Below are 144179 nucleotides of genomic sequence, written 5' to 3' on the forward strand. Positions count from 1 at the left end.
GTTATGCCAACAGCTTGACTTGATCTGTGTAACAAATTGAAATATTTTGAACTCACTGCTTAGATATACCTTACTAAATCAAGTTGTTTTACATCCTATCACAATCTTATTTCCCCCTCCTCAGCTTTGATCCTGCCCCGATTTCTGGAGGTCCAATGAACTCCTTGCAGCTATTCTGGAGCTGGGGGGAGGTCTCATGTACCCCAGAAACTGCACTTTGGGGTGTTGTTTTGGACTTCTGTGGGAGGAACCAGAAAAAACTCCAGTGCTGTTCCCTTTTCCCTGAGGAAATCTAAGCAGGATCCAAGCCCTTGTTCAAGAAATCACTTTTCACAAATGAAAGTAAATAGTCAACTTTACTATTCATTCTCCAGTTCTCATATTGGTGGCTCACAGGGGAGTATACTGGCTGGTTGTGGCTGGGAATATGCTGCTCCATAAATCAATGAGGACTAGAATCCACTGGTCATAAAGCTTATCCCTGAGTAAAAAGTCGTTAGTCTCAGTACCACCAGGCTCCTTTTTGGTTTCGTCTTCTGTTGCAACAGACTATAAAGGGCTACTCTCTGGCACCATTGTTCCTGATTGCAGACCATGGCAAGCCACCCTCATACAGGTTAACAAAGGAACTGCTAAATGTGCCTTGTTCAGGTGCTACAATTTTGGCTTTCCTACCTCATGTACTGGAAAATTGCATTAGACATGATCTTTGTGTTATGCACAGCCATCATTTTATGTGAACAGGACAACACAAACAGCCCAAAGCTTTGGTACATGTGAATGTATTCCTACCTGTGTTTTGGAACATGATTTCCAAAGCTAGAAAACAGGCGAGTTTACACAAAAATGGCAATCCCACATAGCACAGTCTCCTGGTCTGCAAAGTAGAAGCACCCAAAATGTAATGCCTGAATAAGCTATAGAAACTAATAAAAGGGCTGCACGTTTGCTCTTTCCCCCAGTCAAGGACAGGATGTAAATGAGACTCTACAATGCGTAAAGCGAAGTAAAAATTCTCCAACATGCCAATCTGTTAGAAAATAATGTCATTCAGACAATAAAATTATTCCTTTTATCATAATGACTCTAAAAGGTATTGTGGCAATCAAGTGATAGTGAGCAAACAAATGATAACCATTCCAGAGTAAACTGCTACTACGGAACAAGCAGATCACGAACATGGAGCCTGTAGGACTACTGCAGAGTAATCTTGGCATACAGATGGAGACTTACAAGTTTACTGCCCCAAGATAATTGACTATCATGAATGGCTGCTAAAAATCCTCTTTAACAATATAACCATGTGCATCTGAACTACATTTTTACTATTAGCATCCAAACGAGCTGGTTGTTAGGCAATAAGCTCACTTGACCCAGAGCCTAATTAGAGGAACTCAGCAGGTTCTCTGCATTCATTTGTCCTCTCTTTGCCCTAATTTGCTGCTTAAATAAAAACTCTACCAAAGACAAAAAAGAGATGAACTGTGTAACTTTCTGAACCCTGATTTAACATTTCATTACTGAGAAAAGTAGATAACTATAGTCTAACTTTTCTGTACTTGTAAGTTTTAGTTATTGTCTTTTCCTTTGAAATTCTACTCAGACATGAAGGGTGCAATGCAGTGTACATATACTAGGGAGTACGGCTTTTTTCTGGGAAAAGAGGTGGTGGAACTCAGTGGGTTGCCAGCATGGGGGCAACTCTTGGTGGGAGGTGGTGCCCCTGGTACCACATGTGCACATGCAAAATGCGTGCACGCTCCCAGGACCAATGGCATCACTTTGGGGTCAGCTGGAACAAGGGGGGAGTTTTTAAAAGTTTAAATCACCCTGTGCAAAAATGGTCACATGGCTGGTGGCCCCGCCCCCTGATCTCCAGACAGAGAGGAATTTAGATTGCCCTCCGCAGCACGGTGCAGAGGGCAATCTAAACTCCCCTCTGTCTGGAGATCAGGGGGCGAGGCCACCAGCCATGTGTCCATTTTCAAGAGGTTCTGGAACTCTGTTCCACTGTGAGCCAAAACACACCTTAAGAAATACCTAGGTTCAACACGTGTTCTCTTACCTCAAGGTTTGCCGGGATCTGTAGGCGTCCTGGAAGCTTAAAGTAGGCGTCCTGGAAGCTTAAAGATCTGTAGGCGTCCTGGAAGCTTAAAGTCCTGGAAGCTTAAAGGATCTGTAGGCGTCCTGGAAGCTTAAAGGCGTCCTGGAAGCTTAAAGCTTAAAATACAGGTGCCTGTATTTCCCTTCCCCTTTTTGCTGCTCTGAAAATGCTAAACTTTAAGCTTCCAGGACGCCTACAGATCCCGGCAAACCTTGAGGTAAGAGAACACGTGCTGAACCTAGGTATTTCTTAACGTGTGTTTTGGCTCTGTGTTCCAGCTGAAAAAAAGCCCTGCTAGGGAGCAAGTTCCACTGTCTTGAGTTGCAAAGGGGAAGGTAGACAAGAGTTTAGCAAAAAAAACCCCAAACCCACACACACAAACTAAGGAGTTACTTTAGACAGACCTAGGGGTGCCAACTACCTGGAGGAAAAAAATGTCCTGTCCCCTTAACAGAAGTATAATAGGATGTTATTTACCATGTGATTTTATTTATCTCCATGCCCTGTAATCTAATAATGGGCCCTGCAGCATGATTACTCTTTATTTCCATCAACAGATAGAGGTCAAGATCCAATTATTCCCTACAGGCCCTATCAGATATTTTCAGCTGTCTTTGATACCATTCATTGTGAAGAGAAGTCTGAAATTCCTTCTTTGGCAAGGCTTGGACATCTTCTAAAAGGTTTTTTTTTTAGTTTAAGCACTTTTAGTTTTTTTCTACCTAGAAATCCTCATGGCAGAACAAGCCCCAGGAGCACCTCATTCTACCAGTAAGATGGCATGTGTGGACTATAACCGGCTGGCCCATGCCTCAGGCCCTAATGATCTCACCTCTCCCATATTCTACGACGACCACCCCAACCAAAATAACATTCCTGTCAGCACTGAAGATTTTAGAGACATGCCTTAGCTGTCTGGAAGCCAACCTTTTGTGTGTGTACTTGTTTTAAAAGATTTTTCTTCACATTAAGAACATAATTGTTTTCCAGGTCTCCTATTCTAAGTTACTCAGTATACTGGGAAAATCTTGGGAATCTTGCCTTTTAAGGTCCTGGGAGCCAGGCAAAAGTTTTTTTTAATGGTTACTGAGAGGAGCCCCAAGGTGCAGGGTGGTAAGCTGCAGTACTGCAGCCCAAGCTCTGTTCAAGACCTGAGTTCGATCCTGGCGGAAGCCGCGTTCAGGTAACCAGCTCAAGGTTGACTCAGCCTTCTGTCCTTCCGAGGTTGGTAAAATGAGTACCCAGTTTCCTGGGGGTAAAGTGTAGATGTCTGGGGAAGGCAATGGCAAACCTCCCTGTAAAGTCTGCCAAGAAAATGTCGTGTTGTGATGTCCCCTCATGGGTCAGTAATGACTTGGTGCTTGCACAGGGGACTACCTTTACTTTTACCTACTTGGAGTTTAACTGTAGCCTTCTGAGGCAAGGGGGTGCTGGATGGATGGAGTCTGCTGTGATTGGGCGGAAGCTATACCTTGGGGCGGAGCAAGCAGCAGTTTTTAGTCAATGTGCTGAAAGTGTTCATTCTAGATAAGTCAAGCAAACTGTGAGGAGCCTGAGAGAGAGTCCGTGTGTTTCTGAGAGAGTTAATCAGCTAGGAGATTCTAGTTAAGTCAGCTTTTATATGTCTCAAAGAATTCTAACTCAGGCAAACTGTTTATATGTACCTGGGACAGTCTGTGTATATCTGAGAATCTATCTTGGTTAGAAAAACTGTGATTGATGGGAAGAGAGTTTACTATTCTGGTGAAGATCTGTGTGATTGAATCTGAATATACCTTCAAGAAGATACAACTATTTTTGAAACTGCCAAGCTTAAGAACTATTATGAAATCAATATCCTTATCAAAACTCTGCATCTATTATACTTAAGTTCTGCTTTTGTTTAAGCTTTCTTCTCATCCACACAAACAGATTCACTCAGGCCTTCCCACAGAGCTTGCCTGACATAGATAGAACAATCCCTCTCTCAGATAGAGTTGCCAGGTCCCCTGCCTGGCCTTAAAACTGGGGGACGGATGGGTTGTGGAGGGGGGGGGCACTCCTGGAGTCCACTCCTTACCTCATGCAAATATGTAATGCTTGTGTTCTGGAACTTTCCTTGTCACTCTGGCAATGATGCTATCTTCAAATAAGGACCTTTAGGCCCCTTTTCTTCCCACCTGATAAAAAAAATTAGGCTTTCTCTAGATATATATGGGGCCATTGCTCATGAATCTTGAGGCCACAGGAAGCAACTATTTTATTCTGTTAGCTACTAGGCCTTCACATAAAAAGGCCACAGACTGGCTGCTAGTCAGCAAAATTCAATCTGCAAACTTTTGCATACCTAGAGGTTTCAGGTAGGTCACATTATTCCAAACATAAAATACCTTTTATTAACAAAAATGTATGCAAGCTGTTGAGTTCTCTGCAGAAGTAGATGTTAAAGGGGAGTGTGTGGATTTAAGAAAAAAAACGTAAGCAACAGGCCCTGAAATGTTTCTTCTCCCTGAAACCCTTCCACTGCTTTTTGAACAGCCTGATCTCAAAAGTATTTCAAAAGCTGCATGTTATTTTGCATAATTTTAATTGGTCTTAATAAAAAGCTATTTTACGGCTTTTGTTTTTGGATTTTGCTTACCCACAAGTTTTTTTAAAGTTAACTTGAGTATTAACTGATTTCCCTTGAAAACTTATAATTTTGATGGTCAATGGCAGCAAAGACAGCTGCAAAAATTAAATCTAGGATTAAGAAACTAAGATGCGCATGATTCTATCATCAATTACATCGTTTGGCATTGTTAAATCTATTCCCTTTATTCAAAGAAATCTACCTAGCACATAGGCTTTTAGATAAAATAATACAAAATGAAACAGGCATAGTTGAAAGCTTTTCTAAAGGCCAAAATTTAGGGAAAACTATATTTGTATTTAAAGTAGCATAGGTTAATATTCAAAAGTAACGATGGGCTTACTTCATAGTTATCCTGACTTTGAATTGACAACAGTAGCTCAAATTTTAAGAGCAGCCAAAATATATTAGGCAATAGCCAAAGTTTTTCATTTCCAGAGAAAAGACTGAGTAAATGGTAATCATCAGAACGGTTCAGGGATGATACAAGAAAAGGAGTAATCAGAGAACTATCACAGAATTTATACAAAAAATGTGTTTGGGTTTCATGCACCTCAAGCCCACATAGACCGATCCTTTGACCTTAAATCTTGGAAAATCTACCATAAAGGTTGGCAATTAGTAGTGCATTAAGAATGCAATCCTAAACAGAGTTACTCCAGTCTAAGCCCATTGACTTCAATAGGCTTAGACTGGAGAAACTGTTTAGGATTGTACTATAAGACCAACAAGAGGGAAAAACAGATCATATGAATAAACTATAAAGGAATGTGAATACTTACTAGCAACAAAAGGTTTTGAGGGAATAAAACCCAAATGCAGTATAGAACAAATTCGTTTTGCATCTTATACAGGATGGTGCCAATTTAATAATTCAAGCAGTTTTTTTTTTAATGAGAGTACTAGCCCTAGTGAGTCTTAACTCAGGCAAATCTGAAACAGAGAAACCTAATTCTGCAATTTTGGAGTCTTAACAACTGGCTCTATGGGCTTATAAAAGAACTGGAATGTAGCCAGAGTAAAAAGGGGGAGGGAGGGATTCAGGAAGATGTAAAACTAGCCTAAACTTCATGACAGCAAACCAAGCAAGAGTGGCAAGCTGTTTCATACCAGCTTCTAGATGCAGGGCTGATGATGCTACACACCTAGAAGTCCCAAACAGCGCATGTAGGAAGGAAGACTGAATAATTTCTATGTTGCAATCAAATAGAGTGCAATGCACTATATTTGAGGCTGCTCTGGAAGACTGTTCAGAAACATCAACTGGTCCTAAATATGGCAATACTGCTAGCAGATGTGAGTTTTATTTAATTATTTCTTCATTTATACCCTGCCATTGTCCCCAAGGGAGACCCAAAGCAGCATACATCATTCTCCTCTCCTTCAGTCTATCCTCACCACAACACTGTGAGGTAGGTTAGGCCAAGGGCATAAGACTGGTCCAAGGTCACCTAGCAAACTTTCATAGCAGTGTCGGGATTCAAACCTGAGTTTCCCAGATTCTAGCCTCACACTCTTAACCACTACATCACACTGGATTATATATTAAGAAATACGTTGATTTAATTATACCTATGTATGCTTGCTTGTATGCATGTATGGGCAGTTGTCTTAGACTGAATTTTGTCTGCATTGTCTTCTAATTTTTTCAATCCTACTACTGTTGCAGTGCTTATTTGATGTCTTATGCTGTCTGATAGTATTATTTTTATATTTTGTAATTCATCTCGAGTATCAGAAAGAAGCAGGCTATAAATAAAAGCAAACCATTAAGATAAATAGATAATAAAACTTTATTGCTATAACAAAGAATCCCCCATGAACAGTTTTGAAATCAACAAGCAGAAGCTTACAAAATATGAATCACTGAAAAATGAAATCCTAAGCAGAGTTACTCCACTCTAAGCCCATTGAAATGGATGGGCTTACACTGGAGTAACTCTGTTTAGGATTTCATTGTTAGCCTAATATTGGGCTTGTGGGAACAGAAATACTTAACCATCCCCACTCACATTATTTTTTAGAGCTATCACTTTGTCTAAATTCCCAGTTTCTGTTTTCAAGACATTCAGAAGAATTCTTGAACTCTCCAAAATCTTCTCATACGCCACTTCCGTTTCGGCCAGGACTTTATCAAGTTCCTTTTGCGTGGCACTCTTCCATGCCAGGCTTTCACACACATGCCCCAGCTGTACTGTCAGCACTGCAATTTCATCCTGGACCATCTTTTTCTCCTGTTCTGCTTGCCTGATCTGTCTGTTCAGTTGTTCTCGGTGCACAATCAAGTCTTCTAGGTATTTCACCAACTCATTATTATAACCTTGCAGAACTGCTCCCTGATGCGTCATCCTTCTTGCTCCACACTTTCAAAGAGGAGGAGGAGGAGTCCTTTCGGGCACCTGCTGTGCTCACTGCCAACCTCCTGTACTTTATTATGCAAAGCAAAGAAACAAGGAATCTATTAAGCCAAAACAAATTAACGGGGGCCTAATTATTAGGAAAGTCATTTTTTTTTAAAAAAAGAAACAGTGTAAAGGACTACTGCATGAACATTCCTCAGGCTGACAGGCAAGACAGGGTCTACCCAAGTCACAATTTACTTGCTCAACAGAGGTATCGGCAGAACATTTTCTACTGCTTAATTGTTTTGTGGAAAACTTTCCCTTTCTAAAGATTCGTTGCTTCAAAGAATTAGTAACAGTTAATGGATGTCAATGTTAATGCAGTATCAAACAAGCATGGCAGGATCCAAGTTGTAATTAGTGCTTTTTCAGGTCATTATCTGCTAGGAATTGTGTGAAAGAATACACATTTTTTGCTGATTTGTAAACTAGGAGTGGGGTAAAACTGCAAACATATAATAATCCAAATAAAAAACGTTTGAATTCACCTGTCCAGCTATGCAGGTCAAATCAAAACCAAAGCTAAAATTCCCCTTGATATGTCTCCTCTCATTCAGTGCATGTTACACGATCAATCTGATGTGGAACTAACGCTAATGGATGGGCCTCAATATCCTCAGTGGGCCAGAGAAAATTCTGTTGAAATAGATGAGGGGACAATCATGCCAACAGCCCATCATGTACAGCCCTTTGGGTGTGCTAAAATGAGAGAGCCACCTTGAGAGCCTGTATGTAGCGGCTAGAGTGACGAACTAGGATCTAGGTGACCCAGGTTTGATTCCCTGCTCTGCCATGGAAGCTTGCTGGGTGACCTCAGGCCAGACACATACTCTTCAGCCTAATTTGCCTCATGGGGTTGTTGCGAGGAAAAAGTAGAGGAGCTGTGAATGATGTAAGACACACTCTGGGTCCCCATGAATGAAGTAAAAATAATAAAAATCAACGTTCACAGTTTTTAGCTACTTCATTTTTTCTTAACTAAAGTAAGTATGCTGTCCTCAAATTTTCACAAATTTCATTCTAATAAAAAAAATTTCTGCATAAAGCTCAGAAATTGTTTGAATACAACATTTAAATCACACCTGATTTCCCTCCTCCCATCAAATATTTCAGTTCAAGTATTTGTTGCTATTGGAACACGAAATAACGTGGGGTACTTTGAAAATGTTGTTTTCTAAATATAAGTCAAAATACATATACTAAATTGGATCACTGTCTATTTGAGGCATTAAAAAACATTCCAGTACATTTTCTAATGCACGTTTCCAGAAAACCCATGCCAGTTCTGAGATGTTAATAATTAGGACTGAGAAAGATGTTCTTTTCACTGCATGGTGGTGGAAAGTGCTGCCAATCATAGCTAACATGGCGACTCCTGGTGGGGCTTTCATGGGAAGAAGTGGTTTGCCATTGCCTGCCTCTACAACCCTGGTCTTCATGGGAGGTCTCCCATCTAATTACTAACCAAGGTTGACTCTGTTTAGCCTCTTCTGAGATCAGGCGAGATCAGGCTCACCTGGTCTATCCAGGTCAGGGCATTCATTGCGTAGGATATAGTAAATAATGCCTAGTAATATCGAAGCTTTTTTCATGAGGTCACTATTCTCATCCTGATTCTAAGCTACATTTAAATCCATGATACTTAGAGCCGGTTTCATACTCCTCTCTGCCCCAGCTGTATTGTGGGAATAATAACAACACTAACTTGTTCACTGCTCTGGGTAAGGCACTAATCTGACTAGAAGAGCAGTATATATGCTTGTTGTTATTATTATGTTGTTGTTATTATATTATGTTGTTGTTGTTATTATATCACAGATTTCCTGTTGGAAGAAGACCAAAGCAAAGTGATAGGCACAGAACCCCTTGAGCCCAAGTCTTGTTTTAGACTCAGTCCATGTGGTAGGGATCCTATGGAATCAGGTTACAAGAATCACATGTGTGGACAGCTCAACATGGGTAATCAGTGTGACTGGACACATATTCGTATTGCATGGATGTATCTTTTTTGCAACTAATTACCTCTATAAAGATGGCTAAAGGCATAAACTGGGGGAAACTCCAGCCCTGGTAGGAACCACCTGCCTCTGCTGAAAAATAAGAGGGCTCAAACTGGCATCTGTCACAAAATGGGCAACTCTAATCCCCAAATAGGGTTACCAACACTTCTTCTTCAGGGTTGCCCCTAGGCTACTTTCCCTCTGGCAGATAGGGAAGCATTTTTGGGGAGGGATGGGAAATGAAGAACTCTGGCCACTGATCCCAATCTCCTATGAACATGATTGAATGTCTTACATAGAATCACAGGGTGGGAAGGGACCTCCAAGGTCATCTAGTCCAACCCCATGCACAATGCAGGAAATTCAGAACTACCTTCCCCCCACACAACTGGACCCAGTTCAACCAGCAGCACACAACTGGACCATAGGAGACTCTGCTGCAGAGGGGGAGGTGAAGATGGGGGCAAACAGAAGTGGGTGGGAGAGAGAGAAGGAAGCAGGAAAAGGGAGAGAGCTGGGGGACTGGTAAATGAAAGAAGATATGGTGGGGGAGGGGGAAATGCGATACCCCCTGCAAGTCCTTGCAGGTCCCCCACTGGTACTCAGAAATATGTTTTCAGTGGCTGCACACCAGCATGAATTTGTATGAGCGGGTGTGTGAAAAAGAATGGCCTTTTGTGTGTTTGAGTATATGCAGCTGTTTGTAAGCTAGCCAGACCAAGCGAGGGGGTGCTTTTGAATATATTGCCATGTCTTTTTCTGTTAATCTATGCTGCAACCCCTTCCCCATTTGCTTTGTAATCCTCCACATCTGCCCTTCCTGCTGATCTCTGTCTATGGTGTTAGGTAGATAGCTGTGTTAGTCTGCAGTAGAACAGCAGGATTTGAGGCCAGTGGCACTTTAAGAGACCAACAAGATTTTCACAGTGTAAGCTTTTGAGAGTTACAGCTTTCTGAAGAAGGGAGTTTTGTCTCTTGAAAGCTTATGGGGATGGGAGAGGGGAAATATTATGTAGTTTTATTATTCTATTTTTTCTTGCTCTGCTTGAATCTTATGTATATGTCATCTGTTTTTTAAATGTTTCATTTACTGTTTGTTTAAAAAGTAAAAATTAAATAATGAAATGAAAGCTTACATCCTGAAAATCTTGTTGGTCTCTTAAGGTAACACAGGACTCAAATTCTGCTGTTGGGTGGAGGGGATGCAAAGGAAGGCAAAGATCCTGCAGAGCAGGAGAGAAGCAACCTTGGCAAGGGTTGCTTGATACACTGGGCTAAGGGGGGGGAACCCTTTGATCTTATACACACCACTTTTCTAGCAGATTAGTGCCCCACTCAGAGGACGGAACAAAGTCAGCTGGGGCTGCAAACAGGGGCTTACCCTCAGCTCATGGCAGGAGCGGCATCTGAACCAGCAGAGTGCTGCTGATTCGCAACCCAGCCACTTAACCACTACAGCGGAAAGCCGAGGCTGCTGCAGAAAAGCCCTTTCGTTGGTATTGGGTCATCTTGACCTCTCTCTCTCTCTTTAAACCCTCTACGTGGAGAAGACATGTCGGCGGCACCTCTTCGAGGCCTCCGTCCACCATCCGCTCTCGGTGCGGGAGAACAAACGGGCGCCCACCCACCCACGTGCTTCCAAAAATGCCCCCCACCCCCTCCTCACCAGTCTGCCGCTGCCTCCGATAGCTCACCACGGGACGGGGAGGCGTGTCGGAGGCGCCTTCGGGGTGGAGCCCAGGGAGAGGCTCAAGGAGGCTATGCCCGGCACAGCTTCGGGAGGGGCAGCCCCAAGGCAGTCAGTCCCTCGCCGCTCCTCTTCCCTCTGCCGAACAGGCGCTCAGTAGTAGCTGAGCCGCCCAATCCCCTACAAGTCACCCAAAACCGCGTCGAGCGGAGCTGACTCCCTCACAAGCGCGCAGGATCGCAGCCTTCCCGCAACGCCTGGAAATAAGTCCCGTCGAGAGCCAGGAACCGCAGCCTTCCTCCCAGCCCCAAACGTGTTAAGATGGCAAAGCCTGATTGTCTCAAGCCCTTTGCTGCCTCGTAGAAACGCGCATCTGGGCGAGCCCGCGCGGGTCCCCTAGCCCAGTCCCCCGCCCAGGGCTCTCGCCCTTGCCTCCAGCGACCTCAGGGCGACGCAAACTCTTACGCAGCGGTTCCTGCCCCTGCACTGATGGGGCCCTCCTCCGGGTTTCCTATTCTCACATCCTGACCGTGCACGCTAATTAATTCTCCCCAGCGATCCATGGAAGAAGACGCGCCTCTGATCCCAGGGCAGGAGTCGCTCCTGCGCCGTCGAACCGAACGAAAAGCCTCTCAGCCAATCAGAGGTCTAAAATCCTCTGACGGCAATGCTGCAGCGTCTACCAGGGTGGCGGATATAGCCGATGGCGGCCTCGTCGCCATCCTCCCTCCCACTTACGGAAACAGCCGACACTTTCTGGAGATAACTGCGCGAAAGAGGGGGAGGACGAAAAATACCGATACTTTCCGAAGGTAGGGAAGGGAGGGCTTAAACTCACCTCCAAGGGTGAAACGGAAACCGCCGATATTTCCCGAAGTCCGCGTAGCAGCAGTGGAGTTGGAGAAGGCGGGACGTGGGCGACGAGAAAGAGGGAGGGGCCTGCGCGAACGGAGGTCGGTGGGAGGAGCCGCTAGGGCGGAAAGAGCCGAAAAGAGCCGACGTGACGCGAAGGCGGCGGCGTCCGAGTTTCCCGGATGTAATCGGACGGCGGTAGTGTTGGGAGCAGGGGGGGAGGGCAAGCAGCGAGCGAAGGCGGAGGGCGGCGGCGCCGGGGGAGTCGCGGCGCCGGTGGTTTCCCGCGCTCCTCCTCCTCAGCGTGTTGCGCAGCGGCGTCTCTCCTCCTCGCTGGCGCGGAGAGGAGATGGGCCCGTGAGCGCCGCTTCCCCTCACAGCCGAGCTGCCTGAGCCGCCCCTCCTCCTCCTCCCTCCCTTCCCCTCCTCCTCCTCCCTATCCCCGGCCGGAGCTCTGCTTCCCCCTCCCCTCTCGGCGGCGCCCGTGGCCCGGCCGCGCCCTCCTGGTCCCCTCAGTCTCTCACACACAGGCCGGGCATTGATGGTAATGTATGCGAGGAAACAGCAAAGACTCAATGATGGGTAAATACCCCTCCCCTCCCCCCGTTCCGCCCTCCCCTTTACCTCCCCCCCCCCCCTTGAAGCACCAACGGCCAGTAACGGTCGCTCGCTCGCTAACGTCTCTTCTCCCCCCCTTCTCTGTGTCTCTTTCCAGCTGTCACGACCGCAAGGGGGACTCGCAGCCTTACCAGGTACCGACTTCTTCGCCGTGCCTGCGGCGGCAAGCGCTAGAGTGTGGGAGGGTGAGCGGCGCTACTCGAGCGCAGGCCTCGACCGCCGTTGTAGGCCGCGCAGCAGCAGCAGCAGCCGCCGCCACCGCTTCCTTCCCCCGGGCTCCGCAGCGGGAGGGGGGTGCGGAAGGGAGAGGCGAGGCGGGCGGCGCAGGTTGCCGCCGCCTCAGCTGATTCCGCTCGCTGGCGAGAGGGCCTGCCAGAGCGGGGCAGGGAAGCGAGGCCTAGGCCCGATGCAGGCCGCAGGGCGAGGGAGGCTAAGTGGGGAGGGGTGCACGCCCTCTCTCTCCTCTCCCCCATAAAACTGCCCTGGGGTTGAACATTGGGTCCCTAAAGGATTCCTTGAAGGACGAGTCTCGACTCTGGTTTCGAGTTATGGTTGGCAAAGCCCAAGGGGGAAGCCTAGTTCCTCAAACTCTTGCTGTGAGATTTTTTTTTTAAAGGAAGGGCAATGGAACGGGGATAGTAACGAAAGAGGTGTAGAAATTTACTGGTAAGAAGGGTTAAAACGTAGCTTGCAGGTTTTCTTTTGTCATGTATGCTCCCACCCTAACACTACTTGCCCACACAACAAAAGAGCTGTGCTTCTAAGAAAAGCAGGGATGGAAATAAGATGGCCTGAAGTTTTATTTTCATACCTGGCTGTAGAAGCAAACTCTTGACAACTGTGAGTTGTCTTCAGTGACAGCCTGCCTAATGTAAACACTCACTGTTCAGAGGCTTGTGTGGGGGGGAGAGCTGCTGACCAAACCTGTTTACTGCATGTTGTGTTCTGCACAACACAAGGTAATGCTGGTGCTAAAATCATGCAGAGCAGCTACAACATGTCAACTGTGTCTTTTCTCCATTGTAATCTTGTTTAGGGTCCTGCAAAACTTTTAAGGGAGATCTTGCAGCTTTTTAGAGAAACTTATTTTTTTTTAGCTGCCTGCCTTGCTTAATGGGGCCTTGTTTTTGATTAAAACTAAAACTTACATAAATATTGTGGAATAGATTTCACAGTAATGATAGGACTGAAGAATAGACAGCAGCCCACAGCCTGTTTAGGACTTTAAAGGCACTTGTATATGGTAATGTGGTGGCCTTTAATTGAATGTTAGCTTGAAATCCATGCTGTTCTCTACAAAGAAAAGAACTATACTGTAGGTGTCAAAAAAAAGATGTTTCATTTTCAGTGCTGGCCTATGTAGGGTTGTATCTTTCTAAGTTGATTGAAATCAATGAGGTTGGAAGGGTGCAACTCTGCATGGGATTTCATAGTTAATAACTCTGAAAATACTGTGAAATATACTGATTTTGGATCCACACTCTGAATCTAGTATGTTACTCTAAATAAACATTACAGATCTGCAGTAGAACTTCTACACAATATATTGGGGTTAGAAAGACCAGAATACTGAAGAATTGTGCAACTGATAAAATGTCAAAGGGGCGACTAGACTTTTTTTTTAAGTAGCCTTTGTATGCTGCATTAGAGATATTTCAAAAACTTTGTGATGAGAGGGATCAGCAGTTCAATGAGAGGATCAGGATACTTCTAAGGTAGTTCAAACCTCTTGCATGAGCACTCTGGTCATTGCTTAGAATTTTCCTAATTTGTAGAGGAATATAAATATGTAGGCTAAAAACCCTGGTTGTAAATTCTATCTTTGCTATCAAGCTCAACTTAGAAATCTGTGTTTGTCTTGTAATTTTTTACAGGCTCTTAAATACTCATCAAAGAGTCACCCCAGTGGTGGTGATCACCGGCATGACAAGATGCGAGACACCACAGACCCTTCACCACCAAATAAAATGTTGCGGCGATCTGATAGCCCTGAAAACAAATATGTTGACAACACTGGCCACAGTAAAGCTAAAAGTATGCATACTCACAGAGTTAGAGAGAGGGATGGTGGTGAGTTAAATTTTAATCAATTTTTGTTGATATACTTTTAACTTTTTACATTTATTCCAAAACAAAGCATTATACCATCAAAACTGAAGCATTTTGCTCTAAATAGCATCATTTTAAACTAGAAATACTCATAGGGTTTTTTTTGTTTTATACATATAACAAATGTAATGCTTGTGGCTTTAGGATTAAATAAACTACTTTTTCACAGTTAAATCTCTTAGTTATTTCTATTTAACACGTTTTACTCACAACTTAACAAAAGTTAGAAAAAGTTCTGTTGTAAATTCAGTGCCAAGAGATAGAGATTATTACCTTATAGTTCCAGAGCTGATCAGTTACACTCAACATATAACAAAGCATTAACCTTTTAAAATACATATAGATTTTAGTTGTTAACTAATAGAGGGCAGTGATTTTTTTCTGGTAGCTCTTTTTGGATAGCTAAAAATAGAGCTCAGTGGAGTCTCTTATCCTCCACTGAAAACTTTGCTGCAATACACATGTAATGTAGACTTTGTGCATAGATACCATTGCTGAATGCATTCTGAGTAGGAAAGTACCTTGAAGCTGCACACTTTGTAATCCTTGCTGGATTGGTCTAGATTGAACTATTGAGAAGGTGAAGAGACCATGCCCCTTTCCAACTGCTCATTGTATGATTGAGTATATAGATTCTTGTATTCATGTGCTATAAAGAAAGATCTGTGAAGCAGGGACAATTTTCATGAGTAATGTTTCCAGTCGTGGCCAAATCTGAGTTCCCTGCATTTGCAATACTTCAGAATTTTTAGTTTTGCTGCCATTTTTTTAAGAACTCGTACAGTGTAAATTATTCAAGTTACTAGTTACTTCAGCAAACATTTTTCCTGTAATGTATGCCTTCTGGTATAAACCAAGCTTCTGGTTCCTGTGCTTTAATTTGTTTTCTGAAAAAACTATATAGTTTAGGGGGGAAAGCATTTACTGATACACTGCTAACAAAATTTTGGTTAACTTGAAAGTATGGTTTAAAAGACAGTAAAACATTCTTAAACTCTTGTTCAGTTTCTAGTTGAATTTCTTTTTTTGTAGAAGAAGGCTTCAGTGACTTCTGGTATCTGCCAGTAGCAGTGGTACTTGTGATCATAATTGTTGTCTGTGTCATTAAACCTCAAAATTGACTAAGGCTGAATATGTAACTTATGAATACAAAGCAAGCAGGGGAATATTATGGAGAACATCTTGATTTTAAGCAGTTGATTTTACTTACAGTTGGGTATAACCCACTTTGTATTGGGGCATATTTTAAAAGTGGCTACAAGCTTGTTGTTTAAAGTACTTTAAAAATAGGATAGGTGGAGACAAAAGAAGAATATATGAAAAGAAGGATTTTTTTAAAAAAAGACATGTATAACAAAAACTAAATGGGTCCCATGTTACAAGTAAGGATTAGAAATGGGTCTGAGGCCTCAACATTTAAGTTCCCCCATTAGATTCTTCTACTGGCCACATGTAGAAATTTAACTTTTTGGTTCTTACATGTTAACTGTTACATTTTAACTGTTAAACAAGTACTCCCAAATACTTAGCACATGAACTTAAGTGAGATGGTGAACACACACTAGATTTGTATTTAATTAGAACTTTTAAAATATAGAGAGTCTAGAGGCAAAGAAGATGCTGCCATCCTACAAGTGGATACTGGTGTTAACGCACTGAGGTATTTGGGGAAATCTGGCAGCTCTAAAATTCAGCTGTCTTCATAGACTTGAACTCTTCCAATGAACCTGTTTTTACTCCCTGCTAGTATATTCCTTCACAGTGCAGTGAAAGAAATGAAGTGAAACTGGATTGTACGGAGTCAAGCCTTAGACATCTCAATGTAGAGCAGGTACTTAGCACTCTCATCATATGAAGATAGCTGGTTTGATATCCATTTGGGTGTAATGGATAGAATTTGGACTTGAACAGGACTTTCAACCCAACTGTTACTAGTTCTTCTATGAAGCTTGCTGGATAGTTATGGGCAAGTTACTATCTTGCCTAAACCTACCCTTCAGGTTTACCCAATACTAATATTTGGTGCAAGTTGAATTATAATTTTAATAGGTTAAGGCTGGCTTTTTGATGAAATACCAAATAGTACAAAATAGAGGTATCTTAAGTAATAGAGTGAGATACAGTTTTAGATACTTGCATATAGCAGGATAGAAATACATTGTTTCTGAAGGGTCCCCCTACTTACTTGGGCTATTACAGGCCAGCATTTTATGTGTTGTGGTATAATCAAGTTCTTCACAAATTATCATAAATTCTGTATTTGCCTAACATATCTTTTGTATTGATTTGTTATCAGTTCTAGTAAATTTGCTGATTATTATAATAGTGGAACTATTTTCAGGATTCCCTGCCTTTGTGTTCCAGACTGCATTTTGAATATTGTAACAGGCAATTGTATCCCCTTCTCTAGAAGCTTTGTGACAGAACTCTGCTGCGAAAGGCAGCTGCAGAGGTATCTTGCATAGGATATAACTATGCTTCACCTGTGCCTCGAAAACCCTGCTGCTATGCCAGTGTAATTCTAGTGCTAAGTGAACAGGATACCACCTAAAACCTTAGAGTTCAGGAGCAGGCAAGTTTTTGGCCTAAGCTGAAAAATGTAGTGTCTGTGAAGTTGTTGATGTGCAAGCAGAAAAAATTGAGTGGGTGGGAGAAATCAAAAGTTGTGCTTGACTCGACAGGCTTGGAGTGAGCCAAGCCCCACAAATGCTATGAAGGTCTCAGAGCTCTGCCTTGTCTTTGCTGGTGGCTGTACAGGATAGGGAAATGATGATGGGTGCAAGTCATGCTTGTTACTTTCTCATTCGTGCATGTGTGTGCCTAGCCCAACACAGTTCAGTGTTGCCGACTATGGGTGGTCCTCCTCCCATCTCCACCAAATCAGTTGTATGGTGATTCTGAGTTGTGTTGGAGCTTTTCCCCAGTGTCCGTGCAGTGTTTCAATGCTAATACCTTTGCTAGAAAAAACAGCTAGCATCTGGGAATGGCGCCCTTGTCACTGCCACTCTAGTTCAGTCAACCAGTGGGTCTTTAGTAATCACCTGTCAGACATAATCCACACTTCTAGTAGTCTGTCATTTAGAGTTGTATGGACTGTTTTGAAACATCACTAACCTGTTTTTATTCAGCCAAAATTACTATGCAGAAGGAATTTAAGATGAGAGTGATATATTTGCCAATATAATCCTGTTTGTGTTTCTGATCTTTAGTAGTTCATTAAACTCTTAAAGGGGAAATGGGTTCTACAAGTCTAGAGTAAAAACAACTTGCTTCCACAATTCAAATAAAATCAGTGCAAAGCAAGCTGCCTTTTCAATGGCATTTACTTCCAAGCAAATATAAGGTTTGAGTTGTTTTTCCCTTCCCAGGTGTACCTAGGGCCTCAAACTGATTTGTTCCAGTTGAGGGTTTCGGCTAAGTGATAGTATGGCACAGGTAGTGCTCTGTTTTGTTGTGCATTTTTTAAAAAAACCCTCCTTTCAAAATTTAGACTTATACCAAGTATGTTCCCTAGGGCCTTTTCTGTGCATTTCTCAAACACCTTGTGGCAAGAATACATGTGTGTTTCTTAGGCTGAGGAGCTTGCGGTTGTATGTAAATATTTCACAACAGGAGAATAATTTGGAATTGGGGTTCCTGAAATTGCTATATGCTGTAAAAATGTATTGAATGCTTGACCATGAGGAAGAGCTTTGCTTGTGGATCAGATACTATGTAGAAGGTGTTAAATGGAGATTCTGTGGAAAGTCCTAAAAAAGGGATGCTGTGTGATCCTAGTAACTTGAATGTTAACCTTATTTTCCTGTGTAAATTTTATGGTATGTGCTCCTTAGAACATAATGTTAGGTGTAACACAAGGTGTGAAAGTTCATTACATTTGATAAATCTATAAGTTTGTTTTGGAAATTTATGGTTCAGTTCAACCTTCATAGACAAGGGCTGGGCCCCAAGAGAATAAACAAGTGTGCCATGGCCTAGGGAAGCCCCTTGAGTTTGTGGTGTAAAAAAAAAAAAAAAAGCACATGTGCAGACATTTGGGAGTAGAAACAGAATTCAGGTGGTGTTTTGGGTAATTGTAGCATCTTGAACTGGCTCCTAACTTTGAGTTGATTGCTAAGACCAGGAAGATATGGTGTTGGTGGGGGTGAAAAGGAAGTGGAATCAGGTAGAAAGGAGAATGGGATTTCTTCTCCCTGGTAAGTCCTTGTGGGTCCCCACTTGTACATTATATTTTATTTTCCATTAAAGTGATAGACTTTAAAATACCTTGCTATTTTGACTATTTTTATCAAAATTCATACGACTGGTGGCTTTTCTGTCTTAGTTCACGTTGAAACTTATTACTGCTTCAAGAAATTGGCTGTTCTTGTATTCTACTGAAGTAGATATAGCAGCTGTACTGAATAAACTTAGTTTAGAAGTTAATTTCAGGTAGAAACTCTTGAATCTTAAAAAATACTCGTCATAGTTTAGTAATGTTGGATTTTTAAGACTCAAGGTGTAGTTTGAGACATCTAATATTTTCAGACTAGCTTAATTTTTTTAAAGTGCAGAACAATTATACTGCAAAGTGTTTTTATTTTGGTGCTGTTCTAACTTTAATCTTTGGTCAACTTCCTTTAAAATAAACTTATTCAGCTCTGTTGTGGTTTCTTGGTCTTGGGCCTGTCTTTTCTGCCTACTGCCTACTTCAAATTTCAGTAGCATCTTTAAAAGACTACTTTGGTTGATAAAGTAGAATAGTGAGCAGGTTTCTGTTTGCTGTTCTTTAGAATAACTGTTTCTGCTTTATCAGGAACCTGGATTTTGCTCTTTTACTAACTATCAGCACTGTCATACATGGGGTATAGAGGGGCGAGGAGAGGGGGAATATGGGGGAGAAAATTCTTAAGAGCTTCCTGTACAATTTGCAGTGAACAGTGTTTCTATACTATCAGAGTAGACACTGCTAATCATTTTTTAGGTGGCTGTGTAAGCAAACACGGAAGTGAGGGAATGTCGGGGTCAGCTAAACTTCCAGTTTCTGAATCGGGAGCAATGTATTCTTCCATGGTGCAAAAAGGAGGTAGTAGCTAAGTAGAGATTTCCATTTGCTGGTGTCATGATTGGTGTCATGATGGTGTCACACTGTACACATAATCCAGTCCAACAAAGTTATAAGAAATGGTATATTCCAAATTGTTTTAGCTGTATTCATTAATTTCAGTGTAGCTGTTGTGTAAAGTTAAAATTGGTACAGCTTACAAAAATTAGAATATACAATTTAGAGACTCTTGAGAAATCATGGAATTTGGGAGGATTGGGAAACACTTTTAAGGCACTGGAGAGAAATTGCTGAGATCTGGGAGCACCAAGCACTGGAGCACCAAGCACTGGAACTCAGAAATTCAGCGCATGGGTTAGTCGTTCTATAGTCCTGGGTTCTGAAAAAAAAAACCTGTTCACATAGCCCAATATATGCATGATGTGGTTCAGGGCTTTCCATTTTGCAGCATGGAGGGAAGTGGACTTGACGAATGTGCCCATCTTTCATCACGTATCTACCAACCCTCATTTCAAGTGCCAGTTCTGAGATACTGTGAGCTATCTCATTCAAACCTTAAAGTACTATAGTCTGTGCAACTAAGATTGGGGAGGAGGGGAAGCACTTTTCTTTCATTTCCTGTTGTTTGCTCAAAGCCATCAGATCCTTATAAGCTTATAGCATCTCGAACTGAGGATGGCAGGAATTGGGCACGAGGAAGGAACACCTTACTGTAAGTTCAGGTAATTTTCCTTCTGTTGTTCCCTCCTTATCTGACATTAAGCTGCCCTCAGCATTCCGTGGCTTCTGAAGGGAATAAGCGCACACTTTCCTTAACAGGCCTTTGCATGAGGGATGGATGATTATTACAAGCTAACTTTTGTGAATGCCTGGGTAGTTCCTTGAGTATAACAAAAACTTTACTTTGTCTGGGGATGACCTTATCTGCCCTAATGAGTGGCATGGGACTGTCAAGTTAGCTATTACGAATGATCAAATGATAAAAGTACATTATAACTCTAACTCTTATAAACACTTTATCTGTGTTTAATGAAAATAGGATCCAGGGCAGTAAATCCTTGACGCAAGAAGAGTACTAGTTTCTAGAGGTTGTTCCCATTGGAGAGCAACTTCCACATTGCCTCTACAGATCTACCTTAGAGTGGGGTTGGAAGTGGGGAATACTGTAGTATTCCCTACAGTATGGGGAGCCAAAGCATTCTTGAGTTTTGAACGTTAAGTGCTGAACAGTTCAGCATCCAGTGCTATCCCTGTATTTTATTGTGAACTAAGTGAACTTTCATCTACCTCTGTTGCCCTGTGTATTGACATCTGTTAACATACTTGAGAAAATGAAGAAAAATCCAGTTGATTCTAATATTAATCCTTTCCTTTTTTCTCAAGCAGAAATGTGCGGGTTCTCAAAAATTTTAGGTAGTATCCAAGCCATTGTTTCCATTGTCTTCAGTGTGTGTTTCTAGACAAAAACATTTTATTGACATACTCAACATATAAGAAGTTTTCACTTTTGTGAAGAACTTCAGTGGACCTCCTTGAATGCCTCTATGCATAGCTATTAGTATCTGATGCTTTTTATAGCATGCACATTAGGAAGTCAGTGTTTCTCAACCTTTTTTTCCAGTGGAGGAACTCCTGAATTCATTTAAGTTCTGAGGAAACCGGTCAGACGAAGTTTATGGTCGAGAGTGCAATTCAGTTACTGCTAAATTGTTACGAAAATTTATTCGTAAAGAGCTGCTATACTCCATATAAGTAAGCTTGTATTGTAAGAAAAAAAGTGAAGCATCTTTCCTTTTTTTCAAATACCAGAATATCAAATCAAAATGGTTTATTTAAGCATCAAAATAAAATTCATATCTAAAGTAAATAAAAGGTTTACTTTAAGAGTGAAATTTGGGCTTGTACTTTTGATTTTTTTTGTGGTATTTCATTTTTTTTTTGTTTATTCCACGATATCCCACGGAACCCATGATGATGTCTTATAGAATCCTGGTTGAGAGAGACTGAATTTTGACTTGTCTTGTAAAATACCACTTCCCATGGAGAAAAGGAGAACTATATAAGCTGCTTTAGGTCTTCATTGTGGTGAAAGGCAGGATATAAATAAAGATAATTAAATGGAGATAAAGTATGATGCTTGATTCTGTGCTATTACATTTCTGCATATTTGGTTCATTTATTTTAATTATGATTACAAATTTACCTTTTGTGAAATTAATTAGTGAATATTGTGTGAAAACATTTGAGGAATAGTTGCTTGAAAGGTTTAAATGTGCCTTTTTGATAAGTGGGCAAAAGGTGGACCACTGGCCTATTTCTGGCGGATCATCTAATGCATCCTAATGAAATCCAGTCTACTGGTATGCTCTTAGATAGATAATTGCTATGCCTTAACTATTTAAAGTTGCAGAGAGCATACATATTAGCTGGACTTAAAAGGTGTCAGTGGATCACGGGGATTCTCATATTAAAAAATGTCAATAAACTGAAGCCACACTACTCTAGATCTCTAGGCTTTGATGATATTCTGTGTCTTTAAACAAGATAGCTTTGTGGTAGATATGTTAACCAGCAATTGCTACAAAGTTAAGGTAGTTTGAAAGGATCCTTTTAGTGGCACAGCATTACCTCTTCTAGCTTTGATGTAGCCATAATTTTAAGGAGTGAAACTTGTATAGGTGCATTCTTTTAATTATGTTTCTGAAGCTAGCAGGTACCTGGTAAAACTTGCCAGCTTTCCTTTACTGTTTCAGAACTACACATGCTTAGTTTAAAGAAAAGACATTGATTTTGGTGGAACTTCTGGATTGGTCTTGACTAGGGCTGTGCATGGGTGGGGAGATTCGGTATTCCCGCTTTAGAATACTCCCAAATCGGGTCCACTTTGGGTATCTTTACCCAAAGCGAAACCCGAATAGCATAGCCCTAGTCTTGATCATTCTCTGTTTCAGTTGCTGCCTAGCCTCTGTATCTATTCTGTGCCTTTTATGTGTGCCCATTCTTCCAGAGGGAAGAACAAGCTCATGCAGCAGTTGGCAACCTGCCATGTTTTCCTGATAACCAGTGTGGGTATTCTGTATTTGTGGGTCTCTCACTTTTTCTGCCAGGGTTATAAAAAAGACATTGTAGGCAGAATTCTTACATGGTTTTTTGAGTTAGGAAGTGGCGACATCACCCTTCTCCTTTTGTCACCAAGTTAATATGAAGACAACATGGTATGAACTCCATGTTAATGTCAAAGCTTGGGGAAACTGTATTAATATTAATGTAAGAAGAAACTACAGTGTAGGTTCCTCCTGTGTGTTGCCAGGCTCCTTGCATTGTACAGTAATCCAGGAAAATGCAGCACTACAACAGCTCCTATACACTCAGAGTAATGAGACAGAGGAAGGAAGTGTGGAAAAACTCTAGATGCATCAGCTCCAATGCTGTGCAGGGAAATGCAGTAAAGCACAATGGCTGATGGGCAAGTACACTCCTTTATATCAATAGAAAGGTTGTGTAACATGAGCATAGCTTGGTCGTCTGTAGGCAATATACAGTCCCCAAACTAAACGGAATTGTCATTTGTATTTGGCACATTAAGTACTCAATTTTAAAAAGTCTTTTGGTAAAGTCAGACTTGGTCCAGCGGGATGAAATCATATCACAAGATGACATTGGATTTTGTGGTTGCAATCTGAATAGGGTTTTTTTTTTTGTAAATAGTTTTGGCATATTGGTGATTATAATACTATTACAGTTGTTTTGAGTAAAATATTTTCAGTGTTATGATGTAAATTGTTTGAGCATCAAATAAAAGGCATGCAGCAAGGCCTGAATTCTGGTAAAAAAAATCCAGAGATAAGAGATTATAGTACTTCAGAACATAAATTGTTCTTGTTTTGATGACTTAATATCTGTCTCAGTATTGTTGAAAGTTTAATGTAGTAAGAATGCTACAAATTTATCTGCAATGTTATTTCATTATTTTGACATGCTTCTGTTTCCAATTGTATATTTTCAGCAGTAATGCTTTTTAGTCCATTTTTTAATTTTTTAAACATTTTTATTAATTGGTCCAAAACAAAAGAAACAAAAAACAATGCTGGTAACAAAAACACTGTTGGCAAATTTATACATATGCTTCTATAAAAGTTTCCAAATAATCTAAAAATAAGTCCATATTCCATATGTTCAAATGTTGATAAATTTATAAGGTCCTCAATACAGTGAGTTACAGGATGTTGGTCCCTGTCTTTCCAGTTTTGTATTATGTCTTTTAGTGACTGTAAGAGCATAGAGGGTCAATTTCTATTGATCATCAGTTAGGTTCCAAAAGACAGGCATCCTCAAAAGTAAACGAGTATTCTAATACAAAATTAGTATGGCTAATGCCTTTCTCCCGAAAGGACTGAATGACTAGACATGTTCAAAGTGTATGCTGAAGAGATGCATCTTATAATTCACACTGTTAGCAATTAGACATTGTACTTAAAACATAATTTTTTGCTGAATAAGTCACAATTTAAGACCCATTGCAGCAACAGCAAATATGAGGCTTAAAGCCTTATCCCATCGCTTTGGCGGAATTGAATGATCTAGCTCACTATTCCATTGATCTCTGAGACTATATCATATTTATTGACCAAGTTCAAATATTTATAGACAAATACCGTAGGTTTCATTTTCTGTGTTGATTCAGTGAGAGTTTCCAAAAGTGGGGAGATTCTGAAGCACTCAAAGATGCTGGGCCATATTTGAACACCAACAAATGTTGCAGTTGTAAATATTGCCATTCAGCAAAGGTTGGCCAATCATGTTTAGACCTCAGTTGAGAAAAGCACAATGGCTGATGGGCAAGTACACTCCTTTATATCAGTAGAAAGAGAGATTGTGTAACATTAGCATAGCTTGGTCGTCTGTAGACAATATACATAGCTTGGTCGTCTGTAGGCAATATACTAAACAGGGAATTGTCATTTGTATTTGGCACATTAAGTACTCAGTTTTAAAAAGTCTTTTGGTAAAGTCAGACTTGGTCCAGCGGGATGAAATCATATCACAAGATGTTTGGCCATATTTGAACACCAACAAATGTTGCAGTTGTAAATATTGCCATTTAGCAAAGGTTGGCCAATCATATTTAGACCTCAGTTGAGCTTGCCGCTTTGGATTTGGGGGTATTCCCGAAGCGGGAATACCGAATCTCTCCACCCGTGCACAGCCCTAACGCTGAATATAGTCTTTGCCAGGCTTTTGAAATCCCAGTAATATAAGCATCCTGCAGTGAGGTTAACAGTAAATGGAATTCAAAAATCTCATTATACAGTTGATACAATTTTTGAATTAAAATATCTGAAAAGGTTTTATACCATTCAGTAGAGAACCCATCTGGTCCCAGAAATTTGCCAGTGCTTTTATAATCACAACCGTAGTTTCATCCATATACAAAGGTTCAGCTGAGTAGTATTTAAACATGGAAGATCAAAGATCCAAGCCTTTTCCTAATGGTTCTTTGCTCTTACTGTACAGTTTAGAATAAAGCTTTTGAAACTGTAAACTTATTTCAGTATAGGTAAGAGTGTATTACATTCTTCTCATCCTTAGTCAAAGGCATATAATATAGTCCATTATTGGAGAAGAAAAATTAACCTCTCTAAGTTTAGTTCTTAAACTGTGAATCTGAAACGTAGTTCTTCAAAATATTTGTGACAATCTTGCAAATGTTTTAACAAATGACCTGATTTTCTTAGGCCTAAACTAGTTACTGAAGGCTTCCACTAATTTTTATTTATTTATGTTTAGTAGGAAGGGCTGCTTGCCCTGTTACCACTAATGTGGGTTGGAAACTTTTCCTTTTCTAAAAATAGATTATCTTATAAAATTAACAGGTAACTTGATTAGTGAGTAGAATACCACTTTGGGCATTTTCAAATTTATTAAGATTACTCTTACATCAGCAGACTTAGGAGACAAGAAGTAAGTTTCCTTTAGGTTTGTTGTGGGTAGACGCATTCTTTAGTGGGAGAGAATCTCAGGTAGTTTGAAATTGATTTGCTTCATCTGAACTGAAACTAACAAGTAGAGGCAGCATTTCTAGCAACAGTGAAATTGAAGTTGTCCTAAGTGAAAGTTAAACTGCTGACTCAATGGCTTTTCTTACACAGCTCTTTGAGCTAAAATTAATATATATAGTTTTCAGTCCCTTACATTTTTGCTTATACTGCTGCATACATTAAAAAAAAACTAACCTGTATATTTATAATTATCCTAAGAAAAACAACTTCCGAGTTAAACCTTAAATTTGTTTGAATGTAACATTTAAGCCATCTGAACAGTGCTTTGAGGTTTTTTGCTTGGAGCTAGTGTGGTATGGTAATGTCAGATGAGAACCTGGGAGACCGAGGTTCCAATCTCCAGTCTAGCATGAAAGCTTGCTGGGTGACCCTGGGCCACTCACTTCCTCTCAGCCTAACCTACTTAACTGGGTTGTTGTGAGGATAAAATGGAGGCAAGGAGAATGATGTAAACTGCTCTGGGTCCCCATTGGGGGAAAAGGCAGGGTATAAATACAGTAAATAAAGTTAAGTAATCATGCAGTTCTCCTATTTTTGTCTTTTTGAAAATGTTCTGAGATTTATAGAGCACATGAAATTAACATGGTACAATTTTAAAAATGCAAAGAAGTCAAACATTAATTTGAAATTTAAATTGAATTTCAGTCATTTATGAGGGGACAGGAGGACTTACATTTCTAGTTACTGCCATTGTTCATGATGTCCTTCGTATACCTCCTGTCTGAAAGTCCCCTTTCTAGTGGGATAGGTAATGCCAACAATGTTTAAAGCTTGTTCTTTAATAAACATGATTCAAAATACTTTTGTTTTTAGCAAGTATTTACAAAAATGACTGAATATAGCATCTAACTTAGCATCAATTTTTATTGTAGTTTAATTGAGTTGATGAAACGTGCTCCCATTACTACTGAATAATGATAGAAATGCTTGTTTACACAGCTGCCAAGTGTTTTCTGGTATGTCAGTGCACCATTCCTTTGAGTGATGTTCTCTGTATGGGGCCGAGTGGCAGCTGCCTTTGTAGCTTCTTTTGCTTATGAATTGGACTGTAGACAATTGCAGTCTGTATAGAAGAAACCAATCTTCATGTAATTGGTTCTCTGCCTTGTGCTGCTATTTAAGGCTTTGCGTTATGCTCTCTTTTTGTTTAACTATGACTACATAATTGTGTCCCAGAACTGGCAGATTGCGTAGCTTAATGCAGAAATATTATTGGCATATTGGGCAAAGTAACAGCATGCAGAAGCCTCATAGACTGTGAGGATAGGTCTTCCACTTGCCAATCTGTGCAGGAGCTCTCTTGTCTGCTTTCTAGTAGTTTTCTGGCTCAGAGTATATTTAAAGCATAAAACCTGAACATTTTTGAAAAACTTAAGACCACAGGCAAGATAAATCATTCAATAGTTGTCTCAAATGCTCCTTTTTAAAATTAAGTAAGCAATTAAATATTTGAGATGTCAAGAATTTTGTGTTTCTGATTATATTGCAGGTAGTTGTATTGAATTTGTATTTCAAGGTGTGAAATTATTAGTATGGCAGAACTTGAATTTTGTGAGCTCTTGGTGAATTGGTTCTTTTACATGCTTGTATTCCAGACACATTCTAGGGGTAATATCAGTTCTGCAGTGGCATTTTTGGGCCATCGTTAGAGATGTGGGATGAAAAACTTTCTGCAAAAGTTTCTAGTACTTTGTTTTTTCCTTGGAAAATTTTCATTGTTTCATAAAATTAATAACAGTGAATGGGTGACATTACCTAATAATTTATTAGCAAACTTGGCAGTTGAAAGTATTTATTGCTACTGGGACATAAAATTCACAAGCTCTATATAACAATTGTTTAATAAATATAAGTTGAAATAAATATACTAAATCAGATCATACTGTATTTAGGGTATTGGGAAACATTCTGGAGAAATTTACAGGTCATATTTTTCTGCAAAAGTTGAGATGACTCTAGTATACAATTTCATTTTGAAAAATACTTTGACGCTTTCTTGGTTAAGAGTGGGTTAACTCTGAACAAGTGCTTATTTTTGTTGAAGTAGGCAAAAGTATTGGAGAATGTAAACTTCTGGTACTGGCTAACTATCGTGAATGTTTGCATCTTGGTAATAATAAGAGGGACAGTTATCTTTTCCACAGTTAATTATCATGACTTACTAGCAGAATCGGTTGGATTTACCTCTCCTTCACCTTTGTCAGTTATGTTCAAATAGATTCTTTGTGGTAGCAGTACTAACAAAGGCTTGACTTTTGGACAAGTGGAATTTCCATTAGAGATGTAAAATTTCGGGATGTTTTGATGCCATACGGGGGAAACAGTTTCCCCCTTCCTTTTTTTCCTCCTGGGGGTGGGGGAATACTTTATGAAGTAATTCCTGTATATTTTTTCCCTAGAGTAAACACATTAAGTTCTGGGTATCTTTTGTTAGTAGCTTATAATTCATTTACTTAGCTGGCATCTCTCAGTAAATATGGAACTGGTTTGTCAAACATTTCCAATATATAACATTGTTCTAGAAAATAGTCAATTTCTTTCTTTTCCTTTCTCCATGTATAGAAAATAGTTTGATAAATGCTTTTCTGACAGTAACTGTGGTTCTGAAATCATGTCAAATTTTATTTTTCTCCAGCCTCGTTCTCTGCAAATTGGAAACCAGCAACTTTGAAACAATTCATAGCAGTGAATCAGTTGCTGTATGGTTGCTTTCTATCAAGCAGGGTCAGGAATAGGCTTATCCAGACACTTGGTTTGAACTTTGGTTATGGCATCATTTTTCTTACTCCTTTTTCATTGGTATTCACCACAGTTGTTTTCTAGCTTTGCTTATTTTATTGATTTCTCCTTCTGAAGGATAGTGGCAACTAGACACAACTTTATTTTTTAGAAATGGTTACATTAAATTCTTGAGAATCGCTCTATATAATGTATTCCAACCAATTCTGTTACTGCTGATGCTGAATAGTTATATTTATTATATTAGGGGATTATATTAGTGGTCTGTGTCCAACCACAGAGTGAAGAGAACTTAAGGGCCTCTGCTTCCTTATGAGGGGGCAGTGATTTTCACCACCACTCCCCCTTGCAGCTCTCTTCAAACGTTGTTCCTGTGGTGTCAGTAGACCCTTGGGAAGAGCATATGAGAGTAGGGAATTGGCAGAAATGTCTTCCCCCTCTTAGGAAGATTGCAGTGGCTTTTAAGTTTTAGTAATGTGGTTGAATACAGGCTGACAACTTTGGAGTGGTACAGGGTTGTGGTCAGTTTTTGGGATGAGGTAAGAGTGCATTTAAAAATACCTTAATACTATGGATATAGGTAATTCAGGGGGAAAACAGGTGAGCCACTACTTTTAAATTTAAACATCTTTAAAAAACCTAAATTGGGATTCAACCCAGACTGTGTTTACCTAGCTCATGGTTCCTTCTCAGCTCTCCCTTGCAGTGGTATCTGACTGTTCAGCGGCAACTTGAATGATACCCTATGAGCCACAAGATGTTGTGCCAAAAAGAAAATGTGTTCCTCTTACTTTGTACACACAGGGTATTTGGATGCTGCCTCGCCTTTCCCCTTCCCCTCCCCTCAGTAGGGGAAGAAGAACTTGGATTCATAATGCAGTAGAATTTTAAAAATAAAAATTTGAACACTCACTAGAATTTGATCTCTTCTCAAATGAATCGTATAACCAAAACATGCTGGTGTTGTGTAGTTATCTCTGCTGCTAATGCTTGAGTGGACAGTTAATTGGAGCAGAATCTTAAGGAATATGCTCCTCTAAGTAGTAAATGAGAAGTTATATACAGTCAGTGCTTAATTAGCATCTTGTTATTGGTTTGAATGGCAGAATGTTGAAGTTTGCTTCCTGGGCAACATCTTCACTTGTCTCTTACTGAGGAACACCAGGTTGTGTGTACTTACTTACATGTGTGCTGCAAAATTGCTGTCCAGTAAGCAGTGCTGCTTCCACCTTATTTGCTATTATGTAGTGGTGAAAAAATGATGTGCTGGTTGAAACTTTTTCTGGAAATCTGCCTTGACATCAGCGTAAGATAAACACAAATCAAAATGATCAGTGATTTTAGATTTGCCATAAAAGTCTGATTTGTCATTGATTCAGATCAAGTTTCTTACTTATTTCAGACTTCCTAAACTAAAGTTGTACTGTATGCTGGCTAGTAATCTTTAAACATTGTCATGTTAACCCTTAAACAGCCTAGGAGGGGGCACTTGAATTATAGTTTTAGACGTTTGTCTTTTTTTCTACATTAGAAAATTACTCATATACTGAATAACTTACTGTTTTTATTGTGAATCTTAACTACATTGGGATGCTAGCTGGAAGTTAATTTCAGATGCAGAACAACTTACATTGGGGGAAAGAAAAGAAAACATGTATTTCTGTTTCTGTATGTACATATATAAGGGCACAAAGGGAAACCATTTACTTACAGACTAGTGAATTCACTTTCCAGAACTGACAACCATAGTTATTGAAAGGTCTTACTTTGTAATTGAGAGAGAAATTAATATCAAAAGCGGCAAACTGTGTGTGAAACCTGAGAGAAGATCTATGTGACTGGGTTTAAGTAAAGTAACTTTAAGACTCAAGAAATACTCTTTTGAAACCATCAGGTTTTAGAAATAATATGAAACTGAAACGCTTCTTATAAAAATAAGTTTACTTTTTTTAATATCCCAGAGTATCTGTCATTCCTATATCCCATTCCTTTCCTCAGGGCCACATAGTACCACAAAAAGCCTGACCCTTGGGCACGTTACTGAAAGGAGAAATTTAAGTTATTCTGGAATTTAATTCCTGGTGGCAGCAATCTACCAAGAGAGGGCAAGAATAAAAGGCTTAAAGACCAAATCTACCCAAGAGAAAGAAAGGGGTCGTGTAACACTTGCACTAATTCTGGGTTGTAACTTTGATTAGGTGATCATGGGTTCATTGGATGATGATTTGGATTCACCACCAATGAAAGGAATATCCTCTCCTCCCGCAGAAACATCCCCTGAGAACCAAAAAAAGCAATGCTGGGGGACCCATGTGGACAGGAGAACACAATATAGGCAGCTGCACTGAAAAGGGAAAATCATCCCTCCTGCCTCTTGCCAGCAATCTTTTGCTAGTGCAGGTCCTTCTCCCAGTGCCAGATGCATGGTTGGCAAGTCAGGCAAAGGGGATGATATGCTTGCTTCCTTCATGTTCCTGTATTGCACAAGGTCTTCTCTGTGTAGATCTCCCACTTCTTTTTTTGGTGCTCAGTTGGGCTTCTTCCAGAGCCTTTTGCTGGGCGGTGCTTGGAATCCAGCCCAGTAAGTGTAAACTTTATTTTAATGAGGCTGTATTTACAACTATTTTGAAAATGAAGTATATCATACAAAGAAGATTTTTTTTATTTTTGGTCATCTAATTTATCTAGCCTGCTTTAGTGTACTGGTCAAATGACAGCCACCCAGAAATGTGCTGGTGTTAAGTTTTCTGTCCCAGAAAAGATGTTGCCGTGGTTACATTTATATTGCTTATTGTGCCTTTTGAAACTGAAAGAGAAAGTCTAATATGGTTGGAAATGCTGAGTTAGCAAATGAGTGTAAGAGTAGTACTGTAAAAAGTAGCAAGTCAGTTCAGTCTTGGAGTTGGATGAAACATACTGCAAAAATAACTGATTTGATCGAACACTGATGAAGTAAATTATAGCTGTTGGGACAAGAAATTCTGTTAGCCTTTGTGGGGGGCGGGATATGAGAACTATCTCTGCTTCCTGTGGATAAATAGGCTTGACTTTACTAGGTGAGATTCCAGTTGGGTTTTTTTATTATGCATCCTTATGTCTCCTATTTACTGGGAGAAATATTTCTAGCTCCTCGGTATGCCCTCCCTCCTTTTTTTTGTTAAAATAAATTTTCCTGAAAATGCAGTCTTCATGTTAGTCAGTTTGATGTAGTAGCCAGTGTTTTGGCCCTGTCTGCTGTTCTTTAGCAAAACTTCAGCCTAGTAATGGATTAATCTGTGGCAATGGGCAGGCTTTGTGTCAGGTGTTGAGTTCTAGGAATACTTGGGCTGTTGATGTTTGCAATCCAGGTTGTTTTTGTTTGGTACTGTCTTCTCCTACCGCAGTGTCTGCCTCTATTCTGGTTCTTCCTTACTAGTCTGGCTGGTAATGTGGATCGGAGCCCATCCAAACATCATGGATTGAAAGTGTTTTATAATTCCTGTGACTAGCTCTGACTCATGGACCTGTTGCATAGGATAGTTGTTCAGTTGATTAGTCAAGTATATTTAGAGTATTGACTTTTTTTAGAATAGTAAACAAATATACTTGTGTATCACCGGAGCATGATATTTATGCCAAATGCAAAAACAAATACTATGAAACTATGTAAAAATTAAATGAATTATTACAATGTTAGATAAGGTATATTCTAAATATGAAAGATTCACTGAGCAGTTTATTTGACTTTTATGCTGGAATACCATGGTGGGTTGGATTAAAAAAAATTTTTTAAGTTAAAACAGTAGTGATTTAAGAAAAGGCAATTTTTACAAGGCAGTTAAGTTTATAATAGGCCAATTTTCCAGTCAGGGTTCATGTTAGCCAGTGCTTCATCAGAGCTTTATGGAACAGATGGCCAGATCATGTAAAGGGAGTGAGTAGGATGGAGTCATAAGGCATCTTTGCCTTTGAATGCTTATATTTCTGTTTGAAGATGCCTGCTGATAGAGCAGGTGGTGGGTTGGAGAAGTTTTGCTTCTGCGTTTGCCCCTGGTTGGTGCAGGGCTTAGGGGCCAAGCAGCACTCATTCCTGCCTTTGCTAACAAATGTCACTATAATTAAAAAGGTAAGCTGCCACCTGCTACATAGTGACATTTTTGGAATACTTGACTGTATACAAATAGGTGGTTATTTGACTGTGCCAGCCCATTCATTTGATCCCTAATGTTATCAACCTCCATTTACTTAGAGATGGTAAACAGTTGATTTAGTGTTGGATCCCTGTTTTATTTAGATTTTATATAGATTTTAGACTCTTTGTAGATAGCCCATCTGATTTTCCTGATCAGGCAAGCAGGGATCTATTTATTGACAGTTATTTTGAAGTGCCACCCTCACAATCTTACATGGCCCAGGTCATAAGCAGAAGATCTTTCAGTGTCTCAGGCACAGAGAATGAGGGGCCATTTCCTGGTTTCCCTCAGCCCTCAAAGAAAATGTACAGCAGCAGTGAGCAAGGCAACCAAACAGGAGAAAGTTACAAACTGCTACACCCTATGCTATCTTAGGGTGTTTTACTAATTCTAAAAGAGAGAAAATACTTCAATTTTTTTTCAGAGCTTAATTGGAAAAATTGAAAAGTCCAGGGTGGGGGCCAGAATTGGAGGAAAGATTTTGCAGATTTTTCTGGGTTTTTTTGCCAGGCCTTCACATTCCTACATCTGATGATAATTTTAGTGTGCATATTAAAGACAATATATTCAACTAAACTAACATTTGGAGTTCACTTTCACAAAGTGTAGTGATGACCACCAAAGTAGTTGGCTCTAAGGGGAATAGACAAATTTATAGAAGATAAGTCAGTAGCCTATACCAGAGAAGTAAGGAAGGAAAGCCAGAACATCTTCTGTAGTCTCCTTTGATTCCTCCCCTCCACCTTTATCACTGACACTAGGAGGAAGATTTCTCCTTCTTTGCTGCCTTTACCCAACATCTAACGTGTGGGAAAACAAGAGACAAAAGTGCTTATAACATTTTTACTAAAAATGTCCCTGTATTGGAGTGTTAGTCTCTTACTATAAAGTAAGCTTCATATTCTGAACTGTAGTAGCTATATGAAACATGTATGCTTTTCAACCTTTTTAGCAGTCAATATTTCTTGGCTACACTTCTGCAGAATTTTAGTTTTCATAAAGCATTTAAGAGTAGCTCAGTCACTCTTAAATGTGATAGGGAAGCTGATACTCTCACGCTAACCAGTAACAAAGGTGTCTGTGTCCATCATGGAACAGCTCTAGATCTAGCTACCACTGTTTTCACCAGGAGTCACTCTTCATCAGTCATCCTTTCCTGTCTTGAGTCCAATGCTCTGATTCAGAGGAGAAAATCACTGAGATGAATCCAGTTAACTTTAATGAAAAACGGAGGAATGTGTCCACTTTAACTACCCAAAGGCTATAGTGAGGGTCATGGGACCTTCATAGAGAAAAGCCATATATTACTGTAAGAAAGGGAACTGAGCTAGTTTATGAAAAAAGCTGACTGGATCCAACCAACTGCCTCCCAGCTGAAGCCAAAACACAGCAGTTGCCATAGCAACTGCAGCATCTCTGCCACTTGCTGCTGGAGTCCTGGATGTGTTGGGAGCCTTGATCTCTCCCAGGAGGCAGTAATTTCTGTCAAGCCAAAACATTTTATGTCAGGCCAATTCCTGGGAGTGGGCTCAGATATACTGGTCACCACACTGAAGTTCCTAGACAACATAGTGGTCTGATGCCTGTGATTTGTCAAGCCCCAACCTAAGTATTCTGCTATTTGAGCAAATATTTTTTAAAATTGAAAAACTTACATACTAATAGCCAGGTGGCTCTCACCTGTGGCTACTTAAATCTCTAGATTAGAGCCAAGAACAGACACATCGGGAAAAATCCCAGATTTGCAGAAAAATCTGAAATAACACCCCCCCCCCCAATAATAAAAGGAGCACCTGTAGCTTTAACCAGATTCAGTGGCAGTTGCTAGTTCAGCCAGTATTCTAAGCTTGTTTTCTGTCAGGAAAAGGCGGGGAGGGGGGAGAACAGGGCCCTTTCCATGATTGTTTTGGCTTTGAGGGAGGACTCATTGGGGCCAGGCTCAGAAGCAGCCACCAGGAAACTTGATACCTCTAAACTTGCCTGACTCACCAAGGCCTGGCTGCTTGCTACTGTTTAACAGCATCCCCCCACATACACCCAAAGCCAATGTAGTGTAGTGCCTAGAGTTTCAGAGTAGGATCTGGGAGACCCAGGTTTGCTTACTTCTCCGGGTTGTTGTGAGGATAATATGGAGGCAAGGAGAAAAATGTAAGTTGCTTTGGGTCTTCATTGTGGAGAAAGGCAGTATATAAATAAAGTAAATTAAATATAGGTGAAAGTAAGTGTGTTTGAAAGAGGACTTACGGAAAGGTCAGCATAATGGAGGCTTCCAGAGGGAGGGAATGAGGAAATACAGTGGGGAATGGGATACAGGGAAAAGAGAAGTACCCATTGCAAGTTCCCCAACATACAACTGGGCCCAGCTCAGCCAGCACCATGCAACCGGGCCATAGGTGAGAAGCTGCTTGGGCGGGGGTGAAGACAGGGGGCAGACAAAGGTGGAACAGGAAAAGGGGGGCAAGCTATGGGGAGCAGGGAAGGAAAAGAGGGCATGATGGGAGAAGGGAAAATGAGATGCCCCCTACAAGTCCTTGCGGGTCCCGTTCTTGTTGTAATAAAGTTTTTATCAGCATTTAGAAGTAGTACATAAGCCTCAACATTATAATGCAGAGATAGAATTCCTATTTTTAAACAACAAAAAATCAGCACAACACCACTAATTTATTTACTTTATAGCATTTATGTTGCTCCCTAAGGGAACCCCCAAAGCAGCTGACAAAGGTACCAAAATACAATGTACGCAGGAAGATCTTGGGCTTGTCCTGATGGATTAGGCTTCCTACCCAAAGAGCCCATGTTTCTGGCCCTGCTCATGTTTTCCTTCCAATACTTGAAGCAAGATGGTCCAGATGGACCTCAGTTACTGCTAGCTTGCTGCCAGCAAGATCTTTCTAACTTCACCCCCACCACATCTTCTGTCACTTTCCTTTCCTGTATGTTTGGAGATGCACTTTGAAGTAGCATCATCTTCACCTGCGAGTGAAGGATCTAGGCATCTTAATAGATCATACACTGAACAAGAGTCAGCATGGGATGCGGTAACTAAAAAGGCAAATGCGATTTTAGTCTGTATCCACAGAAGTGTAGTGTCCAGCTCATGCAAAGCTTTACTCTGTTCTGGTTAGACCTCACTTGGAGTAGTACTGTGTTCAGTTTGGGGAACCACAGTTTAAGAGAGATGTTGACAAGCTAGAATGTGTCCAAAGGAAGGCAACAGAGATGATGAAGGGTCTGGAGACCAAGTTGTACAAAGAAAGGTTTAGCCAGGATGTGGGTATGTTTAGCCTGGAGAGGAGGTGACTGAGAGGTGATATGATAGCCCTCTTTAAGTATTTGAAGAGTTATCACAGTCACATAGAGGACGGAGCACAGTTGTTTTCTATTGTGCTAGAGGTTTGAACCAGAAACAACAGGTTAAAATTAAAGCAAGAGGGTTTTCAGCTAACTGTTAGGAAGAATTTCCTGACAGCGGTTCCTCAGTGGAGCAGACTTCCTTGGGAGGTTTTGGATAGGAGTGTGTACAGGAAAAGAATTTGGTTGTTTTGGTTGGGTAATACTGAACTAAAAAAAAATGGCATCCTCCTCAAATACTGAATTAATTCTCCTGTTTAGTAATACAAAGCAAATTTGGTAAAATTTAGCCATTATTTCCGATGGGAAACTCAATTCAGGGCTGTCTGGTGGCCTGGTGGGGGTGTAATTTTTTGACCAAATTTCACCAAATTTGCAGGGGGCTTACTCCTAACTGTCCTCTAATGCCCTCCCCCCACCAATTTCATAAAAAAGAAAGTAAAATTTCCTATGTTGCTGCAGTTGGATTTTTTGACAGTAGTAGATGTCTAATCAACTAGAATAAATTAGATGCTGCCAGGAGGGAAGTGTTGAATTAAATTGAAGTAATTGGACTGTTAGGGTTTATGCTTTTGAGGACTATGGGCAAATAAATTGACTCTAGAGTAAATTGAATTATTGTGTTTGGCTGCAATGTTTATATGGCTGCCACTACTGTGCTGTATTGGACCAGTACTAATCTTGTTCATTGCTGTTGTTTGGATTAATGCTGAGTCCACTCACTGCTGCTATGGGGAACAAAGAGTAAGCTGGAAGATCGTGGACGTAAGGGGGGCAGCATGGAGTTGGGGATCCCAGTCTTCTGGGGACTTGTTAGGTATGACGGTGGGAGCCGGTACCGATGGAGAAGGGTACGGAGATATGGTATGACTCGATGACCTTCTAACCTGCGGCCCATCCTGAGAAACGCTGGTGATGGAGCTAGGAAAAAGAACCTCCCTTCAACACTGATGTTGTGTAATGCCAGGTCTATAAAGAATAAGACTGCAATGTTGCAAGATCTCTTTGCAGCGAGTGACGTGGACCTGTTAGTGTGACTGAAACCTGGGTGAGGGAGGGTGAAACGGTTGCCCTGGGAGAGCTGACCCCCCAGGATATTCGGTCCTTCATCAGTCTCGAACAAGAGGTTGGGGGGAGGCGGCTTGTGTGAGTGTGGTAGCAATCTTGGGATGAAGAGGCAAGATCATCTTATAGGTCGTTTATGAAAGCTTATGAGGTGGTGGTGAAGGCTGTGAAGAAATTGTTTTATGCAGCCTCCATCGCATCAGCTAGCTCATGCCCAGCAAAATTGTTTAATGTGGTTCGGTCATTGGTCTCCCTGTCGGAGGGAGGCTGTCAAATTTTGAATAAGGACATTAGCTGTGAGGCTTTTGGGAGCTTCATAAAATCTTGTCCCTCCGCCGCAACTTGCCAGCCACGGTTGGTTCAGTAAATGAGCTAGAGACTCCTTGGCCATCTTCATGGCCAGTATTTGATCATTTCAGCTCTCTCTCTGGGGAGGAGATTGACAGGACCCTGCTATTAGTTGGGCCCACCACATGCCCCTTGGACCCAAGCCCATCATGACTGGTGAAAGCCAGTGCTGATGGGCTGCGGTCCTCATTGGAGGCCATTGTTAATCTATCTTTAGGCTCTGGGGGTTTTCCTGGGCCATTAAAGGAAGTTGTGGTGAGGTCTCTTAAAGAAACCATTGCTGGACCCCATTGACCTGGTCAATTACCGCCCGATCTTGAACCTCCCATTTCTGGGAAAGGTGATTGAGCAAGCGGTGATGGAACAGCTGCAGGGCTTAGATTCCTTCCAGTCCAGGTTCCGCCCTGGACATGGGATGGAGATGTTGCTGATTGCCCTCACAGACAATCTTCACAGACATCTGGACCGAGGTGGCTCGGCGTTGCTGATATTACTGGATTTGTTGGCAGCGTTCGATACAGTCGATTATGATATTTTGACACACCACCTCGCCGATGTGGGGATATAAGGGACAGCCTTGCAGTGGCTTGTCTCTTTTCTCCACTGTCGGGGACAGAGGGTGGTGCTTGGGGAGAAATTGTCGTCCCACCACCCTTTGGTGTGCAGGGTCATGCAGGAAGCAATATTCTCCACATTACTGTTTAATGTCTAAATGAGCCCTCTTGCCCAGTTGGTGTGAAGTTTCGGACTCGGGTGTCATCAATATGCAGATGACACTCAGTTGTATCTGATGATAGACAGCCAGCCCGACTTGGCCCCAGATGTCCTGGAATGTGCTTTTGCAGCTGTGACTGGCTGGTTGAAACAAGAGTCGGCTGAAATTGAACCTGACAAAGACGGAGGTCCTGTACTTGAGCCACAGGCAGTTAGGCTCAGGACTCCGGCTCCCAGCCTTCAATGGGGCACCACTGGTGCCAGTTCCAAGGGTTAGCAGCCTGGGCGTGATCCTGGCTGCCTCCCTGAAAATGGAAGCACAGGTCACAGCAGTTATCAGGTCCTCTTTTTTCCATCTGTGCCAGACCAGGCAACTTGTCCTGCACCTGTCAACCCGTGACTTAACTACAGTGATCCAGGCAACGGTCATCTCTAGACTACTGCAACTCACTCTTTGTGGGGCTGCCCTTGAGCCTGACCCAAAGATTACAGCTGGTACAAAATACAGCGGCACACATTATTATGAGAGTGCCAAATGGGGCACATATAACACCAATACTACGTGAGCTGCATTGGTTGCCTGTGGAGTACCGGATCAGATTCAAGGTTTTGGTACTGACCTATAAGGCCCTGTGCGAACTGGGACCAGCGTATCTGTGGGACTGTCTCTCCCCATATATTCCCTGGAAGACACTCCAGTCAGGAGATAAACAGCTGTTAGTGGTCCTTGGCCCCAAGGAGGCCCGCTTAGCCTCGACCAGAGCCAGGGCCTTCTCAGTCCTGGCTCCCACCTGGTGGAACGCTCTGTCTACTGAGACCAGGGCCCAGCAAGACCTACTATCTTTTTGCCAGGCCTGTAAGACAGAGCTCTTCCGCCAGGCACATGGCTGAGGTCTGGCCCTCCGCCAGCCTAGAACAACAAGGGGTGTATAAAATCTAACCCTCTCTGTGAAGGCTGTCCACCATCCTGTTTTAGTTTGTAAGGCTGACTGTATAACTAGAAATATGTTTTATTTTAATGATGTTTTTAAATGTTTTATGGAAGTGGAGTTTTATTTTATTTTAATGGGTTGTGATCCGCCCTGAGCCGGCTCATGGGGAGGGTGGAATAGAAATGTGAAATAAATTAAATAAAAATGAATAAAAATAGACCCAAAGAAGGAGCCCCCAGCTACCTCCAATCTCCACTGTTCCCTACGAGAAAAACTGTGGGGGTTATCCGGGGGCTGGGGGTGGCATTTTGCAAGCAAAATCTGCCAAATTTTCAGTGGACCTACTCCTGACTGTCCCCCTAAAGAGTAAATATTGGGTCCCAATGTCCAATTCTGTGGGCCCTTGAATAGGGTGCCCTAGCCACTTCGTTTGTTCCTATCGTGGGCGAAAAACTCCACGCTGACTCCTACTGCAGAAACACATGGACCAGGCACCCCAACAAACATCTCCCCCCCCCCGAAGAAGAACATTCAACAACAGTTGTGCACCAAACCAACTTCTATTCCAACAGAAATCGGAACCCAGCAAAAAACACTAACCAAACTTCAGTAAAGAAAGAGAAAGTCCAAATAATGGGAAAACAGCCCCACCCTCAAAGAACCACCAACAAAAATTTACAGCAACAAAGAAAGCACCCGCAACAGGGGAAAACATCTCCACCCCCCAGAAGAACAAGTGAATTTAATAATATTAACAAGAACTATAATGCACTAAACAATAAAATACCCACAACAGGACAAAACATCCTCCCAGAAGAACAAGCAGCAAAATGAACAGTAAATATAACTTCAAAAGCCAGAAATCAAAGCCTTCCCATACAAAAGCCCAACCAAAGCAAGCGCTACCCACAACAGTTTATAAAATGCAAAGTTTTTTTAAAAAAATCCTTTCCCCTTCTCTCCTAAGAGAAAAAAACCCAGTGAGTACAACTCTCAAGCCAGGCACTAGCAGAAGTCCTCGGTGCAGAAGGTCTCAGCTCAGAAAGCAGCAGCCAGGATCCAGCCAGGATCATTGGGCAGCAGGATCCAGTTGCAGTACAAGGTTGTAGTTCAAGGCAGTATGATGTTGCAGGGGCTAAGCAAAGTCAGGTTCAGTGGCGGCGGGGTCAAGGGTGACTTGACTTGTTGCTTCTACAAACAGTTGCTACCCCAGCCCTGACTTTTATTGCCAAGGTGCACATTTTGCTGCTGAGCTGCACCTGCCGGTGCATGCACTCCCTGTGCCCTCAGTTGGCTCTATGTGCCTTTGAGTTGCTAATCACGCACTTCACCTCCTCTCCAGTAGCTCATACTGAGCCCTCTTTTGCCTGCAGAGGTGAGGTGGGTCTTGGGGAGCTAGTGGGTGTGTCCTGGGCTGAGACAGATGAGCCGCTGCGGACCGGCGGTACATTGTTGGTTAAGCTTGAGTTTGGTATTTCTGAATTTATTCAGGAATACAGATTTAAGCTCGGTAATACCAAATTCATAATTTTTACCGAATACCAAACGTGAATTGCACATTCCTAGTTGTGGACTCTTCTTCATTGGAGACATTTAAGAAGAGGCTAGATAGCCACCTGTCAGCTGTGATGATTCTATGATTCAATATGAACGTACACATATTTGGAGAGGGAGGACATGAAGGAATGAGCTGGTGCTAGGCTCTTGTGGCCCTTATATGCCCAGGGTAATTCCAATTACTGCTTTGGGATCAGAAAGGTATTTTCCTCCAGGCCAAATTGGCTGGCTATTGTGGAGGATTTTTGCTTTCCTCTGGGCATAGAGCAAGGGTCACTGGTGGAGGTGAGGGTGGCGATGGCTGTGAATTTCTAGCGTTATGTAGGGGATTGGACTAGATGACCCTTGGAATCTCTTCCAGCTCTGTTTCTGTGTTCCTAAGTTTCTGTGTGTAAGCAACTGCCCATGCATCTGGCCCTCTCCATTTGTTCAATTCCATCTCAAACAACATACCCTTGTAAATAACAGCATGGCCCAAATTTATTTCTGTAATTTGACTTTGAAAGATCAGAAAAAAATTATATTTTGCTTTATCGAAAATGAGTTTGCGTGATGGCTGTATGCATTTCAGCTTATGTTTTCAGTCATCAGTCTGTTGCACTTGACACAGAAAATGAAGCTTGATGTTGTGCTTCAGGAACAATATCTACCAAATACCTGCGAACTGTATTTTTTGAAATACAGAACATTCTGTATTTTAGAACATTTAAGAGTACTTGTCCAGCACAGTTTTTAAAGGCGTTGCTTGTTTAATGAACTTGTCAAGGGCAGCAGAGAGATTCTCTGACTTCTGAAGATAAACATTTTGCAACATTATAAATAGGCTATATCAAGCATTTTAAAATACTGTTTTTAAAAGTATTCATTATTATTTCTAGAAGTCAATAAAATGTCTTCATTTCCCACAAATTTCTGATTATTTATGCTTTGGCCTTTATGGGCGGATGTGTTTTACAAATTTCTCCCCTACCTTTTCTGCATTTTCCTTCCTCTTTGAACCTTCAAATCTAAATGTAAAATATTTGCTTTCTAAGGCAAAAGGGAAGTACTCAAACTGTTCATTGTGTCCTAGAGAGAAAAATGTTCACTATTCAGATTTGTGTATTAAACAGCATATATGTGAGTGTTGAAAAGCAGTGTGTACCCTGGATCACGTGGAAATGCCCTATGCTGAAATTCCTGTAAATGAGCAGCATCATTTTACATAAAATTATTTTGACTTAATCTGAGTAAAATCACTTTAAAATATATTGAAAATTATTCCTGTGTTATACTGTAGAATTTGTAGAGTACTAAAATTGCCTTTTTATGTACAAACGAACTCCACATACCAATTCTACTTGTTTTGACAGTTCAGTGGCGGCATCTCTTCACTGAAGAGGGAATATAGATACCTAAGTGTCAAAGCAGAGTATTAGTTATACATTGCTGTATCCGCTGCTTCAGAATGAATTAACTGTGTGATTTGTTGATGAAAAGTTAATACAGACCTTTAATTGTGTTTTCTAGGGACCAGTTACTCCCCACAAGAAAATTCTCATAACCACAGTGCTCTTCATAGCTCAAATTCACATTCTTCAAATCCTAGCAATAATCCAAGCAAAACTTCTGATGCAGTATGTATTAATAATGAACTGTACCCAAATCATGTGTGACTTTTATCAGATTGAGAAAATACTGTCTGTTTCAGAAAAAGAGCTTAGTCTGAATTAATAGAAATTGGAAGGGAAAACTGTTCATTCAGTATTCCTTGGCATTTCCTTTCAGACTAAACTCACCATTGATCTCAAACAAATTTTGTAAATAATACACAAATATAGCATAAAGTTACTTATCTGTCCACATTATTTTGATCTTGGGTTTGCGGGATACTTTACTGGGGTTTTGTATCTGATCATGGGGTTGAGCATTTTTAGCCTTCTCCCTTTCCCTGCAAGCTTTGATATCTGGTTTGCTTGGTACCCTGGAGACTGTCAGATATCTTTTCCAAATTCTCCCTCAATCCAGGTTCTGAAATGGAATTTCTGTTTAATTAGAGTAACTAACAAACTAAGTGGTGAATGTAGAGGAAATTCCTAGTTATGTCTAGGGCATGAAATGCACAATCCAGAGTGCCTCATGCTGAGTCCACTGCTAAAATTTTCTTTGTGGTGCTCCAAATATCTGTATGCAAGTGAGGGATGCCATTGCTAAATGAAAGCTGATTAGTTTGAGAGTTTGTCAGGAATATATGCTGTTTTAATTGAAATATATATTTGAGAAAATTGATTTGGTACAGTGTATTGAGTTGATTCCATTGTTTTCTCTTTCAAGCCATATGATTCTGCAGATGATTGGTCTGAGCACATTAGTTCTTCTGGTAAAAAATACTACTATAACTGCCGGACAGAAGTTTCACAGTGGGAAAAACCAAAAGAATGGCTTGAAAGGTGAGTGCCTAGTAATATTAAATGTGTAATGCTGAATGATATACATGCTATGAGACAATATAATTTTTATTTCCTTTCTGTTTCCAGAGAACAGAGGCAAAAAGAAGCAAGCAAAATGTCTGTCAACAGTTTTCCAAAAGACAGGGATTACAGAAGAGAGGTGATGCAGGCAACCACTGCTAGTGGGTTTACTAGTGGAAGTATGTGTGTTCATAAAATATTTTTGTTTCAGTACCTTTTTAGTGATTTTTCAGTACTATTTTCAAAAAATGTGATATGTATGCAAAACTTTGTGTGTCTGTTTCCAGATGCAAAAACCATTGTATTCTTGTATAGGCACTGCTATAGTTCTCATGATTTATTTAATTAGCATTAATTGCATGGTCCCTGGAATCTCTTGTCTGCATATTGGATTTTTGCTAAAATAGCGGTTTTCGCATAGATATGTCACATAGTTATTTGGCAAAAAAGCCCCTCATAGAACTTACCTACAAATTACAGTTTCTTCTGTGTTTAATGATGGTTCCTGTATCTTTCCCAGGTGGGGGCAACAGCAGTATGAGTGGTATTTCTAATAATAATAATAATAATAATAATAATAATAATAATAATAATAATATAACATTTATATACTGCCCTTCAGGACAACATAATGCCCACTCAGAGCAGTTTACAAAGTATGTTATTATTATCCCCACAACAAAACACTCTGTGAGGTGGGTGGGGCTGGGAGAGCTCCAGAGAGCCGTGACTAGCCCAAGGTCACCCAGCTGGAGTGGGGAATCAAACTTAGTTCTCCAGATAAGAGTCCCGTGTTCTTAACCGCTACACCAAACTGGCTCTTCTAGCAAGCAATGGTTTAAATTTCCATATCTTGATGTGCAGTTGAGTCCTCAGGCATGTTCAGCCTTCTCCTTGAGAACCAAACTTTATTTATGGATTGGACGTTAGGAGGTTTCTGCTGGTGGAAGTGGATTTTCCCACAGCAGCCTCTTTTGACCCCTGAAAAGGCTAAGCTGGACATTTGGGGACTTGTGTGTGAGTGTGAGTGTGGGGGGGAGGAGGGTACTTCAGTGAGGTTATCACCCATCCTGCCTCTTGTAAAACTGATAGGATCCATCATCCAACTCTTGTGTATTTGGTTACATTTTATATTCTGTTGCTTATTGTATTTTTATGATTTTTTTGCATAATTGCAGTGTAATCAGTATTAAAGTATTCTGTAAACATTTAAGAAAACACAGCCGCATGTGACTAGAGTGCATTAATATTAAGATAACATTGGCAAGATTTGTTAGATTAGGAATAAAAATGGCTACAGATTTTTTCAGAGTCGAAGTCCAGTAATATTTGCATGTTGTTTAGCATTACAACTCTAACTTTGGTCTTCTCTGTTTCTCATTGCAACATTGTGAATGACACACAAAAGTGGAGGAGAAGCATTCCAGTGATGCCGCTAATATGCTCCCACAGAATATTTTGTCTCAGACAAGCAGACACAACGACAGAGATTACAGACTGCCAAGAACAGAGACTCACAGTAGTTCTACCCCTGTACAACATCCCATCAAAACAGTGGTTCATCCATCTGCTACCCCAAGTTCTGTACCTCCTAGTCCATTTTCTCTACAGTCTGACCACCAGCCAAAGAAATCGTTTGATGCCAATGGAGCATCTTCCTTATCAAAACTGCCTACACCCACTACTTCCATCCCTTCTCAGAAAGCAGAAAGAAAAGGTTTATCAGGTAAAACAATGTTCATGTTTCTTCATCCTTCTACTAATGAGTACAGCTTGTATGATGTATGCTAGATCTTGAACTGTTCAGCTGACATTCCAAAAACTTCTGGTCTTTGCTTCATCAGAATGGGCATTTAAACAAATTTCAGTTTCTTGAACATTAAAGATGCTTATTAAAATGAACTGCAATCTTTGTGGAAAACCCTTAAGGCTCTTCATTTCAGCATAAGAGAGATAACTGACATGTATAGTATTTATATAATTAAAGGTCCAGCAAATTATCATTGGGACTGTTAGTGTGCAGAAAATTCAGCCAAGTTCAAAGAAAACAATAGGCATATTTCTGAAGCAAAAACAAAAGTCTTGTGGCACCTTCAAATTTTTTATGTTTTTGTTGTAGTGTGAAAGCTTATGCTAATAAAAAACTTAGTATTTAAGGTGCTGCAAGTCTCCATTCTGTATTGGGGGAAAAATGAAATTCAGTGTTGAACTACTGTATGTGTTTGTTGCTCCATTTAAAGATGGATGTTCTGAAAAAATAGAGAGAATGGTTAAGAGGTTGGACCATGAAGTTCCTGCAAGGTAGAAAGGCAGATAACAAATGTTCTAAATAAAATAAACGGCTGTTTTAGAAGGAGAACTGGTTGTGGCTTCTTGGTTTTAAAAAAACAGCTTAGAGAAATGTTGAAGGCATATAAAATTGAGTAGAAATAAGTGTTTTATCCATCTCCTATCCCCCCTCCCACTACAACTTGAGGTTATTTTAATAAAATGTATTAGCAGTAGAAAGCATATCAAAACAAAATGCATAATTTCATATATAGGGTTGGATCCAGCGATCTGTAATGCAAACAGAATTTCTGCACTGCAGCCCCCCCCTCCCCAAAATACCTTTTGACCTTGTGAAAGTTGATCTCTGAGGTTGTGGGACCTGGATGGATTGTCAGCCATGTTGGTCAGTTTTCTTCAGTAAAGTGGGTGAAATCACTCCCTCTTCTGTCAGCACAGCTGGGGTGACATTGTTTTTCCAAGCAGAAGAAGAAAAAATGGGGAGTGGATAGAATACAAAGCACTCTTAAAAACATTCAGAAAGTGTGATTTGCTTTTTAAAGTAACACTTCAAAATAAAATTGTTATACCTAATTCATACTATAGCAAAACTAGAAATAAAATTTTAGTATCACAAGCCATTGATCTTTCATAGGTTGATTCTGGTTAGAGAAATAAATTTCCTATACCCTTTTCAAGGGTATATTAGTTATTTCAATGGAGTAGGTTACAAGTGTAATAATAAGAATGGCTTTTTTCTGTCTTAGAATGGCATCTATGTGAGGTAACATGCTTCAATACTATTGAAAAGGTCGGTCACCATATATACTGGTCATCTTTATGTTACAGAAATACTTATTTTGAGTTTTTTTAAAAAGAATTTGTTCTTTATAATGCTGCTGTCTACGTACTATGTCTAAGCACAAGTAGTAAAAATTACTTTTGGTTTATGTCAGTGGCTTTATTTTCAAGTTATCCCTTCATCCCATTTTTTCCAACTTGCCAAAACTAAAATTTGTCAAAGAAGCTGACCTAGAGAGAGCAATAAATACCAAAGCACCAGTGGGGTAAATGCAAACCTTTGATACCTTTGGTATGTTCTGTATCTATTTTATACCTGTACTAGTGCTTATTTTGTCACTTCTGTTCAATAAATTGGCTAAACAAAGTGCTGTCATTAAAAACTCTGAACATCCTGTTTGTTGGAAAAGTTAAGTGACTTCCCCATCAATCTGAAATTTGACCCAGAAAATTTGTATGGTGACAGAGGTAATTTTACAAAAATTTCTGGGAAATCCAATTTAAAACAGTTCAGCTGTTTTATAGTGTGTGAGAGACAGAGCTGAGTAATAGCTGCCACTGAAAATGTTTCACTTGGACATATTTTAAACAGGATTTAATTTTTTTTAAATTCAGGAGCATTATAGTCTATGTGCACTTGGTATTTATTCACAGCAGACTTTCACCTAAAGCTGTGAAATGTCAAAGTGTTTGTACTATTTGTAGTAAAATATGAGCAAGGTATGTGGAAAGTAAAGTAAGTCTTGACCCTGGAGTATCTGTCTGAAAGAAGAATGGTCAATGTCCATCCAGCAGGGAGGGGGAGCACTGTTGTAAGGCAATTTTGTTTGTGCTTACTCCAGGGGAATTCAACTGTAAACCAAGAATTGAAGTAGAATGAATTGGATTTTCCTTTTACCAGCCTTATCTGAGAAAATATTTCAATGTACTTTTTTGTTTGATTACTGTATATATCCTGCTAATTTTAGATCACTAAAATTTAGGTACTACTATGTGATCTCCATGCATTATGCTGTGCTTTTTGCTTGTGGAAAGCTACAATTCAGAACTTCTAGAGGTAGCTTTTAGGCATGAAAACCTGAAGAGACAGTTCCAGCTGCACATATCTAGGGGAGAAGAGTCACATCTTGACCAATTGTTTTTCATCCACTGCAGCAGCATCTGGGGACTTTTCTAAGAGGCTTTTCCCCACAAACTTGTTTCTTTTTTCTAAAGTCTTTTTCTGCATGTCTTACCTCCAAAGCTTGTTTTCTCTGTATATAAAGTTAAAACATTTGTGTATAGGTTTCCCCCCTCTGCCATTCTGTGGGCACCTTTGGCACAGTTCACTGTGTTCAAAAAGTACAGATTATGGGGGGGCGGGGTTGTGTGTGTAAATAATTCCTTTTTCTAATGATGATGGGTGCTCTTGTTTTTGCTGCAGTACGTAAAATAGAGACTTGTATATGCTGCCAGAAGAAATTGTTATTCTCAGTTGCTTTCTTCTTTGGGAGAAGGCATTATAGACTTTTAAGGTTATAGTTAAAGCTTCCTCTCTCTTGAGGGGCATCTGTTTTTGCTGCCCTGGCCTGTATTTCCCTAGCCGTACCATCTTGACCTGTGGCAGATGCTTCTTTGCAAAAGCCAAAGAAGTCTCAAAACCAAGCCAAAAAAAGCAAAGCATCACATGGAATCTGCCTCCATACTAACTCTCTACTCACTGGCCTTAGCTGACCTGGATCTGGAATCCTGAAATAAGTATGAGTTTATCTTGGTGGTACTTGCTGCTACCTTGGACAGTCCTCTCTGCATTGGGAACCCTCTTCTCCATATGTCATTGTTAGAAAGGCGGCTGAAGGATTCTGTTCTTACTCTTGAGGGGAGGGAGGCATCTTAATATGGTTGATTCCTGTCAAGGAAGCAGGACTTGTATATTAATTTCCTGTTTCCGCTGGTGGTCACCCACTCTTCAGATCTTTTTCTGCCTAAAATAGTTGTTCTTAACTCTTCATATCAGTGTTACTGTGGCTTGGGAAACTGCTAGACTGGAGAGTGGGTAACCCCTAACTCTGGAAACAGGAAATTAATATCAAAGTCCTCCCTCGTTGACTGATTGGTGGAAATCACCTGTGTTAAGATGTCTTTCATACCTCAAGAGTAGAATGAACTTTCATGGTAAGTGTCCAACATTCCTTTTCAGACCAAGCTTTCCTTGGGATCCCAGCATCGTTTTTGACTTACCACACTACTACTGCTTATTACCCTTCCCCATCTTCAACAATTTCTGCCAGCTTGGAAGGCTATAACTTCAGACTATTGAGTACTTACCATCCTAAGGCTCAGATAAGGCTTTCCCCATCCAAAGTGTCTGCGTCTGCCCTTCGTAACCTAACTCTCATTTAAGACATGGACTCCTGCCTGCAGAAAGAGGTGACGGAAACAATACCCTACTCCCAGAGGGCCCTAGGGTTCTATCTCAGGTACTTCACCATCTTAAAGATAAAAGTGGCACATAAGTGGAAGGAACTGAGCAAGCTTAGAATAGGCATGTACAGTCAAAACTGTCTTTGAGAGGAGGAGGTTTTCACACCTAAAAGCAAGCTCTAGTATTTTCCAAAGCATAGCTTTACACAGGCACCAAAGCCCATCAGTGTGAATGCGTGGATGACCATTTAAAGAACAATAGTTAGAGGTAAGCAGCCTGATCTTATTTATTATATCATTCCATTGGACCAGTATGCCTGCTATAGCCTTATCTTCTGGACATTATTGAATATTTTCCCATTTCTTATTCCATTCTATAGTTTTATAATAACCCAAGCTTAATGTTCTTCTGCATATAACAAAGAACAGCAACACTCCACAGAGCTGAGTAATTGTGTAAATCTGTTCAGTGAAATTAAAATTAAATAGGAATCTGTTCTTCCATTTCCCATTCATTATAGATGTGGTTTCAAAAATCTTACAAATGTAAGCTCTTAAAATGTGAAATAGCATCTAAGTGACGCCAGAAGAAATTGTAGCTGATAGTCTTATTCTGAATCTTAGGCCATTGTGTGCACAAGTACACAGATGTTGAGTCATCACATCTTTCTCTATGTATATTAACAATACTGTTTCTACCTGTACATTGAAGTCCAGTGGATTCACCTTCCAGTTTCAAGGGGGGGAGGTTGTTAAGGGTAATAAAGCCTTCTCTGTGGTGGCCTCCTGCAGACAGTATTCTCTGCTGTCTAGCATATGCGGTATCCTTCTGCTTGGTCCTTGAATATATAAATGCCCCCATTTTTTAAAAAATTACTACTCTTATACGAAAGCTTGGAGAGTGTATTTGGCTTTATTTTTAATAGGTTTTAATAGGTTGTTATTATTAAAATATAATCTAGTTTTCTTCAGCATTGTTTTTATCCCAAGAGGATCAACATGAAAGCAGGCTATATATTCTCAAATATTTAATTCACATTTTAAAAGCAAGTAACTTCTCAGATTGATGCAGTGTCTTCTACTTCTTCATCCTGTCTAATTTTAAGTGCATGATATGAGGAAGAGTGTGAACATATCCTCTCGGAAAGGACACTGAATGTATTTTTTTTTTATTGTCAGAATCTGTGTGTATGGACAAGTCTGTATCTCACTCATGCACAACTCCTTCCACATCATCTGCTTCTGGGCTGAATCCAACTTCTGCACCAACTTCATCTGCTTCTGCAGTCCCTGTTTCACCTGTCTCTCAATCTCCAATTCCTCCGTTGCTTCAGGACCCAAATCTCCTTCGACAGTTACTACCTGCCCTTCAAGCTACCTTGCAGCTTAATAATTCTAGTGTAGATATATCAAAAATAAATGAAGGTAAGATGGAGATGTTGTTTTCAGTGTTTATCCAGTTGTGTATTGGAACATTAGGATTATTTATTTACTAAAAAAGGACTAAATGCCTGTTATGTACACTTTAATGTATTGTATACTTATTTCTTTGAATGGTATATATGTGTTTGATGCATTTGCTGAGCCACTTTGGTGGTGTGGTTAAGAGTGCGGAACTCTAATCTGGAGAACTGGGTTTGATTCCTCACTCCTCCACTTGAAGCCAGCTGGGTGACCTTGGGTCGGTCACAGCTTCTAGGAGCTCTCTCAGCCCCACCCACCTCACAGGGTGATTTGTTCTGGGGATAATAATAACATACTTTGTAAACCGCTCTGAGTGGGTGTTAAGTCATCCTGAAGGGGGGTATATAAATTGAATGTCATGTTATTATTATCTTCTTCCCTCCCACTTTCTTCTGCTTAGTGTAATTTTTGCAAATAGTTTAAAATGGCATGGGAAAAATTGGCTCACTTGGTGAGGGGAGGTATAAATATTTTTCTGCTGGTTTTTCCTGCAAATGGGCCACACACATACACATAGTAATGTTGGGCGTATACTAGGGGAGGGACTCCACATGTTTGCTTCATAATGTGTCATTGCAACTTTTGTTTTGGCCTAAGACAAAGGCTTCCATTACATGTTGAGTATAGAGTAGTTATGTGGAATATAATGTGCTGTTTGTCAGATAAGATCTTCACAGACCTTGCTGTCTGGATCCCTGCCCTTACCCAGTTCACCTTTAATGGCCAGAGGTAGGGCTTTTTCATTGGTGGCACCTTGCATGTTGAGTGCCTTTCTCTTTGAGGCCCACCTGGCATCTACTCTGCTGTCTTTCAGGTATCAGGCCAGAATGTTTCTTTATAACAAAGGCTTTTAGTTAGGGAGATGTTTATTTTTCAGAATTTTTCTAGGCTGAGAACTTCTTTGAGACTCGTTTCATGCTTTTGGTGGGTTTTTAATAGTCCGAACAACTGTTATGGTGTATTTATTAGGTCTTACTTTATAAGCTGCCTCGAGCAAGTTCTCTGGAGAGGTAGCATAGAAAGCTTCCAAATAAAGGATTAAACTGGACAAAAGCAAAAGTGCTTGTATTCAAATGACTTGCACATACTAAAATATGGAAATGTACAAGCATGCTGTTTAAGGAACTTATAGTATACAGTACTGTAAAGGACTTCTGATATGCTGCTTCAGCTCCACTAGCATGTATCTACTAAATTGTACACATCTTTCTTAACAACTTAGTATGGTTCTGTGTATACAAGTGTGGTTGCACAACAGGAAGTGCCAATTCAATAATGGGGAATAATAAGGGTGAGCTTGTACAAAATACTAAAACAATTAATCTTCAGTGTTGTCATGCAGATGATTTGGACGGGGGGCGGGGTTGATATTTCTTGTTAGTGTTATACATGTGGAGTGAGTCCTTGAACATAGCTATTTTGCTATCTTGCTATTTTTCTTTGGCTTTTCCCAACACATTAGGGGTATTGAGGGTGATTAGGACCAGATGTGGGTTCAGATTGTATATATCAGATTGTTGATACTGCCATGTATTAGATGATGGGATGGAGAGCGGTCCATGGGTGTGACGATGGAGACCGAGGTGGGGCTGGGGATCCCAGTGCTCTGGGGTCATGGGAGGTATAGCAGTGGTGCGTGGGGCTGGAAAGGAAGGCCACGGAGATGTGGTAGGGCTCGGTGTCCTTCCAAACTGTGCCCCATCCTGAGGCATGCTGCTTGTGGAGCTAGGAGGATAAAATGCCTCTCTCCAGCTCTGTTGTGTAATGCCAGATCCATAAATAATAAGACCCAAACGCAAGGTTATATTGCAGCAAAAAACGTGGACCTGGTATGCGTGACTGAGACCTGGGTGAGGGATGGCGAAACAGTCGCCTTGAAAGAACTCCCCCCTTCCTGAGGTTCTCGGCCCTTCACAAGTCCTGGACAGATGGCCTGGGGTGGCGGCGGCAATACTTATTCCAGAGTCTTTCTCTGGAATAAGTCTCATGGGACACTGAGGAGAGTTTGGCTGTCTGCCTGGTGTACCAACTACCTAGCACACCTGCAGCTACTCTGTTGATCCTGTTGGAGGTGGTAGCGGGATGGGCCTTGGAACATTCCAGGTTACTGGTCCTCAGTGATGTCACTGTCCACGTCAGTGATGCCGCCTCTGTACAGGCTTCGAACCTTGTGCCATCCTTGGCAACATTGTTTCAGTTTCAACACATCAAGCAGGCCACACGCTAGATTTGATCTTTGGGATGGGGATACAGTTCGACCTTGATGCCGTTGAAGCAGTAACATTGTCGGACCACTTTTGTCCTGAAGGCTCATTTAGAAGCACCATCCCCCTCCTGCATAGGTGGTGAGCTAATTTATGCTCGCCTGTGGAGACTAATGGATCCAATTGGTTTCCAGGATGCTCTGCGAGATCCGATGCCCCTTGGCGGTTCGTTGTATGAGCTGGTGGGGGACTGGTATGACCGTCTCTCTGAAGCCATCGACGAAATCGCTCTCTGTCGTCCTCTCCGTTCCCATGCTAGACTGGCCCCCACAGAGCTACATCAGATGAAGTGGGAACTGAGACGGCTTGAGTGGGTGTGGAGGTGGAATCGGGATGAAGAGACAAGATCAATTTATACAGCATTTATGAAAGCCTATGAGGTGGCTGTGATGGCGGCAAAGAAGTATTTCTATGCTGCCTCCATAGCGTCTGCAAGCTCACAACCTGCAAAATTGTTTCAGGTAGTTCAATCTCTGGCCTCCCTCTCTCAGGGAGACCATGAAATTAAAAATTTGGCTATTTGCTGCGAGGCTTTTGGGAGCTTTGTTGCAGATAAAATTTTGTCTCTGCCACAATCTGCCAGCCATGGTTGATACAGTAAGGGAACTAGAGACCCCTTGGCCGTCCTCCGGTCCTTTTTAAAGATCACTTCAGTCTGGTTTCCCAGGAAGTTGACAGGGTCCTGTGGCTAGTGAGGCCCACCGTGTACTTCCTGGACCCCTGCCCTTTGTGGCTGGTGAAGGCCAGTGTAGATGGGTTGGGGGCCCAACTGAAGATTATTATTAATCAATTGCTGAGCTCTGGGGTTTTTCCTAGAGCGTTGAAGGAAGCCATGGTGAAGCCTCTTCTGAAAAAAGCATCTTTGGACCCCACCGATTCATCCAATTACTGACCAGTCTCAAACCTCTCGTTTCTGAGTAAGGTGATTGGGTGGGTGGTGGTGGAACAGCTGCAGGTTTTCCTTAAGGATTCTTCTGTCCTGGACCCATTCTGCCTAGGCCATGAGACAGAGGTGGTGCTGGTTGCCCTCAAGGATGTGCTTTGCCACAGCAGGCATCTGGATCAAGGCAGGTCGGCGTTACTGGTTCTGTTGGGTCTTTTAGCAGCGTTTGACATGGTCGACTATGAACTATTAACCCGCCACCTCACTGTTGTGTGGATTCGAGGCACTGTCTTGCAGGGGCTTGTCTCCTTTCTCCATGGTCAGGGACAGAGGGTGGCACCTGGGGAGAGCTTATCCGCATGTCAGTTGTTAGTGTGCGGCATCCTGCAAGGGGCAATACTCTCTTCTGTTATTCAGTCTTTATATGTGCCCCTTGCCCAGTTGGTGCAAAGTTTTGGACTGGGTTGTCACTAATATGTGAATGACACCCAGTTGTATCTATTGATGGGCGGGCGGCCTGACTCTGCCCCAGATGTCCTAGTGAGAACTTTGGAGGCTGTAGCTGGATGAGTAAAGAAAAGCCGGCTGAAGTTGCATCCAGCAAAGACGGAGGATTGTACCTGAGCCGGGGGCTGCCAGTTTTGGGAATCTGGCTCCTGGCCTTTGACAGAGCACCATTGGTGCCTATCTCATCAGTCCGGGAGTCTCGGTGTGATACTGGACTCCTCTTTATTGATGGAGGGCCAGGTCACAGCAGTTGCCCAGTCTGTTTTTCTATCTTCGACAGGCCAAGTGGCTTGTGCTGTGTCTGTCAGCCCACGACCTAGCTACAGTGATCCACGCAACAGTCACCTCCAGAATAGACTACTGTAACTTGCTCTACACAGGGCTTCCCTTGCACTCAACCCGAAAATTACAGCAGGTCCAGAATGCTGCTGCATGTGTCCTGATGGGTACACCGCACAGGGCACACATTACTCCATTCTTGCAGCAGCTGCACTGGCTCCTCATGGAGTTCCGTTCAAGTTCAAGGTTTTGGTTGTTAACCTTGAAAGCCCTAAACGGACTGGAGAGCACTAAGATTGGCAAATAGGAACTTACTGGTGGTCCCTGGTCCCAGGGAGGCTCAGCTGGCTTCGACCAGGGCCTTTTCAGTATTGTTATTTCTTTGTGACAGTTAATTGCCCACTTCACCATCTGTACTTTGACTGTCTCATCCTCTGTATACCACTTCAAAAGTATTTTATAAATTTTAGATATCTTCTTTTTACTTCCTTGTAGTATAGTCTCTTCCAACTCTGAGTTTTTCCATTTGATTCCTCCTTTTGAGCAATCCGAGTTGTAAAGGTCTCTAATCTGTCTATATTGGAACCATCCATAACAGGAGGATAACTCTTCCTCCGTTTTGATTCTTATCATTTTTTGTTCCATAATCAATATTTCTTTATATGGTAGACATTGTTCTTCATTATAGATAGCTCTCGGATCGATCACTTCAAACGGTACCACCCAAGAGGGGTTACCTTCACCCAGATATTTTTTATATTTTTTCCAGACTGTGAAGAGGCTCCTTCTAATATAATGGTGCAAAAACATAGAGTCAGCTTTTATTTTATCCTGCCACAAATAGGCATGCCATCCAAACAACTTCTTATAACCTTCCAATGTTAAGAGTTTGCGGTCTTTCAGTGACATCCACTCTTTTAGCCTAACCAAACATATTGCTTCATGATATAATCTAATATTCGGCAACTGCAGTCCACCTCTTTCTTTAGCGTCACACAGAATTTTCATTTTTACTCGAGGTTTCTTGCCTGCCCACACAAAGTCAGAGATCTTCCTCTGCCATTTTTCAAATTGTTTGATATCTCTAATAATTGGAATTGTTTGTAATAGGAACATAATCCGTGGTAACACATTAATCTTAACTGCCGCTATTCTTCCCAGCCATGACAGATTTAATTTATTCCATTTAATCAAGTCTCTATCAATCTGTTGCCATAGCTTTTCATAGTTGTTCTTAAATAAATCAATGTTTTTCGCAGTTATCTCAATTCCAAAATATTTAACTTTATGTGTTACTTCACAATCAATACGTTCCATTAACTCTTGTTGCTTTTGTTTAGTCATATTCTTGCATAGTATCTTTGATTTCTTCTTATTAACATAAAATCCAGCCAGATCTCCGAACTCTTTTATCTTATCAAGCAACTTCGGCATGTTTTGTATTGGGTCTTCCACTATAACCATCACATCATCCGCAAAAGCTCTAACTTTGTAGGTAAATTCTTTAATCTTTATGCCTCTTATAGTATCATCTTCTCGTATTTGAATCAATAGCAGTTCCAAAATCAAAATGAACAACAATGGAGATAATGGGCACCCCTGTCTTGTACCCTTTCTTATTTCCAATTTTTTTGTTAAGTCGTCATTTACTACAATTGCTGCACATTGGTCTCTGTATATTGCTTTTACTGCTTGAATAAAATCTTTTCCCATTTGCAGCCTCTCCATTGTGGCAAACATAAAATTCCAGTTCAAATTATCAAAAGCTTTTTCTGCATCCACAAAGAAGAAACCAACTTCCTTTTCACAATGTTTATCGTAATATTCTATAGCATTTACTACAGTTCTCAAATTGTCTCTAATTTGCCTATTTGGAAGGAACCCTGCCTGCTCTTCTGCAATAAACTCGACTAACCAATCCTTTAATCTCTCCGCCAAAATTTTTGCAAAAATTTTGTAATCATTATTTAACAATGAAATAGGACAATAGTTCTTGACATTGCTTAAATCTTGATTTTCTTTTGGTATCAGTGATATGTTGGCCTCATTCCAAGACTCTGGTATCTTTTGTCCTTTTAAAATTTCATTCATTACTACTTTCAAGAAAGGTACCAGTTCATTTTCCAATAATTTGTAGAACCTAGCCGTAATTTCATCTGGGCCTGGTGCCTTCCCTAACTTAGTCATCCGAATAGCCTCTTTTATTTCCATCTCTGTTATTTCTGCATTCAGCTTTTCCTTCCATTTTCCTGATAATATTGGTAAATTGATCTTGTTCAGATATTGATCAATAGTGTCCAGATTCACTTCTTTTCTTTGATATAGTTTTGCATAATACTTTTAAAAAGCTCTACTAATAGCCAATTGATCTGTTAACGTCTTGCCATCTTCTTGAATCTTGGTTATTACTTTTTTCTCCCTTTTTCAGCTGCCACGCTAAATATTTCCCAGGTTTATTCGCACCTTCAAATGACGTTTGATTCAATTTTTTCAGTTCCCACTCTAATTCTTTATTATTCATTACTCTCAGCTGTTCTTGCAAAAATTTTATTTCTTGATACAGCTTCTTCTTCCCTGGTCTTTTCTTTAATTGTAACTCCTTGGCCTTTATCTTTTCCATAATTTCTTGCCTTTTTTCTTCTTTTCTCCTCTTGTCTCTAAGTGGTTTCTTCTGCCCATGCTGCCTCTTCTTAACTCTTCATTTTAATAAGAAGTAACGCAGAGAGCTACGTACTTCCTAAAGAATGTGTTGAATAATGCTTACTATTGTCATATTAGCCCACGGTTAGAATGAGGGTGGTATTGATATGCAAGCAGAAATAGTGATTGGATGTAATACAGTTTTCTTAGAACAATCCTCTTTCTCAGCAAACAATGCTAAGACAGTTCAGGCTCATGGAAGGTTATGTACTGTTAACTAAAGCTGATGCTAGATTCCATCTAAATTGGCAGTAGGCAGAATTTTCAGAACTGCCACACTAATTGGGTACAACCCAGTTGCCTTTTCACGTTCTCTCGCCCATGAGAGTTTTCTGATTTGGATTGTGTCTCTTGGGACAACTGTGCATGCTTCACTGTAAACATAATGTAAGTGGACCAGATACCAAGACTGGAAATAGCAAGTGTTCTTAAGAACCTCATTGATACCTTGCTATGTCACTTCAGTTGTGGTCACCTTTCATTATCAGTGTGTTAAGTTGAGGACACTCTTTAAAAATATTATGTTCAGTATCTTATATACAACTCTAGCTCTAGGCAGGAGAATGGAGACAGAAAGGCTCCTCTCACTGGCCTGCTGAGACTAGTTATGCTTTATAGCATTGGCTGTCTTTTGAAAAAGAAAGTTATGAAACTCTTGCTTCAGTTCAGAAAACAAGACTAATCATACTGATTTGTGTTTAGTTCTTACAGCTGCTGTGACACAGGCCTCTCTTCAATCTATACTCCATAAAATTCTCACTGCTGGACCATCTGCTTTTAATATAACTTCCTTGATTTCTCAAGCAGCACAACTTTCTACACAAGGTATTTTACAAGTGTCTGTTGTATGTGTGTAAAAATATATGTTGGTAAGAACTCCATGGCGCAGAGTGGTAAGCTGCTGTACTGCAGTCCCAGCTCTGCTCATGACCTGATTTCGATCCTGGCAGAAGCCAGGTTCAAATAACTGTCTCAAGGTTGATTCAGCCTTCCATCCTTCCAAGGTTGGTAAAATGAGTACCCAGTTTCCTGGGGGTAAAGTGTAGATTGCCGGGGAAGGCAATGGCGAACCACCCCATAAAAAGTCTGCTAAGAAAACGTCGTGATGTGATGTCCCCCCATGGGTCAGTAATGACTCGGTGCTTGCACAGGGGACTACCTTTACCGTTACCTTACTCTAGGAGGGGTTACTAATTGAGTATTGTAGCAAAATGAAGGGGGGCAGAAACCGAGAGAAATATGTAAATTGGAATCCTCAATCCTATGAGAATATATAGAAACCTATCTTTTATTCTCTTATTATGAGGTATATAATAGATTTTCCTTTTGTTTTTTGATATTACCTATCAAAATATCTGCTAAAAGTTTGTTAACTTTTAACAAATAGCAACGTTTATGGCAGGTATGTAGAAGTGGTGAAAATACAGTAATGATGAAACCAATAATGTCACTGTAAAACAGATTAGTTATGAAATTTGAAACCTTAAAATGTTGAATATAAATGTACCTCAATACAAATAAGTATTTTATAGACAGTGTTTTAAAAGGTATAATGAAGGGGATGTTGGGGAGAAATATTTTCTGTCTTATATACTCTGTTATAGATAATTATTTCTGATCTATATAATTGTTATACAATCCCTTTTTTCCTTTCTGTATCCCCTCTATACTATCACTTTGTTTTTTAAATATATATATATATATATATATATAAATAAAAGAGAGAGTATATAGAAACTAGATGCAGAGAAGATCCATAATACCAGTATACTAGAATGGTGATGGTGAAATTTAAGGGAGGGGGTGTATTTCCAGTAGGCAATTCTACGTTTTTGATATGGAGGGAAAAGGAAAAATACTCCCTCTGCACTGTACCATTTAGGCTTTGGTGTAGATGAGCAACTTCTTCCTATAGAACTATTTTGCTACTGCAGTGGAGTTATGCAGGCCTGGACTGGGTGAACAGGAAGCAGTTTTGTACTACTGAATTGTTTGTGTATGGGGTGGTAGATATAGTTCCCCATCAGTTATACTTTCTCCTCTTCCTACTCCTCATGGATATCCAACTTACAATAATGCTAATAGGAATTAAACATGGGCACGAACCACAAAAAAACCGAACCAGGCGGTTCGTGGCAGTTTTACAAACTACAAACTCCACGAACCAGGGGCAAGTTCACGAACTGGTTCGTGGGGTTTAAATGCCCCTTTCTGGCCGCGCGGCAGCAGCAGGGAAAGGGCCATTTAAACCCGCCGATCTAAACCCACCGATCAGCTGTTTGTTGGGGAGATCCCCAACAAGCAGCTGATCAGTTAAACAGCGGAGATTGGCTGGCCAGCTTGGAGCGGCGGGGAAATGCCCATTTAAAGAACAGGGCTTGGCTGGCTGGCAGGGAGATCCTGGCTGGCCAGCCAAGCCCCACCCCCTGGGTTAAATGGCTATTTCCCTGCTGCTCTGAGCAGCTGATCAGTGGGTTTAAATGCCCCTTTCAGCGGCAGGGAAAGGGCATTGTTTACGATCCAAACGAACCAGTAGACCAGTTCGTGGAAACGAGCTTCCATGAGCCACCATATCTGCATAGTGTCTCTTTAACTTTTTTTACACAGGCATAGGATTCTTTTCTTTCTTATTAGTCATTCAGGGCTGCTTTCTTAAGATTGCTTTTTTTAAAAAAAAAGGTTTTACTTGTATTTGGCCAGATTTAATAAAACTGTCCTGGTCTTATTCACAGCTCAGCCATCTAATCAGTCCCCAATGTCTTTAACATCGGATGCCTCATCACCAAGGTCATATGTATCTCCAAGGATAAGCACGCCTCAGACTAACACAGTTCCTCTGAAGCCTTTGATGAGTACGCCTCCTGTATCCTCACAGCCAAAGGTAACATTTTAATGATTTGTGGAATAAAACTATACTTCTGGGTAAATGTTTCTGAAGCAGATATAGGCATCCAGAATTCTCATATTTCCAAACAAAAGTGATTGATTCCTTGACTCAAACAAAAGAGCTAAAGCATAACCTTTAAACAGCTGTTTCTCCAGAGTTCCTACATTTGTACTTTAGTGCTTAGTAGAGTAAAGATGCTGTAGTGACTTCTGTGAAAGTCATTGAAAGTGAGTGAAGTCCAAGTTCCAATCTTTTTGTATCCAGATTTGAATCCATACTCTCTAGGAGTCCTTGGGAAAATCAATCACTCCTGGACAAAGTTTGGGGGTTAGCAGTTTATAGTTCATCATCATTTTTCCATTCAGTCCCACATTGGGACTGCCCATGTGTGGACCCGCCACTCAGATTATTTTTATAGCTTCTTATATAGCTATATATATAGAATATATATCAGGAATCTTTGTATTGTACTACTGTTGTATTAAATGCTCTTTATAGTTCTTCTGCTACTCAATCTATAATCCCGCATGATTGTGGCTGATTGTTGTGCTTATACAGTTACCCTCCTTCAGACAATCCTAATTAGAAACCAACTCTGGTGAGATACAAATGTAAGCATACAGATCAACTTAGTCCACCCCCCCTCCTTTCTAAATGAGGTTTAATCCAGATTTAGAGTCCCAGTTTGGTGGAGCATGGTTAATTTATTAACTCTCGTGCCTTCAATCTGGGATTCTCCATTCCAGGGCATGAAGGACTTGCCCTGTTGTCTCCCCATCTCCAGTACATTCTACTCTGCATGAATATACCTTATAGTTATCATAGTTAATGGTTGTGCTTAACCTACGTTAATGTGCCTAATCTCCTTTTATTATTAAGCTGTCAACCACATTGACAGGGAATTCCTTTTTAATTGTGAAGAAGTCTCCTGCCTGTCACAGATCAGCTGTTAACCATTTTCATGGGTGATCCTGCAGTCTCATATTGCAAAACGGAAAATATGCTTTTATCCACATCATTCTTGATTTTATAAACACCTTTCCCTTTTTAGTAGTATTTCTAAATGGGAAAAAACGAATTGTTTTTGCTACCTTCTAGAAAAGATGCTGTAGTCCTTGATCAGTTTTGGTTGCTTTTTTCTTTACCTGTTCCAGTATACTTTTGGAGATGAGAGTTACCAGAATTGTACACACAATGTTTGTTGCAGACTTAAGGGGTACCATACATTAATTTAAAGACATTAAGATACTCTCCTGCCAGAGACAGTTTTACACACACTGGTGTTTCTAGTATCTGCCATAACCACAGCATCGAATTTATGGGAAGTCACAGTAACTTGAGATTACATTGGTTCATATGAGAAGTTGGGAAATCCCCCCCCCCCAATTTATATCAGTTTACATTTGTACTGTATTCATCAGAGCCCCGTGGCACAGAGTAGTAAGCTGCAGTACTGCAACCCAAGCTCAGCTCATGATGACCTGAGTTCAATCCTGGAGGAAGTCAGGTTCAGGTAGCCGGTTCAAGGTTGACTCAGCCTTCCATCCTTCCGAGGTCAGTAAAATGAGTACCCAGTTTCCTGAGGGTAAAGTGTAGATGACTGGGGAAGGCAATGACAAACCACCCCGTAGCAAAAGTCTGCCAAGAAAACATTGTGATGCGATGTCCCCTCATGGGTCAATAATGACTCAGTGCTTGCACAGGGGACTGACTACCTTTGCCTTTTACGTTCGTATTGAGTATCGCATCTCACTTTATCTGAAGATTACTAAATCTGTTTGAATTTTAAGTCATCTTTAACTGAGGAAGGTATAACATTTAGTTTTTATATTGCTTCACATACTGGCTAATGCCTGTAATAGTAATTATATAGTAAACTTTGTTTATTTGGAATGTTCATTAGCCATCTTTCTACCTTGCTGGTACTCTAGGCAGCTTACAATATAAATTTTTTGTATACTCCTTACAATATTCTAAAAGCAGCTCAAACATTCAAAGAACATGATTTTTTTTACAAAATTTAAACTTTAAATAGCAAAAAATGAAAAGTAATTTAAGGCAAAAATTAAATTTCATAGCAGTCAGCTCCAGTAGGAGAACTAGTAAGGTGGATGCAGGTTCAATAAGTCTCAAGAACCAAAATAGACACAGAATACTAGAAGTAGATCTACTCCTGATTGATAATGAATGTCATTATGTTTAATAACACAAAAATCTTATCAAGCTCTGAATTTGCAGGTTACTACTCCAGGTGTTAAGCAAGGACCAGTTTCACAGTCAGCATCTCAGCAGCCAGTAATTGCTGACAAACAAGGTCATGAACCTGCTTCTCCACGAAGTCTTCAGCGTTCAAGGTACATGTGAAACATCACTTTAAGTTTCTTTCCGTACAATCGTAAGCACCATTATATCCCTCCGAGCCCATTGAAGTCAGTATAACTGTGCAAAGGATTGAACTGTCAAAATGCCCAGTCAAATATTCAGTCCAGCATTCTTGCATTAGAACTAGGGGAACACGCTTAAGTGCAGTTGCAGGATGACTTTAGACGTGGTGGTTAGCACTCGTGAGTGATATTGTAATGTCAAACTCATATTTATGTTTGTCTTTAGTGAGCTGACATCTGTCCATTCTGGAATTTTGTTGCCTTAAATTATACATGAAGAACAGAGCAGACTTCGTCCAAAGTGCTGGTTACCAGAGTCCAGATAGGATTTGAGATCCTGGGGCTTTTTATATTAGCTATAAAACCTGTGCAAGCTCTTAATGTTAATAAATCCATAGAAAAGATGGTGTATAATGTAAAGATAAATGTTTAGTACATGTTGATTGCCACAAGAAGGTAGAAAATGGGCAACATTTCCGTATCAAGTGAACCTTTGTTAAAAGCAATGTTACCATGCGTCCTAAATATTTTTGGATGTCTGTGACATTTAGAAATATACTTAGTGCTATGTAATATAAAAACTAATGTAAAAACAGCTCTTCATACATTTGAACATAGTTATTAAGCCCTGTAGCTTCATATGATATCACTAGTATGGATTTGCTCACACAGTCACAAATGGAAAAGCTTTATTCTGTTGAAACGTTGAAATTGATCTCTTAAGTTGTTCTGTAAGTTGCCCATGTCTTAAACTTTGAATAACATTTTGTTAAGTGGAATGCATCATGTCTTTAAAAGGCTTGCTTGATGTGAAAAGTAATAGCTGAGACAGTGATCATGCTAAAATAAAAATTGCATATGAAATATTAGCCTGGTTAGGCAGTTATCTCTCTGCTTTCTTCAGATAAAATTGTTTTTGTGTGTGTTTGTATTGCTGAATAAATACCTGGAGCAAAAAAAAAACCCTTATCTTCTGAAATTATTACAGCTGTTGTAGAGTTGGATAGAACTTAATGGCAGCAAAAGAAGAACATATGTATTAACACAGTGATTGGCAACTAATTATGAAGGATATCATATTCATCTGTTACAAAGGCCTTGTGTACCCAGTTCACTTCTGATCTATGAAACTCACGGTGAACTCCTAAGCAGAGTTTCTCCAGTCTAAACCCACTGATTTCAATGGCCTTAGAATGGAGTAACTCTGCTTAGGAGTTCACTGTCAGTTAATACACAGGCTTAATATTAACTCCTATATTCTATCTGTTTAGATTTTTGCGGCCTTGCTCCTTGTGGAGGACTGGCTGCTTCTGTAGCAGTGCAGACTTTGAATCAGTAATCAGTTCAGCACTCATTCTACAACATCTAAGGAGAAACCTGTTCCTACTCCTGCATTCTGTTAGTCAGTCTCGCTTGGTTAAGGAGATGTTGTCATGGTGGGAATAATTAATGATGTGTTGATTCATGCAGCTTTATCACCTTAGGGCGTGTTTCTTCTCCACTACTGGGATTTGATCCAAAGATTGTCTGTCAAAGTTCACAACAGTGAGCAGATCACCAGAAACAGATCTTCTCTCCCCTTTTTACCTTTCCATGGAAACTTTTTCTGAATGCAAGCACTAACTGAGCTCCTCAGGTCGCAGTTGTGCAATCTGAGGAGTTCCTATGGCAGATAAAGTGCTGTATGTTCTCTGTAGGCTAAGATCTCTAAAGAGCTGCTGTGGCACTTAGAACTTTTTCTAAGTGCTACAGGAGCAATTTAGAGTTTAAACGTGTGAGCCAAGGAACTCCTAGTACACTTAGCAAACTTAGTACCATCATAGAGTTCTTGTGTGATTATGCAATATAGAAACACTGGCATGTGTGCTTCCATGACCTCCTTAAGGTTTCCTGAACCTTGGGGAAGTCATGCGTTTTAAATTTGCCAAGATTCCCACTTTTGCAACATCAGATAATGATAATTCATATGGCATGTGGAGATCCTCATTGACATCACCCCCTCTAGTGGCCATGGATCTTTGCAATTCTCCCTAAAAATAATGTTGCTTAAGACGTGTTCAGATCCCTGTTTAAAAAGAATAGGGAATCTGGTCATACACTCAATCCTGGCATCTCTTGAGAAGGGGTTTGATTCATTTATAGAAAGAAAATTAAATCCAGTGGCTCTGAAATATCTGCTCACATATTCAAAACATTGCACTGAACAGATCCCAAGCTATATAATATTTGAGTGTGTGTCATACACATTTTTTGAACTATTCGAGCCATTAGGGGTTTGCATTAGTGCTTTACTACAGATTATTGCCTTTTAAACGTGTATGGAACACAGCTAGGAATTAATTTTGTCAAACTGTCATAGAGATTAAAGTGCAGTGCTGCAATTTAATATGTAGAGAATTGAATGTAAACTTTGTTAATTTGAGGGAGCTGACCGTTACAGCAATCGTGGGGTGGAGTGGATTAAGTTTTTAAATCTGTCCTTGGCTCTGGCTCTACAACCTGTCTTCTCCACTCCCTCTAGTTCAGAATGGTATAGGTATGTTTTCCAGCTCATTCAGTGAACCCTCTTGCCGCTGTATCAGAGTTGTTTTTCCTGTACAGATTTGCAGCGCATATCAGACAATCCGGAAACCTTGTTCATTGTAGTATTGTGGCTTTGCCCAAATAATTTATCTAGTTCTTGCCAGAGACTGAAGCATAGGTTTAGCTCCTTAGCTTAAATAGCTTGTCCACTTCTGGCCTCACAGGGCACAGAGCAGGATAACTACTGTAAAAGGTAGCATTCGATAAACTCTGGATTAGATCCAATGACTCCCTTCCTCTAGTATCAGTGGAAGAAATCTTTGTAAATGAAAGGAGACTTACTGGACAGGAGCTGCTGGATCTAATTTCTATCTTATGAACTACAGGACATCAGCACAGACAGTTATATTCTGAGGTACTGTAGATAACTATAATTTAAGAGCAGTATATGTTATGTATGGTCAGGGTAGTGTTCAGTCAGTATAATACATGGACTTGAACCTTTAATGTGATGTAGTATACCAAAGTACAACTCTCCTGTACAGCACAGCATATAGAATTAAAGGCTGGGGATTGTTTGCAGACTTTTCAGTAATTCTTTTCACGTGTGTGTGTAAAGTGATGTCAAGTCACAGCTGACTTATGGAGACCCCTGCTGGGGTTTTCAAGGAAAGAAATTAGCAGAGGTAGTTTTCCATTCCTGCCTCTTCATAGTGACCCTAGCCTTTTTTGGTGGTGTCCCATCCAAGTATTAACCAGTACTGAACCTGCTTAGCTTCCGAAATCTTATGAAATTGGGCTAGCGTGGACCATCCAGGTCAGGTTACTGTTGGCTTAGACTTCAGTTGTATATCTTTGGTTAATTTGTAGTTCATGGATTGCAAGAGTTTTGCTTAGGACTGTAAGCGTTTCAGATATGCTGAAACTAAACGTTTAGGTATCAGGCTTACAGTTTTGTGAAAAAAATGCCAGTTCCTTGCATTGAATTTTAACTGTCCAGGCTGCTAAGCATCTAGAGTTCTTTCAGTCCTGCTTACCTTGAAAGCCAATATATATTCTTCATTCAGTATACATGACATCTTAAAATAGCATTATTGTTCAGTCACTCTCAGAAGCTGAGAATACATTAAATTTAGGTAAGAATTGTGTAAAGCTTCCAGTGGCTCTCAAATTCTTTGAAATGGTACTGGCAGAACGACGCAAATACTTCTTTCCTCTATCCTAAAAAAACCCTTCAGGGATATTGGGCCATTTAACACTGAACAAGTTTATTTTTTTTCATACTTAGTATTTATAAATATACAAAGTTAAGCAGCAAGGCTGTATTTTGTGGCTGCTTCGCACTTTTTGTAGGGACAAACCCAGATTTACTATTGAGTTTCCCAGCACCTTTTCTCCAGTTCTGCCTGGCTGTCCTTCTACCGTCACAAGAGAATTGAAAACCATTTTTAAGACCCTACCCACAGTTTGAGAATCACATCTACTTTTTATGGTATCCTCAAGTCATATAAATTGATGTGAGAATAGAAGATATTGAACTTCATCCTTCCATTATTTAATACTGAATATTTAAAATTCCACAATGTTTCATATATGGGAGATCTAGGAAAATAACATTATTTGAAACTTCCCACTCAGTGCAAAAACCTCATCTACTTTATTCCTTTAAGGCAAACATCATGAAATAATGTGAAAAGAATCTTTGTTTTATGAATTCTGTATGACAGTGTAAATACAGTTGTGGTCCTGTCGTTTCCAGATACATAATGTAAGGAATATTACTTTAAAAAATAACAACATACAGTGATATTGTACCCTGAAAGAAAGTATATCCAGAATACTCAGGTAAAAGTGGGAAATATATACAATATGAATTCTAAACATGCAATGAAAATTTAAACATTACTTGACAGAGAATTGAGGTCATTCTTTATTGCCTATGATTGGTATAAACATGCCTCTACATTGACAAAATGTTTATATAAGTCTGGACTAGTACAGATATTCAACAACCTTATAAAATGGAAGAATTCAAAAGTGCAGTGTGTGTATTCTGTCTGAGTGGAGAGTATTGAATACTTGGCGTGGCCACTTACGAGAATTGGGATGATACTAAATTCTGGTTGGAAGACTTGTTTGTCTAAAAATTCATTTTATTGGTGTTAGATTTAGCCATTATGGTGTAATGTTGGACTGGATGTGAGGAGGATCAAGTTCAATTACCTGCTTATTATAAAATTCAGTTGTGAGATGTTGAACCAATAGTCATCTTTCAGCCTAATCTACCTCCAAAGGGTTGTTGTGAGGATAACATTGAGAAGAGGATGATCATGTGTGCCACCCTAGATCCTTGGACGAAGGGTGGGATTAAAATGTAATAACATGTATTGCCCCATTGTACTTCATGTAAAGTAGTTGGCAATAAACACTGGCTTGTAAAAGAAGCACTTCTGGTATCTTAGAATTTTTAGATTGTCTATCTTGTCTCTTTTTCTACTATCACTCAATCACGTGATGTCTGGTTCTGTGTTGTGATGATTAATAGTCTGTGCTTGGAATTAATGCAAGTTATATACTGGCTAAAGAATTGAGAAATGCAGAGTTTCATGGAGTAAATCACTATGTTCTTTGGAGTTTCTTAAAGTTGAATTTGCAGGAGCATTTGAGGCCCCTTCATGTAAAACTGTGTAGTGGTCTGAAAGCCACTGTTGAATTGTTACAGGAAATCAACAATAATAACATAATAATAACATTCGATTTATATACCGCCCTTCAGGACAACTTAATGCCCACTCAGAGCGGTTTACAAAGTATGTTATTATTACCCCACAACAATCACCCTGTGAGGTGGGTGGGGCTGAGAGAGCTCCGGAGAACTTTGACTCGCCCAAGGTCACCCAGCTGGCTTCAAGTGGAGGAGTGGGGAATCAAACCCGGCTCTCCAGATTAGAGTCCCATGCTCATGGGACTCTTTAACTTGTGGTGTTGGGATTTGGTTTTTAATAAGAAGAAAGGCAGTAATAAAATTTCTGGTACAGTTTGGGGCTGCCTGCTGTTGAACCTCCTAAATTAAGGGGGTCATATTTTTCCCACAGCCAAAAGCAGTCTGCCGAGCCTGATCAAATACATGTTTAGGCTGTTGGCTGTTGTTTCTCCCACTAAAGCTCCAGCCACTTGCTCCTGAATCAGGTCACTTCAGTCTTGGAATGTAGTATAATACCCTCTGTTAATTTCGACTGCTACCTTTTATCAGCATAATGCAAACAGATTTTTTTCAAAATCTTGGAAGCATGTAAACAATTTAAACTAATATGCTCCCACAGCATAGATGTGATGCAGTGAAAGCATACATTCATATCAATAGGTGATTTGTTTAGTCATATATAGTTTGCAAAATAATCTTACATTTAATGGATATGCAACTTCTTTAATGGCATATTCCCACCGGCAGACAACTCTATGAGGTGTTCAAGTCTCTAGCCAATCAGCTTTATTTCAAATATTTGTTTCCCTTACAGTAGTCAGAGAAGTCCATCTCCAAATCATACCTCCAATACAAGTGCTTCAAACACGACAGCACCACAGAATGCATCAACACGGCCTACATGTTCATTAACACCCACGTTAGCGGCACATTTCAATGAAAATCTTATAAAGCATGTCCAAGGATGGCCTGCAGATCATGCAGAAAAGCAGGTGAGTGCCTCTTGTGAAACAATTGTCTTGCTCTCCATTCAAAATTGTATACCACCTTTCTCATTACATGAAAATGATGTGGCCCTCATATTACAGACTCAGACAGGGTATAGTCATATACTTTTTAAAAGTGTAACACCTGCTCTGAAGAAGAATATTTTACTGTTAATTAGTACAGAACTAAGGCATTCAACAATAAGCAAAATTACTATTGGACTATGGATGTTCATAATATTGAACTGTTTTAAGTGTCTAGGAGTCTGCCTTAGCTACTTCAGTTTATATGTTTTGTGGGGTTCAGGGATTGATGTGTTTCTGTTTTCTGCCTGATTACATATTTGTGCTATATATAAGGTTAGCACAAATATGTAATCAGGCAGAAAACAGAAACACATCAATCCCTGAACTGTATTATATATAATACAGTTCTTCAGTGTAGCAAAAAAAAAATTAAAAGCATGTATCAGAAATTAGAACAAGTATGTCCTTTCCATAGCAGTAAAGAGATCATAGAAAATGAGCCTAGGACATGATCCAAGTGATATCTTCCTCCTGCTAAGCTGAAATTTGCATTAACAGGCTATGTATTAACTTGCCGAGAAATATTGTGAATGTCAGTTGCAATATTCTGTGGTTTAAGCACCACCTAATCTCTTAGTTATTTCAAACTTCTAAGTAGTCTGAAAGTTCACAACTATTTTGATCTTTCAGATACCCAAAATTCAAAGGAATTTTCTTTTAAAATTCACGCAAATCTATATGGTTCTTGAAATGTTTCCGTTTAACTTTAACAGAGCTATAGAGTAGCAAAATCTTATGCTCCTAAATCTTGAATCAACAAGACTTACTTTTCTGAATTCCAGTACTATACAATCCAATTTTCCTTAAGTCCATCCATGCTGTGATAGCTAACCCCTAGTCTCAACCTACAGTTCCTCAATATCATTTCTGCTTCACCAGTTATGTAGAATAGAACGTAAACAAATGGCTTGACTTGAATGCAAGACAGGGTGAAATCTAATGGTAGCAACTGGCAGACTATATGTAACTTTTCCCTGAGCAGCTGAAAGAAGTCTAAAATAAAGTCATAGTTTCTGGACTAAAAATTTAATGTGTTTTCAGCTATTCAGAAATAATCAATATATCTAATTCCCAGTGAGAGCCCATCTCTGGATACTTAAATCTGGAAACTGGGGTCATGGGCAGACGAGACAGACCTTTGTGCAAATATGAGAAAAGCCACAGGCTTTCAGAAAAACCTGAAATCTTAAAAAAAAAATGTAATGTGGGGGGTTAAAATGCCCAAAATGATAAAAGGAGCTTCTATAGTTTTAAGAAACAGACACAGCGGCTATTGCTAGGGAAGCACCAACAGTACTTCAGGCCTTGGTTTTTCTCAATAAAAGGCAAGGGAAGTCTTTCCAGGACAGTTTGGCCTTGAGGGGAGGACTCATTAGGGCTGGGCCTGCCAGCAGCCACTGGGCAGCTTGCTTCATCAGGACTTGCATAACATACCCATACCCCACAAAAAACAATGTAGTGGTTAGAGTTTCGGACTAAGCTCACTGTGTGATTTTGGGCCAGTCACACACACTCAGTTTAGACAACCTCCCAGGATGGTTGTGAGGATAAAATGGAGGAGAGGAGAATGATACAAGCTACTGTAGGTCCCCATTATCAAGATCAGCAGGACCCACAACAGTCTTGCAACACAGCATAGCAAACTAGTATTCCACCACTACATTGTTCATGCAGTGAATCCTATGTGTTTTCTCTAGCCCATAAAATACTTGACTCAGTTCATGTTCTTCTCTTCAGCAAAACCTTCAAATAAGCTTTCAAACTTATTTTTAACAGGCATCTAGATTACGTGAGGAAGCTCATAACATGGGAAGCGTCCACATGTCAGAAATTTGTACGGAATTAAAAAACTTAAGATCTTTAGTTCGAGTATGTGAAATTCAAGCAACTTTGCGTGAGCAAAGGTAGGAATTAATTCCTTTTATATCTTCCTGATTTCTTAAATCTTTGTCCATCTCTGTGTTAGTTTATAGCATTGATACTGTTAAGCACTGCTGAACCACATTTCCTAGTATACAACCAGGGGCTAGAAATTGTTACAGCCTAGCATACAGGATGCTATTGACTCAAGCAGGCATAATGCCTCCCTCCACAGCCATTGAACTACTGAAGGTGCTCCTGGAACTTGAACAATTATTTAGCCCATTATGTGTACCATTAAGGTAGGTCAATCATTTTTAGGCCCCAAAACTGCCCTTTTCTAGCATAAAAATTTTATCTGTTGTAGATTAACTAATTTAAGCTTATATATGTTTGTGTTAAATTATGCTAAGTACTCATGTATTGAAAATGTTTTAAGACTAGAGTTGATACACCAATTCTGATCACTGTTTTTTTTTTTTTTTTTTTGTAGGATACTATTTTTGAGACAACAAATTAAAGAACTTGAAAAACTAAAGAATCAGAATTCCTTCATGGTGTGAAAAGTTGTGAATAATTGCACATGGGTTTTGAGTACAGGAACTGTAAACTGGTTGCCCAGTCTTAACATTTTTGAGCTGCATTTGAGTAGACTTTGGACCGTTGAGTTGGGCAAAAAAAGACACAGGAAAGGGGACAGGAGGGGAGTCATTCAGGGGAAGGATACAAGGATGATTTGTAAAACCCTTGAAATGTAGATTTCTTGTAGATGTATTCTTCACGTTGTAAATATGTTTTGTAGAGTGAAGCCATGGGAAGCCATGTGTATCAGAGCTTAGACATCCAAAACTAATCAATGCTGAGGTGGCTAAATACCTAGCCTTTTACATGTAAACCTGTCTGCAAAATTAGCTCTTTTTTAGTTAATTTATCATTCAGAAATCTTGCATTTCCTAAAATTCAATGCAAGCGCCAGGCGATCTATGTCTCAAGGCTGCAACAGTTTGAAACAGTCTGGGTAATGTACAAATATCATGAAACAACTGTTTCCACACTTGCACCGAATCAAGAGCAGTGCTTCTCCATTTCTGTTTTACAGAGCAGTGTTTTTCATTTTCTGTGTTCATTTCCCCTGGAAATTCTAGGTCTGATTTTATCATTTTTTTAAGTTCTTCTAATTTTCTCCTTTCCTAAAGCACTGTTGCTATGGCACTTTTCTATAATCTTTTCATTCCTGTGTACAGTAGCTTAAAATTGCAGTGATTGAGCATAACCCACTTGTTTGTATAAATTATTGAAATGTATTTCCATTTGCACCCTGTAAGAATGGACTGGTAGTACTGCTGGGCATGTGTGCTGAAAGTACATCCCTTTCTCAAATTATATGGAAACAGCCCAATGAACATGTCAACATGGTTGTGGGAGGGGAAAGAAGAAAAAGCTAGTCAGATGTGAATTGTATCTGTTGTAATAAACATGTTTGAAACAAAGAAACACTGGTTTTCATTTCCTTTGGTCAATACATATTAGAATTTGGACTCTTTGGGGATACTTTATCAGATCTATTCTTGTTGAATACTTTTTGTACTTAATTGAAAATAATTCCTCAAGTGAGGTTTTGTTTAAAAATTGTAAACAGAAAATTGTGTATAAAATATTTAATGAAATTCAACAAGGATCATTGACGCCTCCCCAACAGTTGTCATATGTTAACTCCTGGTTTTATCTGTCTTGCTATTATGACATTTCATTTCGAAGGATGTTTGTGTTGTAGCTAACTGTTCAAGTCTGGTGCTGACTGCTGTTCTTAGCCATCACAAAACGCTGACTTTGTGTAATTGGAGTGTCTCACTGTTTGAAAACAGTGGGAAAGCTCAGCTTTGTATATTGTTTCCTAAAGTATATTAAAAATAAAAAAGAAACTATTGCTACTACAAAATAAACTTGGGTTTTCTTTGCAAAAAGCTATTAGTCATGACTTGGTGCTACAAATATATGTCTGTTCCTAAAGCTAACAGAAAGATGACCGAATCTGCTTCAATATGATTTTTTTTAAATTCAGAAGACATATTCAAAGCTGTTAACCAATCCCAGATTTGATACTGTCTAGTGATACTGTATGTGAATCGCTTGCTCTGTGTAGTTATCCTGTGCTCAGTATCTTTGTTCTTGTCCCTTGATCATGATTTGGTGCAAAGTCTCTCGGCAACGTGTACAAGGAACTAGCTATTTCTGCTTTTGTTCTTTTTGTCAGAATCAGCGTTAAGTTTCAATGATGGTGAACAATACTGACTTGCATAGATTGTGGGTCAAGTATGGCTTTCTGGACAAACTTGTCCACTTGTTTATAATTTGGAAGGCACTGGAGGGCAAGGGAAAAACCCCACACCCTTCTTTCCTAATTCCTCCTTGCTTGATTACCTAAAAGAGATGTTGGTTTTCCACAGACAGCTAGGTGAGCGGCAATTTATTAACCTCTTTTGTTTTGACTTGTCCGTCTTGAAGAGTGTTTAGATTGAGAAACTTGTTAGGAGTTGTGTTAACTTGTATGTTCTAGTGTTTTAAGTTCCAAGTCCTCAAAAGACTTCTTCTTCTCCACCTCCAGGAATGACAGCAAGATTTCAGTTTGGACTTCAACAATTTTGCTTGAAACAGGTACACTGGCTGTGCACCATAATATTTGGTGGCTCTGCACTGTCGTCATCTAGTAGACAAGGATTTTTCTTCATCAACAAGGAATGCTATCAGTTTACAAAAGGCTAGACTTAGCAGCACCTTTCATGTTACCCTTCTGAAAGGCTTTTCTGTTACCTTGCCTACTACCTGGTGTGCTGGGCTTGGGACTGACCCATGAGTGGTGGTGGTGGTGTATGCAGGGTGGCTGTAAGCCACTTACATTTTTTTTAAAAAAACAGTAGCTTAAATTATATTTTATGCTTCCCATTCTGCATGTGCCATAACTCTACCCATCTGCTGTTACATCGCCCTGAGCCCGTCTGACGGGGAAGGCGGTCTAGAAATGCAATAAATAAATAAACCAGCTTCTTGATGAGAGATGATTAGATTGAGTTGGAACAGATGGCAGCAGAGATGAATAGATCATTGGTGGGCTTCCTATTAAAAGAGCTGTTGAGAAAAAATATTGAAGAAATCTATTATAGCCCCAAACAAAATTATATGAAAGGACAGTAATGTGCAGAAAAGGGCTAGTTATTTTGCCAGGTATGCTGTGCTTCATTGTGACTGCACTTTCTGATTGTGTGTCTTTGTACATATATTGCAGACTGATTCCAGTAACAAAGGTACTGTAACACAGAGAGCCCCTCCTTGATACAAGATCTGAGGTAGTGAAATGGACCCACAGGATCCAATGCAATGCATATTTGTAAATATTTAAACACACATACCTATCACGGCCATGCTGCAATCTAGATCACAACTGAGAATCTACCTCCTCCCAACTACCAGCTGCCATCATTAAGGCCAAACACAGCAGCAGCAGCAGCAGCAGGACGACTGAGACCTCTCTCAAACCCCTGTTCTCACACATGTCTTTATTATAGTTGTATTAGTTTTTATATTATATACTAGTAAAGCCCATTGTGGGAAAAATTACAACAGGCTCTAGAAAAGGGAGGATGTGCAGGCAGGCATTGCCGCCTCCTCCTCCGCGACTGATCCCAGCTGGGTGAAGGTGGGGGGCAGACATTGCCACCTGGTCCGCTACTGATCCCGCTATACGCACACATTCACTACTTGGGATGCATATCCATCATCCAACATTTGCAGTGCCTTGAAACTTTGGGTTGTAGTCCTGTTTTTTCCTTCATTCTTGGCTCTTAAAGTCACAATTCTGTGCATAAAGGATCTATGCCACAAGATTTGCTTCCTAGGTGCAGAAGCAGCAGAGTATGGTAACATTCTAGAATTCTTGGTGAACTTGGCCAGACACCACTTGAAATGTGAATAATATATAGCAAAATCTGAATGATTCTCCATTATCTTCAAGAGTTCTAAGTATGTTATGACAAATGATTTTCTGAGTGGTCAGACGTACTGAGAAAAAGCTAATGGGTCCTTTTGGAAAAACTTTGATCCAACAGATCATTCCTCCTCAGAACTTGCACTGGAGAAATAGCAAATCTAACAGACTTCATAATAACTCCCAGAAATCTGATCGCTAGTTTGCTTAAAACCATAGAGCTGGTCAGCAAACCAGTACCGTGTGTGCACGTGCTGATAATTCAGAGTTCAGATTGGATTGCTTGTCTAAACTTGTGTTGGTTGTAATATAAGGCTATCTCTGAAGAAGTAGAGGCTGCAAATCTTGCAATATTAACCTTGGGGTAATAGTCTCCCATCCAGAAAATATAAAGCACAGCAAATGGCAAATGAACATTCCTGTGCTAGTGTGAGAGCCATAGAAAAGCCAAGAGGCTTGTGGCTGATGTTACAAAGTGTAAAAGGGGAAGAGATTGACTGCTTGTATTGCCTACATATTTTGTGTGCATAGTTCTGTATACAAGACAGTTCTGGCCCTATTCCCTATTTCCCCCCCTCTCCCTTACCTTTAGCCATAGGTGGCATACTTAGACCAGTATAGCACTTGATTTTCTTTCATATGATTACAGATGTAGATCACATACTCAAAGAGAGGTGTGCTTAGCACCAGGACTCACAAGGAACTGCTAGAGGAATGTGGCTGTTGAGCTAATGTTTTTAACAAAGCCCACTAGGTGGCAGGAATGCACTAGAGATTCAGATTGAAATCTGGCAGAGGAGTGAGACTATTTACCCCACCCCCAACTGTTAGTGGCTTGGAATTGAACTTGCCTGCCTAGGGCACAATGACAGGACCAAACGCAGAGAGAGCTTGCTCCTTACTCTCCATCCCTAAACCCTAAAACAATTGCAGAAAGGGAAGTGAGGCCAAGCCCACAGCAGATTTGGAGGGATGATGATGGCTGAAGTATTTAAAGGGGGGGGGGGAGTGTCTCCTATTTCTCTTCCATTCAATAATTCTTCCAAGCTTCCCCCTACGTGTTGGGATTTTATCTCCAAAAAGGTAACGGGGGGGGGGGGGAAGCAGCTTCCTGAGATGGCCGTAGTCTGCATTATAGCTCATGTTTGGTCACCCTAGGTCCACAGTCCCTGTCCTATGTAACAGTCCCACATGTGCTGTGGACTCTCCTTAAACTTTGTGCGCTCAGGATTGCAACTATGGCGCGTGTGTGCATTTGTGTGAAGAGGCTTCAGCCTCTCCCTCCTACCACTGTTTTTCCAATCTGCAATGGTCTTAGCGGCGTGCCATTTGGCCCACTGGGGGGGGAAACAGATATGGGTTACCTCCACAGGTTTCAGGCCAGGAAAACAGTATAGGTAGGAAGGGTGACCTCCCTCCTCCAAATGAATCCCCCTCCCCTCTTATTCTCCCAACACCCTGAGAGAATCTCTAAAGGGAGAGGCAATGACTAGCAGAATAGTCACTTCACAGCTGAACAGAGCTCTCTGCAGTTCAAAATATTGGTATACTGCATTGGCACTGCAGAAAGATCCCAATTTTAAAAACAAATGCTCTTCAGATGAATCCCTGTCAAAACCAGAATCTCTGACTAGCATAGTGATTTTCTAATGAGACTTGTCAAAAGTTATCACTGTTTTCTACAAATAGGAATGGGAGGCCAAGAGTCTCTATCTGACCTCATATGAAGTTGTATCCAGTTGAACCCGGAAGAAGTCAGAACAGCCCTTCAATCTGGCATTCCTACATGTTGGAGGTCCTGCTCAGATTCTTACCTAGGAAGCAGTGTTGCAAGGGCTTGAGTGTGAGAAGCTTCAGGGCACTTTGCACTGCAACCAAGTCATTGTGAATATTAGCCTAAGGTGAGCTAGGAGGACACAGCTACAGCACTGCCTGCGCACCCTTGGCTGCTGCCAGTCCTGCCACAGAAGGATCTGCAGGCTCTTGACCTCCCTAGCAGTGGGGAAATTGTGTCTTTCATGCTTTTAAGTAAAAAGTTACTTCCATTCTAGTTATTCACTTATATGCATAAGTATCTTGTAAAATACTCCCAGTTGTACATCAGGCAGGCTGTTCATACAAGCTTTTTATAATGTCATTTAGTGATTCTAGTGACCAAATGCCTTTGTATGGAATGTTACAGACTTGCACTGTGTAATCTGCTTTGAGTTTCAGTTAGAAAGGTGGACTATAAAATACAGCAAATGGATGACGCCAGCAAAACCTGTTGATGGTATGAGGGTGTGTGTGTTGGAAATGGCCTGCATGTGGGGATAGGGAGTGGAAATGGTGCCAATGTGGGGAGTGGGGGCTGAAACCCCATTCTTTCCTATCCACCTGGTGATGAAACCTCCTTTGAGTATGATCTTTCCTAAAGCCTGAAAGGTGGACAACTGCATGAATATTGTGCCGAAGTTCAATAAAATGACTTCGATATCTTCCCAAATGACTTCGCTTGCCTTCCTACCCTTTTGTTTGGCAAATTATTGCTCAGAAGTTTGAAAGGTATCGCTCATATGCTTAACTCACTCCTTACCACAAGAGGGCGAGAAACGTACATGACAGAACTGGCAGTTTTCAGATCTCTCCCCCCCCCCCCCCAGCACACACTGGAAATAGCAGATAGTGTAAAAATCAAGTAATGCCCTTTTGGGCCACATCCAGATTTCAGCTGGCCTTTTGCAAGTGTTGCAATAAGCGAGGGTGTGGGAAATGCAACTATCATAAGAGGGACTGGGTGATGTTGGAGTTTTAACTTGAACTTTCGAGTTTTTAAAAGCATTGATATACCACCTCTCCACTGCAACTTCCTGAAGTAGTTCAGGGCACTGTAATTAAATTAAAACAGTGCAATCTGAAACAAAGACCAACAGGCTAACTAGACAAACAGAATGTTAAAAATAGCAATCAAATTTAAATAATCAACTAAAAGTAGAAAAATAGGAGTGGGGGGAGATGACCAAATTTATATACCAATAAATTAAACGTCACCTGCAATAAAGTCTCAAGAGAGTCATCAGTAAAGGAATAAGGAGGGACCACAGACGTCACTACTATTGCTATAAACAGTGAGGAACCATAGACTTACTACTATTGCTGTAAGTATGATCCTAATGGATAGTTCCTATGTTGTTTAACATATCGGTCATGGAATTTGCTTATGCTCTGTTTCAACATTGTTAAATCTTTTCTTTTAAATCTTGCAAAATTTCACGTATATACCCATTACACATATACTGAAATGTGTTTGATATTAATTATTCTGTGTAATCCACCTTGAGCCCTCTTCATCATCTTGTTGGAACACATATCAAAATGAGTGAGACTTGAGCAAAAGTGAAGCCTACTCAGACTGTTGTAGGCATTTCATTGAGGCAGTTCATGAGTGAGATCAGGCCCCGTAGCCTCACCATTCCTCCCATGTGTATTCAGCATAACTTCTGAAATAGTGCAGTAGTTAGAGTGTCAGGGTAAGATCTGGGAGGCCTAGGTTCAAATCCTGACTCTGTCCATGGAAGCTCGCTGGGTGACTTTGGACCAGTCACACTCTCAGCCTAAGCTACCTCACAGAGTGGTTGATATAAGGATAAACAGGAGAAGGGGAGAATGTTGCCAGCTGCCTTAAGCTCCCAAGGAAGGGAAAATTTTAAAATGTGCTAAATGAATAAATGCTGCTTGCACTGATCTTTAGGAAACACCTGGGTATATAAGAAGGTAAAGATCTGTGTCCAATAGCACCTTAAAAATCAACTAGATTTCCAAGGTGTGAGCTTTCGAGCATCAAAGCTCCCTTTGTCAGAAGAGGGCACCTTGGTATTATGTGGATCCCTTTTTTGTACAGCCTGGCAAGACAAGTTCAATTATTTTAACCAGCTTACTTTGTGTATCATTTAGTGTCAGAGAATATGAGGTTAAAAGTTCCTGGTTCAAAGCTCATCTCAATCTAGTTGGCCTTGTGCAAGCCACTCTTCTAGTGATCTCCACCGCGGCACCCATGGTTACCATAATGCCAGCTGATGTGTCTCCTGGTGCCTATTTCTTCTTCAAGACAAAGGGCCAGTCATGGTTTTCCTTATTCGTATCACCGACTGGGCCTCTAATAAGGGCCTATTTGGAAATAGCACAGCTGTCATAGAAGGATATACTTGGCTTGGAATCTCCCAGCCTTTTATGACTGCCCCTTGTGGCAGCCATTTTGTGACGGGTCGCACTTCTCATGGCTGCCATTCTGAGGTGGTGCCCTAACTCCAAAGTCCACAGGCTTACCAAAGCTGAGAACCCCTGCAAGTATTTTCTTGGCCTCAGCCAGTAGTTTTGCCAGCGGCTCTGGCTACTGGTGCCATAATGGCTGTTGCTAATCTATTGTCTCCTCCCGTCATAGGTGCCCCCGGTCAGGCCTGAGTGTCTTCTACAGAGCTGGCTCCAAACGCCTCAAAGGCCACTTGACATAGCTTTTTCCGGGGTCATCTTAACTTCCCAGTCCTAATCTCCGATCGCCTACCATTTGCTGTGTGTTAAAAGTGATCTGTCAGTGACACTGTTTCACTGTTGTCTGCCTGAAATGCCAGTGAGTGCTCAACAGGATGTTTTACTCTGCTGCACCTCTGTGAACAAAATATATATTCTCAAATGTGCGTAATTCCCAAATGACGGCTGGAAGAGTAAAAATGCGTTTCGACTAGAACACCCCTGTTTGCCAATGATTCCAAAATCACAGGAAGGCTGGAAGGCTGTGGTAAATCCAGCTTCCTGCCTGTCCCTCAATCACTTTGGGAACCTGGTAGACCTGCATTTAAAGCTGTCTTTCTGCTTTTTACACATGCCCTGCAACATTTCCCAAAACAACAGGAGGGAGGCTCCAAACTACTTTAAAAGGCAGGTGTGAATGGAGTTGTAGAGCTTTTTCCTGCAGAGTCCAACTCAACCCCCTCCTTCACATAAGGTGGTTTTCAGGTGCATACCTAAGCTGTTTTAGTCACATTCCTTTTTTAAAAAGGAATGTTTTTACAGTTCAAATGCTATATGCTCGTGTTGAGCAAGTCTCGGTGGGCCACTCTCTGTCAAGCATAACTTTGGTAGGAAAGCCCTGGAAGGTATCATCACATTTTTAATCCCCTCCTTCCTCCAAGGAATTTAGAGCAGTCCTCCATTTTATCCTCTTAAGAACCCTGTGAGGTACATTAGGCTGAGAGAGAGAAAGAGTGTCACGGTAAGATTTTGGGTTGAATAGTAAGTCTTCCAGAGGGGGAGCTACATAATTTTCTTTTCTTATTTGCTTCATTTATATCCCATCTTTCTCTCCAACGGGAACCTACAGCAGCTTAGATTGTTCTCTTCTTCATTTTGTTCCTACAACAATCCTGTGGGGTAGGTTAGGCTGCGTTAGTGTGACTGGCCCATGGTCACACAGTAAGCTTCCATGGCAGAGTAGCGATTCAAACTTGGCTCTCCCAGATCCTAAGCCAGAACTCTAACCACTACACTACCCTGGCTCTTAGTCCATCACGCTGGCATTAGTCCTTTGCAACAAAAAATAAGCAGGAAGGTTGTTGTGTCTTAAAGAGTTAATCCAATTTCATTTAAGCATAAGCACTGAGCGACATAGACAGGTATCTGAAGATTCTAGTTCCTAAAAGCTTGGGCTGGAATAAGATCTTGTTAGTCTTCAAGATGCCAACAAGACTCCTGTTTATTATGGGTGAACGAATATTTCAACCTAGGTCTTAGTTCTCCTTTGACACTAATGACAGTAAAAACCACTGGCTTTTGGTAGATTAAATGGCTCTCTGCCTCTCTCAGTTGAATCCATTAAGTCACTACGAATGCAGGCCTGCCTGAAAGGTATTTGGGAGGGCACTGGGATCCCAGGTGGGTTTGAGTGGGCCAAAAGTGGACTCAGAGGCTAGGCAGGGAGTCTTCTTTCTGCACTTCACTTTCATGAAGTTAAGCAGACCTTCAGCCGGTGCCTCAGCCTCATTGCTTCCCATTATCGTAATACTGGCCTCTCTCCAGTGTGTGTGTATATGCGTGGGCTGTTTTTGCATTTTTCCCCTGAGGGGTGAATCTTCCTCTTTGCCCACCACCACTTTGGATATCGTCTGCCCAGTCCCACTGGCCCAGATCCCTGACAGTTCTTGGGGAGCAGGAACGCAGCTGTGTCCTCTCTGTTGGTTGGGCAGAAACCTGAACTCTTGCATTTTAGGTATTCTTGATACCTTGGCCAAGAGCACCTGGAGTGGCATGTAACGCCAATCAGGCATCTCGAAGAGGGAGCAGATGGGTTCAATTGCTGCTTTGTCTGATGGCAATATTTGGGGAATTTTGCATTCCAAGAGCAATAAAAATGCAGGCGGACTTGGTTGCCTTTCTGACTGAGGAAAGCCCAAGAGGCCATACAGTCCTGTGCAGTGCTCTCTGCTACACGAAAACATGAAGCTGCCTTACACTGAATCAGACCGTGAGCTTATCAGTGTCCGTATTGCATGCTCAGATTGGCAGAGGCTCTCCAGGGTCTTTAGGAAAAGTCTTGCACATCACCTGCTATCTGATCTTTTTACCTGGAGACACCAGAAACCAAACCTGGGACCTTCTGCAGACCAAGCAGATGCTCCACTGAGGCAGGACCCCATATCCATCAAAGCCTATTCATAGTCTAGAGTACCTCTGCAGTAGACTGCACTGCAGGTTACTTGCCCAGCTCCCTATAGACTGCCAGCAGCTGGACTCAAGACGCCCCACACATCCAGAAAAGGCAGGCACTTGCTCAGCAAGTCATCTGCCAAAGCAACATATTCCAGAAGTCAGTCTGTTGCAGCACAAGCAAAAGGGGTCTTGTGGCACCTTAAAGACTAACAGATTTAGAGAAGAACAAGTTTTCTTGGGCCGGAGTTCACTTCACCTGATATATGGGGCAGGATTGGGAACAATGGAGTCAAAGGGCCATGAATAACAACAACAATAACAGCAACATTCGATTTATATACCGCCCTTCAGGACAACTTAATGCCCACTCAGAGCGGTTTACGAAGTATGTTATTATCTCCACCACAATAACCCAGTGAGGTGGGCGGGGCTGAGGGAGCTCAAGATTGCTGTGACTAGCCCAAGGTCACCCAGCTGGCTTCAAGTGGAGGAGAGGGGAATTAAACCCGGTTCTCCAGATTAGAGTCCAGCCGCTCTTAACCACTACAGCAAACTGGCTCTCTGAAAGATGTGAGCTACACTCACTTATACGGTCTACTTTTGAGTTTTGCCTTGAAATGTCACAGACTGGACGCCTTGGATTCCATGACCTCTTAGGCCCCCTGTTCACAATTTTATTTATTAAAATAAAGCAGTTACACTTTACCTGGACTATACAGTTTCCAGATGTGTGGGGGGGGGAGGTTAGGGGTAGCAAGTAGTTTATTTCCTGACATGCTGCTTTTCTGTTTGCAAGGAGGCTTGTTATTTGGGGGAAGTAAGTAAATAATCCACCTACCATTCAACTTTACCCTTTGATTCTGTTGGTGTGAAGAGGGCGTGAATACTGTCAGACAGAGGAGCATCTATATAAAATAGTTTTATTCTGCTTTTCTCTACAGCAGGGACCCAAAGCAGCTTTTATTATTCTCTCCTCCATTTTATCCTCACAACCACCACATGAGAGAAAGATTAGACTGAGAAAGAGAGTGTATGTCCCAAGGTCACCCTTGGCAAAGACAGATTTAAATCAGGCTGTCCCAGGTCTGAGTCCAAGACTCTAACCACTACACAACACTCTTGGTAGGACCCAGAAACATGCAGGCTTTGCCAATCCATGGTGCCCTTTAGTGCTCAGTGACAATGAGAGAGGAAAACTATTAGGGATTTGTCTTCCTTGTAGGATTGCTAACCTCCAGGTAGGGCCTGGAGATCTCTCAGAATTATACCCAAACTCCAAACAACAGTTCCCCTGGAGAGAATGGCTGCTTTGGAGGGTGGATTCTGTGGCACTATGCCCTGTTGAGGTCCCTCTTTTCCCCCAACCCTGCCCTCCAGGAGATAGTAACCCTACATCCTTGAGTGCCCCTGCTCTCTCTCGTGTACTGACAGTTCTCAGCTTGGAGTTCTCAACTTGACCTGAGGTGGTAGACAATTTAGTCAACAAATGTTGCCTTGGTGATTCTTTAAGTATTTCCTAAATTCCCCCGCCCCACTCAGTCTATATAGACAGAAAATCATTTCAGGGTGGAGAACAGAAAGGATACAGTTTGCTGAGTGATCGCTTTTATGAGCTAATTTGAATCAGGGAGATACAATAGCAATAATCATTGTGTGCTGATAAAATCTGAGCTGCATGTTGCAATGGGAGCAGGAGGCACCATAAAGAGGGGAAATGCTGTATTTGCATTGGCAGGAATGCAATTTTCTCCTAGGCAGCATGGCAATAATAATCCAGTGAGTACAGGGAAGAGTATGGAAGGTGCACACGCTGCAGAGACTGTCAGCCCTTTTGCTTGCCAGGAGAAAGAAAATGCATATAAGCAGTATTACTGGAAACAGTAGTAGTGGTGTTTGGGTGCCCAGTGCTCAAACTGGGGGAAATGTAGAAGGTATGGGGAGGGGTGTGTGGCATTGGAATGTTGCTAACAGTCCACTTTGTGGGGGGGGGCAGGCTATCATCCATCCCCTCCTCGAAGTGACCAGCAATTATAGGAGAATACATAAACACATGAAGCTGCCTTATACTGAATCAGACCCTTTGCCCATCAAGGTCATTATTGTCTACTCAGACTGGCAGCAGCTCTTCAAGTCAAAGTCTTTCACATCACCTATTGTCTGGTCCTTTCATCTAGACATGCTGGGGATTGAACCTGGGACCTTTTGCATGCCTGGCGGATGCTCTACCTCTGAGCCACATTTGTCATCATGAAATCAGTCCTGCAGGTTCCTTTTAATAAAATGAGTATGCATAATGCAGCGAGCAGAGTGTTGCCAGTATCTCCTAGCCTAACTTGCTCTCCTGGTGTGCTGTGAAAGTATATTGAGATATGGGGCCGTGTTGTAATGGCTTAAAGGAATGGGTTTTTGCTGTTATGGAAGAGAAACTCAAGCTCTAGGATGCTGAAGGCAAGGAAGGCCTCTTGAACTGGCACAGAGAGGGATGCAAAGAGAGTGCAACAAACGAAGGTGTGAGAAATGATGGAGGTTCAAGTCCCGCCATAGGAAAAGCAAAACTCTTGGGGAATAGTTGTGGCTCAGTGGCAGAGCATGCAATTTATATGGAGACGATGATCCCAGGTTCAGTCCCTGCTATCTTCAGCGAACATGGTCTTCTGGCAGTCCCTGCTTGGAAAGACCATTGCTTGCCTGAGACCCTGGAGAAATGCCACCATAATATTGAGCTGGTAATGGAGAGCGCCCTCAAGTCATAGCTGCCTTATGGTGACCCCTGGTGGGGTTTTCATGGCAAGAGACTAACAGAGGTGGTTTGCCATTGCTTGCCTCTGCAACCCTGGTCTACATTGGAAGTCTCCGATCCAATTACTAACCAAGGCCGACCCTGCTAAACATTGACCTTGTTAAATATTGAGCTAAATGGGCCAATAGTCTGGTATTGTATAAGGCACCAACAATGCCATCCTAAACTGATTTATGCCCCAAGACTCTGCTTTTGGTTTTGCCTCTATAATACTTTTACTTCATATCTAGCTAGAATGTTCTGCTGGAGGGTATGGATTCTCATTGTTAGCACTGTCCACACAGAAAGCCATGCAAAGGAGTTACTGGCATAGTTTAGTTTACATTTTCTTTGCTTTTCTTGTTTTCTAAACAAGACTATTCCTTTCCAGATATTTCCATGTAATTGCTAGGTGAAAGACTTGTGCCTAAATTCTGAGAGACAGCCCCTTCTCTTGCATTCTTACATGAGGTAGAGAGAGATTTGGAGGGTCTGAGGACCAACTTTTTCTGACCTGGAGGTGTCCTGCAAACTTCATTTGAGAGACTTTCTTTCAGTTAAATTCAAGAAAAAACTAAATTTTACTTCAGGCCAAGCTTTTTATGACTTTCTTCAGGTATTTGCTGCTGTTTTCAATGCAGGTAGTTTGGTGGGCAGGAGTGAGAGTGGAGGGGGTGGGGGTGGGGGGCGGTTGGGATGCTTTAAGCCACACCGTCATTACAAGTTAAATCTGCATGCTGCTCTCTTCACAGTTGTAACAGACACGTCAGATGCCTCAGGCATCTTGGTCTTTGCTCGCTGCAACCATGGAGCTATTATCTCACATTCCTCTGGGCTGCAGAACATGTCATTAAAGTTCTTAGTGTGGGCCTTACCTCACCCCCCCCACCCAACAACTATTTCTTTCCATGATTTGCCTCAAAAACAGGAGCACCCTTGTGCCTTGAGGACAGTGGACTTGTCGGGTGCAGCTGAGCACTCTCACTTCTCTGCTTTTCCATACTGAATTAGGAGTATCAGTAATCTACAATGCAGAAGGAGAAGCAAACTATTTCCTCCTCTCCCCAGCCCTATAAAATGGGTGGTCTCGTTCAGAGGAATTATGTCAAATTCCAGGAGAAAGGGCAACAGAATTTTTGTGGTGGGGGGGGGGGGCAAGATTTTCAGCCCATTGTTTAGTTTATTCAGCTTGACAACCCATAGGCCATACACTACAAACAAAATTTAAGATTTTCAGCCATGTTGCAAGACTTAGTCATAGGTATATTCACACATACATTGGAATGAATGAATGAATGAATAGGTGAGTAGTCATGTTGGTCTGCAGCAGAACAGCAGGATTTGAGCCCAGTGGCACCTTAGAGACCAACAAGATTATCTGAAGAAGGGAACTCTGACTCTCAAAAGCTTATATTCTGAAAACCTTTTTGGTCTCTAATCCGAAAGAAAGAAAGAAAGAAAGAAAAGAAAGAAAGTCAAGCCCCAAACTAAACTAGTATATTTACTCTGCAATCATAAGCAGTGTTACTGTAGTCTAAGCCCATTGAAGTCAATGGGGGGGGTGAGGTAAGGCCCATGCTAAGAACTTTAATGACATGTTCTGCAGCCCAGAGGAATGTGAGATAATAGCTCCATGGTTGCAGCAAGCAAAGACCAATCAATCAAAGACTAAGTCAATGGGCTTAGATTGGAGTAACTCTTCTTAGGATTGCACTGTTAATGAAGAGAAATTCTGTTGCACCCTGAAGATTACATTCTACTGTAGCATAAGATTTTGTGGACTAGAACCAGTTTCTTTCTTGCATCTCATTAAACAAGTTCTACTCCACAAAAACTAGCATAAGAACTTCTTAAGGGGCCACGAGAAGACTCCTGCTTATTTTTTCTGCGATGCATCAACCTAGCCACTGTTCTAGGATTATTAGAGTATATTTGAAAAGCACTTTAATGTCTTGTTTTAGTAACTCAAAATAATTAAAGTAATACTGCAAGCACTGATGTGCCTTTCCCTTTGACAGTCAGCAGCTCCCTGTCTAGGACTTGGGAGACCCAGGCTCAAATCCCTACTCTGTCATGGAAGTTCCCTGAGTGACCCTTGTCCCCTCTCTCTCTGCCTAGCCTACCTCACAAGGTTGTTGTGAGGATAAACAGGAGGAAGGGGAAAGTGTGTTGTACGCACCCCATTGGGGAGAAAAGTGGCATATAAATATCTAATTCAATAATTAACCTAATAATTAACCTAATGCATAGGACTATTCCGTTGTTTGTAATGATGGCCACGGAGCACAGAACCAGCAAGGCAGCCGGGAGCAGCTCCTGAAGAGCATTTCCACATGGGGAGCCGACTACCTTCTCTATAGACGCCCCCTCCCCAGGTCTGCTTGCAAAAGGCTTTGCTGCAGCTTAAGAGGGTGCCATGAACTCTGGTGCTTTGATGGTGGTATGTGAAGGAGGGGATGAACCCATCCAGGACCAGATTAACCCCCTTCCTAGTTTCATTTCCATTTGCTAGGCACGTTCTAAAACCAGGAAAACATGCTAGAGAAAACCACAAATATGCAATGCAATACACTAAAGAAAGAACTGGCCCAGCCTTCTTTCTCATAGTGTCTAAAAACCAAACTTGAACGTGGACATTAAGTTGACATTTTGGAACTGGTATCTCAGGTGCATTTATACACATGCACCAAACCACTGGAGACCACTTGCCAGTTGACCTGTCTGCAATGCGTGTGTGAATGCTGCACCCATTGGGTTGGGCTGACTCTGGACATATGCAACTACCTGATGCCAAGCCAGAAGACTGGTCTATGTAGCTAAGTATTTCCCAGCACAGACCACCTCAGGGGTTTTTTTTTTTTTACTCGCAATGCCAGCAGGACTGTCTGTGTGCAAAGTCCATGTCTCACCTTGCAGCTACAGTCCCACAGAGAGAGACATATCAGGCCACTGGTCCATCAAGGTCAGCATTTTCTCCTCCCATTGGCAGCAGCTCTCCATGGTCTCAGGTCTTTCTATTCGAATACCTTTATTGGCATAACAGCCAATCGAATACCTTTATTGGCATAACAGCCAATCAAATACCTTTATTGGCATAACAGCATAGACAGGCACAGTCAGCAAGGATACAAAAAACGCTCCATCCATTACCCCAGCACTTAAACTATTCCTCTCCTCTTAGATGCACAACAAAATTTTTTAGCCACAGACTCAATGATCTCATGGTTATGGGTGGATCATAGGAGGAGAGTCTTACCATCATCAGAATGTCCTTCATAATTTTGGAGAAGAGGTTCTAAATAAACAGCGCGGATATCACATTAGCAACACAGGAGAACATGTTCAATGCTTTCTTATATCCCTCAAACCACAGGCACAAAACCTAGAGGAGTATGGAATGTTCTTAAACCTCCCAGCAGAAGGGAGAGCATTGAAACTAACGAGCGTAAATGCACTTCGAAGGTAAGGGGAAGTCAGACAAGAAAAATACTCTGCCGAAGAGCCATTAGAGGAGATCCCCCATCTCAAAGGGGAGCATCTACCAGAGGCAAGGCTTCTCAGTTCTTGCATCTCGATATCTATAAGACTTTGTTTAATCAAAACAAATACAGACCTCTTGGGAAGGTAATCTAATTTGTCAAGGCTAAGCCCGATTACAGAGATTTCCCCCCCTATATTGGCTAACCATAGAGAAGATTAGGATTCAGTTAGCATGTGCGCAATAAGACTATTAGGGGATCTTTCTACTCCTTAACTGAAGATGCCAGCAATTGAATGTGGATCCTCTGCATGCCAAGCAGATGCTTTGCCACTGAGCCACTAACAAAAGTCCAGTAGCACCTATAAGACTAACAAAATTTGTGGTAAGGTATGAGCTTTTGAGAGTCACAGTCGAAAGTGATTGCCATCAAAGTGGCAATCCTTTTCCAGCTTCCTTTCTCCTGCCACCATCACCTTTGAGCCTCCAAACTGTTCCCTCATAGGTCAGTGGAGTTGAGAGGGGTCCAAGTGGGGAGCTGTAGTAAGAAGGGAGAAATGGGGAAAAAATTGCATCCCCCCCCCCCACACACACATTCCACAAGCACAACTGTGCTCACTACGTCAAAACACCCTAAACAGGTTAAAAGCCACGACAGTGAAATGTGGATCGATTCAGTCTGCATTGTATTTTGGTACATGGCGAAGTGGGTTGACGGGTGTACCTATGAAGTTATCTCCTCCTTCTATCACAAGGAGAATCTACAATTCTGTGTGCTAATCCAGTCAAAAGTTTGAACCACTGCTCTAAAGTTCCCTAGGGCTCACAGGTCAAGTTTTAGGGTTCACTGGATCTTGGCCAATGTCTTCTTAGCCCTGTACATGTAAAATAAAGATTCATAAAAGCCCGAAAGAGGGATATGCAAATGACTGGGAACCGGTACTAGAGAGGCCTGTTCCTGCTACCATGTGCCCAGATGGCCTTTTCTTAGCTGGATTTGGTACATTGGTTATAGTGCTATTGTGACGAAATTCACTCATGAAGATGCTGGAACCTGACACAGTGCTGGTGTATCAATGTGCCTTTGTAGCCAGGGGCACTGTTATGCCGGCACTGATCCTTCCCATCAGCTATGATACAAAAACATCTTTTCCTAATTAGGCTGAGGGATCATACTGTTGCTTTGGAATTATTCTATTGTGCAAAAAGCCTCCTTGGAAAGCTGGGGAATCTCTTTCATGGGCTAGAATCATATAGTCAGAGAGCTGGAAGGGACCCCAATGGCCATCCAATCCAACTCCCTGCACAATGCAGGAAATTCACAACTTCTGCCCCACTGCCCCAGTAACCCTGCTCAATGCCCAGTGAAAAGCAAAACCCCTCCAGGATCCTGGCTAATCTGGCCTGGGGTAAAAGTCCCTCATGACGGCAAAGTGGCGATCAGCATTGCCCTGGGAACAACCCCCACCTTCCTCAGCAGTTTTGTAGAAAAGCACTCGTTTCCTTTCCAATATAGTTTTGTGTATGCACGAGTATTAGGCTAGGTGACTTGTGGTGTTCCTGGAAACTATTTATCGGTTTACTTCATTTATACCTTATCTTTGTCCCTAATGAGGATCCAAAGTGGCTTACATTGTCCTCCTCTCCGCCAGTTTATCGTCACATCAATCCTTTGGTGTGGGTACAGTTGAGAGTTTTGACTGGCTCAAGGTCATCCAGCAAGTTTCCATAGCACTGTGAGGATTCGAACCTGGGTCCCTAGCGAGTAGTCTGTTGCTGCCACCCTGGTTCTGTTGCATCAGTCAAAATGAAATCAGGTTTCCAAAAAGTTATATAGCAACAAAAATATTGTTTTTTGAGAGCACAAGACTCTAAAGTTGGCTCTTCGATCCTAACAGTTTCAAGTCCAACTGTGTTTATTCAGAGGTTTATCCCTCTAAATTTAATGGGACTGTTTCATATGTGTGCTTTTGCTTGCAGTCAAAGTCTGTGATCCTATGTATACTTTGCAGTAGTAAGTCCTACTGAATGTAATGGAATTTATTGTGGAGTAAGCACGCAGGTTCTATACCCGAGCGTGGTTTAAGCTATATGAGTGCACCTTAAGCTATTAGCACTGGCACCATGGCACTGAAAGCATAAAAATCTGCCTCTTAATAGCCCTGTATTCATATGTCAGATATTGCTGAACTGGATTTTTCAATAAATGCAGCTGCATGCACTTTTTTTAAATAGCTGGATTTCAAAAATTTTGAGAAACAAAGATTCTGCCTGCCTCGGTTGTGGAGAAAGTGCCCTAATAAATGAATTAACATCTCAGTAAGGAGATCGCTTTGGGGCTGATATTGATCAGGCAGAGCCTGTGTGGTTGCCTGCGTTTGTTTGGGGGATAATTGAGTGTCAGTCTCTGTCTGTGTCGTCTCGCTGGCGCCTGGCGCTTTTGCATTTGCTAATTTTCACTAAACGTCTTCTGCCGGCTACTCCCAGAGCATCTATATCCCAACCAGCAGCCAGACTCCTTCTGGTCAAACCGTCCGTCTGACTAGGTTTTATTGATCACGGCAAAATACCCAGAGGAGAGCGAGGAGGGGGGAGGCATCACCTCCGGGAAATTTGCAGCGGTTCTGAAGTTTTCCACCACCGCCGATTTTTTGTTTTGAGGACTCCTTATTATAACTTCCGCGTCCCCCTCGTTCGATTGAATGAGCTTTCTTAATAACTAAGCCCCGAGGCGATCAGATCTGGGAATCGCTCCTTTCCTTTCCTGCCCCACCACCTCCACACGTTCTTGACCTTTTTGCTCTCGCAAGGAAGTTAGCGATGGGCTTTGATTTCCTCCTTCCACAAAAGGCGCCTTTGCAAAAGTGATCCCTGCCCAGATCCCCGAGCAGTTCAATTAGCAAGTGAATCGTTTTTCTCCTGTTCGCGCTACTCGTTACACCGCTCAAGCCCGGGAGAAAGTCAGGCCGTCAACACGTCGCGCCACCTCCTCCCCGCCCCGTCTGCTGCCAACTCCCGCTGCTTTGAGTGACGCGCCCGCGCCGCCTATGGGAGCCGGGCTGGGGGCAGAAGGGAGGAGCGAGGGGCGGGCCGCGGTGGGTCAGGCGCTGGGGCGGGCGCGTTATTTACAGAGCCCGGGCAGGGAGAGGAGTCGGCTACTTGGTGTGTCGCGTGCGCCGGTTTGCGAGCCTCCCGGTGGCGATCCCCGCGTGTTAGCGCCGCCGTCCAGTTGCCAAGAGCCCCAGATGTGGCTGCAGCCGGAGCTGGGCTCGCCCCCCGCGTGAACGCTCCAGCAGCCGAGCCTGGGCGCCCGAGAAGGCGGCAGCCGCGCGGGACAGACAACCACCCATCGCCTGGCAGCGGTCCTCGCGGGAGTCAATGCGCTGCCCGGCAGCGTCGCCTCTTTGCAGCGTCGCAAGGTGAAGCGAGCCCTGGAGGGAGATCGGAGCGTCCGGCGTCGGCGGCGAGGCCGAGCGGGAGGAGTTAAATGGATCGCCACTCCAGCTTCCTCTTCATCTGGCTGCAACTGGAGCTGTGCGCCATGGCCATCCTGCTGACGAAAGGTGAGCGCCGAACTCGGGGGCATCGGAGGGCTGCGCGGGGAGGGCGCTGCGGCGGCCCGGCTCCTCTGCGGCCGGGTCTGGAGCCTTCGTGCCCGAGCGAGAGATTAGCTCGGGAGGGCATCGCTGAGCGGGGCAGGCGTGGAAGGAAGGCGGGCAGCTCGCGGGTGCCTGCGCTATGGCATGGGAGCGAGGCGGACGAGGAGTGGCGGTAGAGGGTCATTGTTTTGACGCTCGCTCGGAGCAGAAAGGAAAGGAAGGGTGTGACTCGGTCCCGTCCCGATTCGTGGCACAGGCCCCCCGATCCTCTGCAGGCTTGCTCAGAAGTCCCGCTGGACTCGCTGCCTGCTCTGTTGGTCGCAACCCTAAGCGGCGCGTAACTGTCGCGCGCGCTTTGTAGAGTGCGAGTCCCACTGGAGTCGGTTCTGCTGTTTGCTCCGCTGATTTCCGTGCTGTTGCGTTGCAACTGCCTCCGATCGTCGCCCAGTTTATCGAAACATCTCAAATGGGTTGTTGCGTCTCGTATTTGGAGTTACGTGTTATATCCTTCCAAAGTCCCCGAAATAAAGGCTGGAAGAAGGAAAGCCAAGGACGCTGTTTTGTTTTGCAGGACTGGGCGATGGACTGGGATGTGTGTGTAATTGTGCTAAAACGGTGGGAAGGCTTCACTGGAAAGCCGTCGACTTGGGGAAAATGTTAAGCGCTGCAGTTCCGCTTCCTCCCTCGTATGGGCTTGAGATGGGGCGTCTTTTGGGGCGCGCAGATGAAATGTAACGCAAAACAGGCGCGGGGAAAGGACGGTGGACTTGGGCGGGGGCTCGTGGTAGGGTCTGGGAATCGTGGAAGGGCGGCCTGTGTCTGGCAGTGGATAGCGGGGATGTGGTAGAAGATGCTGAGCCGCTTAGGTTCAGCCCCCGGATTCCGAGCAGGCTTACTTCCGAGACTTCCCATATAGGACTGGGGTTCTTCGATTCTCATTCGCGGCAGGGAATAGGGACTCACGAGGCGGATCTTGCAAACGTCTCATTGAAGGGAGCTTGGCTGTCCAGTGCCCTGGAAATCTAGTTGGTCTTAAGGTGCCACTGGACCCGGATCTGCCAGAACAGCACGGATCCCCCTGAACCTCTCTTCTTGAGCCTGCTTTTCCTCCAGGGGAGACCCGCGTAAGGATGGCGGTGTAGCCTCCTATCCGTTCACACGAGAAGCAGGGTGGCGGGGATGCCGGGGTCAAACGGAGGTGAGCAGAACGCGAGCGGTGCTGAGGGAGCGGCCCCGTGTGTGGCAGGAAGCCTCCCGCAGCCTTTCGAGAGAAGGGTTGACGCTGGGGGGACGCCGGGGAGGACCTCGGCCGCCGCCTGGCTTCGGCAGGGAGAGCCCCCTTCGCGGCCATTTCCTCAGCAACCGGGAAGAGCTTGGCGCGTCCGCCTCCCAGGGTCCCGAGCGGGGCTCGCCGGGGCTGCCGGCCGCGTCTCTCGCAAGCGCCGCCCGGCGCCTTCTCCTTTCCCCTGCTTCGCCCGGGCTGGGATTTTCCTCTCCCTGCTGCGCCTCCGCTGGCTGGCAGGCTGGCTGGCGAGGCTCGGTGCGCCGGGCCCGCGCCGCCTTTGAAGCGGCCTGCCAAGGCTTTGTGAGCGTGTCGGGTTTCCTCCCGGGCCGAGGCTCGCAGGCCAGAACAAGCCCGCCTGTTCTTGGAAGCGGCGCTGCTGCTCGGGCTGCCTTCCCCGCCCCCTGCGCGGCTGGCGAGGCCCGGCCCTGCTGCGGGAGGGAAGTCGGACCTGAGGGGGCAAGCGGTTGTCAAAATGTTTGCCTTAGGCTCCCACGGACGAACTCCTGAGCGTTTCCAGCCGGGGGCCCGCAACACACGCCCGCCTTCGCCTTTCCCTTCCCTTCCCAGTCCCAGCAAGGCACTGACGGTTGCTAAGGCGGGTCTGGATGGGTCCCACCCAAGGCACCTCGCCGCCCTGCCCTCCTTCCTTAATCGCCTGCTGAGGGAGCCACGAGGGCAAATTGATCATCCCTCAGGCCTTTCCAAAGCTCCAGGAATGTGGAGCCATTGCTTTAGCTTGGTAGCAACTACTCTCCTGCAGGCTGTGATCCTGTGCACCGGTTGCCGGCTATGGGGAGAAGATGGCCCACCTCACAGGGTGATTGTGAGAGATGCAGCCCAAGCATATTTTAGGAGCTGTTTCAGAGTTCAGACCAGAGATTTCTGCATAGGAGCTGGCTGTTTTTCTTGCAACAATCTTGTGAGGCGGAAGAGCAAGATTCAAGTTCAGTAAATGCTACTTGACCCAAATCTTGCCCTTCTATTACAAACTCAACAGAGCTGCCCACCTGACACCATGATGGGTAACTTTCCTCTAAACTATTTATTTATTTAGTACATTTTTATCCCACCTTTCCTCTAAGGAGCGGAGAGTGGTTTACATTCCCTGCGTCTATTTTATCCTTGCAACAGCCCCGTGAGGTAGGTTGTACTGACAGAGAAAATGACTGACTGGAAGTCACCCAGTGAGTTTCAAGGTTTGTGCCTGCCAGATGGCAGCCTGATAACCTAACAGTGACACCAAACTAGTATTGGATATGAATGGCTTTACAGGCGGTTGCAAAATTTCAAAAGCCTTTCTGTGGGTTAGTTATAACTTTCATAAACACATCAGTCCTAAGCAGAGTTTTGTGCTGCATAACACTGTTTAGGATTGCACTTATATCCTGTGTTAAAAAAAGGGGAGGGGAAAGTCAGTGTCTCTCTATAATTGCCACATTTCATGGAGAGGAGGTTAAAGGATAAGCTATCACAGTGCTGATGTGCTACAGTATTTATTTATTTTGGAAAGAAGGGTGTAATTAACCCCAAATAACAGCCCTTGAAGCAAGCTGAGGGAAGTCTTCTGGCCCCATCAAAGCTGGGCAGAAAAGCGAGTGATGGAGAATAATGTGCAGTTGCAGATACTGAAACTATGTGCCTGATAATGATATAATTAGGGGATCACAGACTTCTGGCTGCTGTCGACTTCAAAAGCTTTAAGAGAAGCCTGCAGTCTCTCCCGTAGCCACCTTGACTAAAAGCAGACATTTTTTAAAAATAGCTACATACAGTAACAAGAAAGAGGAGGGGAACAGAAAGGGCATTGTTCACTGTTTGAAAATACCAAATACCCTCTCTGGCCTTTTGCATAGCTCAGGAAGAAACTTTATGAATTGATAGAAATAAAGTTTGTACTTAGAAAACATAATACAAGAACTCCATTCTGTTTCTCCAGAGAGGGGGAAAATGTGGCTCTAATTAAAATGGAGTTGTAATAACCCGATGACTAGCCTGTCATGTTTTGTTTATAAGACTGTCTTGGGTCAGGAAAAGATAGAATTTTAAACAGGGTCCTATAAACTATTAAAGCATAAACAGAATTTTAGTATTTCTGTTTCTTCTGCTTGTTACTCTTTAGGAAACACCCTCCCCCCACCCCAAGGAAGGCTACTAGTTTGTGCAACTTCTTTCAGTATTTTTTGTTTCTTTTTAACTTGTCTGCACTTTTATTATGTGAATATAAAAGTATTCAGATGTTGGAATCAACTTCTCATACCAGCATTTGCTGAAACTAAGTTCTGTTAGAAAAGGGTGTTGGGAAGGTGCATGTGGTGGATCAGGGAAGGGTTTTTTTTTTTTGCGGGAAGAGGGGAGATTTCTTTGAAACAAAGAGTTTGGGTTTTCTTGATCCCAAATCCTGAAGGAGACACTTGAGACATGGAAAATAGGTTTGGACCAAGTTGTCAGCAAGACCTTTTAACAAGAATTACTCTGAATATTCATGTTAGTGGAAAACCTCAAGGGACTAGAAAACGCGAATATAAACAATTGGCTGTAAATGAAATGGCAGGTTTTTATTATTGTGAAGTATTTCAGAAACAGAGTAGATGGAATGCTTTCTGTCAAACTAACTAGTTCTTCCAGTGCTTACTAAGCTTTTGAACTCCATGAATTCTTCATGGGGTTCATATCTTGCTACATGAGTAGAGTACAGGCACCGTATCATTTGGCTTCGATTAAGCAGTTTATTAAAAGAGAAGCAGAAACTTCAATGGCATCATAGTGAAATGTAAATTTAAGATGATTCTAGAAAGTTAGTCCCATTCCCCTCAAGGTTGCTTTAGTTGTTGCAATCCACATCCTAAACGTAGCTGGCAAAATACAGCCTAGATGCTTATATGCCATAAAAACATCTCTAGGTTCCTACTTGACGGAAAGGTCTAAGAGCTGGTAATTTGCCATGGGGCCATGATGCTGAGATCTCCAAACAATAACAGTGCAATCCTAAGGAGAGTCACTCTAGTCTATGCCTGTTGATTTCAGTGGGTTTAGACTGGATAACTCTTCTTAGGATTGTACTATAAGTGTAAAATGTCATATGACTGAAATTCTGTGGGGGCATCTGGAACTAAAGGCTCCCCAGTGATGCTGTTGGAAGTGTACTAACCTGAATGTTAATTTATGGAAGCTGAGAAGAATCCAGTTTTCTTGAACTGATTTAGCAGATTTAAGCTGAAGTAACTAGAAAAGAGCTTTCTCTCTGTAGTGAAACGAATAAATTTCTGAGAATGCAAAATGAGTTTTTTATGAAGCACTTTTTAAAGCACTTCCTTCAGAAATTTTTGAGGTTTCCTGTGCGTTTTTTGTTTCATACAAACAGTAGAGGATTTTCAGTCTAAACGTTTACCCTTCTTGACCACATGATGGAGAGTGTAGAGTGGGGAGCGGGGAGGAGGTTTCAGTCTTGCTGTTGCCCTTCCCTTTTTTTGATGAACTGTCATTTAGGTTGAAAGAGGTTGATTTTGGCAAGCAGCCCCCCCCCCCCAGGTAAACTACACAGTTCCTGTTTCATAATGAAGGCTAGGAGATCTTTTGTATGAAAAGCTTTTTGCAAAGAAGATGCTGTTAAACCAGATGCTAGGAAGAAAATAGAAAATACCTTCAGTGGGAAGATTCTAGAGGTATCAAACAGTGGTTACTACCGGAGTCAGGATGCTGGGCTGTGGCTCTCAACAGGCAGTGCTTAAAGAGAACCCTTTCCTGCCTTTTAAAAAAATAAACATGATTTTAGTCCATCATTTCATAAGGTGTTGGCTAAAGCTCTTAAATATTGGCACCAACCCCAAAGGTAGTAAACAATTCAGCAGTTCTGGTTAAATATTTATGCATGGCAGTGAGTTTGGTCCTCTTTTAAATGCATGGGTTTTTATGGAAGTATTTTTATGGAGGCAGTGTAATGTGACGTTAGTGTGTTTTGGGGAAATGCATTACGTTAAACAGCAGATTTGCAGAAAGAGTAAATGGTGGGAGTTTACAATCCAAAGACCAGAAACGACTTGGTATGCAGGAAGTGTCCAGCTAACAGAGATTTGTCAAAAAAAGGGGCCTCCTTTGCAAGCCTTGAGAAACCCCACACTGCTTCTTCAGCTGCCTCAATTGCAGATAATGGTGACTTGTGCCACTGCAAGCAAAGTGTATAGCCGCCACTACGTGGGTGTGTTTTTTAGCATGTTGGTATCGTGGCCGCTGTTGGCTACCTTTCTGCCATGATATTTCGCCATTTGCCATGGAAACCGCCTGTATATCCTGCCTGCAATCAAGGGTTACGGAGCTGCTCAGCTGGACCCTCATTTCTGCACAAGAGTCTGTGGGAGGCTTTACCTTGCTGCTGCCCCTTGCATGACTACCTGTGCTTTGCAGGATCCCCCCAACTCCAGGAAAAGCTCACAGCAAACAGTAGCAGCTTCTCCCTGCATAGGCCTTGTTTACTGTTTGATCATTCCATACTATTTAGAGCTTCCTTGCATTGGTTATATCACCCTTGTGTCCTGCACTTCCTTCAGGTGTGCCTCAGAGCAGATTTTGGAGACTAGACGATAATTTTTTTTTTAAATAATTAAGCTGTTTGGAGCAAGGATGGCAAGAAACCCTTTGCCAGAACCACCTTCCTGACTGCATTTGGCCGTGGAAGTCTTCACATGCTGCAGAGGATTCATGGTACTGCTGCCACCACAAGGAAATCTTTTTCACATGGTTGGGTCCCCATGGGAGAGTAAAGTGGGAAACAAATAAATGAATGAAGTCGATGTCATATCAAGTAGCTTTTCCATGGAGGAGAGATTGTAGCTGTCGGTGTTGGCACTGTATTGATGATGCAAAGTTAGATCTCTATCTGAGTTCTTAGAGTCGGCTTGCGTCGAAGCCTAGAGGCAGTGAACACAGGGGGCTAATATAACTGACCTTTTTCTTTTGTTGCAGGTGAAATTCGATGCTACTGTGATGCTGCGCACTGTGTTGCGACAGGTTATATGTGCAAATCTGAGCTCAACGCATGCTTCTCCAGACTGCTTGACCCACAGAACACACATTCTCCACTCACACATGGCTGCTTGGACTCTCTTGCAAGCACATCAGACATCTGTCATGCCAACCCAGCACAAAACCACTCTGGCACCACCATACCCACGTTGGAGTGTTGTCATGAAGACATGTGCAATTACAGAGGGCTTTATGATGTTTTATCTCCTTCCAGAGGAGAGCCTTTGGGTAAGTAGAGCTTTTTTCTGATGTAGTTCTGCTAAGCTTGCAAGGCCTTTTATGTCCTCTAATGATTTACAGTCTTAAATGTAACTGGGCTTATTGGAGAGGGAAGCATGTGACTAGACTTACTTCTGTCCAAATAGTTTTTTAAAATCTACATTAGCATGAGACACACAGCTGCCTTCTCCACCCTGTGCATTTTTACAAGGCCTGGCATCTTGCCAGGGAAAACTAGTTTGTGTGGAAGTGCTAGTTAAAAGTAGATGTAACTAATCTTGATGAAAAAATATTGATGTTTGGTCTTTCATGAAAGAAAACAAAAACTTCAGTTTAGAATGATGATGTTTTATTACCTTGTCTATGCCAACATGAAAGTGTAAATCAACGAGGTGAATCCAAAGAAGAATCTCCCATTAGACATACTTAATATATGCCAGAAATTTATTTGCTTTGAAATTGGGTGGTGCCGTTTCTCTGTTACCCTCTAAGTTGGTATCTTGGGTGGGTTTGTGGAGAGGCAGTATAAAACTTTCTAAATAAATAAGCAGACCTTTCGGGAAATAGTATGCTGCTTTTAATGTAATGTGCCTATGTTGTTTATACTTTGCCTTTCTCTCTGAGACTTAAGGAGGTTTACATAGTGTAACTCAGCAGTTAGGGAATTCAGTAAACAATAAAATAGATTACAGATTACAAAAAATGGAAAACAATGTTGAAACAAAACATAAACAATGTGACATGACATAAACAATGGTAACAGCCTGTACACAGTAGTATAGTCTGTAGTCCCCAACTTTTTTGCTGAAGCATTTCTTTGAACCATTTCCTTACTTCACAGACCTATTATCTGTGTAAAAAAAACCCTGCTGAAAATTTCTGTTTTGCACAGTTTACAAAAAGATTTCTTTGGGCAGGGCTTTCTATAAGGTGGGGGCCGCTTCAGAGAATGCATATGTACAGGCAGCTGTTGATTTTGCCCAACTGCAGGGTGGCACATTATACAATTTAGAATACATTTGAGGCCTTGTAATTGTTTGGGACTGACTCAGGAGGTTCATCTGGCTCAACAAGCATCTAAAATGTGCAGTGACACTGACCTTGTGTCCTGTCTGATTTATATTTTGCAGGACAGGGGAGCAAATACCAGCATGATAACAGCAGAAACCTCATAACGAAGGTTCAGGAGCTGACCTCCTCCAAAGAACTGTGGTTCAGGGCGGCTGTGATTGCTGTCCCCATCGCTGGCGGACTCATCTTGGTGCTCCTCATCATGCTAGCGCTGCGAATGCTCAGGAGCGAAAACAAAAGGTTGCAAGACCAGCGGCAGCAGATGCTCTCCCGCTTGCACTACAGCTTCCATGGACATCACTCCAAAAAAGGACAGGTGGCGAAATTAGACTTGGAATGCATGGTGCCCGTCACGGGCCATGAGAACTGCTGCATGACCTGCGATAAACTGCGACAGCCGGATCTCAGCAACGACAAAATACTCTCGCTCGTTCACTGGGGGATGTACGGCGGGCATGGAAAGCTGGAGTTTGTGTGATCACTTCTTTGGCTTTTATATCATTCTCTCTATATCTATTTTTAAATTTTTGTTTTTAAAAATTACTAGGAAAACTTTTCAAAGGCCTTTTGGTTCTGCTGGACAGGAGCACTTTATACGTGGAAAAGCCTACACTCATTAATCATCTTTAAGAAACTAAAAGGACCTCTGCAGGGAGAACCTTGGATATGTCTTCTGAAGGATTCCAGACTTTAATCTTATTTGCACAGAGTAAATACACTCAAAATGTATTGTTTGCTTTAAAATTATGAAAGCAAAATTGAGAAGTTACACACACTGTTAACCAGGGTTGTCTGAGCTGTAGGGAGACGGGAACTGAGTTATACTATTAAACTGTATGCAAGTTCTGATGTAAAGATTTTTTAAAAAAATATATTTTGTCTGAACCAGCTTGTGTGTGTGAAAAGTGTATGTGAGAAGTGCTGACTTGTTTTATTTTACTTTAGTGTGTTCTGCATCATGTGAACTTAACTATTTACCTAACAACACACATACGGGAGCGTCTTTCCTGTCCTCCATTAACTTCTCACTGCATAAACTGTTTAAATAGTTTTCTTATATCCCAACTTGTCTCTGCTGCCACAAAGGTTGGCGGCTGCTTTATTTTGCCATCATGTCCAATAAACCCTTAGGTTGGCAACATAGAATACAACAGGAATGGTATACTTCTGTATTTTTGGCATCACGTAAGTTCTCCAGGACCTTGAGGGGTCTGGCTACAACATGGATAGACCACTCTGTAAAACAGTTCACCTCCACTAGCAGTAAATAGTATACTTGTGTAAGGTACATGCGCACAGATCGTAAGAATTTATTCTTTACTGAAGGCCTGAGAAATACCTGTGCTTCCTTATTCAGTAAAGAGGCCGCTCAGCAGCAGTGCTTGCCCTTTTCTTTAAATATGCGTGATACTCCGTGAACTATGCATGGAGTCTTGTTACCACATTTTCCTTAACTGTATCACTGAGAGTTTGCTAGGATTCTACATACACAGGTGCTTAGGAAAGAAGGGTCTGGCATGCGGGCCATCAGTAAAAATACATCCCTGAAAGTGGAAGCGCATTATCAGGAAGGAAGGCCCTGAACTCTTCTCCTTCAAACTTTAGTTTTCTATGAGCAGAAGCTTTTTTTTTAACTTGAAGAGCATTAACACAAAACGTTATTTTCCTCCTACCTTCTGCTCAATGTGATGCAGTCAAAGTACAACTTGTTTCCACTGAATGTAATTTGGCCCTTAGTCTCCATTGTTTCTCCCTTGTCCCACTATTGCTGCTGATGCAATATACGAGGTGGCTGCTGGTAGCCTTGCCTCCTATTTTCCTTAAGGTTACAGCAGTAGAAACAAAAACTATCCTATCCTTCCTGGAGAGTATAAAAAGAGCAGATTATGAAAATGGTTGAGGAAGCTGTTAAAACTAGTTAGCTAGTCAGGTATAAGTTTACTGCCCTGAATGGTAAGGCTGGAGGTGCAGGCAAAACATTTGGATAACTGCGAAGGCTGCTTCACGAATATCAGTATGTGCTCAAGATTTCTGCCTGCAGGCTGCAGTCCTGAGTGAAATTAATTGGGCTTATCCAGTTGAAACCAGTGGGATTTAAGTTTGGATCATTTTCTGTGGGTTGGGGCCCATGTCTCTTGCAGCTATTTAGAGAGTATTGAGAAATTGTAATTGTATTCATGCTTCAGTAATTAACACCAAAATGGAGCTACCAAATTCATTAATGGGGTGGAAGTATGCACATGACCAATGCTGTGAGCCGTCAAGGAAAGTTTGCATGAAATACCATGCAGTCTATGACTGTTTATACTACCTGTCAAATTCTGCATAGATGTCTGTCTAGGCATATAATTCCCCCCAAGTGGGTACACTGCACTCAAGGGCCTGCCTTCTCTGCAACAGAGTCGGCATGAACATATCTGTCTACGGTTCTTAGGAGACTGTTTAGATGCTTGAGCTGTTGGGAAAGGCATGCGTAATCTTGGGCTGGCTTTTAATTACTGAAAATTCTAGGAGAGAATAAAAGTTTAACTGCCGGGCCCTGTGCCTGTTGTGAATGGCAGGGAGCGAAAGAAGAGAGGAAGATCTTTACTTCTTGAATCACCTGGCTGAGGATTCCCCCCCCCCCCCAACACTTGCTGTTCAGGTTTCCTATAGTTAGTACATGGCCAGAGGTGCGAGCTCTTGGGCATGAGCAAAAAGGCACTCTACCTGTAGCTCTAAAGCCATGGCTCAGGCCTTCAGTGGGGCCAGCATAAAAGTCCAGAACCACCCCAAGATGTGCTGGTGTTTTGCTGTTACTGGTTTGCAAATAGTTTTTTTTTTTAGTTGTAAGATATTTTGGGTCTCTTCAGCGAGAACGGCATGGAACAAATACTTAAATAAGTACATATAAGTAAACTATTTAAAATACGGGAAGACAGAGAGGATATTGCTGTGGTCCCTCCTAGGAGAACAGTGCATTCCTATTGGGAAGCCTTGCTGCCTTTGTGATTCAGTGATTGCATTCTGAACCACATAAAGAGAATGTATTTTCATAGCTGTGATTGGAAGAAAGTCCCCTAAATAGCAAAAACAAAATAAAAAAAACCCCTCTGCTCTAATATCAAATGAAGCTTTCGTTTCCTTTGTGTCCCTTCCTGGTTTCTCCCACTGAATTTCTTTTTTAAAGCAACAGAGGGCTGTGGGTTTCCTTCTGCCTCTTCTGATTCCAGTCTCCCCAGCATTCCTCCATCTTTTCTTGACTCCTGCTTAACAGATTCTATTAAAAAGCCCTTACACCGCAGGGGAGGTTGACCTCCTTCTGAAATTCTAAATGAGTCTGTTTTGGTAATCACAAAGCACCCCTCCTTGAAAGGGCCTGTAAATCTGGTTTCAATATTGGGTGATTACAGGCTGAGCAGGGAGCTTGAAAGGAACCAACCTCTTCTGGTAGCTGGGGCACTGGGCAGACTTATCTGGGTGGCAAATCTGGGGCTTGCTCGCAATCTGACTTGCTCCAGTGTTTACAGCTGCCAAATCCAATAAATTCAGTCCAGATTAGTTTGCATTTAAGTAAGATCAGAATCCAGCTCTAGAGGTTCAGCAGTGAAGGTTTTGCTACTTGTTTTTGCTTTAGACATTTCCCCCCTGCTTTCCTGTGTATATAGGAGGCTTTTGGAAAAACAAACCTTTTGTTTTCCTAAGCACAAACCTAGCAGCAATTTCATTACTAGCACCTGATGGGCAGTAGATTTAGGACAGACAAAATAGTATACTTCATCCACCTGATGTGTAGCTATCTTGTGGAACTCACTGCCACAGTATGTAATGATGGCTACTAGCTTAGTTTTAGAAGAGGATTAACAAACTCAGGGAGATAAGAACCATTCATACATATGCAGTCACTAGTGTGTGTGTGTGTGTGGGAGGTCTCTGTTGTGTGCTTGGCCACTGCAAGAAACAGGCTGATGGACTTGATAGATCATTAGTCTGTTCTTGCTAGGATCTTGCATTCTTAGGTTTGCTTGTTCTTCTTGCTTAACCAGGAATATCTTGCTTTCTGTGGTGGACCTCTTGCCATGAGCTCTTCGAGCTACTGAGTGGGAGAAAAAGGCTAATCAGAATGGCTCCGCCCACACTGACCCTATTGGTTCACTGTCACCTGGCCCAGCTGTCTGTGGCAGTCTTAGTGCTTCTGAATTTGGGGCTCTGTTCAAAAGTCCAGGATGAGGCTCCAGAATAATTGCCTATCTCTGGCCCCTCCTGTAGGGGCAGGAAGGAGGGATCACTGAGAGAACTTCAGATGAAATAAAGTCTTCACATGATGGTGGAAGATGGCAAAGAAGGGGACAGGTGAGGTGAGTCTGGGGAAAGAGTTCCAGAGTTTTGGTGCTATGACCAAGAAGGCCCTTTTCTTGGTTGCTACCTGCCTGCTTTCAGGAGATAGGACCACCCAAAGCAGGGCCTTTGAAGATGACCGTAGCGATCAGGTAGGTTTGTAAGGGCATAGGAGGTCCTTCAAGTGTACTGGTCCCAAGCCACACAGGGCTTTAAAGGTCAGTGCCAGCACCTGGAATTGTGCCTGGAAACAGATTGGGAGCCAGTGTAGATGGACCAAGACTGGAGTGATATGGTCCCTATGACCCACCCCACTCCACTTCCTGGCTGCAGCATTCTGCATAGCAGTTGCACAGGTTTGTAACCGAGTCATTTCAGAACACTTGTCACATGTGTCATCATTAGGCCTTAGCTCTGAACACATGATTAGTGAGTCGCAACAAAATTGGGTCTCCTGTCTGTGCACCTACTATCACTTGATAAAAAGGTACACCTTGGTGAGCCTTGAGTGTCTGCAGGCCCGCTGCTGCCCTGATGCTCCTTGAGCCCCACCCATTTACTCTTCTCCATCCTTTACAAAATGAATTTTTGTCACTATCCCTTTTCTTATCCTTTTAAGAAACCATAGGATCCTGCTGTTTGGTAAGAAACTGATAAGGAGTGTCGTATTTAGTTTAATTTGTTGTTGTTGTAGCCATAGGCCATAACATACCAGCATATACACCATGTAACAAAATGCCACATCGAAAGATTTAAAACATAATTACATATTTACATGGCAAGACAAAGCTTAAAATTTAAAATTAGGATGATAAAAAGACATGGAAAGGCACAGGCACATACTGGAAGGCACAGGCAGAAAAACATGGGAAACAGAAACATTTCAGAATTCAAAGGAACAAAACCCAAATCCAAATCCCAATGGTATTGGATATCCAAGTACATTTCCCAAAATTTGAATCTGACAACTTCTGAATGTTTTCAAACGTAGCACGTCCCTATTCACAACAACCACCCTGCGAGGCAGGTTAAACTGAAACAGTGAGCCTCCATGTTAGAGTGAGGACTTGAACCTGAGTCTCCCAGATCCAATTCTAATATTCTTACCACTGTGCCAGACTGGCTTTCAAATTGAGCCTCATTAGAGTGAGGCTACAACTGGAGATTACTTTTTTAATTTTCTAGACAGTTTAATTTTTCCTAGGAGGTTTCTTAGGCCTGCAATACAGGAAATGCTATTATATTTCTTTATACATTTAAACACACACACACACATTTTTTACAAATGAGAAAAATTGGATGTAAAGTGTTAAGTGAAGCAGTTCTGAGCATGACCTTGGCTCACTTTGAGCTCCAGTCAGATGTCATTGAATAGGTTCTGTACTCTGTAGCTTGCTCTCTCTTTGGAAGCATCACTTACAGCCAATAGATTCACTACCATGGTGTTGCAGTCAGCGCAGTGCAGTGAATGCGCTTTTGCTTGAACTAAAGTGTCCTGGGTTTGAATCCGTGTTTGGCCATGAAGTTCACTGAGTGACCTTGGACTAGCCACTCTCGCTCATATTCTAACCTACCTCAAAAGGTTGTTGCAAGGATAAATAGGAAGAGGGGAGAAAGATGTAGGGATAAAATGGGATAATTCTGTTAGTGACCCCCCTGAACTCCTTGGTGGAAGCGTGGGATAGAAAGGTGACAACAAGAGACGGTGTGGAGTATTCAAATTAAAACCAGCATTTACTCAATGTTATAGGGGCCGAAAAATAATAATATGGGTAATATTAAAAGATCCAAATGTGTTTTATGGCATTTCAATGATAGCAGAATTTGGCCCTTTGACTTGAAGGGCAGTATAAAAAGATAGAACAAAGTGCTGTTGTCACAAAGAGGCTATAGTAATGAAAGCCAGCCTGAGAGAATGGATGTGTCTGAGGCGAGCAGGATTCTCACATTATTGAATTTTTGAAATAGTTTCCTTTGAGGCATCAATGGCTTCTCTTTTTGTTAGTATGCCTGATCATACACTGTAAGCAGTGGGGCTCTTCTCACTTTGGCTATAGGGTTTCATTTGTAACAGGGTAGATTGAGTCAACTGTTTTATGAGATTGCCGTAAAAACAACAGCACCCCCCCTCTTGTCCCCCAGCAGATTAATGTTATCTCTCTTGGGGAGCCTGGTGTCTCCAACAATATGAACCCAGGCTCCATCCAATAAACAAACACTGTTTTTTCTTTTGTTTTAGCCTTAGACTTTGTTTCTAGCTCTCATAATCTCTGTGGGGGAAAGTCTGAGGTAAAATAAACAGCAAACAAAAGAAGCAAAGAGAAGGTGTGGTTGCTCTCTCTCTCTCTCTCTCACACACACACACACACACAGAGAGAGAGAGAGAGAGAGAGAGAGAGAGAGAGAGAGAGAGAGAGAGGTTGTAGTGTAATGAAGCATTGCTGAAGTGACATTGGCAAACCACCTTTGAAAAGGGATTCAGTTGCCGGCTTGTAGTTCAGAGAGAAAACACTTTGCCTCCAATGTTCAGAAGCCAGTAACATTTAGGAATGCTTCAATTTCTTAGTTGCACAATGCATGATATCTTTCAAGCATTTTGATAATTTTAGAAAAGGGCTTAGGCCTGCTGGCCCAGATCCAAACAGCCATACAACTAATTCTGCTGATGTGTAAGCCAGTTAAGGTTGCCAAGTTTTGATTTACTAGATTCTGGTGCATGGGCAGGTCTGAGGTGAGTCAGGCGGTGGAGACTTGGAGACTCCTTTAAGTCAGTGGGTGGAGCTGACAGCATAACATTCACTCCTGCGGCTGATTCTGCTGGAACTGTGGCCCAGCCTGGCCATGGCTTCTAGAGCCAGGGAGGAAGGGCTGCCAGCCTCCAGGTAGTGGCTGGAGATCTCCCGGAATTACAACTGGTCTCCAGGCCACAGAATTTGAGAAAATGGCTATTTTGGGGGGTGGACTCTATGGAATTATGCCATGCCAAGGTCCTTTCCCTCCCCAAATCCCACTTTCTCCAGGTTTCTCCAGGTTTCACCCCCCAGATCTCCAGGAATTTCCCAACTTGGAGCTGGCAACCCTAGAGAGAGGTGAGAGGGAACCTCATAGGGAAGCAGGTATGAGAGGAATCTGCAGAGTTGCGTCCACTACCTCTGTTCCTCCAGCTATGCTGCTGCCCTTTCCTCAACCAAGACTGCTTGGAGTAGATACGAAAGAACCACACACATGCATGCCAAAGGCCAGTGGTCTTTAACTGATGGGTTGGGACAGATGGGGGGCATTTAGCCCCAGTTGTTTGGTTATGGAACCTCTGGTAGTGCCATCATTTCCCTACCTTTTTGAACGACCTGCTGCTAGTGTGCATACATAAATAGCAAGGGAGGCACACTGCCTGCCTCTCTTTGCATGTATTCTGAGTGGAGCAGCAGAATGGCAAACTGAGATCACTTAGCAGTTAAGAGGATTTCTCCATGGGTCTGGACTCTGGCTTATTCCTCACGCTACTATACCTCTGGCTTCTCAGCTTGAGTTTCCTGATCCCAGCTTTTGTGGTCTGCTGTCCACAGTCTTTGCTTCAACATCGTTGAGGTCATACCTTTCCCCAAACCCTGTCCTAAGGTAGAACACAGTATCTGCTATTGCTATGCAATCTCCCATCGAAGTACTGATCCTGTTTAGCTTCTGACATCAGATGAAATTGGGCATCTTCAAGACAGCACAAGTATAAGTAAATATAATTGCTTGGATATCTAGTGTGTAAGTGTTGGGCTGTTATACATCTATATTATATATGACAATGTGAGTCTAAAACATTTTAAAATTTAAAAATATTTCGCAGTTACAATACCTATAATTTTCATTATGCCTCTAAATGGCTATGGTACTAAATTTCTGCCTAGAACAGAATCATACATTTAAAAAGAAAACTGGGTTTCATATCTAATTGAATTTTTATTTGAAGAAATCAAATATTGTACGGCATTCTTAGGACACCTCTTTGTGAGTGTGCTCACACTTGTGGGTGATTTTTGAAGCGACTATTTCAGAAATGCTTGGGTTTAGGCTAGGGTTGCCATTCATGCTAGGAGACCTGGAGGGTGGCAAGGTTGTAGGTGACTGTATGATGTCATTTGCAGGAAAACACAGAAATGATATCGTGCCTCTCTAGGAATCACTGGTAACTCTATAGTAAAACCATAAAGTTTCCAGCAATTTCTAGAAGGACTTATATGACTTCTAGGTTCCCCTTGGAAGTAAATTCACACTGTCAGTTGACAGCCATTTTTAACATCACCCCCATCAGAGGGCTGGCAAACCTAGTTGGGGCCATATCTACAGTCCTCAGGGGTGTGGTTTGCCTTTGTACGAGTCCTTTACTTAATATAAAAAGTATATTTATTTTCCATTGTCAGATGCTGGAAACTCTGTATAGATGTGAGTGTCTTAACTGTTGCAGCACAGTAGTTTCCCCTTGACTCTCTTGGGTGCTAAGTCACTGTCAAGAAAATATGTGAAGAGTAAATCTTCTCCTTGACCTCCCAGGCAATAACAAGGGGCATACATCCCAGCTAAGTAGTCTTAACCAGCTTGTTTAACAGTGGGTGGTGAGCTGCTTGTCGCATTTGCATGCAAATGAAGCTATGTACCAAAAACTTTCCTTTGAACTGTCCCATTTGCTTAGTGCTGTGATGTAGCCCTCCCCTTTCATCAGTGCCACAAGATTTATGCAGCTATTTTTCATGGCTATCAGCAATGAATTAGCATCGTTCAGCTCCTGAGGATTTTTATTAACCAAAGCAGATTGCACAAGCGGAGATGTTGTCTGCAGCTTCATGTCTGTGCCACCGCTTCAGTCCTAAATGGATTACCTGAACACTTGTAGAGATGTGTTTAGCACTGGTGTGAAAACGGTATATTGCACAAAATGACAGAAGCACCACCATGATAGACACCAGTATGGTGTTACTATTAGAATAGGGAAAGGTATGTTTTTCAGCCTGAGAGCTGCTTCTGGGTCTCCATCCACTTTGCTCTGAGCCTGTCTCTTTCCCATATCATTGCTGGCTCATTCGCTGTTTCTGTCTGAAGAGCTGATGTGGTGCTGGCTCAGGTTGTGGCCTGCTGGGAGAGACAACTAGAGAGAGGGTGTGGTGTAGTGGTTAGAGCGTTGGGCTGGGATCTGGGAGACCCAGGTTCAGGCTTGTACTCTGCCATGCAAGCTGACTGGGTAACCTTGGGCTGGTCAAACCCTCCCAGCCTAAACGACTACACAGGGTTTGTTGTGAGGATAATATGGAAGAGGGGGAGAACCCTGAACACTGCCCTAAGTTCTTTGGAGGATGGGTAATATAAAAATGTAGTAAAGAAATAACTTTAATGTATTTAAGTAAAACAAGCACCAAAACTTGGTGGACCTACTCCTACCGTTAAAACCAAAGAACAACAGTTGGCAGGATTAATGGATGAGCCATTCAATGTTGCTTTCCCATGGCCGTTGATCTCTGTTCAGCTTGCGTTGTTGCTGTAAATGGAGAAGCATTCACAGTAGCAGGCGAACAACCACATGGGGATTTTTCTCCATTTTCCTTGCCTTGCCAACCCTTCTTGGGTGTCATTTCCCTCTTATCAAAGGAGGGCTTGTGGGTGGGGGGAGGAGGAGGCCTTTTTTTAAAAAAATGGGTCATTGACAGATCGCTTTAGTACAAGGTCTTAATGATCTATTGCAAAAATGTTACCAGCTTCATTTAAAAAAACCCTCTTGTTTCAAAATTAGTAAAAAGTAAGCTTGTCCAAGCCCTTGTGGGCAGTGAGGAGGGGGAGATTGCATTGTGGGAGCTAGGGTTGCCAACTTCCTGGAGGAAAAAATGCCCTGGCCCTTTAACTGATCTTAATGGGATGTTATTTGCCAGGTGATGTTATCTACCTCCATGCCATGCAAAGCTACAGCTGCCTATTTCCATTCATGGAGCCTCTATTTTCTACAGGCTTGTTGGCAGCCCTAGGAGCTCATAGCCTCCAGCTAGTAGGAGGGTCTCCTGGGAGAGAGGGGGCGGGGAGAGAAAGCAGCTTTTGGTCCCCATTTGGGGCATTGTTTATGGAAATGTCCTTGAAATTGACTGTACTAACCTCACACTGTGTAATCCACCCTGAGTCTCAGTGAGAAAGGCGGACTATAAATGACATTAAAATAAATAAATAAATATGAACTTATAAACAAAATGGGGAAAAATACAGTAGGAAAAGACTTTAGCAACCCTACTCTAGTACTTTAGCAAGGTAGGTTAAAAAGTAGTAGATACAGGGTTGTTTAAATTAGGCTGTATAGTGATCTCTTTAACAGATTCAATTAGCAAGTGATAATGTTTATCTCCCACCACTGATTTCCTCCCATGAAAGAGGTGGAGAAAAGGCAGGCTGATTGGCAACTCTACTAGGGACCTTGGCCAACAAAGAACAAGTATTCACAGTGGCTGCCTTGATGATGATAACTTTTTAGTGCAGCAGTTCAAGTATATGCCATGACTTTGGCTCATGAAGAGCAAAAGTCTACTGTCACTCATGCTGCTGTAGGCAGCCAAGCCTTGAAGCCAGGTCCGAGCTTTGTCTCTTATGGAGTCTGAATCATGAACTACTTTGGTTGGTGTATGAAGGCATCTTGGAGTTCTTTGGGTCAATAGATCTTTCTTTTGCAATGGCTCCAAAACTATGGCAAATGCTTCCAAGGGGTGTTCATAAATGCCCATCATGGTTCAACTCTATGAAAATATGCAAAGTATTTTCAGCCCTGCTGACATCCCAGGAGAGTAATTTCTTTTGGTCCTGTTGTACATTTCCTGTTTGAATGACATTGTTTTGGTGTTTCAGGATGTCTTACAGGCCTGCATAATTTGGACATACATGAAACCGCCTTATACTAAGTCAAACGATTAGTTTATCAAGGTCAGAATTGTCTACTCTGATTGGCAGTGCCTGTCCAGGGTCTTTCACATCTCCTGTCACCTGATCCTTTTAAGTGGAGATGCTGGAGGCTGAACCTGGGATCTTCAGCATGCCAAAGAGATGAACCATGGCCTCGCCCCGCTTGGCATTCACCGTGAATGCAGTCCACCAGCTGTGAAAGTCACCGTAGCCATGTTTGGAGTGGAGGGTCAAGAGTGGTTCCTCCACAGGGTTTCTGTTGGATTGGAAGACAGTCACTGGTCACACTCTCTCCAAACAACAATCTGATTGGGGCTATTGAGCATCTCAAATAGGCTGGTACAGTGCTCCTACCAGGAAATATCCAGCAATGGAAAAAATGCTTATATTGTGATTTTTTAAAAATTCTTTGCTGATAGGCAGATGTGATTGACTGCACTTGAAAGTAGGTTTTCTAAGTGCAGCAATCAGAGTGTTGGGAGGGAAAGAGTTAACTCTTGCTTATAATAGAGAGTTTGAGTGACAGGTTGCTCCCTCCTCTCTAATTGGTCAGTTAGAACTGGCTGAAGGGCTGACAGTTGGTTTCTGACAGGTTTTGTTCAGAGAGCAAATTTGTAAGTGAGCCTGACAGGGAAGGTAAGACAGGTTCCCCTCTGGAGTGAGGAAGGAGGAAGCTTTTGCCTTAACTGTAACGTCATTGGCCTGAAGAAGAATTCTATTTAACAGTTCTTAGAATAAGTGTCAGCAGAAGCTGAAGCCCGCTTGACACAGACCACAGAACTGGGAGTGTGTTTTGGCAAGAGTGATTGGGTAGTAGGTTCAAGCCAACGGGTTATATCTTCTTCGGAGAAGAAGATTAATTCCTGCCTAGTTTCTAAAGAGGGTGTGGCTCTGAGGAGGACCCCGGGTCTGTTGTGAAGGGAAAACAGTTTTAAACTAACTCCAGGAAACCTGAGCTGTCATAGGAAACTCTGTGAAGAAACATCATTGCTGCTACTGAAGTATTAAGTAAAACATTTCTCATTGCTAAGAACCAAGAATATAAGAAACTAAGCTTCAAGCAAACTGTTTTGCTTGTTACTCAAAGTGTGTTCTGTACTACCAACAAAATTTTACCACAGTACTTTCATTCCCTGTCTACTCTTATTAAATCCCTGCCTGTTAAATAAAGTTATTTCTTTTTTGAACGTTACGCAGTCTCCACTGTCATTTCCAGCAAAAAGGAAGATGGCTCCTGCTTCTCCCCATCAAGTTCCTGAGCTGGGCTAAAAAGCCAAAATTGTATCTGACGGAGTGGGACAAACAGACTTTCAAACCATCAAGATTAACATGCTATTTGGGGCTGCTCAGCCAAAGCAAACAAACTAAATTTTGGTGGGAAAGTCTGTCTCACAGTGGGGAAATGAAGGACATGGGTCCTTCATTTGTCAAAAATGTCCTATACCCTGTAAAGTTTTAATGTGTGGATAGCCCAGGCTAGCAGTATCTCATCAGATTGTAGAAGTTAATCAGGGTCAGCCCTGGTTAGTATTTGTATGGAAGACCACCCAGGAAGTCTCAAGTTACTACACAGAGGCAAAGAAGGTTAAATCACTTCTGACCACCTCTTGTCTCCAAACCCTACAGGGTCACTATAAGTTGACTGTGACTTGTCGAGACTTTCCACCACTAATGTGTGAAAATGGGCAGCTCAAACTTTTCATGGCATGGAGACGAATGTTCTATCACCTGCTGCAGATTAAACTGGAGAGCCAGAGGGACCAGCTTAAAAGTTGGCAACCCTACAAGGGCAGTTACAGATGCCGAAGTGTCATTTCAGTTGGGAAGGAAAGAGGCAATGAGTGACTCCTTTTTGAATAGCTGTGCGCCATGCACTTCCTCCAACATGTGGCAATGTTGAACTGGGAACACAGGCAGGCAGCTACACTGTGAACATGCCAGATGGTAAGCTTGAAGAAGTGAGACTTATCTTGTTTCTGGACTTAGGAGTAATACCCAGCACAAGGAACAATCCGATCCCAAGGAAGCCGAATGATATGTCTTTAATTTGGTTTAAGCTACTCCTGGAACTTTACAATGCCCTGACAAGTGTGCTTTATGTTTCCAGTGTCATTAAAAAAAAGGCAGAGCATTTTCCCATCAATTTTCATAAGGATTTTTTTTTGTTTAGCTCCATATGGCATTTGCCCTCAAGATATAATTAGTAATTACACAATCTGGTGGAATGGCTTTGAAGGAGCATTTCCAGTCTGTTGCGTATAAAATGAACTTTTAAAAAGCCTTTAAAGCTGGAGACTGGAATGACTCCCAGAGAGATGTCTTATCAGGGACTTTACTACCTAATGAACGTGCAGCATTATCATGTGAGTATCTCTTGAACTCTCTGGTTAGCTTGCTGTGTCCCTGCAAGGCAAACAGATGGAAATTTAATCCTCTTCTCCACCCTCTCAGCGTAGCAAACGAAGACCAACATGGAGCCACACGTCTGAAACTCTAATCCTCCCCACTTGACTTCTAGACAATTGGTATGGGGCACAAAGCGTTCCAAGCCTCCTGGAGGACAAAAATGGGCAGTGATGCTGGAAAACCAAGGCAAGGCTTTATACAGAAAGATCTTGCCATATGGACACATAGGTGAGAGAACTCAGCCAAGTGAATTGCCTCAGGTTTATGGATATTTGCCAGCTTGCCACAACTTCAGATGTCTTGGATATTCTTAGCATTAAAACAGAAAAAACACAGAGAGGTTGGATTTTCCCAGCAAATTTAAAAGGGTGATTGTAGCTGATCAAGGCTATTGTGGTTGTTGGGGGAAAGAGAATGGATTTAACCATTCTTCCACTAGATGGCTTTGTTTATCCAGATCTAGGGGGGTGGGATGGTTCTCAAGTCTCTGCCTGTCTTTTTGCTTGAATGGGCTAACATGTACAGCAAAGCAGGGCTTTTTTTCAGCGAGAACGAGGTGGAACGGAGTTCGGGAACCTCTTGAAAATGGTCACATGGCTGGTGGCCCCGCCCCCTGATCTCCAGACAGAGGGGAGTTTAGATTGCCCTCCGCGCCAGTGGCGCGGAGGGCAATCTAAACTCCCCTCTGTCTGGAGATCAGGGGGCGGGGCCACCAGCCATGTGACCATTTTCGCCAAGGGCAACCCACTGAGTTCCACCACCTCTTTTTCCAGAAAAAAACCCTGCAGCATAGGATGAGTGCATGTTCACTTTCAGTTAATAAAACCAGGCAGGGGGCAGAAGTATAAAACCTCTTCCTCTTTGTTGTGGTCACAGGGTGAATAAGGGGCCAAGATGGCTGCCACTGCCCTTTAAAATTGCTGGGGAGAGCTAGTCACAAATCTCTAGTGTCTCATTGGTTATGACTCTTAGAGCAACTACCGATGACTGTCTTTCCAAGTGGTAACTCAATGCAGCGTGCATAAAAAAGCGTCAAGAACATTTAAGCCAATGAGGTCAGCTAGCCCTTAACGTGAAAGCTGGTTAGCTTTATTTGGGGCAGTGCTTTATTTTCCTCCACAGGAGTGAATGGCAGCCAACCGGGCAGGATCTAAACCTGCTCAGATCCCAAGAAGCAGCATCTGGATCCTCTTCACTCATGCATTTCTCTCTCTTTTTAAAGTTTTGCCCTTATATAAATAGGTAGATGTCTATAAATGGCATGTGGGTCCTTAACACCCTCTCTAGTATGGACCTCTGGCACTGGGCTGGTTGTCCAGCTGAATCACCCAAGTCATTTCTTGGGGCAGTGCATTGAGGGGGGTACTGAGGGTCTGCAGGATCTTCATTTGCTCCTCATCATCAGAGGCATGGTAGGTGACAACCATGGCCTTCTGGACATTGGCCACCACTGTCCAGGTCCAAGCTGGGGGGTGAGTGGGTCGAGTCTGGGTCCAAATGTTGTCAATAGGGCTCAGCTGAGATCCATGCACACAGAAGGAGGCAATGGCCGTAACTTGCTCAGTGTGGCAAAGTACCTTAAAGTGCCCTTCCCTGAGAGCAAGAACTTACTCACAGGGTGCATCCACACAGTGATGGCTTTTGGTGTTCCTTCCATTTCTACAGCACCAGTGGAATGTTTACATGGTCATTTGTCACACACTTCCTGTGCCCCAGCGCCCCTCTAAGTAATTGGCATATTCCTGTAGTTCAGGAATCCCCGATCGTTCTGAGCCTGTGGGCTCATTTAGAATTTGGACACAGAGTGGTAGGCACAGCCACAAAATGGTTGCCTCATAATGGCTGCCACAGGAGGTACAGCCAGACACAAAACGGATTCATAAGCTTACCTTTAGTCACACAGTGAAGATACTTGTGCTGTGGAAGAAGCTTTTGCCAAAGCAATGTTTTAAAAAATCTACACAGCCAATCAAATTAGAAGCCATGCTTGGCAAAACTGCCACCTGGCCCCACCCACCTACTTTCTAAAATAACTTGGCGGGCGCCAGGAAATGTATCAAAGTGTGAAATGGTGCCCACAGGCACCATTTTATGCTATTGTGATATGTCAGTTGGTAGCACTGGTTGGTGGTGGGTGAATGATAGTTGTAGAGGAGCAACAAAAGGAAAATGGCGCTGATATGGTAGACGCAGGGCTTTTTTTCTGGGAAAAGAGGTGGTGGAACTCTGTGGGTTGCCAGCACAGGGGGCAACTCTTGGCGGGAGGTGGTGTCCCTGGTACTACATGTGCATGCATGCTCCCAGGGCCAATGATGTCACTTTGTGTCATCTGGAACAAGGGGGGAGTTTTTAAAAGTTTAAATCACCCTCAGCGAAAATGGTCACATGGCTGGAGGCCCCGCCCCCTGATCTCCAGACAGAGGGGAGTTTAGATTGCCCTCCACGCCACCAGCTGAAAAAAAGTCCTAGGTAGATGGGACCTTTTAATCCTTTCTGGCAACACAGCATGCAAAGGAACTTTGATTGCAATCTTTCCCAAAAGATTATACCAAACCAGGTTTGAGAAAGACTGCAGCAAAGAAGAAGAAGAAAAAGAAGAAGGGGAAATGGAATATTAGAGGATGACATTGTATGAATGTCCCCCCACCCCCCGCAAAAAACCCCTCATTCTGGATTAGACAAGAAACCGGAGTATAATCTCTGTGCGGAAATAGACATAAATCATCATAAGAACTGCCTTTTATATGTATATTGAGAGAGATTATGCCATTTTTACTGTTTAGTTTCTGCTTGTTAAAAAAATAATGGGACCCCATTGAATTATCAATGTCTGTCTGTGCTAATGCATCATTCATGACCAAGCGCTGCACAGACTGTGGTTGGAGAGACCCAAATGCAAATCTCCATCCTGCCATGGGAACTTGCTTCAAGGCCCAGGGCCAGCCGAAGCTACCTTATAGGAGGAGAGGAGAACGATGGAAGCCACCTTAGGTTCACACTGGGGAGAAAGACAGGGTATAAATGAAGAAAATAAATAATACACATGGCTCCTTAATTTTACCAACGCTTCCCTTTTATTCGCAAAATACTCCGTAATAATTGTTTAACCAAATTATTAAATATGCCTATTTCTTAACAGATGGGGAGCTGTGCAGAGTGGTCTGTCAAAGGGCTTATGGTGGGATGAAGCTGATGCACTGTTAGGCAATGCATAGCGAGTGCTAAATTTCTACTTGCTCTGTGTCACTGAAATTGTTGTCATTCAAGACACTATGACTTGACATGCAGAAGGAGTTAAGTTTTATTCACAGACCTTTCAAGGGTCTTTCAGTGTAAGAACCAGGTGAGGAAGCCTGACATCCCAACCCGTGGAACGGGTCAACCAGAACAGCGATGTGCACTGCAGGTCAGCTGTATGCTGCTCTTTGTAAATATTGGCACTTTACAAGGGAGATCCATATGGTGTTGTTTATAGGAGTATTTACGGCTTGGTTAACAGAGGTACTATGAGCTGGATCCTACCAGCCTGTCTGTTGTTCGAAGGGAGAGGAGGAGCCCCATTTGGCAGCCCAAAAGGCTGTGTCAAGATCATGGAACCCATATGAAGAAAAACAGAGGCTACAATGAGGAGGGGAATCTGGTGAAACTGAGCAGAAGGGGTGGTAGAAACCATCCCAGAGTCTGATTTTGCTGTGAGCTGCAAGATTCTGAAAATCAGACTGTGCTCTACCCTGAGCTGGGCCTCTCCTTAACACCATCCAAAAGGGTTGCACTTTCTACCACATTTTAAAAATGAATTCAGGCCCTTCCACAAATATTCTCTTGATGGAGACAATAAGGCTCATGCAATTTGAAGTCCAAAGCATTCAGACCTTGCCTGTAGTAAACACAAACACATGTTTAGTGCGAGACTGCAAACGACCATAACTAAAGTCGGCAAGTGTTGTAAATTTCAAACGTGAAACAGATGCAAGTTAATTAGTGGCCTGAGAGCGTTGACAACAGAAGTGAAACTGTTGTGAGGAAATGAATGGTTAGTTCAGGCAGAAATTGCTGAACGCTTCACTTTTACGCTGACCTTTCTTTTAGTCTTTCCAACAATATGATGAAAACTGGGCAGCTTTTTTAAAAAGCAAAGATCGTAGCATCGGCCTCTGTTTCACCAGCACTCAAATACCACAAGTATTTTCACAAGCAAAGCCTCAAGTGATTTCTGGCCTCTGTCAATAGAATGAGCAAATTCTGTTGTCCTAGAAGAAGTGTCCTATTTTCAAGTCATTTTCTTTTCCTTTTTCTGTTCTGCATCAACAAGGGTCAGAAGGGACACCTTCTAGACTCAGAGGCATTCTAATAGCCAGTCTATACGTGCAGCCAAATTGTATGGGGCAGTTTTTCCTAGATTTTTTAATATGGGGCACGGCGGTTACAGAGTCCTAAAGTTGGAAGTGTCCATGTAGGTCATCTAGTCTAACCTCTTCCTCAAAGCATTTACTCCACAGAAGAAGAGATGCTGTCCTGTGCTAAAGAAGTCCCTGGCTGTGAAAAGGCCTCCCCCCCCCCCAGTGCTAGTTTTCTGTGTGTGTGGAGTTTTTTGTTTTTTCAGCAGGAGAGTTTTCAAAGCTCAGTCCTCTACCTGCAGCCTGATGTGTCATCTCATTCCGCTGCCCATATGGTTTGGCTGTAAGTGTCAAACTTCCTCTGTTTTTTAGTTTTTAATTGTAAGAAGTTATAATAGTCCTAGCTTAAAGGTGCTCTGCCTGAAGATTCAGAAGACAGATAGCAAAGTTTGGATCAGATAGGTTGCCTTGGCTATGTCACTCTGAATCTCAGTTCCTTGTCTGCAAAACGGAAATAAAGGCGGTCTACTGCAACTGACTCAATTCATACAGAAAGATTGCTTCCATGTGGCGATGATTATCTGTGGAGCTCTCATTATAGTGCTGCAAATGCAGATGCATTTGCAACAACAGTGGAGTGTGCACACGGCAGTTTTGACACACTTTGCTTGATTCAGCACCACGCAGCAGCCACACACACAACCCAAGTCACTAGAAGGCTTTTAAAAATGAACATTGGCATATTGCTACAGGCTCCAATAACGTCAATTTCTGACTAAGCTAACATGTCAGTTACATAACATGCACACCGCCTTGGGGTGGGGATTGGAAAGAGGGCAATCAAGAAGAGACAGGGGCCGATTCCAGACGACTAACCTTAAGTCGCCTCATGCCGCCCTCTTCCGGATCGCGACGGGGAAAATGCGAAATAGGGTCATGTGGATGCTCAAAGAAAACCCCTCTCCAGTTTGAACACCAGAGCAAAGTGTCTGTGTGGAAACAACCCAAGTCAAACTACAGTTTGCATTAACTGTACTTTAGAATGCAAACAATGGCATGAGCTTGGAAAAGGTACAGCAGGCAGTGTGTCGCAGTGGTTACAGACAGTGTCAGACGAGGATCTAGATTGAAGATCCATGTCCAAATACCTGCAACTCAGTATCTGTGAGAGGGCAGGATGGCATTCTGGAAGCATTCTGCCCGGAGCATGGGGCCCTTCTGTCCTCTGGGTAAGTTGTCTCTGAACCCTCCTTGTTCCTGAGCTGCCATTTGGGAACTATTGTTATGCTAGCCATAGCGAGATTGCAATCGCTGCCCTCACAGCAGGGCTTGGAGTTATCCTGAAATTACAAGTGAACTCCAGACTGCAGAGATCAGTTTCCCAAGAGGAAATGGCAACTTCTGAGGGAAAACTCTATGGCATCACATCTGTGTCTCCTCCCCAGGCACCTTTCCCACATCTCTAGGAATCTCCCAAGCTGGAGTTCCCTAAGGGCCAAGCTAGAAATGACGAATAACACTTGAATGGCAAGTGAACAGACTCGTGTGTATTCCTCCCTGTTCACATAGTGATCAAGTGGAGTGCAAGTGAACAGGGAGGAATACACGTGCGTCTGTTCACTTGCCATTCAAGTGTAATTCGTCACTTCTAGCTTGGCCCTAAGTATGATAGAATGCAGGGACTGATGCGCCCTTAAACTTGTCCCGTAAGGATGTTCACTGAAATCATGAGAATCTGGACAATGTACAACCAAGAATCTTGAGGACGAATCATATTGTTTAGTTATAGCTTTACCAACTGGCATAATTAGCTCTTCGCCCATAAGCAGATATTATTAGAAACTTCACAACTGAGCGCATGGGATATGGTTCTTCAGTCGTTGGGCACATAGATAAAAGTGCTTCCTATTGCCACCCAGCTTGGAGACGATGGTCCTGGCGAAAGAAAGCTTATGAGTGCAAAGTACTAATTCTGCACTAAATTATCCTAGATTAGGGGTATAATGGCACAAAACTATTGTTTTTAGGCCTCAGAGTGACTCGTTGATTGGAGTTGTGCAAACTAAAGGCTGAGTAGGAGAGGGGGCACAAACCTATCATCTTTGGGAGGTGGTAAACTGAAAATAAAATTGAAAAAAACGGGGAAAGGTTGTAATTACTGAGCAAGTCAGCTATTCATTTAATGAAATCACACACTAGCTTAGTGTTAATAGGGGGGTCTGGAAGACTCTACGGGCACCAATTAAAATGATAACATGTAGTCTATGTTGATATTTTGGTACTGGGTTTGTTGTGTTTTCTTCCCTCTAATTATTGCAGTCAAGCTGATTTTTCCATGGCCAGCAAGGGCTAACTGGGAGCTAAAATGGAAAGGAGATTAGCAATGGCAGGAGAAAGAGAACAGTTTTCCTTAGGGGGTGGTGGTGGTGGTTAACTGTTCTGAATGCAGGACACTTGCCCAGTGGCAGAGCACATGGTTAGCATATACGTGGTCCCAAGTAAGGACACACAGATCGTCAGGAGCCCTGCTCCATTCCCTCCCTCCCAAAAATTTCAAACGTGTATGAGTTTTTTATATTAGTCCAACTTTTGTTTTATGCTTGTTTTTCACCAGTGGCTTTAAGTGCCCAATTCATTTGTTCAGTCATGTGCTCTTGTCCCATCTGGATCAAAGGCTGCATGCCAGGCTATGAGGAAGAATGGTGTGTTGCACAGAAATTGCCGCAGCAGGGCAGAATATGCATGAACAGTCCCCATGTCCTCTCTGAGGTGGCTGCCATTGTGAAGCTACATAAAACCATTCCTTGAGGGCAATGCAGTACCTATTTTCAATGTGCCTAGAATGGCAGTCATAGGGAGGGCCATCAATCATCTCTGGTCTAATTACATACTGATGAAGCAAAAAAACCCCAAGCAAACAAACAAATACAGGGTTGGATCCAAAGGTTCAGTATGGCTAACAGGGAAGCCTTCCTCCAGTGAAAGAGGCAGACTCTGCTCTGAGTAAATAGCAAATCAAGTTAGGCTTAAAAAGGGCAAAATGCAGAGGAAGCATTTGGCAAAATTTGGAACATGTCCTTTTTTTAGGGACTAGAAAATGCACAGTTAGCTCTAACAGGACTTGTGTTCACATAAATTATGCTGAGGTTATTTAACAACCGCTAACTCATTTGATCACACAAATTCCTCACTGAAACTCTGAAATCTGGCTCGGGTCTTGATTTTAAATAGAACTGGACCGGGAATGCAGCCTGGAAATGGTAAAATAATGATACATTTTGGATTTGAAAGTCCTTTCCCACAACCATGGACAAAACCCATAACTGACTGTCACACATCACAAATACCCATCCGTGTAAAAGTTAGTCAATATTAGCTTGTTAGGGTAGCTAGGCTAGGAGCCTTCTCTCTGACATGCTGGATTTGTAGGAGTAGGGAATTTTACATATATAAATACTATATCTGCGTTATGAACTGACACAATTCAGGGAGCATTATACGATGTACTTTTGGGGAAAGTACAGATTGACTCTTACTCTGAATAGTAGAGCCTAATCCGAAACATGTTGCCCAGTGAAGCAATGGAGTTTACTTATTACTTCTTGAATATCATTGTTTTTTAAAAGAAATTGCCAGAACTGTAGAACATTTTAACAAATTAACAACGGTTTATACTCTCAAAAGGATCCCTTGATTTATGTAGATGGATTTAAGGGAAGGAAACATTTATCTATTTATATATGTATTATCCTACCTCTACTCAAAAGCTTCAGTATGGTCTATATGCTTCCTCCCCCTAAGTTTTATCCTAGCAACAACCCGATGGAGGTAGGTTATAGTGAGAAAGTGTTCAACTTGCCCAAATTCATTAGGGCAGAGTGAGGATTTGAACCTGGGTCTCCCAGATCTTTGTTCAGTATCACCTCTGGCCTACTGGACATTGGTGAAAGAGAGAGGTCCCCATGCACTCCCCTACCACATGTGCACCATTCTTGCCACTGGTACCATGTCAACATGGACTGAGCCTACCTGGCAATCTTCTTTTCATCCCCATCTGTTATGTAGATACGTAGCAAGCTCTGCTCATGGCCTGCTGTGTCTTGCAGAGGTCAGATTCTCCCACAGAGAAATACCATCTCCAAGGAGAATCCAATACAATCACCCCCCCTCCCATCATATAATTGTTTTAGATTCTAGAAACTGGCGAATAATTGAATTTGAAATGAGAAAAAATTTATAATACCATCTAAAGAAGGTCTACTCAGATGTGGTGCATTGGGCTTACTCCCAAGAAAGTATTCTTTGGATTGCACTGTTAATAGAACTAAACCCTCATTTTCCAGTTTTGGGAACGTTCTTTGAGGATGATGCATCAAATCTGTACCCTTCTAATCTTCCCTCCCCTTTGATTCCTTCTGACACCTTCAAATCAACAGGTCTTCTTTGGGGAGGAAGAATTGTGTTGCTCACAATCAGTAAGAACATCGCAGCATTCCACCAGAACAGCGTGAGGTCAGTCTTAATTTCCTTCATATTTTCTCTCCCCAGGAGGCTGCCGGCAGCTAGACCAAAGAACAGCTCTCTACAGAATCCCCTGTTATTAAAGATTGCTCCTCTCCCTAAGTACAGACATAGGTATCTTAGAAACTGTTGAGAGAAAATGAAGGAGAAGGCGCCCCCCCCCACTTTTTGTCTTTTACTTTTTAATTTAAAAAATCCATCCTCTCAGCTCGCAAGAGGAACCTTTTGGTTCCTTAGACATAAAGATAACTCTGTGGTGAGAAGTTTCCTCATGGTGATCTCTACCAGTTTGACAATGAATTTGGGTCTTTTCCTCCCTGTCTTTTATTGGGCTTTTTAGAAATGTTGGAAATATAATTGGATTTACATTCCAAATCTGAAAAACAGTGTCGTATAGTGGTTAGAGTACCAGACTAGGATCTAGGAGACCCAAGTCTGATTCCCCACTCTGTCATATTGTCTGAGTGACCTTGGGCTAATCACTTTCTCAGCCCAACTCACTTCACAGGGTTGTTGTGTAGATAAAATGAAGGGAGGGAGAATGAAGTTACAAGCACTTTGGGTCCCTATTGGGGAGAAAAGTGAGGATAAAAATCAAGATATGAAATAACAACATTCAATATATACCACCCTTCAGGACAACTTAATGCCCACTCAGAGCAGTTTACAAAGTGTGTTATTATCATCCCCACAACAATCACCCTGTGAGGTGGGTTGGACTGAGAGAGCTCTGGAAGAGCTGTGACTGACCCAAGGTCACCCAGCTGGCTTCAAGTGGAGGAGTGGAGAAATCAAACCAGGTTATCTAGATTCACAGAATCACAGAGTTGGAAGGGGCCATACAGACCTTCTAGTCCAACCCCCTGCTCAATGCAGGATGAGCCTAAAGCATCCCTGACAAATATTCATCTAGCCTCTTCTTGAAAACTGCCAGTGAAGGGGAGCTCACCACCTGCCTAGGCAGCTGATTCTACCTTTGAACTACTCTGACCGTGAAAAAGTTCTTCCTAATATCCACCCCGGTACCTTTCTACATGTAATTTAAACCCGTTGCTTCGGGTCCTACCTTCTGCTGCCAACTGAAACAGCTCCTTGCCCTCCTCCAAAAGATAGCCTTTCAAACATTTAAAGAGAGCAATCATGTCCCCCTTCAATCTCCTCTTCTCCAAACTAAACATTCTTCAGCCTTTCCTCATAGGGCTCAGTCTCCTGACCCCTGATCATCCTTATTGCTCTCTTCTGCACCCTCTCGATTTTGTCCACATCCTTTTTGAAGTGAGGCCTCCAGAACTGCACACAGTACTCCAGGTGCGGCCTGACCAGGGCAGTATAGACAGCAAACTATGACCTCCTGCAATTTCGACGCTATGGCCCCTTTGATACAACCCAAGACTGAATTAGCCTTTTTTTGCCACCACATCACACTGGCTGCTCTTATTGAGTTTACAGTCCACTCTTACTCCAAGATCTCTTTCACATATACTACTACCCAGAAGTGTATCCCCCATCCATGTGCTTCACATTTTTGTGGCCCAGATGTAATACTGTGCACGTATCTATGCTGAATTGCATCCAGTTCACAATCGCCCACTTCTCCAGAGTATTCAGGTTTTATTGAATTTTAACTCTTGTCTTCTTGGGTGTTTGCCACTCCTCCCAATTTGGTATCATCAGCAAATTTAATTAGTAGCCCTTTTACCCCTTCGTCCAGATCATTGATAAAAATACTGAAAAGTACTGGGCCCAAAACCGAGCCCTGCGGCACCCCACTGGACGCCTTCCTCCAATCTGATGAAACGCCATTGACCACCACTCTTTGGGTGCAGTCCTCTAATCAGTTCCCTATCCACCGAACTGTCCTATAGTCCAGTCCACAGTCTTCCAGTTTACCCATTAGAATGTCATGGGGAACCTTAATAAAAGCTTTGCTGAGATTAGAGTCCTGCTACTCTTAAGCACTACACCAAACTGGCTATATTCCAAATGGCATCAAAATATCTATTTGAATCTCATTTGAATTTCTTACATTAACATCTGGCAGCTTTCATGTCAAAGGGAAGGATGAGAAGAATTTGTAATGCAAATGAGCTTTCTAGCCAAGATAGGTTTTATGTTCGCATTATATTAAAAATAGCCACTTCTAGACTTGTGTGTGAAAACAAACTCTCTTTGTTGTTTGGGGTGCGTAGATAAGGAAGCCAACTCTTACAGGTCAGTATCAGGATGAAACACCAACACTGACTAGTAGGTTTAAGACAAAATAAAAGACACAGTGAAATCTTAGGCAGAGTTACTCCAGTCTAAGCACATTGAAATCAACAGAAATCCTAACTTTTAAAATTGTTTTATTGTTAACCTATCCGAGGAACTCATTGCCATAAAAATTTTTTGATTGCAATTTGCATGTATGGGTTTTAGAGAGTTAAATACACAACAGACAAGCCTGCTGCTTATGAGTCAGAAGTGCACACTATATGTTTCTTACTAACACGTGCACAGTGTTATCTTATACCAGCAGATGCTCTTGAATTCTTGAACTCATGTCTTACATCTGTGTTTATGATGAGCAGCAAAGGTCTTTGCATCAGATGGGCAAGGACACAGTACTTGGCAGAAAAGAATGCAAAGTGGTGCAGCAAGTTCCTAGCTAAATGTTGGACTGCACTGAGACCAGCTCAGCAGCATCTTCCCGTGATCCTGGCTTAACCGTCCAAGTTTTATTATCATCTCAGGGGTCTCGCTGAAAACACAAGCCATTGTTTCACCAAAGCCGCTTCGCGAGACTTGCAGGCTCCAGAGGGCTGCTGTGGACTTTTACAGGAAAAGTCAAACACTGAAAAGCAAAGCACCATTCTGAAGGTCTGTTCTTTATCTGGGGACAGCCTCAGGATGACTTAATAAGGTTAACTTCTGAAAGAAACAATCCAAAGTCCTCCAAGAGAAATATGTGGGCACGATTGCCAGAGAGTTTATAGCCGGGATACATTGCACATGATAGAGGTAATCACTGCAGTCACTTCGGGAAAAAAATCCTCCCTTTAAAACAGCTGATTATGAACACAGAGCTCCCAGAATCTTAAATTCACAAGGTTTGGCTTCAGGCTTAGGCTGTGTAAAGCTAAGCAAACTTTGTGCTGCAGTCCATGTTTCTCATTCCAAGGCCTTACTTTGGACAGAGCAGTATGGATAGTGCACAGCGTTAAACCCAGCCTGGATTTGGCGGTGATTTGTTAAAAGCAAGCGGAAGCCTGAAATATATACCCTAACCTGGAAGGCCCAGGCTAGCCTGATCTTGTCAGATCTCGGAAGCTATGCCAGTCAAGGCTGGTTCGTACTTGGATGGGCAATCACCAAGGAAGGCCAGGGTCGCTGGGCAGAGGCAGGCTATGGCAAACCACCTCTGTTAGTCTCTTGCCTTGAAGGGGTTGCTGTAAGACAGCTGCAACTTGCCAGCACTTCACACACACAAAAGTTCACAGACAAGGGCAAACTTTGACATGAAGGGGAAATACTGAGATTTTAAGAGAGCAGTCCTGGCAAGTCTGCTTAGAAGCCTACTCAAGTCTATTCAGGAAAGTGTTCTTATGATGGCACTGTAAGTGTAAAAAACGCGGGGTTGTTTCCACATACCCCTTATCCCTGGGCTCCTCATTGCTGTTTGTGAACCCCCCCCCCCCCAGCCTGGAAACCCTCTCCTCCTTTCCCCTTCACAGCTGAGCTGCAGATCAACTGTAGACTCAAAAGAAAAACAAAACCCTGCCTGTTAAAAGACTGAAAGGGCGGAGGGGAGGTAGTGCTGATTAGCATTACCATTTTGCTTCTGGTTAAAGGGGAACCAGAGGACACTTATAGCATGTCCCCGTACACCTCCTACCAGTGGCCGGTGCTCAACTGTCAACCCTAGTTGAGAATGAATTCTGTCGTGCAACAATAGCATTATATCCGACGAGTCAATATGGTCTTTCTTTCCAAAGGTCGTTCTAACATCATTCCCTTAACTTCCCTGAGCTGACTCAGGAAGCAGAACCTCAGATTGCTGGGGATGTAGTGCAGAAGTAGAACTCCCATAAGATAATTTCCTCTGCTGGAGGAGTTGGGATGCCATTATGCAGGGCTTTTTTTCTGGGAAAAGAGGTGGTGGAACTCAGCGGGATGCCAACACAGGGGACAACTCTTGGTGGGAGGTGGTGCTCTGGGTACCACATGTGCGAGTGCAAAGTGCACGCATGCTCCCAGGGCCAATGATGTCACTTTGGATCAGCTGGAACAAGGGGGGAGTTTTTTAAAGTTTTAATCGACCTCAGCGAATACGATCACATGGCTGGTGGCCCCGCCACCTGATCTCCAGACAGAGGGGACGGCTCAGCGGCATGGAGGGCAATCTGAACTCCCCTCTGTCTGGAGATCAGGGGGCGGGGCCACCAGCCATGTGACCATTTTCAAGAGGTTCTGGAACTCCGTTCCACTGCGTTCCAGCTGAAAAAAAAGCCCTGCCATTATGGATGGTGGAAGGGGACACAGACAGGGCCCATGGAGAACAACCTATCAGGAAGGATCCTGAAGGAGATACACAAGAGTGGATTGTACTCCATGTTGATTAGGGGAAAGGCCAGCCCATGACTCAGTGGTAGAGCATCTGCTTTGCATGCATAAGATCCCAGGTTTAATCCTTGGTACCTCCGGCTAGAGAGATAATGTAATAGGTGATGTTAAAGACCTTGATCTGAGACCCCGGAAGAGCATCTGAGCATCTGGAAGAGCCAATCAGAGTAGATAATACTGACCTTCATTGACCAATAGTTTGATTTAGTATAAGGTGTGACAGATATAGCTAGAACTATAGGAGAACAGTTGTAAGTCACAGAAAATGCCTTTGCACACAGAAACAAAGTTTGTCCTGGACATGCCGCAAAGAGGCCGATTTTTAGAACAACCTTGGAGAGGGGCACAAAACAGAGTGGTAACACGGTTGTAAGGCCATCTAACTCATGTCAAGATATACATGTTGAGGCTAGGTGCAGAAAATGTCTGATAATGGCAGGAATGTCTAACTTCATAGAAATTAGAGCTATAATTCAAGAATGAGTATATTGATGGTGGGCCAAAAGAATCCTTATGTAGGAGAATCTTGTAACCGCTAATTTTACATGACTCTGTTAAGATAAAATGTAAGAAGAATGAATTAACAATTTTTATATACTTTAAGAAGATGTTTTAAATATAGATAACTTCAAACACCAGACAAGGTTATAAGACAATTAGTTAGCCAAGAATGTCAGCGCTTTGAAGAGAGATGGATGGGTATTGTTAGGAGATGGTTCTGAAACTCTATAAAAATGAGAAGCTGAATTGGTGGGGAGCTTCTTCCTGGAAGGGTCTTCTTGCCTGTGACCTGCATATCTTTGGATTAGATATCTTTTTGGATTCATGTAATGGCTGTCCTTTAATGATGGAGTTATAAAGGACTATATGATTTTCTGTTGACTGAGCCCATTTTAAGAATTCTTAATGTTTCAGAATTTTTAAGAATTCTTAATGTTTCATTAATAAAAGCTGAGAATGGAAGCAGAGACTCTGTAACAGTATTACTTGTGTACTATACCTGATAACAAACCTAAAATGTTATTTGTGGTATACCTGTTGCCAGGAGTTAAATGATTTGATATGGGAAAGCTAACTAGAAGCTTAGGGCTTCTTAAGTGTACACCTGTATCTGAATCAGGCCTGACCAGAATCATCTAAAACAATGGGTAGATGGTAGCTGATTAGCTGACATTTAGATTTTTCACCTCAGGTACCAAAATATATTGAGCTGATTCTAGGTTGCCAATCCCCCGCTGGGGGCAGAGGATCCCCCACTCCCACCGTCCACCCCCCACCCCCCACTTACCTGGCTGGCAGGAGAAAAGGCAGGGGAAAGTGCTTCCTGAAGCGCACTCCTGGGCAGCATGACATGCTCCTATGCACCACAGTGGGCCGATTTGGGCCCCAAACAGGCTTAATCAGGCCCATTGGGGGCCTAAATTGGCCTGCTGTGGAGCACAGGAGCACTCCGACGTCTGTTGTGCCACCCCAGCACTCTGCAGCAGGCTGATTTCAGCCCCAAACAGGCCTGATTCGGCCCCAAATGAGCCAAAATCAGCCCACTGCGGAGCATGGAAGTGCTCCCAGGGGCAGCATAAGGCCTGCATGATGACGTGACGTCATCATGCAGCTTGAAAGCATGCATGCACAAAGCATGTGTGCGAAAACAACTAAGAAAGTGAGTGCCAGGTCTCCTGCCTCACGCCTGGAGGGTAAAGGGACCTGGCAACCCTAGCTGATTCTGGTGTTGTGCACCATGTGTGATGATGGCCCAGGCATCTCAAGAACCTTTCCCTTGTGCTGATTTTGATTGGACTGTAATTCTGTCAAGTTCCCAATAGAGTTTCCCCAAAAGTTCTGGTATTCTAAAACTTCACCATAAAGCTTTGGAATTAGGTAGAAAAGGGGGCAAATTTGACCCCCTAATCAATAAGATGTCCATATAAAAGATCTTTTCCTACACTTCCCTAGCATTGTAGAGATTTACCATTACTTTTTGTAAAAGGAGGGATAGTGGCAGCTGCACATGAGGAATTTTTCATCCTATTCTTGTCATTTCTGTGAACTGAAGGCAATTCTGTTTCCTATCACTTCTAAACGTACATCGAAAGATCTAAAAAGTGTAAACAAATAGTTTAATGTTGCTGGCACAGTTGGCTTTTTTAAAAAATGCAGACATCTGGGTTAGAGATGTGAGAAAAACTGTAAAGAATTTGAGAAGGTTCAAAGGCTCACGTTATTAAAGTTTTAATAATCTCCTTTTCTGCCCAGACACAACCCCCTGCTAGCTTTTAAAACTCAAAAGAAAATTCAATCTCTGAAGATTACAGTTAATTAGGGTAGAATCTTCCTTGTGAAAACCTGTAGAAAGAAGTATTGGTTTTTTTTTTTTAAAACCAGATATAAATTGGAGGAAGGTGAGTGGCAGAAATCCCTTTAGTACAATGTTTTAATTTAAACACTTCAAAGACTCTTGTTAGGTTCCTAAACTCAAGAGTGTAGAGTTTTTACAATTACGGTCTATCAAAATAATTCACTCAAGGTAAATCTTTGCCTTTGCTATAGGGCAGGGACTATCAGCTAGTGGCTTCCCAAGCAATCATATCTGGATCCAAAATGGCCCTTCCAAATTTTAATGAAGGTATGCTAAAAACGTTGCCCATGGTGTTTCTTATATGGAAAAATAGTAAGATAAAGACGCATGGCATGGTAATGCTACATCTCTCTTTTGACTTGTGTATGTGTACAAGCAGGTATGCAACAGCATGTCCATATATGATGCTGTTCAATGTATTTGTTCCACTATTGTGAAATTCTTAGATGATGCTAAATTTACTATTTAGAATAGCCTTTTGTAAGTGGACTGGTGTATATGGCAAATTAAACTGCATCACAGATCAGCAGTGAGATTTTCTAGAGGCCACACTACCCTACTATTTGTTTCCTCTGGGTAAGAGAACGCTGGAGATCTATGGCATTGAAATAACATTTGCTATAGTTACAAGTAGAGCAAAAGAGGAAACAAACAAGCACTCCAGAATAGCAGCAGATCTACTCCTCAGTATCAGTACTTGGGCAGGAGAGGGGTGGGGAGAGATGCCGTACTTCAAAATACTTTACCTTCAGCCATCCCTCACTCTTTCTCTTCTGCAAGCTACATCTGTTTTTCGTACACACAAATGCACATACCTGCTCTCCTTTCTTCAGCTGAGTGGATGGGTCAAGCCACCTTTTCCAGGCTCTGATCATTCAGCCACACAGATTCCCAGCCTTTCAGGAAGCAATCTCCTGACCATCAGCTGTCATTGATAAAAAGTAAGCCACCCGTTCTGGGCTATTAGCCTAACAAAGGAATAGTGAGTCAGGAGACCCAGACCACTATCTGTAGAACAGATTACAAAGTGGCCTTAAGAACAGGGCCATCCTTAGCACCTGCCATGAAAGATGAGGCACCAATTTTACAAGCAGCATCAGAGCTGAACTCCCTGCTAATAGGCTGGAGATCACAATGAAGGGTGGAAAATGGACTTGACAATTTTATTTATTTTTTATTTATGTCATTTATAGTCCGCCTTTCTCACTGAGTCTCAAGGAGGATTACACAGTATGAGATTAGTACAATCAGGAAGGATCAAGTACATTTCAATACTGTATCAAGGACATTCCATAAACAATACCATAGGGTAAATAGATACAAGTTTAAAAGACATAGTATTAGCAAGAATCCAATACAGAGTAGAAAAAATACTGACGCAGAACATAATCAGTTCTAAGACTAACATTAGACAACATGGAGCAGTGGTGGTAGATAGGAGTGCATATTTAAAGCATCAGATAATATGTAAGGCAATATAGTGATGAAGTCTATGGTCCCTAACTCATTAGCGAAGCATCTTCCTTACAATACAGCCGTCCCATTTGAGTAAAAAGCCTTTTTAAATAGTTTGGTTTTCTAGTAATAATAACGCTGGATCCAGTATAACTCCTAGGCTCTTAACTGAGTCTTCGAGGGTCAGACGAACTCCATCGAAAGTGGGGAGTACAATGTCTTTCAAGATCTCTGCTTTCCCAACAAACATTACTTCAGTCTTGTCTGGGTTCAATTTCAATTGGTTGTTTTTCAACCATTTCACTACGGCTGTCAGGCAGTGAGCTAAGATTTCTGCTGCATCCTGCGGGGACCTGGATAGCAAGATATAGAGTTGGGTGTCATGTGCATATTGATGACATCCAGTTCCATAGCTACGAACGAGTTCTCCTAAAGGTTTTACGTAGAGATTGAATAACATGGGAGATAAGATTGCGCCCTGTGGAGCCCCGCAAGATAGTTCCCATTCTAGAGAGAGTTGCTCTCCAATGGCCACCCTTTGAGTCCTCTCCAAGAGAAACGATTTAAACCAGTCCAGGGCACATCCTTTGATGCCCACTTCTGTTTTTAAACGCCCCAACAGGATGGCATGGTCTACTGTGTCAAAGGCTGCAGATAGATCCAATAGAAGCAATAATGTCTGACTAGAACTTCTAAAATCCAGTTATGTGACCAGAAATCCCACTATTGAAATAAATAAGAACAACCTAATTTTTCCTACTATTTCTTTTGCATATCTGTGTCTTTTGAATCCAGTTTGTTTTAATTACGTTGAGAATCTGCTGTCACAAATTTGGAATATTAACATGTGGTGGAGAGCGTCCTCAAGTCATAGCTGACTTATGCCGACCCATTTGCCATTGCCCACCTCTGTAACCCTGGCTTTCATTAGAGGTCTCCCATCCAATTACTAACCAAGGCTGACCCTGCTTAGCTTTTGAGCGCTGATGACACCAGGCTCAACGGGGCTATCCACGTCAGGGTAAAATTTTAACATATCTGTTTGAAAATACCCACCATATGTACGCATGTGTGCATGTATGTATGTATCCATTTATTTACTTCATTTATAGCCTACCTTTGTCACTTAGGCTCAAAGTGGATTACAAAATATTTTAAAGAATTCAGACAACATAAGAGATCCAGTAAATAAACAATGCAACAGGGCTAGGATTACAAAAGAAAACAATGGAAACAGAAAACTGTAAGGCATGACATTCTGTAAACAATGCTGAGAGTGTATTACAAAGGTAGAAGACAGAGCAGTGAAGGAATTAGCCAAACCAGAGCAAACATGTGGAAATCAAGGTATGAATAATGCTTTGTTGAGAAAATCTGGTGTTTCAGGAAAGAATTTCCACCCATACTGTTGGAGATTGTTTATATACCATATGAAGGCATACCCAATGTAGGCTAGGGGCTAGACCTGGGGTTATAGTTTTGTCTTTTTGATTTACAGATGCCAGAAGAGATTAAGATGAAAATGTCTGAACCCACCAGTCGTTGTCACATTGGTTTTAGTTATATGTTAATCTTAAGTGCAGAGATGGAACCCATTTCCCAGTTCTTTGGATGCTGGCCCAGCTTTTGTTTTATTTTATATTGTACTTGAAGAAGCTATACAAAAAAGTCAGTGTTTTTTTTGTAAAAGAAAAGATTCTGGTACTTGTATATTAGGTTACACCAATCCCCCCTCCCCCCCGGTCTTGGGAGAGTCCCCCCCCCTCCGCACCCGGTGCCTGTACTCAGCATGGGTGAGAACCACCACAGAAAAAGCCCTGAGAAGTCAAGTCAGAATCACTCCATTGTGCAGCTGGGTTCTTAATTTTAATGCCTTGTTCTTTAAAAGAGAAAGCAAAAAGACGGGCGTGAAGATAAGTTTTCTGAAGCTAGTTATTTCTTTTTCTTTTAAATTAAAAAAAGACATGTTTCTGGTCTACTTTGTATTTTGTAGCTTGTACCAAATCTTCACATATTTTTTTTAGGAAACAGAGTTTTGAGATACTTAGTTTCCCTAGCACAGGAATTCCATATTTATAAGATTTTCTTGTTCTTTACATGCTTTGGTTTATAATAGCAATAATTCTCTCCCCCTCCCCTTTCTCCAGTCTCCTAACAACCAATTAGCAACAGCCTAGAGGGTTGAACATTCTTGGCTATGTTGCTGTTCCAGGCTCCTATTAAGTGGGGGTGGGGGGAGTAGGAGAGAAACTGCTAACAAACATACTTTTAAAGAAGTTAATTTGCTTTTTAAACGTCCACCTCCTCTTACTGTATGGGAAATAAAAGCATTTAAAAACACACTGCCAAAAATACCTAAGTATTCAGGATTTTGTGATGTGGTCCAAAGTTTGGAAGTACTTTCTCTCTCTAAATGGTTCCAACGTTTTCTGGCTACACAATTTATAAGTTTTTGCAGAGGATTTTGGTTTTAGAGAGACTTTAAACCTGGATCTTACAAGTGCTTTCCAATCCCATGTTTTACTCTTTGGGTTTGGCAGCAGCCTGGGGGAAACGTCCACACGATGCATTTGAGCTGTCTTGGGAAAAGATTGTTTGTACACAGCCTGCTACCACTATTTTGAATATCATGGGCTTGTGTAGGGTCCTTTCATATGTTACAATCATACAGTGAGAATGATGTCTCTGTGGCTTCTTCAATAGTACTTTGAAGCTTCCCACGTGATTGTTTTCCCCAAGCTGGATGGGACAGGATGGGAGAGACCCAAACAAATTAAGGTTACCTGGTTTGGGAATTCTTGGAGATTTGGGGGGCAGTGTCTGGGAAGGGCAGGGTTTGGGGAGGCCAAGGAGCTCGGTGGAGATGGGATACCAGTGAGCCCACCCTCAGAAACTGCCATTTCCTTCAGAGGAACTGATCTCTGTAGTATGGAGACCAGCAGTAATTCTTGTAGAACTCCAAGTCCCACTTGGAAGTTGGTAATCCTAATTCAAATAGACCCACCGACATGGTCCTGGGCTTCCAACCATTCCCACAGCAGCATAAGAACAAGATCACAAAAGCCGCTCCTATGTCACTGTAGTAACATTTAAGGGGGGGAGGGGCGGGTCACCAGAAAGTCCCTCAGGAGTAACTCGTTGCTCTCCAAGCAATTAAAAGCAGTTCTCTGCCCCTTCTCCAGAGCTGCTGTTATCACTGTATTGTCCTTCTCTCCTCTTTCTTGAGAAAAAGAAGTCACATGTACACTCACGTTTTTGCTCTGGATGGGAAAATGACAGTATCCTTTCCCATCCAACCCCTCCTCCATCCATGCACACACCGACCCTTGTTCTGGGTAGGAAAGTAACATGCTATTAACTCTTCCCCCAACATCAAAGCTGCTGTTTGCCTCTTCCAGGTAACTGTATATAAAGGTAACTATATAACAACAACAACATTTGATTTATCTACCGCCGTTCAGGACAACTTAATGCCATGCTCAGAGCAGTTTACAAAACGTATTACTATTATCCTCATGACAATCACCCTGTGAGGAGGGTGGGGCTGAGAGAGCTCTGCGGGAGCTGTGACTGACTCAAGGTTACCCAGTTGTCTTCAAGCGAAGGAGTGAGGAATCAAGCCCAGTTCTCCAGATAAGAGTCCTGCCACTCTTCTTAACCACGACACCAAACTGGGAAATGATGATTTGCTTTGGGAAAACCCCAAAGGAAGGGTTTCCTAACCTGAGTACCGTAGACCTGATCTGAAACGCTGTAATTTTTTTTGTAAAAGCTGCCATTTTGTGACTGACTTCACCCACCAAGCTGCTGTTTTGTGACTGGTAGCTCCCAAGGCTCTTGAAAAAAAAAATTAAGTTGCTCCCAGAAACATAAATTCTGCCCTCCGATGGTCTACAATAACCATTCTGACACTCTGCTACATCCTGTAGGCCGAGGCCCATTGTTTCTGTCTGGCACTCTACTACTTTCCAGTTATTAGCATTTTTCTAGTACTCAGATTCAGTGATGAAAATGGAAACAAAACTATATGCTCTATGGGCACGTTGTCCAGAGACCTAAATCATGAGGGAAATTTTTCTTTACCAAAATTGCACAGCGCTCTCAAATGTCACAAATCTGACGTTATTCACATCATTGTTTTTTATTTATTCTTGAGATTTCAAATGATAATACCACTATTGACTCTGCAATAACTCTTGATTATGAGGACAAAAGAGCATCCTGAGTAAGAAATAACAGCTGTTGAAAGGATTTCAGGATTTGACCCATTAACAACTAAGCTGACCAATCACGCTACAGAAAAGTCTCCTTTTTCATGAGAGCTTCTCAAAGGAGAGACAAAGCCAGGCTCTCCTTTAAACACCAACACCCCCTCTAGCAAACTGGATCCCATTTTTAACGTTAATTTGCTTTGAAATTTTAGAGTAGCTGCATGATGTAATCTTACGGCCTGAGCAGTATGAATGAGCGGGTGGCAGCCAGCCCAGCAGGAGAAACACCTGATTGCATCGCTCATTTGCAGTAGGAGATATTTCTACGGTGACCGGCAATGTTCTGAAACGCTGGGGGTAGGGATAGGCGGGCACACACAGCCTAGTCAGCAGCCATTTTTCTTTGAGAGCTGTGATGTGGATCCAAGCCAATTCACACCTGCATGTACATCACTCAGCTCCTCAGCTGTTGATGGCTCACCGCTGAACGTGGTGTGAACCGTTTCCATGCATGGGGAGAGATATAAAAGCTCTTTCTGTGGGTGTTTGCTGTAGATGATGGCTTATTCACACATGCAAACCATTGCTAACCATTGCTAACTACTACACCTCAAGTTTTCTGCAGGGTCAGGTAGAGAGAGGGAGTGTAGACTTACTCCACTCCCTGCACGCCATTTTCCTGACATGAAATTGCTGGGAGGGGTGTGTGGAATGGTGGACTATTCAACTTAGAACATGGTATTACATCAGTGGACACAGAGTGCAATGGTACCACATTTTTCTGTTATTTTTTTAACTCTTATTGAAATAGCATTTTCAAACGATTAACTGGCCAGTTTCTTTCTCTCTTGTTTCTTTGCCTTGCTATGTTTCATAACTGCAATATAGTAATGGAGCAATAACCTTCAGTACCTTAACCAAAAAAAGAAACAAAAGAAAAACCAACAAAGCAGGGGAAAAGCAAGCAAGAAAAACAGATGGGAAAATTAAATTGCAGCTCTTTCAGAGGTGCTACAAACATTTCAAACAGTAATTTCCCAAGATTTGTAAGTTCATCGGCCATAAAACTTAGAAGGAAAGCAGTTTTAGAAACCCCAACTCAACCCTTCATTCAAAAGAGGACAAGGCACATGCTCTTTAAAGGTGTCTGAAATGCAAAACAACAAAACAAAAACAAAACCCCAACTCTGTTCAGCATCAGAATCCAAACAGGTTTGTGTGTGTTGTGTGCTGTCAAGTTGTCAAGTTATTGGCTGTTTTCACATGCATTTGTAAGTATCCAGAAGATCGCTCAAAATTCACAGCACGATCCTCTTTAATGGAGCGATGACATCAGAAATTGCACCATTAAACAGGATCGTGCCTGGAAATCTCACTAGGAAGACGCTTTGTGCCGCGAGTTTCACGCGATTTTTCGGAGGCTTTGGCCATGTGAAAATGGCCATTGTCTGGAATAACTTCCATTTTGTGAGTACTGTCAAGTCGCCTCTGACCTGGTGACCCTGTGAATGAAAGACCTCCAAAACATCCTATCATTAACTGCCTTGCTCAGATCTTGCAAACTGAAGGATGTGGCTTCCTTTATTGAGTCAAGCCATCTTTTTTTGGACCTTCCTCTTTTCCTACTGCCTTTCACTTTTCCTAGCATCGTTGACTTTTCCAGAGAATCTTGTCTTCTCATGATCTGATCAAAGTACGATAACCTCAGTTTTGTCATTTTAGCTTCTAGGAAGAATTCAGGCTTGATTTGTTCTAGAACCCACTTATTAATCTCTTACTTTGAAAACCTTATGATGAGACAGGTTTAAAGAGCCTGAAAGCATTCCAAGCCTCTCTCTCATGGGCCATAGTGAAATGTTTAGAGGTATACATTCCATATCCAAAGGTAGTACACCTCTGAAACCCAGTGGCAGGAGGCAACATCACCTTGGCCTTTATGCCCTGTTGGTTGGCCCTCCAAGGCAACTTGTGGGCCACCATGTGAGATAGGATGCTGTCCTAGATGGACCACTGCTCTGATCCAGCAAGGAGCTTCTTAATTGTATGTATGTATGTATGTATGTATGTATGTATGTATGTATGTATGTATGTATGTATGTATGTATGTATGTATGTATGTATGTATGTATGTATAGTCTGCCTTTCTCACTGAGACTCAAGGCGGATTACACAGTATGAGGTTGGTACAATCAGTATCAAGTACATTTCAATACAGTATCAGGGACATTTCCATAATCAATGCCACAGGATAAACTGATACAAGTTTAAAAGACATAGTATTAGCAAGAATCCAATACAGAGACAAAAAATACTGAAGAAGAACATAATTAATTCTAGAACTAATGTTAGACAACATGGAGAACTGGTGGTACATAAGAGTACATATTTAAAGTATCAGATAATATGTAAGGCAATATAGTGATGAAGTCTATGATCCCTAACTCATTAGCGAAGCATCTGAGACCCCATCCCTACAATACAGCCCTCCCATTTGAATAAAAAGCCTTTTTGAATAGTTCGGTTTTGCATAGTTTATGAAACGATGTTTCATAACATCCATGTTATGTTCTTAAATGTCCCAGACTTACTCTGAAATAATGACTCCATCACCAGCAGACCCCTGGTGACACTGTCACAAATCTGAGAAATCCTGGCAACATTTACCGTAAGTAATAACACTGAGAATGCACTTTGGAAAAGCACTATGGAAATGCCAAGTAACGTCCCTGTTGGGTTGGCTGGGCTTTGCTTTGGCAGGAATAAAACCAACACGACTGACTCCTTTCTGTTACTTAATCCCAGTATATTATAATACCTTGTATGTTGTTGGTGTCAGCAGCACATATATTAAAATTGGAGTTGAATATTAAGCTGCTGTGGGAAATAGCAATACCTATGTATCAAAAAGAATCTGTTGCATTTTTGCTTACTTTCAAGATCCAAACCGGTGCTATGGGTTAAGCCAGAGTTTATAAATGTGCAGGTTATAAATGGTCAGAACACAATTGACTTACATCAGGCAGGTGAAGACATGGGATGTGTATAAAGAGTTCCCTTTATGCTGCATTGCAGAGGTACCCATCATGTACCCCTACCCATCATGTACCCATCATGCCACACATCTGTTTGCACACATGGGAGGAGATAGGGTAAACAGGGTTGTCTTGAACACTGCTAGGATGTGTCCACAGCAAGAGCAGATATTATCCATTGTAAATTATAAACAAATAGAATAATACAATGTTACACATTTTCCTCCTTATAAAGGAAATTTTGGGGGCGTGGCGTCGGCACCGAGAGGAATGGACGCCTAAAGCCAGAGCTCCGGTTCAATTCCACCCCTAAACCCCGATAAGCACTTCAAAAACGTTCTACACAACTTAGTATGAAGGGTAAGCAAGATCTTACTGCAAAGAAGCCCAACTCTAAGGCGGCGAAAAATTTGCAGAGCTATTTCCCAGCTTCGCAAGCAGAAGGTACGGAGGGGGAGATAGAGGGAACGAGTGCAAACATGGCGGCCGCGATGGTGAATGCTGAGGCGCGAAAAACTCAGACGGTTTCCTATGACCCAGCACTAAAAGCCCTACTGCTAGACATCGAATCGAGCTTTTCTAACAAAATCTCCCATCTAATGGAACCACTATCACAACAATTAACTGACCTTAAGATAGTGATGGACTCTGTGGTCGCTAAATCGGATCAGGCTCTTACCCAGACTGCGGCTTTAAGGGAGGACGTCCACTCCCTACAATCAGAACAAGATCGTGTCCACTATAAGATCCTGGACATGGAGATTCAGCTGCGGGGTGCTAATTTGAAGTTTAGGGGGATAGAGGAAAATGTGGCCGTGGATGCAGACCTGGCCGTTTTTTTGGCGGGCTGGCTGATGACGGAGCTAAAGCTGGAGGAAACCCATGCATTGACTATATTCAAAGCTTATCGAGTGGGCCCCAGAAATCCAGATAAGAGGCGGGGACCTAGAGATGTGGTGGCCGTCTTTGCCGACTGGAGGCTGAGGAAAAAAACGCTTGAGGTGGCGAGGGCGCGAAAATTCCTCTCCTACAATGGAGCGCGAATCAGCGTCTATACAGACCTACCGGCCGAGATTTTGGAGTGACGACGACAACTCCGACAGATAACTGAGGAACTCAGAAATGCCCAAATAGAATACAGCTGGACCCGGTATTCTGCATTGAGAATCTCGTTGAAGGGCATACAGCACCTGATCTCTACTCCCGAGGAAGGCCTCCGGTTTCTACGTGAGCTAGGCATAGAGGTCGCCATGGAGACGGAGGCCAGCTCTCAGAAAAGAAAACGACCGCTGCCCATGTCTCCTCAGAAAAATAATAAAATACCGGTCCGGGACACTTGAAGCTCTGACTGGTAGGACTTATGACCAGAATATGTTGTGTTGGAACGTCCCAATCTTACTTAATTTACTCGTGGGTAGGGGTGGTTGGGGTGGGATTGAAGGGATTGCTTCTTTATTAGCCCCTTACACAAACAGTCCTCCGTTCTGTTTATTTACAGCAACCTCGTTGCAGAGATTTCTCGCGAGGCTGCTGAGGACTGTGTAGCACCTTAGTTTCTATTTCTCTATTGGAAACGGTTGCTTTAGAGAAATATTAGATCTTGTGATACTTATATAAATACACTCTTCAAGTTCTTCCTGGAAAATAAGTAACAAGACGCTGAGTGCTCGTTGTATATAGTTTAGTACGGTAGTTAAGGCAAGTTAGTGATCTAATATTAAGAGGTGCGCCCCTTGGGTTGATCCACTTCTACATAAAGTAATAAAGAGAAATCTTAATTAATTAATACCTTCTTGATTGGCATATCAGATACTCGGAACTCATTGCAGCTTGATCCGACGTTGGTAAAGGGGGGGAGGTAGCGAAGCAATCTATACACCAGTCACAGCTTGCAGTTTTACCCACTGACTATCTGCTTGCTCCTTACTGCATTTTGCAGAGGTAAGGGCAAGAATTAATTAATCATTTATTACAAGTCTGGGGACAGTTGGTTTAAAGGAGTATAAATAGTGAGTTAATTGAATATATCTACACTTTCAAGCTTTTACCAAAAACAATATTAAAGTGCTGCGTGCTTATTGTATATAACTTTGTTAAGGTAGTTAGGCAAATTAGTGATTGAGTGCTAGGAGGTGCATCCATCAATTCAATCTACTCCTCCATAAGGTAACAAACAGACATCTTAATTAATTGATTCTTGATTGATTAGCAAATTGTACACTTGGAATTAATTGCAGTTTGATCCATCCATAATCAGAGAGAGAAGGTAACATAGCAAACCACAAGCAACTTAGTGATTTAAGGTTAAGAGGTACATCTATTAATTTGGTCTACTCCCACATACGGTAATAATAAGAAATTTTAATTAATTGGTACTTACTTGATTGTAACTTGATTATCATATACCTGGAATTATTTGCTGTTTGATCCATCCATAATCGGAGAGGGGAGGTAGCATAGCAGACTACAAGCTTATCACAACTGTCAGTTTTGTCCACTGACAGTCTGCTTGCTTCCCACCATATTTTGAAAGGGTAAGGGCGGAAGTCGATTATTTATTTATTGAAAATTACCAACATAGTAGATTAACTTACGCTTGCTATACATTTCATTGCATTTGTGTTTTGTGATACGATTTCTCGTTCCTTTCCAATGAATTTGTTGCATGATTGCCTTCAAAGTGATGAAATTTGATTGCTTAATTAATTAACACCAGACAGTGATTTATTTACCTGAATCTTATTGCATTTGCGTATTGACCCTTTCTTTGGTGCTTAGATCATTTCAGCCATCTCATTCATATCTATTATAAACTACTGAGGCAGGAGCCCTTACACGCCTGCTAGCGGTCTCTATACTTGCACTTTTGGTTCTGCAATACCAGTACATTTCACTTCAAAGGCCAATTTTGATACTCTACTTTTACCCATTCTATAATGGCCTCACAACCACATGTCCATATTGTCTCGCAAAATGTGAGGGGTTTAAACAACCTGGTGAAGAGAAGGAGAGTTCTGACCAGCCTGGCGAAACTGAACGTAGATGTAGCCCTGATCCAAGAAACACACCTCCATGCATCCTATGAGGCGGAGCTTAAGGCCCCATGGATAAAATTGCAATTCCACGCAAAGGGCTCCTCCAAATCCCGCGGGGTGGCAATCTTACTAGCAAACAGGGTCCAATTTGAACACAAAGCCACCCTACGGGACCCTAGAGGCAGGTTCTTATTCATAAAGGGGCACTTCAATGGACAATTGCTTACACTGGCATCTGTCTATGCGCCCAACACGCAGCAACTGGAGTTCACGGAAGAAATCCTCCGAAAATTAGAGGCATTCCAGGAGGGATCAGTAATTGTGGGAGGGGACTTCAATTATGTAGCACACTATGACCTAGATAAATCCTCATTTCCCCGCAACAATGCACCTCGAGTGCCAAGAAGGCCTAAGAACCCCAATCGTGACACACAGATGCTCACGCTATTTACTCGGTTCCACTTAGTGGACATATGGAGGGAGATGAACAAACTGGCCAAAGATTACACATACTATTCCCCACGCCATGACGTATACACCAGGATCGACTATATCCTGGTGTCCCCAGATTTGAGAGACAGAGTACTACTCTCCAGCATAGGAGACATAAGCTATTCGGATCATGCTTGGGTAACATGCAAATTATCCCTAGATAGGCCCTACGAAAGGGAGAGGCATTGGACGTTCCAGAAAAACCTCATACTTAATGAGAACATTGTCCTACAAATTGAACGAGATATCACCCAATATCTCAAAGATAACCAAACAGACACGACATCCTCCCAAACGGTGTGGGACGCTCTTAAGGCGGTACTAAGGGGACAACTGATCGCTCTCTCTGCCTCTCTAAATAAGAAGAAAAAACTCCAAAAACAACTCATAATGGATAAAATCCACCAATTGGAACGCTTACACAAGGATAGAGGCAGCAAAAAAACCTATAAACAGCTGCTCCATGAGCGCAAAGCTCTGGAGTCACTTGAAACGTCCCAAATTCAAAAGAACATCTTATATTTAAAACAAAAGTACTGGAACCACTCTCCTAGGACCCTACGTTATCTGTCCTGGAAGGTCAAGGAGAAGAGAATAAATAGGCACGTCAGACTTATAAAAAACGACAAGGGACAAACGTTCACTAAATCTCCCGAAATATTGAATGTATTTACAAAATTTTACACAAATTTATATACTTCCTCCAGGCCAGATAAAACGTCAATTAGGAACTATCTATCAACCCATAAGAACATTAAAAAACTGGCAGCGGAACATAGCCAATTAATGGATACCCCAATCACCGCCGCAGAACTGCTGGAATCCATTAAGAATTTAAAGAGCAATAAGGCATCTGGGCCGGATGGCTACCCGGCCGAATTCTATAAAAAGTTTGCTTTGGTATTAATCCCGCCCCTGTTATCGGCCTGTAATGAGGTGCATAAATTGGGGACCTTACCTGGAACCTGGGCTGAGGCAGTCATCACCATGATCCCCAAGGAAGGCAAAGACCCCTCTAACCCCGGTTCGTATAGACCGATTTCTTTGCTGAATGTCGATTATAAAATCTTTACCTCAATATATGCACGACGCTTCAATTCTTTCATTGGAAATTATATTTGTACGGATCAGATAGGCTTTATCCCCAATAGGGACATCTCCGACAACATTTATAAGGCGCTGAACATTTTAACATTCAGTAGACACAGCAAATTACAAACCACACTCCTCTCCTTGGATGTCGAAAAAGCTTTCGACACCCTGGAGGTCCCGTACCTGCAGATGCTCCTTTCCCACATGAAATTCGGCCCCAACTTCCTACAAACAATTAAAGCGATATACGCAGGCCCCAAGGCAAGAATCAAACTTAATGACTTAGCGTCCGATCCCTTCACTCTACACCGAGGCATGCACCAAGGGTGTCCCCTTTCCCCCATCCTTTTCGCCCTCGCGATAGAGCCCTTAGCAGAGGAGATAAGAGCCAATGAAGGGATTCGAGGCATTGAAATAGACAACCGTACTTACAAAATATGCTTATTCGCTGATGACATCTTGCTGTTTCTTACGTGCCCACTTGCTTCCCTAAAGGCTCTGGCAATTGTTCTTGCTCACTTTGGGTGTATATCGGGGTTGAGGATAAACCAAGCCAAATCCACCATCCTATCAGTGAATCTCCCAGAGGAGACGTGTAACGACATAAAACGGCAATTTAAATACCAGTGGGCCAAATCACACCTCCGATATCTGGGCATAAATATCCCTCCCAACCCAGCCCAGCTACTCCAGGTAAACCACGTCCAAAAGATGAAAGAAATCAAACACCTCCTGCTCAAATGGAACAAGCAAAACCTGGCATGGTATGAAAGATACCATTTGATAAAATCCTTCGTCCTCCCAAAATTGACATTTTTGTATAGAACAATTCCGATTGAAATCCCTAGCAAAATTCTGAGCCAATGGCAGACGACATTAAACCGATTCTTGTGGCAGAATAAGCGTCCTAGGATTGCCTTCAAAGTTTTGTGCGCCCCTAAAACAGCAGGGGGCTTTAACTACCCAAATATAGGGCTCTATTCTGATGCAGCCAGATTGACAGACATCCTCCAGATATTACTCCCCTCTGGACACTCTGATTGGATAAACATAGTGGGCACCTATTCCCAGCCAAAAACGTTGCGAGAGACTTTCTGGTCTACCCCAAGTTTGCGTCCTCCCTCCATATATCAAAATATGTTCCTTGCTGCACTGCTGAAGCTTTGGGACAGACATAAGCGTTCCCTTCTCCCGGCCATATCCCGCTTTTCAGTGCTCACATCACATAAGGGCATGCCTCGCCAGCATAATATAACCGCACTGCGCTCCTGGGATGACCTGCGGGACTTGAGGTTGTTGGACATAGCCACCAAGGATGGTATTATAAGCAGAGTAGACTTGAACAACAACCTGGGCAGGGAAGTCCCCTGGTTTTTCTACCTGCAACTGCGATATCTTCTGCACAAATTGAATATAAAAAGCGTAATGACTAAACCACCAACTAAATTTGAAACACTTCTGGACTCCCACTCATTTAACCGTAAAGGTCTCCTGTCAAGACTATATCTCACCCTGCTTGATACCAAACCCCTAAACACTGAAGCACTGCTCAATAAATGGCAACAGGACTGTGGGATAGAACTCACACAAGAGGATAGAGAGCATGTTTGGCACTCTGCATTGCTTAACTCCCCTGTCACCACTGTGCGCCTCCAAACCTATAAGATTATCCACAGGTGGTACCTTACTCCCCAAAAGCTGGCGAAAATATATCCCAGCAGATCTCCACTCTGCTGGAAAAAATGCGGGGAGCAGGGTACGTTCCTGCACTGCTGGTGGGAGTGTAAAAGTGTTGCTGCTTTCTGGAAGGCGGTTCTCCAGGAAATTTCCCGTATCACGACTTATGTGATACCCCCAAGCCCGGGACTTGTCTTCTTGGATCTTTGGGGAGATCTAGATATTCCCCATCTGCGGAAGGCATTGGTCAGAACTCTCCTAGCAGCTGCAAAGGCTGCAATTGCACTCAGGTGGAAATCGCGATTCCCTCCCACTCTTGACATATGGTATAGAGTGGTGTGGGACCACCTTATGATGGAAAAGATCACAGACAGAATTCGAGCATTGCATAACCCCTCCAAACCTACACAATTTTACGCACAATGGTACCCTTTCCTGGAATTTTTATCTCAGAATGAATGGCTGATCTCTAAGCTACCTCACTACGCGATTATAAACCCCAAAATTTGAAATATGGATTTACTCTGCGACATAATGGATGTGCCTGTACATGATTCTCCCGATGCTGTTATAATTAGCTTGCTTAACACTGTATTAGACTCCTATTGATTATGTATAATATTTGCACACTTGAATATTGCCAACTGTTAGTGTTTTGATGTTTATGTATTGTTGTATCCGAACATTGTTACGTATGATGTCATCTTTTTTCTACGCATTTACTGTTGATCTTGTTACTTGTTACACTTTCAATAAAAAAATTTTTGAAACTAAAAAAAAAAAAAAAAAAAAGGAAATTTTGCTCACTGCGTGGAAAAAAGGAACATTATACCATGAGTAGAGAAAATTTACATCTGTATCTGCCTTAAATACTATTAACGAGACTTCGAGGAAATGTTGAGAGTCCAATGCATAAACCCAAGTTGATCTTCCTTTATTAGCACCTTAAAACCCTCTAGTTACATTTGATCCCCACCGCTTCCCGCCCATGTGTTCTGCCTCTAGCTAACAGCGGTGAATATTCCGTCGAGAGCACATACCAACTGGGTGCCATACATCGGTTGTATTGGTTTATTGTATTTATTGAATGTATTTATAACTGTTTTTGCACTGTTTGAGCACTTCCAGCACTTTAGAAAATATATATAAAATTTGTTAAATAAATTATTTATAGAATTAGATAAAAGATATTGCAGTTGCCTTTAGCTAACAGCCTGCAAAAAGCATAAGGCACAGTCCTGGAAGCCACTGAAGACAGCAGCAAAGCTCCCGTTGATTATAATAGAGCAGGATTCTCACCCCTGGCTCTAACACAACTGAGCCTGTGTGTATCATCCGGGCCATGCACATGGATCCCTCTTAAGGAAGTGGAAATTGTAGCAGGAGGAGGAAATTGGGAATGGGAAGGGAGACTAAATCCATCCTCCTGCTTCCTCTCCCAAAGAGTTGATGGGCATGAATACTGGTTTTTAAAAGAGGGTTAGACAAATGCATTGAGGAGAGGCCCATCAGTGGTTAGCAATGGTGAGTAAGGGGAACCTCGGTATTCAGAGCCATTAAACCACTGAGACCCAGATCTGGGAGGCAACATCCGGGGAAGGCCTTGGCCTCTAGGCCCTGTTTGTTGGCTCTCCGGGGCACCTTGTTGACCCTCTGGGGCAACTTGTTGGCCACTGCATGAAACAGGATGCTCGACTAGATGGACCACTTTTCTGATCCAGCAGTCTCTTATGTTCTTGATCCAGTGTGCACACTCGCAACAGCTGGATTGGAGAAGAAATTGTTTCCACATGCTCAGTTT

The 144179-nt window shown here is 42.2% G+C and overlaps 3 protein-coding genes across 14 annotated transcripts; 2 read left to right on the forward strand and 1 right to left on the reverse strand.

Annotated features, from left to right (window-relative positions):
* Positions 1-6484: 6484 nt before the first annotated feature.
* Positions 6485-12522, reverse strand: LOC129337451 (microtubule nucleation factor SSNA1-like). Of its 11 annotated transcripts, none has more exons than XM_054991114.1 (2): positions 12406-12522; positions 6485-7142 (listed from the first exon to the last, which is right to left on the reverse strand). In XM_054991114.1, the coding sequence occupies exon 2, from the start codon at positions 7061-7063 to the stop codon at positions 6710-6712; it is 354 nt and encodes a 117-aa protein (XP_054847089.1). In that variant the 5' UTR covers positions 7064-7142; positions 12406-12522; the 3' UTR covers positions 6485-6709. The 11 variants fall into 11 exon arrangements, with proteins under 11 accessions (XP_054847089.1, XP_054847087.1, XP_054847088.1 ...); XM_054991112.1 differs by lacking the exon at positions 12406-12522 and adding an exon at positions 11643-11714; XM_054991113.1 differs by lacking the exon at positions 12406-12522 and adding an exon at positions 11270-11445 and having other exon boundaries at positions 6485-7137.
* On the forward strand, positions 11862-71743 carry WAC (WW domain containing adaptor with coiled-coil). 2 transcript variants are annotated; one of them, XM_054991109.1, is made up of 14 exons: positions 11862-12238; positions 12372-12408; positions 14149-14344; positions 41874-41980; positions 42678-42793; positions 42881-42993; positions 44223-44540; positions 49466-49711; positions 57086-57208; positions 59116-59264; positions 61509-61624; positions 67699-67873; positions 69731-69858; positions 70308-71743. In XM_054991109.1, the coding sequence occupies exons 1-14, from the start codon at positions 12198-12200 to the stop codon at positions 70375-70377; spliced, it is 1935 nt and encodes a 644-aa protein (XP_054847084.1). In that variant the 5' UTR covers positions 11862-12197; the 3' UTR covers positions 70378-71743. The 2 variants fall into 2 exon arrangements, with proteins under 2 accessions (XP_054847084.1, XP_054847083.1); XM_054991108.1 differs by having other exon boundaries at positions 11865-12238; positions 67696-67873.
* Positions 71744-89877: 18134 nt separating this feature from the next.
* Positions 89878-98816, forward strand: BAMBI (BMP and activin membrane bound inhibitor). Its single transcript, XM_054991467.1, has 3 exons — positions 89878-90297; positions 96578-96865; positions 97987-98816. The coding sequence occupies exons 1-3, from the start codon at positions 90222-90224 to the stop codon at positions 98403-98405; spliced, it is 783 nt and encodes a 260-aa protein (XP_054847442.1). The 5' UTR covers positions 89878-90221; the 3' UTR covers positions 98406-98816.
* The last annotated feature ends 45363 nt before the right edge of the window (positions 98817-144179 follow it).

Source organism: Eublepharis macularius, chromosome 11 (assembly GCF_028583425.1).
Source record: "Eublepharis macularius isolate TG4126 chromosome 11, MPM_Emac_v1.0, whole genome shotgun sequence".
Classification (NCBI taxonomy): domain Eukaryota; kingdom Metazoa; phylum Chordata; class Lepidosauria; order Squamata; family Eublepharidae; genus Eublepharis; species Eublepharis macularius.

What these genes read in the sequence shown, in the direction of transcription:
- LOC129337451 (XM_054991114.1), bottom strand. Translation starts at nt 7,063, where the DNA reads ATGACGCATCAGGGAGCAGTTCTGCAAGGTTATAATAATGAGTTGGTG.
- WAC (XM_054991108.1), top strand. Translation starts at nt 12,198, where the DNA reads ATGGTAATGTATGCGAGGAAACAGCAAAGACTCAATGATGG. An exon ending in CTGTATCCTCACAGCCAAAG is followed by an intron (nt 59,265 to 61,508) that starts GTAACATTTTAA and finishes CTGAATTTGCAG; the next exon opens with GTTACTACTCCAGGTGTTAA. An exon ending in CAGATCATGCAGAAAAGCAG is followed by an intron (nt 67,874 to 69,730) that starts GTGAGTGCCTCT and finishes TATTTTTAACAG; the next exon opens with GCATCTAGATTACGTGAGGA.
- BAMBI (XM_054991467.1), top strand. Translation starts at nt 90,222, where the DNA reads ATGGATCGCCACTCCAGCTTCCTCTTCATCTGGCTGCAACTGGAGCTG. An exon ending in GGCCATCCTGCTGACGAAAG is followed by an intron (nt 90,298 to 96,577) that starts GTGAGCGCCGAA and finishes CTTTTGTTGCAG; the next exon opens with GTGAAATTCGATGCTACTGT. An exon ending in TTCCAGAGGAGAGCCTTTGG is followed by an intron (nt 96,866 to 97,986) that starts GTAAGTAGAGCT and finishes TATATTTTGCAG; the next exon opens with GACAGGGGAGCAAATACCAG.